This window comes from Salvelinus alpinus, chromosome 1 (assembly GCF_045679555.1).
Source record: "Salvelinus alpinus chromosome 1, SLU_Salpinus.1, whole genome shotgun sequence".
NCBI classification, from domain to species: domain Eukaryota; kingdom Metazoa; phylum Chordata; class Actinopteri; order Salmoniformes; family Salmonidae; genus Salvelinus; species Salvelinus alpinus.
In genome coordinates, this window is record NC_092086.1 from 94,138,414 (window position 1) to 94,256,160 (window position 117,747).

The 117,747-nt window shown below is 42.3% G+C and overlaps 2 protein-coding genes across 3 annotated transcripts; both read right to left on the reverse strand.

Annotated features, from left to right (window-relative positions):
* Positions 1-444: 444 nt before the first annotated feature.
* radx (RPA1 related single stranded DNA binding protein) lies at positions 445-22,553 on the reverse strand. Its single transcript, XM_071387530.1, is given in 7 exon segments — positions 445-10,453; positions 10,548-14,508; positions 14,658-15,447; positions 15,605-15,797; positions 15,949-16,541; positions 19,347-19,479; positions 22,416-22,553. Coding segments are annotated over 3 exon segments (792 nt in total). The 3' UTR covers positions 445-10,453; positions 10,548-14,508; positions 14,658-15,447; positions 15,605-15,797; positions 15,949-16,020.
* Positions 22,554-24,371: 1,818 nt separating this feature from the next.
* Positions 24,372-106,238, reverse strand: npas2 (neuronal PAS domain protein 2). Of its 2 annotated transcripts, none has more exons than XM_071334544.1 (21): positions 106,079-106,238; positions 72,941-73,145; positions 69,709-69,765; positions 68,096-68,250; positions 61,509-61,600; positions 61,203-61,292; positions 60,360-60,480; positions 53,912-54,025; positions 52,725-52,843; positions 47,262-47,344; positions 45,936-46,042; positions 45,508-45,655; positions 44,916-45,000; positions 44,469-44,598; positions 44,147-44,253; positions 43,201-43,380; positions 42,707-42,916; positions 39,044-39,237; positions 38,370-38,462; positions 31,465-31,675; positions 24,372-31,340 (listed from the first exon to the last, which is right to left on the reverse strand). In XM_071334544.1, exons 2-21 carry the CDS (start codon positions 72,994-72,996, stop codon positions 31,143-31,145), a joined length of 2,550 nt encoding a protein of 849 aa, XP_071190645.1. In that variant the 5' UTR covers positions 72,997-73,145; positions 106,079-106,238; the 3' UTR covers positions 24,372-31,142. The 2 variants fall into 2 exon arrangements, with proteins under 2 accessions (XP_071190645.1, XP_071190646.1); XM_071334545.1 differs by lacking the exon at positions 106,079-106,238 and adding an exon at positions 77,779-78,367.
* Between the last annotated feature and the right edge of the window lie 11,509 nt (positions 106,239-117,747).

The window sequence follows — 117,747 nt, forward strand, 5'->3', positions numbered from 1 at the left end:
ATAGGAGGAAATGTTCTAGCAGGATTTAAAATGAGCAGTGTCAACAAACGCATTAAATGTCAATACAATACTGCTGCCATAAAAGTGCACAAGATAATGTGATACCGTAGGCTTAAAACACAGATCTAGCGAAATAACTTTGGCAATTCCTTTGTACATATTTGCAGCAGCATCACAAATTGAAAAGTTAATCCCAATGTGAAACCAGTTTAGGTGGTTTACTCTAAACATTTGAGCCATAAACTATATCCTCTTTATCAGGATGTTTACTCAACTATTCTACCTTCTGTATAGTTCTATGTACTTTTTCCAGAGCCCATGTAGCTTGTCTTTATGCTGTGGCATAAGGACACATTAAGCATGTGCATATGGAAGACGAGTTGACATAAATATTGAAGTAAAAACCCCTGCAATTTAAAAAAAATCCTCTTTAAAATGTGATTATTTTATTTAATGGTTTAATTATACTTAAAGTAAAATTCCACCCTGAAACTATATTTTGGTATTCATTTCATTAGTCCATTGTTGATATTGTCCCAAAATGTGTTGCTTTTCAGCAATAAAATATTCAAGATATATAACTTTAAAAATACAGAAATACTGCCGTTATGATTCATGCCTGCTGTATTTCTGTATTTTGGAAGTTATATATCTTACACTTGATTGCTGACATGCAGCTCAGAACAGCTGAATATGGATTTTAAAGAACTGATTGGGTCTCTGCTTGACACCAACAAACGCCCCAAAACATCTGGCTATGTGCCCCCCTAAATTGTGGCATTATACGTTTCAGGAGACTTTTAGCCCTCCATAATTGGCTATGAGACTATTCCAGCTCTGTGGGTGTAACATGTATTGACAGTTTTGATACCTTCTGGAAACAAAGCTTGTTTCATAAGGAGTATGGGATCCACCCAAATAATTTTGGTTCCTGGATCCTTTCACAGCCTTATAAGCCTGCGTTGAGACAATGACTTATCAATGACCCAAGCCCAGCTCAGTTAATCCCTACCATTGTGTCACTGAGTTGTCATAATGCTTCAGAAAATTTACATTTTCCCAGGGGCATTGGAAGACACAATGTAAGTAACTTAATTTATGTCCCTCTAACTGCCCTGAATGCCCCTGCTGGTCCTGCAGTAATCATTTGCCTATGAACCAGTTATACTGTTAGCACTGAGGCGGTGTGCCCTAGCAGGAAGTCCACTGTATGCAGCTCACCCTGCACTAACATAAATCACATGAGCATGTCTACTTCTGCTTCTCTTCCCAGTAAAGCAATGAAAACAATCAAGCATCCCAGAAAAGTTCTAAAAATAGCCCACGTTAACATACAGTTGATGTCGGAAGTTTACATACACTTAGGTTGAGAGTCATTAAAACTCGTTTTTCAACCACGCCACAAATTTCTTGTAAACAATTTACAGTTTTGGCAAGTTGGTTAGGATATCTACTTTGTGCATGACGCAAGTCATTTTTCCAACAATTGTTTACAGACAGATTATTTCACTTATAATTCACTGTATCACAATTCCAGTGGGTTAGAAGTTTACAGACACTAAATTGACTGTGCCTTTAAACAGCTTGGAAAATTCCAGAAAATTATGTTATGGCTTTAGAAGCTTCTGATAGGCTAATTGACATAATTTGAGTCAATTGGAGTGCGGATGTATTTCAAGGCCTACATTCAAATTCAGTGCCTCTTTGCTTGACATCATGGGAAAATCAAAAGAAATCAGCCAAGACCTCAGAAAACAAATTGTAGACCTCCACAAGTCTGGTTCATCCTTGGGAGCAAGTTCCAAACGCCTGAAGGTACCACGTTCATCTGTACAAACAATAGTACGCAAGTATAAACACCATGGGACCACGCAGCCGTCATACCGCTCAGGAAGGAGACGCGTTCTGTCTCCTAGAGATGAACGTACTTTGGTGCGAAAAGTGCAAATGAATCCCAGAACAACAGCAAAGGACCTTGTGAAGATGCTAGAGGAAACAGGTACAAAAGTATCTATATCCACAGTAAAACGAGTCCTATATCGACACAACCTGAAAGGCCGCTCAGTAAGGAAGAAGCCACTGCTCTAAAACCGCCATAAAAAAGCCAGACTACGGTTTTCAACTGCACATGGGGACAAAGATCGTACTTTTTGGAGAAATGTCCTCTGGTCTGATGAAACAAAAATAGAACTGTTTGGCCATAAAGACCACCGTTATGTTTGGAGGAAAAAGGGGAGGCTTGCAAGCCGAAGAACACCATTCCAACCATGAAGCACGGGGGTGGCAGCATCATGTTGTGGGGGTGCTTTGCTGCAGGAGGGACTGGTGCACTTCACAAAATAGATGGCATCATGAGGAAGTAAAATGATGTGGAAATATTGAAGCAACATCTCAAGACATAGGTCTGGAAGTTAAATCTTGGTCGCAAATGGGTCTTCCAAATGGACAATGACCACAAGCATACTTCCAAAGTTGTGGCAAAATGGCTTAAGGACAACAAAGTCAAGGTATTGGAGTGGCCATCACAAAGCCCTGACCTCAATCCCATAGAACATTTGTGGGCAGAACTGAAAAAGTGTGTGTGAGCAAGGAGGCCTACAAACCTGACTCAGTTACACAAGCTCTGTCAGGAGGAATGCGCCAACATTCACCCAACTTATTGTAGGAAGCTTGTGGAAGGCTACCCGAAACGTTTGCCCCAAGTTATACAATTTAAAGGCAATGCTACCAAATACTAATTGAGTGTATGTAAACTTCTGACCCACTGGGAATGTGATGAAAGAATTATAAGCTGAAATAAATCATTCTCTCTATTATTCTGACATTTCACATTCTTAAAATAAAGTGGTGATCCTAACTGACCTAAGACAGGGATTTTTTACTTGGATTAAATGTCAGGAATTGTGAAAAAACTGAGTTTAAATGTATTTGGCTAAGGTGTATGTAGACTTCCGACTTCAACTGTATGTAGCATAAGAAACAAGGTTCATGAAATAAAAAATGTACTAGTAACAGATGACATTCATATTCTGACAATCTCTGAACCTCACTTAGATAATACCTTTGATGATAGTGGTAGCAATACGTTTATAACATGTACAGAAAATACAGAAATGCCAAAGGTGGAGGTGTTTATATTCAGAACCACATTCCTGTAAAGCTAATAGAGGACCTCATGTTAAATACTGTTGAAGTGATATGGTTATAGGTTAATCTGCCTCACCTAAAGCCGGTTCTAGTGGGAAGCTGCTATACTAAGTGCTAACAGTCAGTATCTGGATAACATGTGTGAAATGCTTGATAAAGTATGTGATATCAACAGAGAGGTACATTTTCTGGGTGATTTAAATATTGACTGGCTTTCATCAGGCTGCCCACTCAAGAGAAAACTTCAAACTGTAACCAGTGCCTGCAACCTGGTTCAGGTTATCAGTCAACTTACCAGGGTGGTTACAAACAGCACAGGAATGAAATCATCAACATGTATTGATCACATCTTTACTAATGCTGCAGAAATTATCTTTAAAGCAGTATCCAAATCCAGCGCATGTAGTGATCACAATATAGTAGCCATATCTAGGAAAACCAAAGTTCCAAAGCCTGGGCCTAATATAGTGTATAAGAGGTCATAGAATACATTTTGTAGCGATTCCTATGTTGTTGCTGTAAAGAAAATGTGTTGGTCTGTGGTGTGTAATGAAGAGCAACTAAACGCTGCTCTTAACACATTTATGAAATTGCTTATTCCAGTTACTAATAAGCAGTGGTGTAAAGTACATCAGTAAAAATACTTTAAAATACTACTTAAGTCTGTACTTTACTATTTATATTTTTGACAACTTATACTACATTCCTAAAGAAAATAATGTACTTTTTACTCCATACATTTTCCCTGACACCCAAAAGTACTCATTACATTTTGAATGTTTAACAGAACAGGAAAATGATCCAATTCACACACTTATCAAGAGAACATCCCTGGTCATCCCTACTGCCTTTGATCTGGCAGACTCAGTGTGTTGGAGTGTGCCCCTGACTATCCATAAAATAAAATAAACAAGAAAATGGTGCCCTCTGGTTTGCCTAATATAAGGATTTTGAAATGATTTATAGTTTTACTTTAGATACTTAAGTATATTTTTGAAATAACATTTACTTTTGATACTTAAGTATATTTAAAATCAAATACTTTTAGACTTTTACTCAAGTAGTATTTTACTGGGTGACTTTCACTTTTACTTGAGTCATTCTCTTATCTTTACTTTTACTCAAGTTTGGCAATTGGGTACTTTTTCCACCACTGCTAATAAGCATGCACCCATTAAGAAAATGACTGTAAAAACTGTCAAATCCCTGTGGATTGATGAGGAATTGAAAATGTTTATAGTTGAGAGGGATGAGGCTAAAGGAATGGCAAATAAGTCTGGCTGCAGAACCGATTGGTAAACGTACTGCAAATTGAGAAATCATGTGACTAAACTGAATAAAAATAAAAAACTATACTATGAAACAAAGACAAATGACAGAATGATAGTCAAAAGCTTTGGAGCACCTTAAATGAAATTTTGGGCAGAAAGGCAAACTCTGCTCCATCATTCATTGAATCAGATGGCTCATTCATCACAAAACCCAGTGATATTGCCAATTACTTTTATGATTTTTTCATTGGCAATATTAGCAAACTTAGGCATGACATGTCAGCAACAAATGCTGACACTACACCAGTATAATGATCAAATTATGAAAGACAAGCATTGTACATTTTGAATTCCCTACCGGGGTCTGACAACTTGGATGGAAAATTACTGAGGATAATAGCGGAAAATATTGCCACTCCTCTTTGCCATATCTTCAATCTAAGCCTACTAGAAAATGTGTGCCCTCTGGCGTGGAGGGAATCAAAAGTAATACCGCTACCAAAGAATAGTAAAGCCCCCTTGACTGGCTCAAATAGCCTTTGGAAAAAATGGTGTTTGACCAGATACAATGCTATTTCACTGTAAACAAATTGAAGAGACTTTCAGCACGCTTATAGGGGAGGACATTCAACAAGCACAGCACTTACACAAATGACTGATGATTGACTGAGAGAAATTGATGATAAAAAGATTGTGGGAGCTGTTTTGACATTATCTGCTGATGGAAAAATGTATGTGTTATGGCTTTACACCCCCTGCTATATTGTAGATAAAGAGTTACCTGTCAAACAGAACACAGAGGGTGTTCTTTAATGGAAGCCTCCAACATAATCCAGGTAGAATCAGGAATTCCCCTGGGCAGCTGTCTAGGCCCCTTGCTTTTTCAATCTTTACTACTGACATGCCACTGGCCTTGAGTAAAGCCAGTGTGGCTATGAATGTGGATGACTCAACACTATACACATCAGCTACTACAGTGAGTGAAATCACTGCAACACTTAACAAAGAGCTGCAGTTAGTGTTTCAGAACTGGTGGCAATGAATAAATTAGTCCCCCAAAAAATAAAAAAATAAGAGCATTGTATTTGGGAACACACTAAATGTATTGGGTAAATGAAATGAAGTGTAATATTTTTAACTGTATATACATCTCTTAATGTTGCTGGACCCCAGGAAGAGTAGCTGCTTCATTGGCAGCAGCTAATAAGGATCCATAATAAATACAAATACAAAACATTTTGGGACTATATCAGCAATGGACTAATGAAACAAAAACCAAAAGTTTTCCTTTTTCTCCAGATACTCAAACCCCCAGTTTAAAAAAACAGAAAATTGCCACAAACAATATCTACAAAAATATTTCCAGAATTTAACAATAAAACGTGATTGCCTAATCATGTTAACAAAGAACAAATTCATTTCATACATATTGTGGTCCAATATATTATCCAAAGCGATGTCTGTCATTCTATACACCTTGGTGATGAGAACCTCTTCTTTCTCTCCTCCCAGATGACAGAGGTCAGGGATACACACAAAATGAATGTCTTTCAGCTCCGCAGCAGTTGACAAAATCTCTTCTGAAAGAACAAAAAAGAAAAACCAGCATACACAAATTAAAAAATATTTAAAGTAATTGTCCAGTTAAAATCTCACTTTTAAAAGTTGATAAACTGTTAACTCCATACCCAAATAATGTTGTTGACGCATCCTATACTCATATGTGGCCAAAGCATAAATTGGAGAAAAAAAACCTCTCAAAAACACCACCTCAACCTTGTATCTCAAACAGACCGTTTCAAAAATGCTTGCCATTTCCTCAGAGGATGATGTCATCCTCCTGTAGAGGATGAGCTGGCCAATCAGTGGTCTACTCGCATTAGTATTTTTAATGACCGCTATACACCCACACCATTCTGTTGTTGGGGTACGCCAACACCATTCTAATACATAAAATCTGCTTTTTAACATCCTTTATTACACTTTTTTTGGAAGGAAAACTATTCTACTCTTATTGTAATTAATTATATGTCATATTTCATAGAAATCTGGAAACACTGGACAGTTACTTTAAGTTGTAGAAACATTATGCATACAGCCCTCCTGAATACAGTGTCTACATTTTACATAATTAATGAATCGATGCTTAATATTATGTGTAGACAGAATGTACCATGAAAATCATGTTTGATTCGACCCTACACTGTACCATGTAATCAATACTCAGTCTAACCTCAGGAATGGACAGCATATTTGCCATAACTGCTCTCTTAAGTGGACTCGAGTTTTAAAGTTGAAAGCCCCACTTGAAGGTCAACATTAGGAAATTTGATATTGTAAATATGCTTGTGAGCAGGTCATGAACCACGAATAGTTGTCGGCTTGAAAATAGCCAGGGTCTTCCGCCTCAGCTAAAAGCAGTGCCCCATGACTGGCTCCCAGGGGTGTGTCTTTATCCTCCCCTCCTGTCCCCCTCTTCCCGGTGTGTTACCGGGTTCAGGGAGAGCAGCTTCACTCAGGCTCAGGGGGTCTGCGAGAGGTCAGAGGAAGCCTGCAGACAGGCAAGACAGAAGTGTGTTGTCATGGGGGTCTTGAGACAGACCTAAGGACCTGCGGTCCCCAGATGGCATCACAGGAACAAAAGCAGCATTGATGGCCATCAACTGGTTTATAGTGAGAGAGAGAGAGAGAGAGAGAGAGAGAGAGAGAGAGAGAGAGAGAGAGAGAGACATGGTAGTGTGTGCAACTCCTGTACTCACAAACAATACAGTGAGTATAACATACACAATTATACATTCATGCATGTCCTATTTCAACAAAGGGAGATGTATAATGAATCAAATCAAACTATTTTAAGTGCATTTAAAATAGTATACAATCAACACATTTTAGAGTAAAACAATGAAAGTAAAAGCAAATAAGCAATAAAGTATTAATAAAACAAAAACACTAAGGATGTATAAAACAAAATCCCTGATTAACTCGAGTCAAATGAAAGAAATGCAAATAAATGATGAACAGGAGCCTCTACATTACCAAATATTGTGGTCTTATAGTATCCTTTGCAGGCTACTGGTGAGAAGGTGTCTGTGGTTTGCTCTAGCATCCACCTGGCAGCATGGAGGTTACTCTGCTGCAGCAGAAGGGTCTTGTCGACAAATCTGAATATCTGAGAAAGGCACTCTGGGTATACACAACTAGAATTTAAATGTGTCAATGGCTTGATGTGCATATTTTGGTGTCCGAATGAAATATTTTCCCAAAATCAACAACCAATATATACACATTTTATGTTATGAAACTATGCTCTTTCTCTTTTACTTTGTCCTAAAAGAGTTAATGGTTAGATGTGAAAAAATTGTCACTTTTTCATTCTGTGCACCTGTCCAAAAACGAAATACAATCTATATAAGTGTTAATAAAACATCTTAAATCATAACAAAACTGTCAAAAGATTATTCTGGCATGATTTTCTAATGGTCTACTGCACTACACTTTTATATGGGTAAGACAGTTTAGGCAGAAAGGTTTTAAATACTTGAAATACTTTTGTCCGGAAAATTAGCCTTCATGATTATCATTCGGTGCAACTGACATGAAGTCACCATTTTGGATCAAATCACATGATGATACTAGTGACAATATGTGACATCATTAAGATGCCTGTGAGGCAGCCTTTGGTTAAGAAGAAATGTTAGGAAGTTGCTCGTAAATGTTTAATAAGTTCACATTTCCACTCCCTGTCATGTTTTACCCCCCCAGAAAATGCTAAAAAACAATACAAATTTTGAATTATCTGAAAAGCTTGTATTTTATTTTGATACTCAAGATGCATACTTAAAGGTAAAAGTCAAGTTCTCACATGGGTGCACAAGCAGTTGCCTGTAAAACATGTTTACGTGAGAACAAGGCATTTATTAACCCACTATTCCTGGGTAGGCTGTCATTGCAAATAAGAATTTGTTCTTAACTGACTTGCCTGATTAAATAAAATAATAAAAATAACTGTTTGTATGCAATATTTCCTTTGTGGCCTTCACCACAGATATTGCTCTCCAGTTTTGTGATGAAACAAACGTATGTGTAGTTGAATTTATTCCGTGACTGTTGTTTTTTTGTTGTCACGGCCTTATTGTATATCACGGTGGCGAATGAACGAATGGGTTTGAGCAAACAACCTAATTATCACAACATAGGTTATAATATGACTTTTTTACTGGCTTGGCTTTCTCAGTGATTTTACTCACTTACCGCTACCGCCCCTTTGTAGGCCAGGTACTGAAGGTGATTGGGGAGGAAGTGCTGATCACTTCTATGCAGCAGTATGGAGTGAGGAATGTTTTTGTCTGGTCATCTGTGCCAGACATTACCTTGTACTATGAAAGAGATGTGAAGGAAATGATCAGTGAGCCCAAGCCCTTGAGCTTAAGAGCATCTCGGCTGTCCGACACAGACTGGGCTGCTTTCTTGTCACATGAGTGCAACATCATCAAACAAACTGAGGAATGCAAGTTTGATAATTGTCAACTTGAGTTTCTGTTACAACTTTTGCTGCAATGAAATCATTTGTATTTAATGGTTGAACCTCATAAATTGCTTTCACATTTATAATTGTTTTAATCTTGCACTGTTCTGCACAAACTTAAACATATCTGTGGATGTTTTAATGTTACATTAATGTTTTTACAAGACATTGCACAGAGCAATTTCATTAGTTTTTAATCAAATGAGTAATTGATGTAATGTAGAACACTTTCTTAAACGTTTTGTATTTTAATGTTTGAATGTCATTACTGTACTTCAAGAACTTTACTATGTATGTATTACATTGATTCTTAACTGTTTTAACATTGTTTGAAAAATGTATCATAGTGCAGAATTTTAATCATTTTTAGAAGTTCATTGCCATGTTCATGATGAAATGTTTCTGCGTGATAAACATTTGAGTCACATTTCTTGTAATTTATTAAGCATTAAAGGCATCATTGTAGTTGAATAAGAAACCATACTGTTTATGTATGTGTGTGTTTCTGTAAGAGGGAAAGAGATCTGCCCAAAAAAAATTACACTAAAATAATAGTCATTCGGTGCAACCAGCAATGATCATTCGGTACTTAATGGTTAAAAACAATAACATTATTATATTGTCTAATAAAATGCAGAGAAGCTCAGTCGATAAGAGAAAAATGCATTTTTGTAAAATTGTATATGGTTTTAATTTCTCTAACAGAAGTTTTAGTTGACAGTCATTCAAAATTTGGGGTCGTCCAGTGAAAAGTAAAAAAAAAAAAAAATTATACCGTCATTTTTAACTTCTTTGATATTGAATAACTGAGACCATGTTTATATTCATATTTTACTCTTCTTTGATAGAAATAATGGTCAGAAAACGTTTTTTATATAAAAAAATGTATGGTCAGACAGGATGACTTTTTTTAGGAAGTAAATTTAACTTGCATAAAAAGCGACAAATCCTGAATGTGCAAACACATTGTAGGTAACACTCAAGGGAACATAACAAATGTTTCGAAATTAATATTTTTCCCTTTTAAAATGTTTTTGAAAACCTTATTCGTCATTGACCCAAATATTCTGACACTTCTCGTCTCTGCTTCAGCCACGAGCTGCTTTTAAAAAATTCCATCACAGTCCGTAACCACTCTCTCTTGGAGCGCCGTCACTCTGTGGAATATCTTAGAAACAAAATATAGTAGGCATATCAGTGTCACTAGCCTTGTTGCAACACCCCTCATTAATGGCAAGCAGTTTCCATGGTTCCAGACAGACAGCATAGTTAATTTCTCAGGCTAGCCATGCTTAGTTCATAAACAGAGTAATAGAAGCTTGGCCACAGATAAATGTTGAGATAGTATGTTCATGTGGCACAGCACTCTTATACCTGATGGACTTTGTTGTCCACTGGCTCTGGTTTGGTCTGGGTTTCTATCTAGTGGACCAACTTCTTCCTCTGATTCAGAATCACTCTCTCTTCCAGCTCCACTAGCTCCTATTCTGTAAAGCCACGGCCAGCTTCTCTGTGAACAGACAAAGCTCTCATAACCTGAGCTACTGGGTGGGTCCCTGATGGGCATAGAGAACTGATTATGGCAGATAAAGTTGATTCAGTACCTTTTCTCTTGCATCCTGGCCCGAGTGATGTAGCATTGCTTTATCACTCTAAAAGACAAAATACAATTATTCTAAAACACGCAAGTGACGTCATCATGACAATGTAAAATATACAAATACAATTTCAAATGCCGTAGTAAAGGGGAGTTACAAGTACAATTTTAAATGTTTAGTAATGTTTTATAGCCCACCTGTGTTTTGAAACTCACCTCACTTGGGTTGTTTTTCCCCCGTCTGCTGAGCTCTGCACACCAGAGGGCGCTGTTTCCCTGTTTTTCTGTGTTTCAGTTACGTCTACAGTTTTCTGATCACTGTGGGTTAGGTACAGCCACAACAGTCTCACCCACAGACTGAATCGTATTCTAAACTTGACTTACCAACAGCAAATCATTCCTGTACAGGTAACAGTTTTTTTTTTTGTCTTTCAATGTATCCTGTCCTGTTCTTGTAAAAAAAAAAACAATGCACCGACTTTAGAAAAAGAGAATTAGTGTGTTAAAATAACATGAAATGTGTTATATATACTGAGTATAGCAAACATTAGGAACACCTTCCTAATATTGAGGTGCACAACTCTACAAGGCGTCAAAACCATTCCACAGGGATGCTGGCCCATGTTAACTCCAGTTGTGTTAAGTTGGCTTGAAGTCCATTAGGTAGTGGACCATTCTTGATAAACATGGGAAACTGTTGAGCGTGAAAAACCCAGCAGTGTTGCAGTTCTTGACACAAACCGGTGTGCCTGGCACCTACTTCCATACCCCGTTCAAAGGCACTTATATCTTTTGTCTTTCCCATTCACCCCCCTGAATGGCACACATGCACAGCACACCACCCTAATGGCTTGCCAGATGCTGCTGGAAGGAGGCACTCTTTCCTTTGGTCAAAAAAACAAACAACAAATATCCCAATGCCCCAGGGCAGTGATTAGGGACATTGCCCTGAGTAGGATGCCGTCTTTCAGGTGGGACGTCAAATGGGTGTCCTAACTCTCTGTGGTCACTAAAGATCCCATGGCACTTATTGGAAAGCTGCCGTGGTCATCCCCCTCTTCAAAGGGGGAGACACCCTGGACCCAAACTGTTACAGACCTATATCCATCCTGCCCTGCCTATCTAAGGTCTTCGAAAGCCAAGTTAATAAACAGATCACTGACCATCTCGAATCCCACCGTACCTTCTCCGCTGTGCAATCCGGTTTCCGAGCCGGTCACGGGTGCACCTCAGCCACGCTCAAGGTACTAAATGATATCATAACCGCCATCGATAAAAGACAGTACTGTGCAGCCGTCTTCATCGACCTGGCCAATGCTTTCGACTCTGTCAATCACCATATTCTTATCGGCAGACTCAGTAGCCTCGGTTTTTCTGATGACTGCCTCGCCTGGTTCACCAACTACTTTGCAGACAGAGTTCAGTGTGTCAAATCGGAGGGCATGTTGTCCGGTCCTCTGGCAGTCTCTATGGGGGAACCACAGGGTTCAATTCTCGGGCCGACTCTTTTCTCTGTATATATCAATGATGTTGCTCTTGCTGCGGGCGATTCCCTGATCCACCTCTACGCAGACGACACCATTCTGTATACTTCTGGCCCTTCCTTGGACACTGTGCTATCTAACCTCCAAACGAGCTTCAATGCCATACAACACTCCTTCCGTGGCCTCCAACTGCTCTTAAACGCTAGTAAAACCAAATGCATGCTTTTCAACCGTTCGCTGCCTGCACCCGCCCGCCCGACTAGCATCACCACCCTGGACGGTTCCGACCTAGAATATGTGGACATCTATAAATACCTAGGTGTCTGGCTAGACTGTAAACTCTCCTTCCAGACTCATATTAAACATCTCCAATCCAAAATCAAATCAAGAATCGGCTTTCTATTTCGCAACAAAGCCTCCTTCACTCACACCGCCAAACTTACCCTAGTAAAACTGACTATCCTACCGATCCTCGACTTCGGCGATGTCATCTACAAAATAGCTTCCAATACTCTACTCAGCAAACCAGATGCAGTTTATCATAGCGCCATCCGTTTTGTTACTAAAACACCTTATACCACCCACCACTGCGACCTGTATGCTCTAGTCGGCTGGCCCTCGCTACACTGGCTCCAGGTCATCTATAAGTCCATGCTAGGTAAAGCTCTGCCTTATCTCAGTTCACTGATCCCGATAACAACACCCACCCGTAGCACGCGCTCCAGCAGGTATATCTCACTGATCATCCCAAAAGCCAACACCTCATTTGGCCGCCTTTCCTTCCAGTTCTCTGCTGCCTGTGACTGGAACGAATTGCAAAAATCGCTGAAGTTGGAGACTTTTATTTCCCTCACCAACTTTAAACATCTGCTATCTGAGCAGCTAACCGATCGCTGCAGCTGTACATAGTCCATCTGTAAACAGCCCACCCAATTTACCTACCTCATCCCCTTACTGTTTTTATTTATTTACTTTTCTGCTCTTTTGCACACCAGTATCTCTACTTGCACATGATCATCTGATGATTTATCACTCCATCTGCTAAATTGTAATTATTCGCTCCTATGGCCTATTTATTGCCTACCTCCTCATGCCTTTTGCACACAATGTATATAGACTCATTTCCCCCCCCTACTGTGTTATTGACTTGTTTATTCCATGTGTAACTCTGTGTTGTTTCTGTCGCACTGCTTTGCTTTATCTTGGCCAGGTCGCAGTTGTAAATGAGAACTTGTTCTCAACTAGCCTACTTGGTTAAATAAAGGTGAAATAAAAAATAAAAATAAAAGTAAGAGTAGAGGCGTTAACCCTGGTGTCCTGGCTAAATTCCCAATCTGGCCTTCATACCATCATGGCCACCAAATCATCCCCAGCTTCTAATTGGCTCATTTATCTCCCCTGTAACTATTCTCCAGGTCGTTGCTGTAAATGAGAATGTGTTCTCAGTCAACTTACCTGGTAAAATAAGGGTTAAAAATAAAATGTCTCAAAGCTTAAAAATATTTTTTTAGACACCGCTTCCTATACATTGATTGAAGTGGATTTAAGAAGTGACATCAATAAGGGATCATTGCATTCACCTGGTCAGTCTGTCATGGACAGAGCATGTGTTCTTAGTTTTTTGTGTACTCAGTGTATCTAGAGTTAGAAAAATGTATTGATGTGTCACTCCACAATGATACTATAATACTTTTTTATTTTTTTAACACATTGTGGACCACTCAAACTGAGTTTTGAAACACTAAAAACAATCATCGGCAAACATGGTACAGGCGTAATATATAATGCCTTACATAACCTATACACATTTATGCATAAAGTACAGCGGCTAAAGGGTCAATTAGGCTCTTATAAAAAATAAAGTATCCGTTGGAGGATAAGGTGGCAGGCTTTGGCACTTACATTATTGTTACCTGATAAAATGTCACATAATTGGTTATTTTCATCAAGACTGTTAAAATTTTGATTTTGGCAGGACAGCTGACCAAAAGATCCTCCTTAAATTCATTGTATAACCCACAGTAAAGCAATCAATAAAGCCTAACTGGTCTGACAGTGCCTCCTCTGGCCATGCCACATACTGCACAGCAATGATCTGACCTTGGATTGCCAGCTGCTTGTGCTAATGATAATGCAGACCCTCCATCTCCCTCTTTAGGTAATTTGCAGCAACCAAAAGAACTTAAGCTGGTGGATGGGAAATAAATATGAAAATGATTAAATGGTGATGTCTGCTGTGGTTAAAAAACAACAAACATACAAAAACCAGTGTTGCATATTACAGACATCTTTCCTTCTTGAAAAGGTTCACCTCACTCACCTGAGCCATCTGCCACTGACTGTGTGAATATCTGAGGGGTGTGAGGGAAGCAATAATGGCCACCAACAACAGTCTTCTTCAGCATAATGCTGTCCTTCAGTCTTGGTCCACTGGACGAAGCTTCACCCTGGGGTCTGACAGGTAGGGCTGGCCCTTGTGATACCCTGAGGGAAAACTACATCAATCAAGTTAATCAATACATACTAGATTATATTAACATAATGTTGCATTGTGTCCATATATTCTTTTTTAAGTAAAACAGTTGTACTGTTTATATTTTATTTTTTTCTTCGCAAATGACAGCTGCACTTACTGGTACAAAATATATGTGTCTTGCAGCTGCTGGTGAGGTAAGGCAGTGAGTCTTGCTCTTAACACTTTCTCATCTGAGTGCACACCAGGTATGTTACTGCAATGTGATATGGGGAGGGTGCAGAGCAGGGAGACAATAAGTACAATTAGAAGAGTTCTGTTGCCGTTTACCTATTGAATTGTTTGTATTATAGCTAATAACTGTTATAGCTAGTACTATAGTAAAAATATTTGCTTGGGTATATCCCATGGTATATTTCTGGTTGTGAAGAAGCAGAAAGCTCCAAAATAAAAGGACTATTGGATGTTACACTGCATGGACCCAGCGGTAAGTCCAGTATTTTTCTGGGCCTGCAAAAGACGGAAAAAAAATCACGAGCATTTGTGTTACATTTTCAGAATAAATGACTAGTCCAAGTCTAACGAACACCTCTGACCCTTACTCTTGACTCTCTCCACCCGACCCACAAAAGTTACCAAGCCAATGACATCACATGCACATGCATCACATGCACATCACATGCAGAATTGTTCTTCAAGAAAAACACTTATAAGAAGCAAGGAATGAGTAGTTCATGCAGATGATAAAGACTGCTTAGTAATGTTGTAAATGTTACGCAGGGAAAGGCCTTTTGTTTTTACATACAATCTCATTTAAATTGCTTAATGTGGTTGTGAACTTACCTGGTGGTGAACTGGTAGGAAACCTTAGGCAAGCCCCATTGAGACTGCACACTTGGCTGGAACCACAGTAAGGAGTGCAGTGGGATTCCAAGGATTCAGACAGATTTCTACAAGGCCATGCATAGTAAAAATGAAGAGTTTCACAGTATTCAGTATTCAGACAGAATATTATTTCAAAATTACCAATCAGGAGTGTCTGCCTGGCAATGTACTGTATGTTGATTTGCTAAGTTGTGAATCACTAAGTTAGGTTGAGTTCAGTACCTACTGAGTGAAAGCTCTTCATTCTGTGGTTGTCTATGTCAGGTCGAGACCTGTTTGGATTACTCTGCTTGAGGGTGTAGTTTTTGAAGTAAAGCACAGTTCCAACATTCAGTCTCTGGTACCACTCTGGCCACAGCTCATTCTACATGACAAGGGGCATGGTGACACTTTGGTCTGCGACCTCAAAGTAAGTCTGGAGCATGGAGAAATACACAAAGAGTGCCAATCCTGATGAGACACTTCATACAGACAACATTCAAAGAAACGTTAATTATATTGTCAGGGTTGAGTAGAGAAGAGATGGTATATGTGTAAAGTGTTATTATGATATAGATACTACTCACCTGGTTCAGGTAATCACCATTGTAATTCTCACAATAGTTAGCAACTGAAATTATCGTTTTACCATCTAGAACCTATACTCTGCCTTCAGGACCCTCATTATTCCAAAGAGACAGGTAATGTTTGTGACCCAACTGCAGGGGTGCATCACTTTGCAATGCCACAATGTTTCTAAATCCATCCTTGGTAACCATGGGGAGGGAATCCAAGTCCTTAATCTTGCGCAAAACATTAGACTTCTTTGAACCATGTTCAATCTTCTCAGTGTAAACACAACCCTGACCAAATAATTTCTCATTGTAAACAAATGAGCACTGGGTAATGTTATTATAAATTCCACTGCGAATAAGGTTTTTGTGGACCAGATCATTTAAACTACGGTCAGATTGCAAGTGGCTTGCCAGACTCACTCCATCAGTCACTGTCGTGTCTTAGCTGTAAGGTTGTTGTTGTGTCAAATATCTCTGAAGGCAAATAACAGCATCAGTTTTGTCAATTTGAAGTGTAACGTTATGAGTTTTTGCTGTAAAGAACTGTCCCAAAGTAGTGTGTAAGAAATATGTCAAATTCGATGTTTTTTCAACTTCTTCAGGTATGGTTCATTAATGTGCATAACAGACCGTGCACTGGGCGAAATGGGTTTGTTTACAACAAGTTAGCTAACGTTAGCATAGCTGGCTAAAAAAAGTACCTAGGTAGCTATGTAAACACAGTTTTTAAACAGCCATTTGCTGACTACTGTACAGCAGCTGACCACGCAAACAAGGGTTACCGTTAACCATCAACCCAGTGTTAGCTGTATATGTATTGCCAAATCAAATCGTGCACAAAAACGCGACTGTAGTAACTAACTTTAGCTACGGAGCTAACTCAGCTGTTAGCCAGCCAGATAGCTGGCATGCTGATGTTACTGATATGATAATTGTTCTTCCGGTTTATGACTAGCTAGCTAGCTAACGTTGGCTACTTTTTGACTTACGAAAATCACGACAAGTTGGTTGGAAAATTGTAGCTACAGTATACTTTCTGATAGTAGGCCGAATTTTTCAGAGTTCAGCTTTTGCTTCGGCGCCAATGGATTTGAATATAGGAAGCTGTCATTCCAAACATAAACGCTGCAGCACTGACTACGTAGCCTACTACACACATACACTAACGTTACAGGACCAAAAGTATGTGACACCTGCCCGTCGAACATCTCATTCCAAAATCATGGGCATTAATATTGTAATGACCTGACTAGATCATAAATGAACAATTGTCCAGACAGAGGCTTGAGTTTGCGAATTGACGGTTTATTAAACCAACTTTACACAGGCTACTGTTTGGGCCGTAGCACACGCCAAAGAGATGACAGATAACCCACAAGCCAATCGTGACCTTCTCTTGTGAAGCCCAGACGTAAGAGAGAGAGAACAAAGGCTGAACCTGGTCTTAACTTCCAATGCTCCACCCCCCTGCCCAACCCCCCTCCACGCCACTCCGCCAACCACCAGGATGCCCGGCATCAGAACATTCCAGGCATTCCCGTGATTGGCAGATAGCAGGTTGATTGACATGTCGGACCCCGCGAACACCGGGTACTGGTCAGTACAACACAACCACCTCCTAGCCTAACACATAACACACAGCTGTCTGTGCGGGTCGCTACACAGCCCCCCACCACAAAGTCCCTCGTCCCCGAGGGAACAAACAAAGTCTCTGAAGCGACCCGGAGGTCTCCTTTGCCTGCGTGGCCGTGATGGTCGCAGAGTGCCCCTCTGGGAACCAGGGGATGAAGGCAGGGATATGGGGGACAAGGAAGCGGGAACGGGTAATACAGTCCGTGGCTCTGGGGAACCACGCGGTGACACAGGGGGGGAGACAGGGGGAGTGGGCTGTCTGGAGCCTTGTCTGCGGCACCTGAGGGTGGGTGCCTGGAGAATGTCATTGCCAGAGAGGGGAATTGTGGGGGTTCCTGGGGTTTGGGGAGAAGAGGCCCCTCTGTATGGGGCTAACCTGTCCCGGTGCAGTGCCACCTTTCTCCCCCTGGGAGGAAGCTGCACCCGGTACACAACCTCCCCTACCCTCTCCAGGACACTGCAGGGTCCCACCCAGTGACTGTCCAACTTGGGGCATCTGCCTTTTTTCCTTAGGGGGCTGTAGACCCAGACCAGCTCCCCAGCCACAAAGTGCCTTCCCCGGGTGTGCACGTCATAGTTCCTTTTCTGCCTCACACCTGCATTCACCAGCTGCTCTCTGGCGAAGGTGTGGGCTGTCTCCAGGCGGTCCTGGAGTCTCCGGGCATACTCCGGCCCCGGAGGAACATGAGGGCTATCCAGGGGCCGACCAAACGCCATCTCCGCAGGGGTGCGGATCTCTCTCCCCAGCATGAGGAGGGCAGGCGTGCAGGAGGTGGAGTCTTGGACAGCGGAGCGGCATGCCATGAGGACCATAGGCAGGTGCTTGTCCCAGTCACGCTGGTGTTTGGAAGAGACGATGGCCAGCTGCTGTCCAAGCGTTTTGTTGAAGCGCTCCACAAGGCCATCACTTTGAGGATGGAGAGGAGTAGTGCGGGTCTTGTGCATACCCAGCCTCTCACACATGGTGGCGAACACACGGGACTCAAAGTTTCTGCCTTGGTCGCTGTGGATGGACTCTGCAGCTCCAAACCTGCTGAACATCCCCGCTGTCAGGGCGTCGACGATGGTCTCTGCCTCCTGGTCAGGCAGAGCATAGGCCTCGGGCCATTTTGTGAAATAGTCCATGGCCGTGAGCACCCAGCGGTTTCCACTGTCTGTGGTGGGGAACGGCCCAACTACATCCACTCCCACCCTCTCCATGGGAGCCCCCACTGGGAACTGTTGGAGCTGAGCATGAGAGCGGCCTGGGGGGCCCTTTCTCGCTGTGCAGTTGTCACAGCGGCGACAAAAGTCCTCCACATCCCTCTTGTGCTGCCCCCAGTAGAAGCCCTGACGGAGACGGCGCAGTGTTTTTGTGACCCCAAAGTGTCCAGTCCCCACCCCCCCATGAGTACTCTGGAGCACAGCCTCCCGCAATGCTTTTGGGACCACCACCTGCCACCTCTCCTCTCCCGTAGCTGACTCCTTCCATGCCCGCTGTAGCACGCCATCAGCCAGCCGCAGTCTCTCAAACTTCGACCACAACCCTTTGGTCGCGAGTGAGAGCGCTGTCACCTCTTCCCATGGTGGCCTCACCTGCGCCTCTACCCACTGTAGCACTGGCTGTAGGTCTGTGTCCCGTCCCTGCTGCTGCCGCCATTCAGCCACGTCGACAGTCTGCAGCTCACAGCAGACAGGCCCGCTCGCCCGACACACTGTGGCACAGACACCCTCCTCTGCCCGCAGCTCTCTCTCCCGTCCCTCTCTCCGTTCACAGTGGCGGCAGCCGTCTGCAGTACAGGGCCGACGGGACATGGCGTCGGCGTTGGAGTGGCGTGCCCCTGCCCTGTGCACCACCGTGAAGTCATCAGGCTGAAGCTCCTCCAACCAGCGTGCCACCTGCCCCTCTGGCTCTCTGAAAGACATGAGCCACTGGAGAGCAGAGTGGTCAGTCCTTACAGTAAAGGGCAGACCACCCAGGTAGTACTTGAAGTGTTTGACGGAAGCCACAACAGCCAAGAGCTCCCGCCGGGTGACACAGTAGCGGCGCTCATGTTTGTCAAATGTTTTGCTGAAGTACGCCACCACTCTCTCCCCCTCTGGCCCCACCTGGGCCAGCACCCCACCCATGCCCACATTGCTCGCGTCTGTGTCCAGGATAAAGGGCAAGGTGAGGTCAGGGGGGGCGAGCACGGGGGCCTCGATCAGTGCACGTTTGAGGGTGTTGAACGCCTCCTCACACTCCACTGTCCAAGTGAAAGCCTTGTCCTTCGGCAGCAGGCGGTTCAGTGGAGCAGCAACGCTTGAGAAGCCCCGTACAAACCTCCTGTAGTACGAGGCCAGGCCCAGGAAGCTCTTCAGCTGACGCTGGTCGGTGGGGGTGGGCCAGTCTCTGACAGCCCCTACCTTGTCCTCCATGGTGCTGATCCCCTCCTTCCCCACTCGGTGGCCCAAGAAGGACACCTCTCTCCTCATGAAGTGGCACTTCTCGGGGTGGAGCTTCAGACCTGCGGCAGCCACCCTCTCCAGCACACGCCGTAGCGCCCCCAGGGCTGACTGGAAGGAGCTGCCATGGGCCAGGATGTCATCGAGGTATACCAGACACTGCTGTCGGGGGATGCCATCCAGCACCCTGTCCATCAAACGCTCAAAAGTAGCTGGAGCGTTGCACAGGCCAAAGCACAGGACCTTGAACTGCCAGTGTCCTCTGTTAGTGGAGAACGCAGTTTTGGCTCTGGCCTCTGGGGAGAGGGGCACCTGCCAGTAGCCACTGCGGAGGTCTAGTGAGGAGAACCAGGAGGACCCCTTAACCAGGTCCAGCGACTCATCGATACGTGGTATGGGGTATGAGTCCTTCCTGGTTACCTCATTCAGCCGCCTGTAGTCCGCACAGAACCTCAGCTTGCCCCCCTTCTTCGGAACCATGACGACTGGCGCCGCCCAGGGGCTGTCTGAGGGCTCAATGAAGTCTGCCCGCTGCATCTCCAACACAGCCTTGTCTGCCGCCTCCTGGCGTGCCAGCGGGATACGGCGGGGACGCATCTTGATGGGTCGAGCATCACCTGTGTCGATCTCATGCTGCACCAGATGAGTCTGACCCACCTCTTCCTCACTCAACGCAAAGCTGTCTCTGAATTCAAACAGCAACTGCCACAACCGTACCTGCTGCTCGGGGTCAAGACCAACACAGTTCCTCCCCCATATCTCCCTCACTGCAGACAGTGTCCTCTCCTCTCCCATCTGGGGTAGCTGGGCTGGGGGGGTGCGGCCCGGGCTCACAGAGGGCTGTGTCATGGAGGTAGCTGGGGGAATGTAACACACCGCCGTAGGTGACAGGGGGACTGGGGAAAAGTCACACACAGCTGTGGGGGAGGGGGCGCAGCCATGAGTCTCTGCTGCTTTAACTGTTGGAGTAAAGGGTTTGTTGGGTTGAGTGAATGTGACATTAGGGGGGGCCATGGTGACTTCCGTCCCTCCCTGGAAGCTCAGTGTGCCCCTATTTAGGTCTAACTGGCAGCCTGTGCTCCTAAGAAAGTCCAACCCCAGGATACAAGGGTCCTGCACAGCCGCCACCCACACAGGATGACGCACAGTCCTGCCCCCTACTGTCAGAGTCATTATTCCCTTCCCTTTCATGGGTGCCAGCTCACCCGTGACTGTGCGGAGCTGCACAGTTGTAGGCTCACACTGAGTCCAACCTGGCACAATATCTGGCCTCACCAGGGTTACTGTGGACCCAGTGTCCACCAGGGCGGAGCAGGGCACCCCCTCCACAGTGACAGGGACATGACAAAAGTCCCCAACACAGGTCCGGCCCACCACAACAACAGGCTCCATCCGCTTGCCCTCGTCTGCTTCTGGGGGAAGTGGAGCCTTGCTTCCCCGTCTGTGCCGGTGGGCTCCTCCTGAAGATGATGGTGGTTGGGATAGAAAGCCAGGGGTCCGCACTACCCGGTCTATGCGGACCCCGAGCCGTTTCCCTGAGCTCTGGGGGACATGGGGCAATCTCGGCGCAGATGGCCTGGCTGGCCACAACCCCAGCAGACCCTGGGACCAGGGCGTGTGTTTCGTGCCGCCTGTAGCGACACAGCACGAATGAGTTTTGTCATTTCGGCCACCCAAGCAGGCTTTTCCGGCTCCGGGCTGCTCTGCCCCCCAGCTCGCACAGAGGGTGTGTCTCCCTGCACCCCCACCAAAGCCCCAGCTGAAGCCCCAGCCCACACCAGCTCCCTCTCCAAAGCCATCTCCAAGGCTGTCTGCAATGACTCAGGATGAGCCAGCTGGGTCTGTATGCGCAGCTCCGTAGGAGAGAGCGCCTGTATGAACTGGTCCCGTGCTAGCTCGCTCTGCACGGAAGGGGGCATGTGAGCATATGCCCGCCGAGAGAGGCTCTCAATGTCATTAGCTAGCACCCGTAGAGGCTCTCCAGGCTGCCTGCGTCTATTACTCAGTTCGGAGCGCAGTAGCCCGGGCTGTACACACTGTCCATAGCGCCTCCTCAGTGCTCCCACTAAAGCACCATAATCATGCCTGTCCTCGGGGCTAATCAATATCAAACAGGCCAGAGCTTCATCCGTGAGGCATAAAGCCAACTGCAGTGCCCTTTCTTCATCCGACCACCCCCTAAAATGAGCTAACAGTTCAAACTGAGCATGAAAAGCTTCCCAATCCGCCTTACCGGAGTACTTCGGGGTCTTAACAGATACGGACGCAGCCGGGAACTGGGCGCCGCCATGTTTGTTTACATCCTGAGCCCCAGATTCCTCGTCACGCCGCGTCGACGTCACCACTTCGGTCCGCCCACCAGAATCCGCGCGAAATACAGTCGACGAAGCACTCATGCCCGCTTCAGCCGCCATCGCTCTAACGTCCTCCCTCAAGCGGCCTCTGCGCTCCGACGCCCTGGCGATCTCCTCAGACAGAACCCCCGACGTCCATTCACACGCACCTCCTTGGCCATAATCGTCCCCTACCTCCACCTTCACTTTCGGATTCCCTCGAAGCATTTTCAATCCCCGTTCTCACCTACGGTAGCTAGCCACATAAGTCAGCTAGCTAGCTGGCTAACTTGTATCAACGTTTTTACTTCTGACACCAATGTAATGACCTGACTAGATCATAAATGAACAATTGTCCAGACAGAGGCTTGAGTTTGCGAATTGACGGTTTATTAAACCAACTTTACACAGGCTACTGTTTGGGCCGTAGCACACGCCAAAGAGATGACAGATAACCCACAAGCCAATCGTGACCTTCTCTTGTGAAGCCCAGACGTAAGAGAGAGAGAACAAAGGCTGAACCTGGTCTTAACTTCCAATGCTCCACCCCCCTGCCCAACCCCCCTCCACGCCACTCCGCCAACCACCAGGATGCCCGGCATCAGAACATTCCAGGCATTCCCGTGATTGGCAGATAGCAGGTTGATTGACATGTCGGACCCCGCGAACACCGGGTACTGGTCAGTACAACACAACCACCTCCTAGCCTAACACATAACACACAGCTGTCTGTGCGGGTCGCTACAATATGGAGTTGGTACCCCCTTTGCTGCTACAACAGCCTCCACTCTTCTGGGAAGGGTTTTCACTAGATGTTGGAACATTGCTGCAGGGACTTCCTTCCATTCAGCCACAAGAGCATTAGTGGGGTTGGGTGATTAGGTCTGGCTCGCAGTCAACGTTCCAATTAATCCCAAAGGTGTTCGATGGGGTTGAGGTCAGGGCTCTGTGCAGGCCAGTCAAGTTCTTACACACCAATCTCGACAAACCATTTCTGTATGGACCTCACTTTGTGCCATGGGGCATTGTCATGCTGAAAAAGGAAAGGGCTTTCCCCAAACTGTTGCCACAAAGTTGAAAGCACAGAATCGTCTAGAATGTCACTGTTTGCTGTAGTGTTAAGATTTCCCTTCACTGGAACTAAGGTGCCTAGCCCAAACCATGAAAACAGCCCCAGACCATTATTATTCCTCATTCACCAAACTTTACAGTTGGTACCATGTATTCGGGCAGGTAGAATTCTCCTGGCATCCGCCAAACCCAGATTCGTCTGTTGGACTGCCAGATGGTGAAGGGTGATTCATCACTCCTGAGAGTTTAATGGCGGGCGAGCAATACACCACTCCAGCCGACGCTTGGCATTGTGTATGGTGATCTTAGGCTTGTGTGTGGCTGCTTGGCCATGGAAACCCATTTCATGAAGCTCCTGACGAACAGTTCTTGTGCTGATGTTGCTTCCAGAGACAGTTTGGTGTTGCAACCGATGGCAGATAATTTTTACACGCTTCAGTGCTTGGCGGTCCCTTCTTTGAGCTTGTGCGGCCTACCACTTCGTGACTGAGCCGTTGTTGCTCCTAGACGTTTCCACTTCACAATAACAGCACTTACAGTTCAAGAGGCAGCTCTAGCAGGGTAGAAATTTGACGAACTGACTTGTTGTAAAGGTGGCATCCTATGACAGTGCCACGTTGAAAGTCACTGAGTTATTCAATAAGGCCATTCTACTGACAATGTTTGTCTATGGAGATTGCATGGCTGTGTGCTCGATTTTATATACCTGTCAGTAACGGTTGTGGCTGAAATAACCAAATCCTTTAATTTGAAGGTGTGTCCACATACTTTTGTATATATAGTGTATTTTAACTGGACTGGACTCCTTTCAGAGTTACATCAGAGAGAATAAACTTCAGCTACACATGAATGAAAACACGCAGAATAAAGTGCACCAAATGCATGTTTAAATTTTTTTTTTTTTTAAAGATACCACATTATCAAGATTAATTGATTTATAAATAATTCAATATCACATAATTCATATCCAAGCTGTTTCAGAATGTAAACTTTTTATTAATTTATTTTAAAACAATATTAACAATATGTTAAAGCTTATTTTTGATGGTATATACAGACAGAAAAAAACAAGCCATACAATAGACTGTGAAACACCATAACACCAGCTTGCTGAACTGAAGAAAATAATAACCTCACCTCCCCAAATAAGACACTTCAATAATCTGTTACAAAATACTTCTGTTTGTTTTACTTTAAAATCATGTAACATATATTCAATCTATTTGACATCTCATAAAATAAACAACTATATAATCCCAACATGTTTTGTACATTCTATAATACAATATTCTCAATTAGTTTTCTGCAATGCAATGGCTAATATGTACCAGGTTCTGTTTTTGTTTGTCTTACTTTTTCCTGGCAAATGTTTTACAGTATGCATTGATTGACCTTCCACCCCATATACTGCAATGATGCACAGTTCACTCTAAAGGTCACAAATGCAAAAGTCAAAGTAACATGATGCCTCTAAAAAAAGAATGACACTTGATGAAGAATTCATGAACATAAAAATATAGTCTGAAACGGTGAAACAAAAAGTGCATAATCTACTGCTGGGGGAGACAGATTAAACAGAACCATAGAAAGAGTCAGTACCATTTGATCTAGCGCAGCAATCACAATGAAGAAACACATACCAATATAAACTGAAGCAATACACAGCAAACACACAATGGCTCTCAGCATGACCTTAAATGTAGGAAATCATCTGTGGCACTGGGTTAATGGAAATTAATAACTGTCTCTGGTTTCAAATGGGGGCAACTAATGCAAATTCTTTACATACGATGGTTAGCTAGAGAGTACACTGGACACTTGTGAGAACATGGTTTACTGTTATTCTATGAGCTTGATAATTAAACATACACTACATGTTCCTTCAACCAGCTTCAAAAGGCAGTTTACCTTATGATTGGACATTGAGCACACTGAACCAACAACAGTTTTTTTTATGATAAGGTTGAGTGGAGGCCAACCTAGGGAGTCATTTTGCTGACAATCAACAAACAGTATTTTAAAACGATGCAGCATTAACAGGACAGTTGTCTAAACAAATCTGCATGTAGGTCTTGAATAGAGTCAATGTTGTGTCTTTAGAGTAATAACAAACTGACACAGTAATGATGTTGAAACAATGTGTTGCTCATATCACTTAAAACAATGTTTACGTTGCGCTGACCCCAGCAAGAGGCCAACACAAGTTCTACTGAAAAATAGAATGGCTCCCTTTTCCCTCATGCCAGCATCATTCTCAGACCAGTTGACCTGAGTCTTTAGTGTGGATTAGTCATTCTAACAAAGTCTTTAGCAGATACAAGCTGAACCTCAGTAAAGATACTGCTTATATTTATGGTTGAAGGAATGTTAAAGATATTTTAATACAAAAATATTTCCATTTCATTCACATAGTACATTGGTTTATAGTATACAACTATATCTCTATTTTACATGAGTACATACCTGCCTTTTATTTTCAAAATTGACATTGCACATAGTAAAAGGGTAAAACAGCACATACTTTAAGCATTCTACAACTTTCTTTAAGCATCTCTTCAACCTAAATGAACAGCACCAGTCTTCATGAGAGTGACTGTGACAGATGAAGTGATAGTGACTCAATGTACACAGCAGAGATTGCTAGGATTGTCATAAACATTGTACAATTAAAGATTCGTATTACTCCACAATGCATTTCAACCTTCACTTCATGTCAAAGGGCACATTTAGTTTGATTAGAATTCCAATATGTTGTTACATTTTGTTATGGCTATTGACTTAATCATGTAGAGTAAAGGAATTTTGAGGCATACATACAGTAGGTCTGTTTGTTTGACGGATGTTTCACAGAAGGACTTTCCCATTCAAATATTACAATATCTAATGAACGTGGGGGAACTCAAATCAGATACCTAATGATGTAGTTATTTAGCTAATGTAACTTTAAAGAAAATAATAAGAAATATGTAGTATTATTTGATTGTCATTTATATTAGCAGGTAATTTATCTCTGGTTAGTATTTTGTTATTACACAGTTTTCCTGAAATCACCAGAGTGTATGGACATAATAACTCATACATGGATAAATCCACTAATAGACTCCCTGCTACCAATATATATATATATATATTAACCGACTAGCAAATATAAACCATGTAAACAGAAAATTATGACAAGTTGTTAATGTAATACTGAGAATAAATGTGTGATTATTAATAATGTGTGGTTATTTCCACATATAACCTGAGAAGAAAATTGCGTTACGAAAGCATACATAATCAATGTATGACAATTACAATATATTAGTGACATCTTCTTAATCATTGCAGCATCTGTTATATTTGATACAAAACAATAAGTAAAATAGTCCTTGGTTAGTAGTTTATGGTTGTGAGCCATTTAAGGCATTAGGACCCTACCCACTGGGCACAAACTGGTTGAATCAACGTTGTTTCAATGTAATTTGTCAACGTATTGTGATGTGGACTCTACATGGAAATAACATTGGATTTGTAAAAAGTCAAAAAGTCATCAAACTGTTGTTCAGAGGCTGAAATTCCAACCACAGGATTATGTCATCATTGTAAGCAATTTTCAACATAGAAACCTTGTATAAAATGTCGAACATGTACCTTTGACACAACATCAGATCTTCAACGTTATATCCACTATAAAAAAATATATAAAAAATAGGCTGGGCAGCAACTCCTACTGGAGCTATTCATTTGGTCTCCCATGCAGGGTTTTAACCAAGCCCAGCTTTGATATTTGTCACTGACTACTACCAATGTGCTATCGTGAGAATGATTATTGAGACCTCTTAATAACGAAATATATTCACTGTTGCTATCGAAGTCATTCCAATGGGTAGGTTTAACAGAGCAAATTAAATGTAACCATACTTTATAAGTCATGCAGTATATCATCAATGATACTAGTTAAGCATATATATCATTTAAAAACTCATCAACAGCTATTGTTTGAATTCAACCCAAGGTTCAACAAAATATAGACAATACATATAGGCCTATGGTTTCAAGTTTGGTTGATTTAAAATGTAATCTTCATGTTAATCATTAATATGTTGGATTCACGTCTCCATCTCAACCAAAAATGTAAGTTAAAGAATGGGACTAAATCAAATCAAAAACTTTAAATGCACCTAAAATACAGTTTTGCGTCTTGGTTGAGATGGAGATGTGAATCCAACATATTCATTATTCATTTGTAGACATACTGGAATTGAAGCCAGACTAAGTCAGTGGCACCACTTTTGCAATAGAGTAAATAGCCTATTAACTTGTCGACAACTTAACAAATTATATGTTGGATTGACGACTCCAACTAAACCAAAAATAAAAGTTAAAGAATAGGATTAAGCCAGTGGCTCAGATGAAACCATCCACGCGTTAGATATCCTTTAAATGTTGATATTTGGTCGTTGTCCACCAAACACAATTCAATATTACTTTTGTAATACAGTAAATAGCCTAAAGTTAAGGCTATTTTACAAACTAATGTAACAGTATTTATTCAACCTAAATGAGTAATGCATCCATGGACACATTTTGAGATTAGCCTACTGTAACTCTAAATGTCTTATGTAATCATAGAAAGCGTGCATGTTCAAAATAGCATGCAAAGGTCGCAGGTCTGTAGAGATTGCTATAATAATTGCTCTAATAATCTGTGCAGAATCTTGAACAGAATTGATCACTTTCACTATGTACTTTTAAATGTAACCTCAACTGCAATCCAGGTCATTGTGTTGTGCTATGAGATGAAGCACAGTGATAACACATTAAGTTGTTGTATAAATACAAAATATCTGACATTCTATTCCCATTTGAACTTTGTGCTTTTAAATGGTTGAAATCGCAGTGATAACATATTTAGATGACAACTGAACCAAAAATCAGACATTGTTTTTCCATTGGAATTTGGTTGTGCTTTGAGATGGTTGAAAGCATAGTGATAACACATTGGGAATTCAACAAACTTCTGGTTGTCTTTTTGAGTGGGTGAATAAATGTTGAAATCTCATTGATCAACGTCTCAACCAAATATGACCCACATTTCCACATTAAAATGATGTGGTGTGCCCAGTAGGTATTGTTTTATATTTAAATGCCTGAATAAAAATGCACACAGTAGAACAGCAAGACATAAAAATAATGGCTGCCTGCTTACACTTGTTTTTAAATATATGGTAAATTAACAAACATGCCCTGGTAGTCTACTAATAAGGTTTGCTCTGTCCATTAAAGTGTGAATAAAAAAATATGAAGCCTGATTTTTATGATTTATTTAATGAAAATTTTGGCATTAGTAATTGGTACTTTTCTTTAGTTTTAGAAAATCAAATGTCAAAATATTTGATTCTATAGTGAACATAATAGGGTTATACTTGTATGAGGATAGGTTTCCAGTTGCTTTGTCAGTCATTAAACAATATATTTTTTCAAACATGGACTAATAGTGTTGGGTGGTGAACATACTATAGTGTTTAATAATGATATCAGTTACAGTATACAGTGCATTCGGAAAGTATTCAGACCCCTTGACCTTTTCCACATTTATTACGTTACAGCCTTATTCTAAAATGCATTAAATAAAAATTAATTCCTCATCAATCTACACACAATACCCCATAATAACATAGCGAAAACAGGTTTTTAGAAATGTTTGCAAATTTATATAAATAAAACTGAAATACTTTATTTACATAAGTATTCAGACCCTTCGCTATGAGACTCAAAAATTGAGCTGAGGTGCATCCTGTTTCCATTGATCATCCTTGAGATGTTTCTACAACCTAGATTGGAGTCCACCTGTGGTAAATTCAATTGATTGGACATGATTTGGAAAGGCACACACCTGTCTATATAAGGTCCCACAGTTGATAGTGCATGTCAGAGCAAAAACAAAGCCATGAGGTCGAAGGAATTGTCCGTAGAGCTCCGAGACAGGATTGTGTCGAGGCACAGATCTGGGGAAGGGTACCAAGAAATGTCTGCAGCATTGAAGGTCCCCAAGAACACAGTGGCCTCCATCATTCTTCAATAGAAGAAGTTTGGAACCACCAAGACTCTTCCTAGAGCTGGCCGCCCGGCTAAACTGAGCCATCGGGGTAGAAGGGCCTTGGTCAGGGAGGTGACCAAGAACCCAATGGTAACTCAGAGAGCTCCAAAGTTCCTCTGTCTAGATGGGAGAACCTTCCAGAAGGACAACCATCTCTGCAGCCCTCCACCAATCAGGCCTTTATGGTAGAGTGGCCAGACGGAATCCACTCTTCAGTAAAAGGCACATGACAGCCCTCTTGGAGTTTCTCTCAGACGATGAGAAACAAGATTCTCTAGACTGATGAAACCAAGATTGAACTCTTTGGCCTGAAAGCCAAGCATTACGTCTGGAGGAAGCCTGGCACCATCCCTACGGTGAAGCATGGTGGTGGCAGCATCATGCTGTGGGGATGTTTTACATGTCCTTGAGTGGCCCAGCCAGAGCCCGAACTTGAACCCGATCGAACATCTCTGGAGAGACCTGAAAATAGCTGTGTAGCGACGTTCCTCATTCAACCTGACAGAGCTTAAGAGGATCTGCAGAGAAGAATGGGAGAAACTCCTCAAATACAGGTGTGCCAAGCTTGTAGCGTCATAGCCAAGAAGACTCCAGGCTGTAATCGCTGCCAAAGGTGCTTCAACAAAGTACTGAGTAAAGGGTTTGAATAATTATGTAAATGTGACATTTCCTTTAATTTTTTTTAGATAAATTTGCAAAATGTCTAAAAACCAGTTTTTGCTATGTCATTATAGGGTATTGTGTGTAGATTGATGAGGAAAAAATAGATTTAATTCATTTTAGAATAAAGCTGTAACGTAACAAAATGTGGAAAAAGGGAAGGGGTCTGAATACTTTCCAAATGCACTGTATCTAGGATGACTGATTTGAATGTGTGATGAAATAACAACTGATGTCCAACATCAAAATGAACCCTTCCTTTACATTTCCTTCTGGGGAAAATATTGTTGTTTTATAGGTTTGTAAAACTGCTGTTTCATAACAAAAAAGTATGCAACTGCACAACAAAACCATAACTCACAAATGTTTTTCATCTGAAATGAAGATGCAACTTTGAAGAAGTAAATATTCACTGCTTGTGTTTACTCTCTGAACATCAGGACAGATGCTATGAAGAAGTGCAGTCAGTGCACAACTAGACTCACCTAACAATAACCAATTCTTTTGTTGAAAAATTATCTGCATAAAAACACATAGCAGAACTGTTTTCCTGATGATTACTTTCATAGTTTTCTCCATCCAGCAGTGTCATGATGAAATATGATGTGTAAGCATGGTCCCAGTAGCTTTGTGGAGTGGGACAGAGAGTGAAGCACAGGCCTTCAGCACACTGACTCCTTTTTCATTTCTGGGAGAGCTGTCACATTGGGGGCCGCCACCGGTCCAAGCAGCCTCTGACTGTGGTTCACCCCAGCATGGGGTACAAAAACAGCTTTGTCTGAAAAGGGTGGCTCCTTATCAGAAGTAAGGTCAGCACAGGCATATTTTCATTTTTTTTGTTGCTGTGGAAACAAAGCCACTTTGGTTTCTTAAACAGCGAATAACACTGCACAGCATGGCGCCAAATAGCCTCTGTCTCTTCTACGCATCCCATATAATTCTGCCACTGAACCTGTGACAATACATTTCAGGGGATATCTAACAACTCTGTTTGAGTTTCGGTGCTACCGAGTGAGCATATTTCGGAAGTCTGAAAGGTTGCCAGTCTGGTTTTGGGAATGGTGGTGTTGTTGCTGCTGTTGTTGTGGTTGCTGCTGCTGCGGTTGTTGTTGAATATAACCCACAGTACCTTGCTGTGGGACAGTAGTGGCGTGGAAGAACGCCTGAGTGGGTCCACTGTGTAAGAGTCCTTGGGGCTGCATCTATCAACAGAAAGGGATCAGGGCATAAGTGAGGTGATACTAGTTATTCTACAGAGTGAGCCAAACCCCCGCCAGCCCAAGGCCTGCTATCACACTACTGCAAGTAGTAGGACTACTACTTTACCTGAAAGAACTGCTGGGGATGCTGCAGCTGTAGAGAGTGATGGTTGGCCTGCTGCTGAGGGTGGTAGGTGGGCTGGGCCTGGTGCGTGATAAAGCTGTTGTGAGGGATCATGATGGGGGACGTGAATACAGGGGAGGGGACCAGGACAGCGTTGCAGTTCACCTGCTGCATGGGGAACGACGGGGTCATCATCTGCTGCTCCAGGGTGTATCTGGGGAGGGATGAGCGCAATCAACCGGTCAACTACATTTACTGTGTTCATAGTAACAGCATATGTTTATTTTTCTTTAACACTTAGATTTCTGTATGGTCTGATTCTTTGCAAATACAGTTGAAGTCGGAAGTTTACATACACTTAGGTTGGAGTCATTAAAACTAGTTTTTCAACCACTCCACAAATTTCTTGTCGGTTAGGACATCTACTTTGTGCATGACACAAGTCATTTTTCCAACAATTGTTTACAGATTATTTCACTTATAATTCACTGTATTACAATTCCAGTGGGTCAGACGTTTACGTACACTAAGTTGACTGTGCCTTTAAACAGCTAGGAAAATTCCAGAAAATGATGTCATGACATTAGAAGCTTCTGATAAGCTAATTGACATCATTTGAGTCAATTGGAGGTGTACCTGTGGATGTATTTCAAGGCCTACCTTCAAACTCAGTGCCTCTTAGCTTGACATCATGGGAAAATCAAAAGAAATCAGCCAAGACTTCAGGAAAAAAAATTGTAGACCTCCACAAGTCTGGTTCATCCTTGAGAGCAATTTCCAAACGCCTGAACGTACCACGTTCATCTGTACAAACAATAGTATGCAAGTATAAACACAATGGTACCACGCAACCATCATACCGCTCAGGAGGGAGACGCGTTCTGTCTCCTAGAGATGAACGTACTTTGGTGCGAAAAGTACAAATTAATACCAGAACAGCAAAGGACCTTGTGAAGATGCTGGAGGAAACATGTACAAATGTATCTATATCCACAGTAAAACAAGTCCTATATCGACATAACCTGAAAGGCCGCTCAGCAAGGAAGAAGCCACTGCTCCAAAACCACCATAAAAAAGCCAGACTACAGTTTGCAACTGCACATGGGTACAAAGATCGTACTTTTTGGAGAAATGTCCTCTGGTCTGATGAAACAAATATAGAACTGTTTGGCCATAATGACCATCATTATGTTTGGAGGAAAAAGGTGGAGACTTGCAAGCCGAAGAACACCATCCCAACCGTGAAGCACGGGGGTGGCAGCATCATGTTGTGGAGGTGCTTTGCTGCAGGAGGGACTGGTGCACTTCACAAAATAGATGGCATCATGAGGAAGTAAAATTATGTGGATATATTGAAGCAACATCTCAAGACATCAGTCAGGAAGTTAAAGCTTGGTCGCAAATGGGTCTTCCAAATGGACAATGACCCCAAGCATACTTCCAAAGTTGTGGCAAAATGGCTTAAGGACAACAAAGTCAAGGTATTGGAGTGGCCATCACAAAGCCCTGACCGCAATCCTATAGATAATTTGTGGGTAAAACTCAAAAAGCATGTGTGAGCAAGGAGGCCTACAAACCTGACTCCGTTACACCAGCTCTGTCAGGAGGAATGGGCCAAATTTCACCCAACTTATTGTGGGAAGCTTGTGGAAGGCTACCCGAAACGTTTGACCCAAGTTAAACAATTTAAAGGCAATGCTACCAAATACTAATTGAGTGTATGTAAACTTCTGACCCACTGGGAATGTGATGAAAGAAATAAAAGCTGAAATAAATCATTCTCTCTACTATTATTCTGACATTTCACATTCTTAAATAAAGTGGTGATCCTAACTGACCTAAGACAATGAATTTTTACTAGGATTAAATGTCAGGAATTGTGAAAAACTGAGTTTAAATGTATTTGGCTAAGGTGTATGTAAACTTCCGACTTCAACTGTAAGTTTATATCATGTGTTTTAAGTACAATCAGGTCATATCAAGGATAAATGTTCTCATATTTTTATTTTTATTTTATTTAACCTTTATTTAACCAGGTAGGCAAATTGAGAACACGTTCTCATTTACAATTGCGACCTGGCCAAGATAAAGCAAAGCAGTTCGACACATACAACAACACATAGTTACACATGGAGTAAAACAAACATATAGTCAATAATACAGTGAAAAAAAATAAGTCTATATACAATGTGAGCAAGTGAGGTGAGATAAGGGAGGTGAAGGCAAACAAATATATGTATAAATAAATAAAAATATAAAAGGCCATGGAGGCGAAGTGAGTACAACACAGCAAGTAAAATAAAAACTAAAAAAACACTGGAATGGTTGGTTTGCAGTGGAAGAAAGTGCAAAGTAGAGACAGAAATAAAGGGGTGCAAAGGAGCAAAATAAATTAATAAATAAATACAGTAGGTAAAGAGGTAGTTGTTTGGGCTAAATTGTAGATGGGTTATGTACAGGTGCAGTAATCTATGAGCTGCTCTGACAGCTGGTGCTTAAAGCTAGTGAGGGAGATAGGTGTTTCCAGTTTCAGAGATTTTTGTAGTTCGTTCCAGTCATTGGCAGCAGAGAACTGGAAGGAGAGGCGTCCAAAGGAAGAATTGGTTTTGGGGGTGACTAGAGAGATATACCTGCTGGAGCGCGTGCTACAGGTAGGTGCTGCTATGGTGACCAGCGAGCTGAGATAAGGCGGGACTTTACCTAGCAGGGTCTTGTAGATGACCTGGAACCAGTGGGTTTGGCGACGAGTATGAAGCGAGGGCCAGCCAACGAGAGTGTACAGGTCGCAGTGGTGGGTAGTATATGGGGCTTTGGTGACAAAACGGATGGCACTGTGATAGACTGCATCCAATTTATTGAGTAGGGTTTTGGAGGCTATTTTGTAAATGACATCACCGAAGTCGAGGATTGGTAGGATGGTCAGTTTTACAAGGGTATGTTTGGCAGCATGAGTAAAGGATGCTTTGTTGCGGAATAGGAAGCCAATTCTAGATTTGACTTTGGATTGGAGATGTTTGATGTGAGTCTGGAAGGAGAGTTTACAGTCTAACCAGACACCTAGGTATTTGTAGTTGTCCACATATTCTAAGTCAGAGCCGTCCAAAGTAGTGATGTTGGACAGGCGGGCAGGAGCAGGCAGCGATCGGTTGAAGAGCATGCATTTGGTTTTACTTGTATTTAAGAGCAGTTGGAGGCCACGGAAGGAGAGTTGTATGGCATTGAAGCTCGCCTGGAGGGTTGTTAACACAGTGTCAAAAGAAGGGCCAGAAGTATACAGAATAGTGTCGTCTGCGTAGAGGTGGATCAGAGAATCACCAGCAGCAAGAGCGACATCATTGATGTAAACAGAGAAGAGAGTCGGTCCAAGAATTGAACCCTGTGGCACCCCCATAGAGACTGCCAGAGGCCCGGACAACAGACCCTCCGATTTGACACACTGAACTCGATCAGAGAAGTAGTTGGTGAACCAGGCGAGGTAATCATTAGAGAAACCAAGGCTGTCGAGTCTGCCAATGAGGATGTGGTGATTGACAGAGTCAAAAGCCTTGGCCAGGTTAATGAATACGGCTGCACAGTATTGTTTCCTATCGATGGCGGTTACGATATCGTTTATGACCTTGAGCGTGGCTGAGGTGCACCCATGACCAGCTCTGAAACCAGATTGCATAGCGGAGAAGGTGTGGTGGGATTCGAAATGGTCGGTAATCTGTTTGTTGACTTGGCTTTCGAAGACCTTAGAAAGGCAGGGTAGGATAGATATAGGTCTGTAGCAGTTAGGGTCAAGGGTGTCCCCCCCTTTGAAGAGGGGGATAACCGCAGCTGCTTTCCAATCTTTGGGGATCTCAGACGACACGAAAGAGAGGTTGAAGAGGCTAGTAATAGGGGTGGCAACAATTTCAGCAGATAGTTTTAGAAAGAAAGGGTCCAGATTATCTAGCCCGGCTGATTTGTAAGGGTCCAGATTTTGCAGCTCATTTAGAACATCAGCTGACTGTATTTGGGAGAAAGAGAAATGGGGAAGGCTTGGGCGAGTAGCAGAGGGGAGGGCAGTGCTGTTGTCCGGGGTAGGGGTAGCCAGGTGGGAAGCATGGCCAGCCGTAGAAAAATGCTTATTGAAATTCTCAATTATAGTGGATTTGTCGGTGGTGACAGTGTTTCCTATCTTCAGAGCGGTTGGAAGCTGGGAGGAGGTGTTCTTATTCTCCATGGACTTTACGGTGTCCCAGAACTTTTTTGAATTTGTGTTGCAGGAAGCAAATTTCTGCTTGAAAAAGCTAGCCTTGGCTGTTCTAACTGCCTGTGTATATTGGTTTCTGGCTTCCCTGAAAAGTTGCATATCACGGGGGCTGTTCGATGCTAATGCAGAACGCCATAGGATGTTTTTCTGTTGGTTAAGGGCAGTCAGGTCAGGAGAGAACCAAGGGCTATATCTGTTCCTGGTTCTAAATTTCTTGAATGGGGCATGCTTATTCAAGATGGTGAGGAAGGCATTTTTAAAAAATGACCAGGCATCCTCTACTGACGGGATGAGATCAATATCCTTCCAGGATACCCCGGCCAGGTCGATTAGAAAGGCCTGCTCGCTGAAGTGTTTCCGGGAGCGTTTGACAGTGATGAGTGGAGGTCGTTTGACTGCTGACCCATTACGGATGCAGGCAATGAGGCAGTGATCGCTGAGATCTTGGTTGAAAACAGCAGAGGTGTATTTGGAGGGCAAGTTTGTTAGGATGATATCTATGAGGGTACCCGTGTTTACGGAATTGGGGTGGTACCTGGTAGGTTCATTGATAATTTGTGTGAGATTGAGGGCATCAAGCTTAGATTGTAGGGTGGCTGGGGTGTTGAGCATGTTCAAATTTAGGTCGCCTAGCAGCACGAGCTCTGAAGATAGATGGGGGGCAATCAGTTCACATATAGTGTCCAGAGCACAGCTGGGGGCAGAGGGTGGTCTATAGCAGGCGGCAACGGTGAGAGACTTGTTTTTAGAGAGGTGGATTTTTAAAAGTAGAAGTTCAAATTGTTTGGGAACAGACCTGGATAGTATAACAGAACTCTGCAGGCAGTCTTTGCAGTAGATTGCAACACCGCCCCCTTTGGCCGTTCTATCTTGTCTGAAAATCTTGTAATTGGGGATGAAAATGTCTGAATTTTTGGTGGTCTTTCTAAGCCAGGATTCAGACACGGCTAAAACATCCGGGTTGGCAGAGTGTGCTAAAGCAGTGAACAAAACAAACTTAGGGAGGAGGCTTCTGATGTTAACATGCATGAAGCCAAGGCTATTACGGTTACAGAAGTCATCAAAAGAGAGCGCCTGGGGAATAGGAGTGGAGCCAGGTACTGCAGGGCCTGGATTCACCTCTACATCACCAGAGGAACAGAGGAGGAGTAGGATAAGGGTACGGCTAAAAGCTATGAGAATTGGTCGCCTAGAGCTACTAGAGCAGAGAGTAAAAGGAAGTTTCTGGGGGCGATAAAATAGTTTAAAGGAATAATGTACAGACAAAGGTATGGTAGGATGTGAATACAGTGGAGGTAAACCTAGGTATTGAGTGATGATGAGAGAGATATTGTCTCTAGAAACATCATTGAAACCAGGTGATGTCATCGCATATGTGGGTGGTGGAACTGAGAGGTTGGATATGGTATAGAGAGCAGGGCTAGAATCTCTACAGTGAAATAAGCCAATAAACACTAACCAGAACAGCAATGGACAAGGCATATTTACATTAAGGAGAGGCATGCTAATCGAGTGATCAATAAGGGTCCAGTGAGTAGAGGTTGGTTGGGGTCGTGGCGATCCAGACAGCTGGCCGGGTATATGGCTATCGGTAGCAGCATAGGATGGAGGTCTGTTTGTAGATACCTCGTGCGTTTCCGTCGGTAGGTTAGTGGGGTTCCGTGTAGTGGGGTTCCGTGTGGTAGAGGGGATCAATCCAAATTGGCAAAATAGATATAGTGACCCAAGGAAAAAAATAAAATAAATAAATAATAATAATAATAATAGTTGTCCGATATACTTGTTCAGATAGCAGCCGATAAGACAGCTAACGATTAGCGGGCCTCAGATGAGCGTTCAGGTAACGTCGGGACGGAGGTGCCAGTTGGATAAATCCCTCGGGCAGATAACGTCGGCAGTCAGTCGCGGCAGTCAGTCGTGAAGGCCCGGTGGGGTTCCGTATCTGCAGCAGCAACAAAAGAAACGGGTCCGGATGGTGATGGAACTCCTCAGCTGGCTAGCTCCAGAATGATTTGAGTTTGCTCCGGGGTCGACGTAAGCCAATAGTCACACGGTTTGCAGCTAGCTAGCTGCGAAATCAAGGTGCAAGTGTCCAGAGCCTGCGGCTGGAATCCGGGGAAACTGAGAGAAAAAAAGTCCCGGAATGCTCCGGTCCGAGTCGCGTTGCACAAAAGTGCCGGTAGATTATCGAGCTAAAGGAATAGCTGATGACCACTAAACGTGGGCAGCTGAAACACCAACGCTAGCCAGCAAACCGGCTAATTTCGGGGCAGCTACAGATTAGCTTCTGGCTAGCTATCGGAGTAGCTTCTGGTTAGCTTTCAGGCTAGCTTCTGAATTAGCCCCTGGCTAGCTTCCACGATGGATTTTCAGATTGAGGTAAATAATACTTTTTGTAATTGGTGAAGCGGGTTGCAGGAAAGCTTTTGCAGGAAAGCTTTTGTAGTTGAGTTCTTGGATAATAAATAAATAAAAGATATGCGAAGAAAGGTGTAAATATATATATATACAGGACACGACAATACGGAACAGAAAAAGACGTCTGAACTGCTAAGCCACCTTGGACGAACTGGACGAATATTTCACTCCATGTACTACATATGGGTCAAATAACAGACCATTTAAAGAAAGTCAACATAATGATTAATTACACACTCAATCACACACTTACTTGGTTTGCTGGATGGCTGTGTTGCACTGGGAAGCCTGGGAGCTCATACTGCTATCAGGTAAGAGGGTCTGCATTGGCTGGTTGAGCAGCATGCTGCCAGAAAGAACGGTCTATGTCAGTGTCAAATCTGGAACTCCAACCTTTCTAAAAATGACTCCTGGGCCATGAGGGCTGAGATTGCACAAGCTGGTATTTTCCACCTTTGACATACTTATCCATCTCCTAAATACAGTGCGAGTCCAATCGACAGGACAAAAGGTTTTGTGACTCAAGGAGACTATTCCCTCTCCAATGTCACCCTAACCTTTTTCTTCTAACCATTTGATTTCAACCTGATGAACTCAAACCTACTTTTATTTTTCATTAAGTTAACAGAAGGACAAGACTTTCATATCAAGTTACTTTCACTTCAAGGTAAGCAGGTGTTAAGCAGGTGCTCTTTCATTCAGAATTCATACAATGTAGCTATGATTAACTTCAAATCATAAAGCTTTGTTTTGATAATATACAGCTTGCCATGTCAATGTTTCCCAAAATGTATTCAGTTACAAGTTGCTTCGATTCAGACCAAACTAAAAGTTGAGTTACACTGACCATGAAGGACAGACTCAACACGTTCTTGAAAGGAATTCTGCAACAAGAAATCAGAGTGTTTAACTGTCTGTAGGGCTCACCGTAACTGTCCCTCTTGACTGAACTCGGTGTCTGAGTGTCTTTGGTTTGCATCCTGCAGTGGCTGTGTGTTCATCTGCTGAGAGAACATCATGGGGTTGCTGTAGAAGGGCATGGTCAGGCTGGTGTGGGTGTGCACCGGGAGACTGACTGCCTGCATCTGCCCGCCTGCACTCCTTATCAATCTCTGCTGCACCTAAACAACAACAACAGGGACATTAACACCAGGTTGACTGCAGTCATGAACAAAACACGTCCTTGTGTATTTGAAATCAAATCAAACTTTATTTGTCACATGCGCGAAATACAACCAGTGTAGACCTTACCATGAAATGCTTACTAACAAGCCCTTAACCAACAGTGCAGTTCAAGAAGAGTTTAAAAAGAATTATACCAAATAAACTAGAGTAAAGAATAATAAAAAGGAGCACAATAAAATAACAATAACGAGGCTATATACAGGAGGTACCGGTGCCGAGTCAATGAGTAGAGTAGCAGCAGTGTACAAAACAAATGGGGGGGGGGGGGGGTCAATGTAAATAGTCCGGTGGCCATTTGATTAATTGTTCAGCGGTCTAATGACTTGGGGATAGAAGCTGTTGAGGAGCCTTTTGGTCCTAGACTTGGCGCTCCGTTACCGCTTGCCGTGCGGTAGCAGAGAAAACAGTCTATCACTTGGGTGACTGTAGTCTCTGACAATTTTTGGGACTTTCCTCTGACACCGCCTATTATATACAGTTGAAGTCGGAAGTTTACATACACCTTAGTCAAATACATTTGAAATCAGTTTCACAATTCCTGACATTTATTCCTAGTAAAAATTCCCTGTCTTAGGTCAGTTAGGATCACCACTTTATTTTAAGAATGTGAAATGTCAGAATAATAGTAGAGAGAATGATTTATTTCAGCTTTTATTTCTTTCATCACATTCCCAGTGGGTCAGAAGTTTACATACACTCAATTAGTATTTGGTAGCATTGCCTTTAAATTGTTTAGCTTGGGTCAAACGTTTCGGGTAGCCTTCCACAAGCTTCCCACAATAAGTTGGGTGAATTTTGTCCCATTCCTCCTGACAGAGCTAGTGTAACTGAATCAGATTTGTAGGCCTCCTTAATCACACACGCTTTTTCAGTTCTGCCCACAAATTATCTATAGGATTGAGGTCAGGGCTTTGTGATTGCCACTCCACTACCTTGACTTTGTTGTCCTTAAGCCATTTTGCCACAACTTTGGAAGTATGCTTGGGGTCATTGTCCATTTGGAAGACCCATTAGCTTTAACTTCCTGACTGATGTCTTGAGATGTTGCTTCAATATATCCACATAATTTTACTTCCTCATGATGCCATCTATTTTGTGAAGTCCACCAGTCCCTAAGGCAGCAAAGCACCCCCACAACATGATGCTGCCACCCCCGTGCTGCACGGTTGGGATGGTGTTCTTCGGCTTACAAGCCTCCCCCTTTTTCCTCCAAACATAACGATGGTCATTATGGCCAAACAGTTCTATATTTGTTTCATCAGACCAGAGGACATTTCTCCAAAAAGTACGATCTTTGTCCCCATGTGCAGTTGCAAACTGTAGTCTGGCTTTTTTATGGTGGTTTTGGAGCAGTGGCTTCTTCCTTGCTGAGCGGCCTTTCAGGTTATGTCGATATAGGACTCGTTTTACTGTGGATATAGATACATTTGTACCTGTTTCCTCCAGCATCTTCACAAGGTCCTTTGCTGTTGTTCTGGGATTAATTTGCACTTTTCGCACCAAAGTACGTTCATCTCTACGAGACAGAACACATCTCTTTCCTGAGCGGTATGACGGCTGCGTGGTCCCATGGTGTTTATATTTGCGTACTATTGTTTGTACAGATGAATGTGGTAACTTCAGGCATTTGGAAATTGCTCCCAAGGATGAACCAGACTTGTGGAGGTCTACAATTTATTTTCTGAAGTCTTGGCTGATTTCTTTTGATTTTCCCATGATGTCAAGCAAAGAGGCACTGAGTTTGAAGGTAGGCCTTGAAATACATCCACAGGTACACCTCCAATTGACTCAAATGATGTCAATTAGCCAATTTGTATTTATTTTTCCCTTATTTAACTAGGCAAGTCAGGTAAGAACAAATTCTTATTTTCAATGACGGCCTAGGAACAGTGGGTTAACTGCCTTGTTCAGGGGCAGAACATCAGATTTTTACCTTGTCAGCTCGGGGATTCGATCTTGCAACCGTTCGGTTACTAGTCCAACGCTCTAAACACTAAGCTACTGCCACCCCAATCAGAAGCTTCTAAAGCCATGACATAATTCTCTGGAATTTTCCAAGCTGTTTAAAGGCACAGTCAACTTCGTGTATGTTAACATCTGACCCACTGAATATTGTGATACAGTGAATTGTAAGTGAAATAATCTGTCTGTAAACAATTGTTGGAAAAATTACTTGTGTCATGCACAAAGTAGATGTCCTAACCGACTTGCCAAAACTATAGTTTGTTAACAAGAAATTTGTGGAGTGGTTGATAAAAGAGTTTTAATGACTCTAACCTAAGTGTATGTAAACTTCCGACTTCAACTGTAGGTCCTGGATGACAGGAAGATTGGCCCCAGTGATGTACCGGGCAGTACGCACTACCCTCTGTAGCGCCTTACAGTCAGATGCCGAGCAGTTGCCATACCAGGCGGTGATGCAACCGGTCAGGATGCTCTCGATGGTGCAGCTGTAGAACTTTTTGAGGATCTGGGGACCCATGCCAAATCTTTTCAGTCTCCTGGGGGGGAAAAGGTGTTGTCCTCTTCACGACTGTCTTGGTGTGTTTGGAACATGATAGTTTGTTGGTGATGTGGACACCAAGGAACTTGAAACTCTCGACCCGCTCCTCTACAGCCCCATCGATGTTAATGGGGGCCTGTTTGGCCCGCCTTTTCCTGTAGTCCACGATCAGCTCCTTTGTCTTTCTCACATTGAGGGAGAGGTTGTTGTCCTAGCACCACACTGCCAGGTCTCTGACCTCCTCCCTATAGGCGGTCTCATCGTTGTTGGTGATCATGCATACCACTGTTGTGTCATCAGCAAACTTAATGATGGTGTTGGAATCGTGTTTGGCCACACAGTCGTGGGTGAGCGGGGTGTACAGGAGGGGACTAAGTACACACCCCTGAGGGACCCCAGTGTTGAGGATCAGTGTGGCAGATGTGTTGTTACCTACCCTTACCACCTGGGTGTGGCCTGTCAGGAAGTCCAGGATCCAGTTGCAGAGGAAAGTGTTTAGTCCCAGGGTCCTTAGCTTAGTGATGAGCTTCGTGGGCACTATGGTGTTGAACGCTGAGCTGTAGTCAATAAACAGCATTCTCACATAGGTGTTCCTTTTGTCCAGATGGGAAAGGGCAGTGTGGAGTGCGATTGAGATTGCGTCATCTGTGGATCTGTTGGGGCGGTATGCAAATTGGAGTGGGTCTAGGGTATCCAGGAGGATGCTGTTGATGTGAGCCATGACCAGCCTTTCAAAGCACTTCATGGCTACCGACGTGAGTGCTACTGGGCAGTAATCATTTAGGCAGGTTACCTTCGCTTCCTTGGGCACAGGGACTATGGTGAATATTTCCCTGCTAACTCTATACAAAGTAAAAGTCTAAAGCTATTGGGATAAGAGTACAGAGGGAGAGCTGGGGTACCTGAGGGGAGGGTGTGCTGTGCTCTCTGAGGAGAGAGTGAGGGGACAAGTCGTGGGCTCCATGGAGAGGCTGTTTGGAGTGGGCCGAGGCCTGCCTGATCACCCTAGACTGGGTCTGATGCTGCTGGACCGGCCTCCCTGGACCCTGCTGCTGAGGCTGCTGCTGTTGGACCTGGCCAAAGTCACCGTGGATGGGTTGCTGTAACAACATCTACACACACACACACGAGGGCTTAGCTACTGTATCCACTCTATGGCAATTGGCTTAGGTCAGCGTTTCCCAATCTCGGTCCTCGGGACCCCAAGGGGTGCACGTTTTGATTTTTGCCCTAGCACTACACAGCTGATTCAAAGCTAGATGATTAATTTATTATTTGAATCAGCTGTGTAGTGTTAGGACAAAAACCAAAACAGAGGACCGAGTTTGGGGAAACCCTGGCTTAGGTTAAGGGACTGCTTTAGGCCGGGCGTCTGACTAGCGGTAAGCAGGGTTACCTGGAGGTTAGCTAGCTGAAGCTTCTCCTTGATGTCATGCAGCTCCTGCTGCTGAGTCTTGATGTCCATCTGCAGGATGCGTGTCCTCTCCTCCAGCTGCTCCTTGAGCTGGTTCATCACACCTAGCTGAGGCTCTTGGGGCTGCTGTTGGTACATGGACTGCTGCTGCTGCTGTTGTTGCTGCGACAGAAATAATAGGATACACAGCCATCATGATAACGGCGGTTCACATCAAAGTACCATGCATGGGCGATGCTCTGGCACAAGACTTCACAGCTGCCTACACACATTTTCAGAGCCAAGGAGGACTCTGCTGTAGTTCAGAAATACAGCACTCAAGCACTTGAGGTCCACAGAAATCATCCTCACATTCATTATCGCTTGATTAGCACTTCCAGCTCTTCTTGTTTCCAGCTCTTCTTCTTGTTTTCATGCAGATGTAGGAGATCCTTTTACTGGGCCTCATTTAACATGAGTTGAAGTGATCATCTTGAGACAAATTATACATACTTGAGAATAGTAGTTTTACATCTGGAATATAATTGTCATCTACATTTACAGCTATAATATGATCATCCCCAATTACATTGCTGTGGTCTAAAATCAAGTGGGAGTGGAGGCATTTCACACAAACAAACGAGGATGTCAACCAACAGACAAGAGCAAGCTGTCATAATACTGGGAGACTACTAGACAAACAGTAAGCAGGCAGGAGACAGACAGGAGAGATTAGACTAAACATCAACCATTACGGAGTGCTGGCTGCAGGTAGGAGAAAGGGGGAGGCTCAGTTGGGGAAGGAGGTCAAAATAGTTTTGCCTCTGTACCAAAGTCTATAAGGTGAAGGACAACAAAAACAGACAGGGAGTTGAGCAGGATTCTAGGCTGATGTTTTTCTACAGGTATTGGTTTTTCCACTGGCTAGTTCTTAATGAGGTGAACTGACCTTTGCACTACTGGGTACGAGTATGGCCAAATTCTTCTCTGTCCCCGCGACTGATGCAGACTGTCGTGATGGTGTGCAAGCGTCTGTGAACCGCAAAGACGTGTTGGCTGGTGGGGAAAATTATTAAATATGTAGAAGGTCCCGCATACGTCATAATTAACCATTTAAATCTAAAATTGTATACAGTAAGTGAGTGTATGGTGGTGCAGTTTGGATTAGGGTGAAAGTGGTGTTGTATGGTACAGGGTTCAAGTCTAAATGGACTAATTCAGTATGGGGGTATTTGGGTTAGCTGGACAAATAGAGCAACAGGGGGACTCACATGCCGAATCGGACAGGGCCGTGTGGGAGGATTTCCGGGAGCTGTGGGAGGACACTGAGCATGCCCCGCTCATCCTGTCCTGTCCGGGAGGGTCCAGATTGGGACAGATGTCCAGGTACACCTCCTGAGCCTGGAACACACAGGATAGACAGAGGAGTATCAAGTACTGACAGCGCCAATAAGATCTGGGACATATTTGCTTTTACCCACTCAGAATACACACAACAATGCCTGACACTGGAAAGCTCCGTATTTGCATGGCATTTCACCATCCCACTTAGCTCTGAACACTAACACAGGATTGGGAAGTAGAGCACTACTGTACATGATGGTAACAATTGAACCTGGTAAAATGGCTGTTTATTGGGAAACTTGAATACTGGATGTTATTGTAACATTCTTTATGATTCATTATTTATATTTGATCTTAGTGTCTCTTCTTCATACCTTTATGGAGGACGAAGTGGCCATCTCAGGTGACGTCTCCTCCAAGCCAAACTCTCTCCTCCTCTCTGCTCTCACCTCCGCGTAACTACAAGTCCGTGACAGAGTGCAATAGAAAGAAAGATCAAATGTCAAATGATTTGCACATAAGCCTAGCTTTTCCATCAACAATCAATCAAATTTGTTTTATAAAGCGCTTTTTACATCTACCCCGCCTAAATCCCCAAAGAGCAAGCAATGCAGATGCACAGTGACTAGGAAAAACTCTCTAGAAAGGTTGGAACCTAGGAAGAAACCTAGAGAGGAACCAGGCTCTGAGGGGTGGCCAGTCCTCTTCTGGCTGTGCTGGGTGGAGTTTATAAGAGTACATGGCCATTAAGGCCAGATCTTTCTTCAAAACGTTCAGATATTCATCCTCAATTTACAATATCTAATGACAGACAGCTAATACTACTAATGCAGTGGAGATCAGGTTCAATAGGTCTATACTAGACTGATCCTGTTGAACTATACGGGGGGGGGGTTCTCACCCTCAGGCAGCATCATAGTATATTTTACCAAACATGACAGAGAGAGACAGAGGAATTAGGTTTACCTGACGACTGTGTGAGTGCACACTATGAACTCTGGCTTGGAGTTCCACTGATGGTATGTAATGTAGTAGTGTGTCTGCAACCAGATCCACTGCTGACCCTTGGTCAGAAACCGATAGTAGCAGGATTTACCCTTCCCAAACTGCATTACTGTGAAGACAACACAACACAGGGACATTTTCAACAGAGCAGTCAGGCATACACAAATCACTACACTGCCCTTGTTCCTGAAATCCTAAAACATCAGGGTAGGAGTAGCAAGCTCTAAGCAGTCTCAGAAGTCTGGGCTTTTTATGCACATTGGTGAAGTGGAAATAGAAATGTAACTACAGTGGGATGACCTATTTCTGTGAAATGGCTGCCTGGATCCTGTGGTAGTGAGGGAGAGCGGGAGAGAGGGATGAAAGAGGTAGTGGAGAGAGTTGCTTACATTGCTTATGACACCGCGCTATAAGCTCCAAGTCATCCACATGATAGTAATCATAGCCAGAAGTCCCAAGAACCTCAAAGGGCAAGTAGCCGATGATTGGTGAAGCTCTGGAAAAAGAGAATAACCAAGATATTAGGCAGCTATGTTTTATAACAACAACAGACTGGTTAAACTGCGACATTTCGTATTTATTTTGTCGGAATGTATTATTTTGCAGCCTTGAGAGAATAACTTGATTGATAATGCCATAATTACCTTGACAAAGAAATTGAAAAATGCATAAACATTATGATTAATAAACCTAAGTTTGTACTGCCTCAAGCACACAGAGCAATATAACTTCATATGATCCATACAGTTATGACACATTGACAGAATATCACCACTCTAAATAGGCTAGGGCTGAGCGAGTGCGATGTTGCGAATGCCTAAAAAATGCGTAAACATGGCAATGTTGTATAATCACAGCTATGATTATGACGTGATTTTGGCTCACTTGGTGCATTTCATTCATCAATGCTCAGTTAAATCCACTTAGCCTAGGCCCCCATAAGCCAAATTCAGAATGGCATGCAGGTCACATTATAGAGGGAGCCATTCTTGAGACCCAGCGCAGAGCACAGCAGTTTGGCAAGGAGCTGTGAATGTCCAATTTTAGCTCAGCAGAGCACAGGACGTACAATTTCTTCCCTTGGTTTTACCTTCTTTACAGTTATCTAATAATCTTGGGGAGGTTGCCATCCTCCCTGCTCTGAATTCACAAGGGTCTTTGATTAGCAGGTACTAAGGGATTTGATACTGCACTGGTGGTGTCATGAATGATAGAATGTTGCAGTCTGGGCTGTTTCTCACTGGTCCTTTATCACCTGTGACATTGCAGACTAATCTTGTGTCTCACTCTCACTATCCAGGGCAGGGCAGCAGGTTTAAATGCCTTACTTAGTGAGGACGCCAGGCCACACAGTGGAAACTAGCACAATCAGTCAGTCACGCCACTAGCACCAGCAGTCTGCTGAACACTGAGCCTGATCACCCAAAGCCAATCAGATGGAACATAACCAAGGGACACAGCGGGGCAGTATGACACGCCAGTAGACAGAGTTTACAAACAACAATATCATGTTAATGCCAAGATAGGGACAGGAGAGAACAGCAGTTGTCCTCTTAAATCTATATGTTACTGTAGCGCTAAAGATGTGCAGCCCAGAGGATGTCAGTTGATGGGCACCGATGATAGTGTAGCTTTCCATCAGGCTATGAAACTACTCAATTAAAGACTGATAACAGATGGAGGACAAAATGTACATGTTTCTTTGCTCCTCTTACCTGTGATCTAAGAACAGGAACTTCCATTCAAGGCTGTGTCTAGATGTGAATTCATCACAGGGATCTTCCACGTTACACAAATCCTGGTAAAAGTAACAAAAATACAATTTAAGGCACTAGAGAACCAATCCTTAAATCCTAAAAAAAACTATTGTGACCATGGAATTATAAGCTTCTATCTACGAAAAGTCTAGATCTGAGTTATAAGTTTTCACGTCATATCTCAGAACTGTTTTGTAGTGAATTCCTTGTTCATAACTAATCAAGTCCCTCACCATAAAGGTACTTAAAGTGCAGAGTATCAAAATCCTGAGACTTTTGTAAATTCGTTTTTTTAGGGAGGTGTTGTAATTGTAACCTTGTAAGTCTCAAAAGTGGATCTGTGTTGTGTAAAAAGGTTCTTTCTGGCACTTAATGATACGATTATTTCAACGTTAATAGAAAAGTAAAGCCATTTAATGATTAAATGAAGAGAATACCCTTCCTTCCTTCAAACCACATGATGTAATACATAATTTCATATTCAACATCAATTCAACATTCATTCATAATCACCAATCACTTGTCCTAGCATCAAAGCTAAGAACAGCTTCTATCTCAAGGCCATCAGACTGTTAAATAGCCATCACTGGCCGGCTACCACCCGGTTACTCAACCTTAGAGGCTGCTGCCCTATGTACATAGACATGGAATCACTGGTCAATTTAATAATGGAACACTACATACTGCTTTACTCATTTCATATGTATATACTGTAATGCCACTCCGACATTGCTCATCCTAATATGAATATATTTCTTAATTCCATTCTTTCTATTTTACTTTTAGATGTGTGTATTGTGTGAATTGTTTGATACTACTGCACTGTTGGAGCTAGGAACACAAGCATTTCGCTACACCCGCAATAAAATCTGCTATATATGTGTATGTGACCAATAACATCTGCTAAGTATGTGTATGTGACCAATAACATCTTCTAAATATGTGTATGTGACCAATAACATCTGCTAAGATTGTGTATGTGACCAATAACATCTTCTAAATATGTGTATGTGACCAATAAAATGTGATTTGATTTTGATTTTAAAACAATAGTTCAATGAAATGACAACTACCCTACAGTGATTTCAGAAAGTATTCACACCCCTTGACTTTTTCCACATTTTATTTTGTTACAAAGTTGGATTAAAATTGATTTAATTGACATTTTCTGTCAACCGTTTACACAAAATACTCTGTAGTGTCAAAGTAAAAAAGAATAATAATAAAAAAAAAAAACACTAATATATCTTGATTAGATAAGTATTCAACCCCCTGAGTCTATACATGTTAACACCTTAGGCAGTGATTACTGCTGTGAGTCTTTCTGAGTGAGTCTCTATGAGCTTTGCACACCTGGATTGCACAATATTTGCTCTGTCAAGTTATGTTGATCATTGCTAGACAGCCATTTTCAAGTCTTGCCATAGATTTTCAAGCAGATTTAAGTCAAAACTGTAACTAGACCACTCAGGAACATTTAATGTTGTCTTAGTAAGCAACTTCAGTGGATTTGCCCCAAAGATGGAAGGTGGAAATTGCCTTTTAAATTGTAGAACCAGTTTTATTGGTTGTAATTGCCAATTGGGTAATTGTATGGTCCTGGGGACCAAGTGCTTATATTATGTAGGCCTACCTGTTTGAGCTCCTGTTAGACAATTTAGTTTCTCAAGGGGACAGTCTTGCCCTCTACCTGTGTCAGTTCAGATAGGACAGGTTAAGCCTGATACAGAGGCTATTTCTTTTGGGCTAATGCCTGTGTATATTTCGTAAATCTACATGTATATTTTGTATGATCTGGCGCTTTCACCATTGGATTACCAAGACCTGTAAATAAATCTACACTCTGAGCACGTCAACCTGCCTTGTTTTCTGCTTATGTCAAGCCCTTACGACTGCTACATGTCCCTATTTTACAATTACAAATGCTAATCAAAATGTGTTGTAGACAAAATAATGAAAAGTGCTGTCTGGTGGCCTCAATAAATAGACAGAGATTTGTAGTTGAACAAGTCGCTGCATGTATAGATTTTTTTGTTACTTGACTTGAGACTTTACTTGAAAACTTGTGACTCGACTTGACTTGCTCTTAGAATGCACGACTTGGACTTGACTCGAGTCTTGACCTATTCTACCTGGGACTCGACTTGAGACTCAGACCTTGTGACTTGAGACTTGCTCGTGACTCGAATAATAGTGACTTGGTCACACCTCTGATAACCCGTAAATGGCAGTCACTACAATCATGGGACTTTTATGAATTGTTTTACTCAGTGTTGTTACAGCATTCAAGCCACGTAACGCATAGTGCATTTAATGTCTAAAACAATTATCGAAACCGAAATCCTTTTTTAATAATCGAACCGACCTCAAAAAGCATTTATCGCTCAGCACTAATCTACTAAATGTATAGTTCTGAGATATGGAGTATTATTCATGTCCCAGATCTCAGAACTCTTTTGTGATGTCTTCCTTTTTCATGACTCAATGCATCCCCTTACACGCAAATATGTTTGATTGGAAACTCAGTAATGTGTGATTGGATTGAGATAGAACCTTATAAAACCAAGTTCAAAGTTGCTGCGCAGATAGAACTTTTACATAAAAAAATAAATACAAATGTCATCGTAAATAGATGTATTTTATTTTATTAAGAACACCTTCTCTTTTCATGACATAGACTGACCAGGTAAATTGAGGTGAAAGCTATGATCCCTTAATGATTTCACTTGTTAAATCCACTTGAATCAGTGTAGATGAAGGGAAGGAGACAGGTTAAATAATATTTTTAAGCATTGAGACAATTGAGACATGGATTGTGTATGTGTGCCTTTCAGAAGGTGAGTAGGCAAGACAAAATAATTAAGTGCCTTTGAATGGTAGTAGATGCCAGGCACACCGGTTTGTGTCAAGAAGTGCAATGCTGCTGGGTTTTTCACGCTTAACAGTTTCCCGTGTCTATCAAGACTAGTCTATCACCCAAAGGACAACTATGGGAAGCATTGGAGTCAACATGGGCCAGCATCCCTGTGGAATCCTTTCGACACCTTGTAGAGTACATGCCCCAACGAATTGAGGCTGTTCTGAGGACAAAAAGGAGGAGGGGTGCAATGTATGTCACATATGATGGATCATCAAAAGGGCAACTATGTGAATAACAATTTTTTACCAAAATGTCATTTATAATTATTCCAAGGTCTGGTAAAAAAAAAGAAGATTATTTTCCGATTGCAAGTGAAACATCCAACCCAACCAGAAGTGACAAAATAATAATATGAGGATTCACAATGCAAAAAACTCTAAGACAGGCCTTACATCTTGTCATTCCAAGATGGCGTAGCAGTGCCGACGTGGTTAGTCGTCCTCTCGTTAACTTTTTGTATTTTTCGTCTTTTTTGTATATATTTCAAAATATTTTAAATCTCTTTTCGATTTTTAAATTAAATATACCTTCCGGTAACCCGCCTCACCCAATGTGACACGGATCCGCTATTTTTCAGACCTTATAGCCAGAACCTCCATCAGAAGCTAGCCATCAGAAGCTAACCAGCTAATTAGCTACTAGCTATTTAGTCATTGTTAGCCACTGCTAGTTACCTTCACCTTCTGCACAGACACCAGCTGTTTTTTTTTAGCTTGGATAATACTTGCCAGCCTGGCAGTATTGGACTGTTTTCTCCACTACAACGCCGGATTCATTTCAAATCCCACCGTACCTTCTCCGCTGTGCAATCCGGTTTTCGAGCTGGTCACGGGTGCACCTCAGCCACGCTCAAGGTCCTAAACGTTATCATAACCGCCATCGATAAAATACAGTACTGTGCAGCCATCTACATCGACCTGGCCAAGGCTTTCGACTCTGTCAATCACCTCATTCTTATCGGCAGACTCAGCCTTGGTTTCTCAAATGACTGCCTCGCCTGGTTCACCAACTAATTCTCAGACAGAGTTCAGTGTGTCAAATCAGAGGGCCTGTTGTCCGGACCTCTGGCAGTCTCTATGGGGGTACCACAGGGTTCAATTCTCGGGCCGACTCTTTTCTCTGTATATATCAATGATGTCGCTCTTGCTGCGGGTGATTCCCTGATCAACCACTACGCAGATGACACCATTCTGTATACATCTGGCCCTTCTTTGGACACTGTGTTAACTAACCTCCAAACGAGCTTCAATGCCATACAACACTCCTTCCGTGGCCTCCAACTGCTCTTAAACGCTAGTAAAACCAAATGCATGCTTTTCAACCGTTCGCTGCCCGCACCCGCCCGCCCAACTAGCATCACTACCCTGGACGGTTCTGACTTAGAATATGTGGACAACTACAAATACCTAGGTGTCTGGCTAGACTGTAAACTCTCCTTCCAGACTCATATTAAACATCTCCAAACCAAAATCAAATCTAGAATCGGCTTCCTATTTCGCAACAAAGCCTCCTTCACTCACGCCGCCAAACATACCCTTGTAAAACTGACTATCCTACCGATCCTCGACTTCGGCGATGTCATTTACAAAATAGCTTCCAATACTCTACTCAGCAAACTGGATGCAGTCTATCACAGTGCCATCCGTTTTGTCACCAAAGCCCCTTATACCACCCACCACTGCGACCTGTATTATCTAGTCGGCTGGCCCTCGCTACATATTCGTCGCCAGACCCACTGGCTCCAGGTCATCTATAAGTCTATGCTAGGTAAAGCTCTGTCTTATCTCAGCTCACTGGTAACAGCTCACGATAACAAGACCCACCCGTAGCACGCGCTCCAGCAGGTATATCTCACTGGTCATCCCCAAAGCCAACACCTCCTTTGGCCGCCTTTCCTTCCAGTTCTCTGCTGCTAATGACTGGAACGAATTGCAAATTTCCCTCACTAACTTTAAACATCAGCTATCTGAGCAGCTAACCGATCGCTGCAGCTGTACATAGCCCATCTGTAAATAGCCCACCCAATCTACCTACCTCATCCCCATATTGTTTTTATTTACATTTCTGCTCTTTTGCACACCAGTATTTCTACTTGCACATCACCATCTGCTCATCTATCACTCCAGTGTTAATTTTCTAAATTGTAATTACTTCGCTACTATGGCCTATTTATTGCCTTACCTCCTCACGCCATTTGCACACACTGTATATAGACTTTCTTTTTGTCTCTATTGTGTTATTGACTGTACGCTTGTTTATTCCATGTGTAACTCTGTGTTGTTGTTTGTGTCGCACTGCTTTGCTTTATCTTGGCCAGGTCGCAGTTGTAAATGAGAACTTGTTCTCAACTAGCTTACCTGGTTAAATAAAGGCGAAAATAAATAAATACATGGCTTTTCAAAATGTATTATTTTCTTCTTCCGCTTTAGAAGATAATATAAAACATCTGTATGTTCTCAAATGGAATCGGCAAAGATTGAGCAAAAGAAACACGATCTTACCTTTAAAAACTGCGGAGTGACTAATCGTACAGTGGCAACAAGGCAGACCTGCTCTTCCAGTGATGACTGCAGGGTTCTTGGTAATGTCAACTCAAACCCGTTACAAGAGGAAGTAGGCACTGTGAGTCAAACAACAGAAACAGTCACTCAATACCTCCCCAGAGGATGAATGTAGGCATAGCAAATATAAAACAGCAACAATCCATTTGGTGCATTACAACAGTATAGTATAGACACTAGCAGTGATTATCATCAACCCCAAACAGGTATATCTGTTACAAGAGGACGTAGGAGCTGTGAATCAAAGTCCAACTGTGTTTCCCGGCCACAGCAGTGTGTGCTGGGGATTTTGCCCTTTAATCACACACTCATTTGAGAAAGGAAAATCAGCAGGACTGTGGCCCCTGAAGACTGTGGTAGTGATCCCCAGCTGAGGGTCGGGGGTAATGGCAAATCAGGCAATAAATATTTGATTAGCAGTGACTGGAGTTATTCTACGAGTGCCAAATAACTTTACATAACCGTTCCATCTCACCACACTCTGCCTTTCCATCTCACCACACTCTGCCTTTCCATCTCACCACACTCTGCCTTTCCATCTCACCACACTCTGCCTTTCCACCACACTCTGCCTTTCCATCTCACCACACTCTGGTGACCTTACTCATTATGCTATTCAAACGACTGGAAGTCCAAAACTTTAAAAAGTATGGAAATATCCAAAAGTCCGAAGTGTAATTTCAGACGAGAGGGAAACATTTCCTCATACGTCTAATTTTCCAGTCAATTAGCCAGGTATTTGAATAGTGATCAACAATGAGATATGCAGTTATGAAACGGTTTTATAACCGGTTTGATTTTCTGTCTGTTTTATGTTTCAAGTAAGTTTTTATGACATAACATCTCCATTCTAATATTCAATAGAATGCAGAGTTTGGCCTTATTAATATAACTAGATGGTTTACTGTCCATTCATCAGGTTGTAGCTCGGTCAGTAGTTGAAGATGTAATGGCAGATAAAATACACATGATAATAAAACAATAGTTCTGGCAGTTGAAAGGGAAAGTCATTTCTGTTGTTATGCGAGTATGTCAAGGAAACAAAGATTTGGGAACTAAAACATTGCAAAGTATTGCACAACTTTAAAATGTCAAGTGAGCTCGGGGTAGAATAACAGAACACTCACCATTGTTATGAAACTTGAAATCTCCTACAAATTTCACGTACTCATATGTAGGGGGTTCCTTTGGGTCGATGTTTCCTCTGGCTAAATGACAGCAGAACTCAATGTGTGTCTTACCTGGAAAAAATACCAAATGGAAGTTAGCTGGAGTGTCTTCAACAAAACACAATGCTTTTTCCATCATCATGAAGAAAAATAAAGTAAGAAAAATATTTACTGACAAAGCGAATAACCCATTTTCAGTGTGTATTTACACATACTCTATTGGCACTTCTTTCTAATATAAATAATCTTGAAGTCTTCATGGTGCAACATGATAAACTCTTTTCAAATAGGTTGATATTTTATGTAAGAGCCTTGGATGAAACTCTGACAGAGTAAATCTCAGAGAAAAGAATGATGACAATTATTTTGCTATTACAACTTCTGCTCCTAACAACCACTGACAGCTCAGACATTTTGGCTTTTCTCTCATGGCTGGAAATCAGCGCACAGCTCCCAGTAAATGGCATTGAACCCAGCATAGTTTGTCTCAGTTGTCATGGGATGGCTCAGCAGTGTTGTTCCTACAGACAAGGCTTCACTTGGCAGGGGAATGAGACCAGTGGTGGGAGAGGAAGAGGGGGAGTATGTCACTGAGCCATCGACACACTAAAACTGTGCACTGATGATGTTCTAAATACTCCTCAATCAGACACAATGTCACAGTCACACAGAATGTCTGAATAGAGTCATCCCATTTTCTACAGAATCCATGGCTCCGTTTAAATGGGTTACCTTTGCGGAAGAGAATGCCTCCGCTGACTTATGTCAGAGCACTAGCTCAGACATACTGTACACACTGAGGGGACTCACTGTGTTAATGTTCTACTAATCCTCCAAAGCCAATGTGTTGCTCTTCATTACACTAAAAATAGAGCATTGTGGCATTGTCAGGAGGCTGGGAATACCAGTGGCCCTGTGCCATTCAAACCGAGATATACAGTGCATTCGGAAAGTATTCAGACCCCTTCCCTTTTTACACATTTTGTTACGTTACAGCCTTATTCTAAAATGGATTTATTAAGAAATTGACGTCATCAATTTACCCACAATAACCCATAATATCAAAGTGAAAACAGTTTTTTAGAAATTTTAGCAAATGTATTGCAAATAACATAATTTACATACAGTACCAGTCAAAAGTTTGGACACACCTACTCATTCCAGGGTTTTTCTTAATTTTTACTATTTTCTACATTGTAGAATAATAGTGAAGACATCAAAACTATGAAATAACATGTATGGAATCATGTAGTAACCAAAAAAGTGTTCAAATCAAAACATATTTTATATTTGAGATTCTTCAAAGTAGCCACCCTTTGCCTTGATGACAGCTTTGCACACACTTGGCATTCTCTCAACCAGCTTCATGAGGTAGTCACCTGGAATAGATTTCAATTAAAAGGTGTGCCTTGTTAAAAGTTAATTTGTGGAATTTCTTTCCTTCTTAATGCGTTTGAGCCAAATAGTTGTGTTGAGACAAGGTAGGGGTGGTATACAGAGATGGTACTTCACCAAATAGGGCTAAGTCCATATTATGGCAAGAACAGCTCAAATAAGCAAAGAAAAACGACAGTCCATCATTACTTTAAGACATGAAGGTCAGTCAATACGGAACATTTCAAGAACTTTGAAAGTTTCTTCAAGTGCAGTCGCAAAAACCATCAAGTGCTATGATGAAACTGGCTCTCATGAGGACCGCCACAGGAAAGGAAGACGCAGAGTTACCTCTGCTGCAGAGGATAAGTTCATTAGAGTTACCGGCCTTAGATTGCAGCCCAAATAAATGCTTCATAGAGTTTAAGTAACAGACACATCTCAACATCAACTGTTCAGAGGAGACTGTCAGGCCTTCATGGTCGAATTGCTGCAGAGAAACCACTACTAAAGGACACCAATAATAAGAAGAGACTTGCTCGGGCCAAGAAACACGAGCAATGGACATTAGACTGATGTAAATCTGTCCTCTGATGAGTCCAAATTTGAGATTTGAGATTCCAAACGCTGTGTCTTTGTGAGACGCAGAGTAGATGAACGGATGATCTCCGCATGTGTGGTTCCCACTGTGAAGCATGGAGGAGAAGGTGTGATAGTTTGGGGTGCTTTGCTGGTAACACTGTCAGTGATTTATTTACAATTCAAGTCACACTTAACCAGCATGGCTACCACAGCATTCTGTAGCGATACACCATCCCATCTGGTTTGCACTTAATGGGACTTTCACGTGTTTCTCAACAGGACAATGAACCAAAACACACCTCCAGCCTGTGTAAGGGCTATTTGACCAAGAAGGAGAGTGATGGAGGTCTGCATCAGATGACCTGGCCTCCAAAATCACCCGACCTCAACCCAATTGAGATAGTTTGGGATGTGTTGGACTGCAGAGTGAAGGAAAAGCAGCCAACAAGTGCTCAGCATATGTGGGAACTCCTTCAAGACTGTTGGAAAAGCATTCCTCATGAACCTGGTTGAGAGAATGCCAAGAGTGTGCAAAGCTGTCATCAAGGCAAAGGGTGGCTACTTTGAAGAATATAAAAAGAATATAGAATATAAAATATATTATTAACACTTTTTGGTTACTACATGATTCCATATGTGCTAATTAATAGTTTTGATGTCTTCACTATTATTCTACAATTTAGAAAACACTCAAAATAAAGAAAAACCCTTGAATGACTAGGTGTGTCCAAACTTTTGACTGGTACTGTAAGTATTCAGACCCTTTGCTATATGACTCGAACTTGAGCTCTGGTGCATCCTGTTTCCATTGATCATCCTTGAGATGTTTCTACAACTTGACTGGAGTCCACCTGTGGTAAATTCAATTGACTAGACATGATTTGGAAAGGCACACACCTGTCTATATAAGGTCCCACAGTTGACAGCGCTCGTCAGAGCAAAAACCAAGGCATGAGGTCGAAGGAATTGTCCATAGAGCTCCGAGACAGGATTGTGTCGAGGCACAGATCTGGGGAAGGGTACCAACAAATTTCTGCAGCATTGAAGGTCCCCGAGAACACGGTGGCCTCCACCATTCTTAAATGGAAGAAGTTTGGAACCACCAAGACTAATCCTAGAGCTGGTCGCCCGGGAAAACTAAGCAATCAGGGGAGAAGGGCCTTGGTCAGGGAGGTGACCAAGAACCGGATGGTTACCCTGACAGAGCTCCAGAGTTCCTCTGTGGAGATGGGAGAACTTTCCAGAAGGACAACCATCTCTGCAGCACTTCACCAATCAGGCCTTTATGGTAGTGTGTCCAGATGGGAGCCAGTCCTCAGTAAAAGGCACATGACAGCCTGCTTGGAGTTTGCCAAAAGGCACTGAAAAAGGCGCTGAAAAACATCCCCACAGCATGACGCTGCCACCACCATGCTTCACTGTAGGGATGGTGCCAAGATTTAACTCTTTGGCCTGAATGCCAAGCGTCACGTCTGGCGTAAACCTGGTACCATCCCTACGGTGAAGCATGGTTTTGGCAGCATCATACTGTGGGGAGGTTTTTCAGAGGCATGGACTGAGAGACTAGTCAGGATCAAGGGAAAGTTGAACGGAGCGAAGTACAGAGAGATCCTTGATGAAAACCTGCTCCAGAGTGCTCAGGACCTCACACTGGGGCAAAGGTTCACCTTCCAACAGGACAACAACCCTAAGCACACAGCCAAGACAACGAAGGAGTGGCTTTGGGACAATTCTCTGAATGTCCTTGAGTGGTCCAGCCAGAGCCCGGACTTAAACCCGATCTAACATCTCTGGAGAGACCTGAATATAGCTGTGCAGCGACGCTCCCCATCCAACCTGACATAACTTGAGAGGATCTGCAGAGAAGAATGGGACAAACACCCCAAATACAGGTGTGCCAAGCTTGGAGAGTCATAGCCAAGAAGACTTGATGCTGTAATTGCTGCAAAAGGTGGTTCAACAAAGTACTGAGTTAAGGGTCTGAATACTTATGTAAATGTTATAATTCAGATTTGTATTTTTAATACATTTGCAAACATCTGTATAGAATGACACGCACATTTGGGATTTAAAGTGAAAAGGAAAAACAGTTCCTTATTAAACCAAGAATGATATCATCACTCCATTGTTACACATATCTAATGGGATTCAATTAAGTAAAATGCTTCCTCTGTGGTACCATAAGCTCTGAGTCAAGTATCTGAGTTCATTTATCCAAGAGTAGCTAGACGTTCATAAGTACCTGAGAGCTCCTTTGTCCTCAGGTGGGAGTGCAGTGCACATAGTGATGAACACTCAACTCAGAGCAACAAACATTCCCATAGCTATTCTTCAACAGAATGATAGTAGCACATTAACCAAGAAGATAGCTGACTTCTAAAACAATTTGTGTGTTGGGCAGGAGAAGCAGTATTTTTTTTAACGAAAGAAAGGAGATGAAAGATAAATGCAGGAATTGCCTGTTAATGAGGCTAGGAGAAAATTATGATTATTCCAGACACAGTAGCGTCTACAGTAGTTTTCTATGCTTTGTATTCCTATAGTTCTAAACATAGACCTAGATGATTCCACATCAGTCTCTTTCTCAGAAGAGAACAATTGTAGCATGGGATTAAGCTCAGTGTCTCGAGCCCTAGATACAGTATTACTGAAGCTACAGTGATTAAAACTCCTAACCACACTGCTAGGCTAACTACTATTATTAGCTAAAGGACTAATCATAGGACCACAGTGTCCAGCAATCCAATAAACTGGCAGCGCCAAACATGGCAACCTGCTCTATATTCACGGTCAGTTCAGTATCAGGACTGCAGAGCAGAGGTGTGAGGTTCAGTACAGTGGAGTGTGAATTCCTAACACACAGAGGAATTAGTCATGTAAATACAATAGAAATTGATGAATGCCTACAGGAGAGATTTAACACTTTGTCAAACAGAATTTTTCCCAATGCTGGCATAAAATCGCTGTTTGTTTTGAAGGCTGTGGCGTGTGACTGTTGGGCCACTGCATGGTTTGATGTATAATTCATGGGGATATCGCTCATAAAAGTGAAATAGCCAACATCAAAAGAAATAAAAGGTCACCACAGCCCTGTTCATTGCTGTAGTGCATTAAATTAAGCAAAACAAAGCGCTGCTACAGGACAAAATAGGAGGCTGGTACAAATGCTTATGAATAGTTGTTCTGCAACATAATGCCAATAAGAAAAACAAAGCATTACTAATTTTCATTCAGTGACCCTAGTTTAGACCTGTGGATGAACAACAATATAATTAAAGTGTAAATGTTGGTTAAATGCCACCCATAATATTTATGTAAAATCTCATTAATATGGTGATGGACTCTCTGATTATACAGCACAGATGACTTGGACTCTTGGTGTCATCACTCGGAGATAGGTAAGAACATTTCAAACTTCTCATCAAACAACACTATTGTGAAATACACAGACATCTCTATCCAGACATCTCCTAAGCTAAGCATCCCTGGTGATGCCAGAGCTGGAGATCGACCCAGTACTGATTGACTGAGAAGGAAAAATGGGTTCAGTACTGAGGGAGTGAAGAGGAAAGATGGGTTCAGTATGGAGGGAGTGAAGAGGAAAGATGGGTTCAGTATGGAGGGAGTGAAGAGGAAAGATGGGTTCAGTATGGAGGGAGTGAAGAGGAAAGATGGGTTCAGTATGGAGGGAGTGAAGAGGAAAGATGGGTTCAGTATGGAGGGAGTGAAGAGGAAAGATGGGTTCAGTATGGAGGGAGTGAAGAGGAAAGATGGGTTCAGTATGGAGGGAGTGAAGAGGAAAGATGGGTTCAGTATGGAGGGAGTGAAGAGGAAAGATGGGTTCAGTATGGAGGGAGTGAAGAGGAAAGATGGGTTCAGTATGGAGGGAGTGAAGAGGAAAGATGGGTTCAGTATGGAGGGAGTGAAGTGGAAAGATGGGTTCAGTATGGAGGGAGTGAAGAGGAAAGATGGGTTCAGTATGGAGAGAGTGAAAGGAAATATGGGTTCAGTACTGAGAAACAAAGATGGGTTTAGTACTGAGGTAGAAAAGAGGAAAGATGGGTTCAGTACTAATAAGGAAAGATGGGTTCAGTACTCAGGGAGTGAAGAGGAAAGATGGGTTCAGTACTCAGGGAGTGAAAAGGAAAGATGGGTTCAGTACTAAGAAGGAAAGATGGGTTCAGTATTGAGGGAGTGAAAAGGAAAGATGGGTTCAGTACTGAGGGAGTGAAAAGGAAAGATGGATTCAGTACTGAGGGAGTGAAAAGGAAAGATGGATTCAGTACTGAGGGAGTGAAGAGGAAATATGGGTTCAGTACTGAGGGAGTAAAGAGGAAAGATGGATTCAGTACTGAGGGAGTGAAGAGGAAATATGGGTTCAGTACTGAGGGAGTAAAGAGGAAAGATGGATTCAGTACTGAGGGAGTGAAAAGGAGGACTAAATACTCACTGTCTAGGAAGTCAGCAGAGATGGGGTCAGTCATCAGCATGTGGGATGATAGCAGCTTATAGACCTCCCCATGCTCACGCTCAGGGAGAAAGTTCAAGATATTTTGGTCCACCATATCTGACTGATACAAAAGGATAAAAGGTGGGAACGTCAGTGTCTATGGCCCATCATTGTCCATGCACATGTCATATCACAGTCATATTATAAGGTACATATTATAAGGTAGTTAGTGTCCCAATTGCAATAATGTATACATTGATTTGAATTAGTATATTTTGATCATAATTGGAAGCTAAAGTAATTTTTTTGTTGGTACTTTTTTTACCCCTTTTTTCTCCCTAATTGGTAGTTACAGTCTTGTCCCATTGCTGCAACTCCCGCATGGACTCAGGAGAGTCGAAGGTCGAGAGCCGTGCGTCCTCCGAAACACGACCCCGCCAAGCCGATTTGCTTCTTGACACACTGCTCGCTTAACCCGGATGCCAGGAGTCGCTAGAGCGCAATGGGACAAGGACATCCCATCCGGCCAAACCCTCCCCTAACCCGGATGGCGCTGGGCCAATTGTGCGCCGCCTCATGGGTCTCCCGGTCGCGGCCGGCTGCGACACAGCTCGGGATCGAATCCGGATCTGTAGTAACGCCTCTAGCACTGCGATGCAGTGCCTTAGACCGCTGCGCTACTCGGTAGGCCTTGGAAGCTTAACGTTTAACGCATCATACAATCAGAAACATGGTGGTTGCAAGATTTAATCTATATCCTTGTTTAATGTGCAGCTATTTTAATATACATGAATATTAAGTTACAAAGAACAATGCTGCTAGATCAGCCTAACTCTCACTCACCGGTAAATGGGCAATGAGTGAAGACACGCTGTCGGACACATATATAATGTTTCCATCTGTAGTTAGTGCTATGAGGAAACCGTCTAAAGCCTGTGGAAGGAAAACAAAGTGATTATTCTAATACCAGCTACTATAATTGTTGTGTGCTACATTTGTTTCAGAGGTGCATCATGGGTAATGCTGGTGCTGGCGTACAGCGGTTCATCAGGATGTCAAAATACAGTATTCCTTCCAGTACAAGTGAAGGATGTCCTTTGGCTTTATTTAATATCAGAGGAGATTAACGTGGTGCTAAGCTGATTTTACCTCCAGCATCAACTGGGTGAACTCCTCATTACTGAGGAACGAAGGCTTCCAGTCCTGCCGTATCTCACACGACTCGGTCTGTGCTGTGATTTCTGAAACAGAGGATAAGGCCAGGAATAGAGGTTAGATGGATCTGTTAGCACTACACTACTGCTATCCCCGACAAAAAAAAATCTTGGTCGAGCAAGAGTCATCTGTTCTTTCAACCAATCGATTTGTTGAAATGTTAAAATGTGTATTTTTAGACACATCCTGTGTTTTAATCAAATCAACTATATGCACTGAGCTTGTCTGATGCTTTAAGCAAACTGTTTGAGTAAATAATTAAAGACACACTCGTGACTAGAGGGAGTTTGACCGCAATTGATTTGAATGTGCCGGGCCTGGCTCAGACTTGCTGCGCCGTGTAAAAAAAAAAAAACTGAGTGACTGTGTGACTAGCACCCATTGTCTCTTTCTCCTCCCTGCTGCAGCGACCACCACAGAACATCAACAGTGTGTATCTCGCTGTTCGTGTTGCTGAAGCTGCAACATAATTAGATCCATTTCTGACTGAAAAGTTCTGGTACCAAAATCTCTCATTTGTTTAGGAAAAACATTCCCTATTCCCTCAACCCTTGCTCTCTTTACGTGACACATGTACGCATCACATGCACGTGACCAATAGGGCCTGGCCTATAACATATCATAATCACATCAATAAATTGGTTAATACAAAACTCTGAACACGTGACAGCAAAACAGATGCAGAGGACGTGACAAATAAACTTGAATCGGGGGAATGTTTACTGGTTGCTCAGGAGGTTAAAGGGAAGTCAGATGTATGGAATACATTTTACTGGTTGTGGAAAATACTGGAGATCAAGAAAAAGAAGCTAAGGAGCAAGTGCCACTTGCATATTATGTTTGCCAACAGTATCTATTAGATGACAACATCATTTTTCTGACTGTTTGGAACAATGTAATAAACACTGAATAAATAAGCGTACCAGAGGGTCTGTTGTAATGTTTTTTTGTAAAGCCTTTATTACAGCAAATACTAAAAACAGTCACATTCATTCGTGAATGCATTTTCCAATTCGGAAAGGTTTAGGCCTATTTATTGTTTACGCTAATTATGTAATGGTCGCTTTATTTTCAAACTAAAATGCTTGATTGCATTTCATATCATGAATGACTCCTATGCTGTGTGATGACATTAACAAATAAATGATTGATTGATACAGTAGCCTATATAAGTATTGAAATATAGGCCTAAGTTAGTTAAGCTACTAAGACTAAACAGGATGCGCTCCTAGGCCTATAGCTCGATGATGGAATACAAGGCTGCTATACTAAGCCTACTAATGATAATAACATGACTTATCATTATAGTAATGATGATCATAATAATAGTAATAATAACAAGAAGGAGATCAAGGAAAAAAGAGGGTTATTATTATAAATATTATTTTTCTGACAATTTGGAAGAGTGTAAACAACAGCAAATAAATTATAAATTATACCAGAGAGGCTGCTCTAACAAAAAAAAGTGTAAAGCCTTTATTACAGCATTGCAGAAATTAAAAACAGCCACATTTGTGAAATTGTTTATCATCTGACATGTTGTGGTTGCTTGAGGATTGGTGATCAGTAGGTTATTAAACAAACACTCACAGGCAACAGAAGCAGGATCTGTCTTATTTCTGTAGATATATAGTGCATTTGGAAAGTATTCAGACCCTTTGATTTTTTCCACATTTTGTTACGTTACAGCCTTGTTCTAAAATAGATTAATCGTTTTTTCCCCCATCAACAATCTACACACAATACCCCATAATGACAAGGCAAAAGTTTTTGTATTTATTGCAAATCTAATAAAAAATAATAAGGGGAAATATCACATTTACATAAGTATTCAGACCCTTTACTCAGTACTTTGTTGAAGCACCTTTGGCAGCGATTACAGCCTCGAGTCTTCTTGGGTATGATGCTACAAGCTTGGTGGCACACATGTATTTGGGAAGTTTCTCTCATTCTTCTCTGCAGATCCTCTCAAGCTCTGTCAGGTTGGATGGGGAGCATCGCTGCACAGCTATTTTCAGGGCTCTCCAGAGATGTTCGATCGGGTTCATGTCCAGACTCTGGCTAGGCAACTCAAGGACATTCAGAGACTTGTCCTGAAGCCACTCCTGCGTGGTCTTGGCTGTGTGCTTAGGATCGTTGTACTTGGCCCCAGTCTTAGGTCCTGAGCGCTCAGGAGCAGGTTTCCATCAAGGATCTCTCTGTACTTTTCTCCATTAATCTTTCCCTCAATCCTGACTAGTCTCCCAGTCCCTGCCACTGAAAATCATGTCCAATCAATTGAATTTACCACAGGTGGAATCCAATCAAGTTGTAGAAACATCAAGGATGAACAGGTGCATCCTGTTTTCATTGAGCTCAATTTCGAGTCTCATAGCAAAGGGTCTGAATACTTATGCAAATAAGGTATTTCTTTAACAAAAAAAAATATACAGTGGGGAGAACAAGTATTTGATACACTGCCGATTTTGCAGGTTTTCCTACTTACAAAGCATTTAGAGGTCTGTAATTTTTATCATAGGTACACTTCAACTGTGAGAGACGGAATCTAAAACAAAAATCCAGAAAATCACATTGTATGATTTTTAAGTAATTAATTTGTATTTTATTGCATGACATAAGTATTTGATCACCTACCAACCAGTAAGATTTCCGGCTCTCACAGACCTGTTAGTTTTTCTTTAAGACGCCCTCCTGTTCTCCACTCATTACCTGTATTAACTGCACCTGTTTGAACTCGTTACCTGTATAAAAGACACCTGTCCACACACTCAATCAAACAGACTCCAACCTCTCCACAATGGCCAAGACCAGAGAGCTGTGTAAGGACATCAGGGATAAAATTGTAGACCTGCACAAGGCTGGGATGGGCTACAGGACAATAGGCAAGCAGCTTGGTGAGAAGGCAACAACTGTTGGCGCAATTATTAGAAAATGGAAGAAGTTCAAGATGACGGTCAATCACCCTCGGTCTGGGGCTCCATGCAAGATCTCACCTCGTGGGGCATCAATGATCATGAGGAAGGTGAGGGATCAGCCCAGAACTACACGGCAGGACCTGGTCAATGACCTGAAGAGAGCTGGGACCACAGTCTCAAAGAAAACCATTAGTAACACACTACGCCGTCATGGATTAAAATCCTGCAGCGCACGCAAGGTCCCCCTGCTCAAGCCAGCGCATGTCCAGGCCCGTCTGAAGTTTGTCAATGACCATCTGGATGATCCAGAGGAGGAATGGAAGAAGGTCATGTGGTCTGATGAGACAAAAATAGAGCTTTTTGGTCTAAACTCCACTCGCCGTGTTTGGAGGAAGAAGAAGGATGAGTACAACCCCAAGAACACCATCCCAACCGTGAAGCATGGAGGTGGAAACATCATTCTTTGGGGATGCTTTTCTGCAACGGGGACAGGACTACTGCACCGTATTGAGGGGAGGATGGATGGGGCCATGTATCGCGAGATCTTGGCCAACAACCTCTTTCCCTCAGTAAGAGCATTGAAGATGGGTCGTGGCTGGGTCTTCCAGCATGACAACGACTCGAAACAGACAGCCAGGGCAACTAAGGGGTGGCTCCGTAAGAAGCATCTCAAGGTCCTGGAGTGGCCTAGCCAGTCTCCAGACCTGAACCCAATAGAAAATCTTTGGAGGGAGCTGAAAGTCCGTATTGCCCAGCGACAGCCCCGAAACCTGAAAGATCTGGAGAAGGTCTGTATGGAGGAGTGGGCCAAAATCCCTGCTGCAGTGTCTGCAAACCTGGTCAAGAACTACAGGAAACGTATGATCTCTGTAATTGCAAACAAAGGTTTCTGTACCAAATATTAAGTTCTGCTTTTCTGATGTATCAAATACTTATGTCATGCAATAAAATGCAAATTAATTACTTAAAAATCATACAATGTGATTTTCTGGATTTTTGTTTTAGATTCCGACTCTCACAGTAGAAGTGTACCTATGATAAAAATGACAGACCTCTACATGCTTTGTAAGTAGGAAAACCTGCAAAATCGGCAGTGTATCAAATACTTGTTCTCCCCACTGTATATGTTTTCGCTTTGTCCTTATGGTGAATTGTGTGTAGAGTGATGAGGAACATTTTTTATTTAATCAAATTTAGTATAAGGCTGTAGAGTAACAAAATGTGGAAAAAGTAAAAGGGTCTGAATACTTTCCGAATGCACTGTGTATGGATGATATATAAAGCCAGGCACATTTAACAGTTACTGTAGGCTATTGATTATAGACCAAATTAAGTTGGGGTTTTCTCTCTCATCATTTTTCTTAGACAATTACGGCAAGGGCTGTTTTCTCGTTTCCTAACTCCGGTGTCTTGTACACCATGATCAAAAACAATTATAATTCTACTGCTCGACTAAAGAAATCATGGTCGACCAACAGCCTATCGACCAAACAATCGGCCAGTCGACTAAACACACCAACATCCAGGGGACCATCGCTACCAAATCGGCTAGTAGTGGAAGAATCCTGATGAATACCTCTGAATAGACCCAACTGATCAAGCTCTCAGATAAAATAGGAGACACATAACAGAAGAGGAAGAGCGGTTAAGAAATATTTACATTTACATTTACATTTAAGTCATTTAGCAGACGCTCTTATCCAGCGACTTACAAATTGGTGCATTCACCTTATGATATCCAGTGGAACAACCACTTTACAATAGTGCATCTAACTCTTTTAAGGGGGGGGGGGGGGGTTAGAAGGATTACTTTATCCTATCCTAGGTATTCCTTAAAGAGGTGGGGTTTCAGGTGTCTCCGGAAGGTGGTGATTGACTCCGCTGACCTGGCGTCGTGAGGGAGTTTGTTCCACCATTGGGGTGCCAGAGCAGCGAACAGTTTTGACTGGGCTGAGCGGGAACTGTACTTCCTCAGAGGTAGGGAGGCGAGCAGGCCAGAGGTGGATGAACGCAGTGCCCTTGTTTGGGTGTAGGGCCTGATCAGAGCCTGAAGGTACGGAGGTGCCGTTCCCCTCACAGCTCCGTAGGCAAGCACCATGGTCTTGTAGCGGATGCGAGCTTCAACTGGAAGCCAGTGGAGAGAGCGGAGGAGCGGGGTGACGTGAGAGAACTTGGGAAAGTTGAACACCAGACGGGCTGCGGCGTTCTGGATGAGTTGTAGGGGTTTAATGGCACAGGCAGGGAGCCCAGCCAACAGCGAGTTGCAGTAATCCAGACGGGAGATGACAAGTGCCTGGATTAGGACCTGCGCCGCTTCCTGCGTGAGGCAGGGTCGTACTCTGCGAATGTTAGATATCCCAGATCGGGACTGTTTCTGTCTAAAAGCCATCTCGTAAACACTGACAGATGTGACCTTGATTCTGACAGGAGACTGACAGGCTGACTACACCTCTCGCATCACGTGAGCGAGCGTTGCAAAATACATTTAGAAATCGATATTATTCAATTATTGTACCCACACTGCTCGCACACGCCAATGAGCGTCTGCGTTGTCAAGGGCTAAAATAGAAGTCAGTTCTATTTGTGACGCAGATTGCGCTGCAAGTCCTCCCTCTCCCATCTCCTCATTGGTTTATAGAAGCAGGTACCCACGTGCCATCTCTTCATTGGTTATACCCACGTGGGTGACTGAAAGACGAACGAGGTCGGTGGTGGTAATGCACCTAATTTATGAAAGTTGCCAATCACAATATAAAGTCAAGAGAAGAAAAAGCCTGGAAGGAGAGATGACTAGAAATGATTCGGTTGACCGTTTTATGTGTGGATTAATTGGCGGAGTAGACGACCTTGTGCATTTCAGGTAAAATAACAACTCAATGTTTATATCCCAGGACAAATTAGCTAGCAACAGCAAGCTAGCTAAATCGGACAAATTAGCTAGCAAGTGCAAGCTAGCTAGCTAATTTGCCATAAATGTTTAATCCTTTTCGACCTGTCCCCAAATTAATATAGTTGGTTCAGAGTTTGTTTTGATATTTTAACCTGCGTGTCGTGATCGCGTTTGGTGTGGGGGGACAAAATACATTTATGCACGATGGCGCACGCGCGCAGGCGGTTTGGTTTGTGTGAGTTGAAGTTCTGTCTGTCTGGGCCAAGCTTGGTAGGGAAGTGGAGAACTCCTCTCTTTTCTCTATGTTCCTGTCTGAAAAAATACTATACTAGACAACTAATGCCCTCCACCCTCCTAGTTCCTTCCTTTTCCCACCCGTTCTGGGAGCAGTGATGTTCTTTATGTAGAGGGCAGGACACAAGTGCCACATGCACACGCATTTTACATTTGAGTCACTTAGCAGACAGACGCTCTTATCCAGAGCGACTTACAGCTAGGTCATTCATCTTAAGATAGGTGGGACAACCACATATCACAGTCATAGTAAGTACATTGTTCCTCAAAGTAGCTATCAGCAAAGTCAGAGCTTTAAGGAAAAGACAAGTTCAAGTGTTGATGTTTTTTGGTTGTTTTTTAGACGCTACACACACACAGGTCAGCAGGTGGCCAACGTCAATGTGATGAATGACGCAGCCGACTACATTACACATTCCTACCTTTCTGTGTCTGCAGGAAGTTGATCGTTCTCTGCAGTATGGTGGACTTGTCCATCTTGCGCGGATGACCTTGGCCTTGCAGCATGGTGCACAGCTCCTTGATGAGCACATTGAATTGGTCTCTTCTTTTCTTTTCCGATTTGTTACGAGATGCCCTTTAATAGAAAACATGATAAATGTACAGGATTACATTTCTCACCCTTTACACTGAGTGTACAAAACATTAGGAACACCTTCCTACTATTGAGTTGCAGCCCCTTTTGCCCTCAGAACAGCCTAAATTCATCGGGCAAGGTGTCGAAAGCATTCCACAGGGAGCCAAGTTGGCTGGATGTCCTTTGGTGGTGGATCATTCTTGATACACAAGGGGAACTGTTGAGCGTGAAAAACCCAGCAGCGTTGCAGTTCTTGACACACTCAAACCGGTGGGCCTGGCACCTACTACCATACCCCGTTCAAAGGCACTTAAATATTTTGTCTTGCCCATTTCACCCTCTGAATGGCACATACACAATCCATGTCTCAAAGCATAAAAATCCTTGTTTAACCTGTCTCATCATCTTCATCTATGACTTGCCTAGTTAAATAAAGGTTAAATAAAATAAAAATCTACACTGACTTAAGTGGATTAAACAGGTGACATCAATAAGGGATCATAGCTTTCACCTGGATTCACCTGGTCAGTCCATCATGGAAAGAGCAAGTATTCCTAATGTTTTGTACACTCATTGTAATTTAAAACTTTGAACATATACACTTTATACATTATTTATAAAGAAGTGCATTTGAGGACAGTAGCTAATGCGCAAAAGATGCAGTGGAAGTTACGAGCTCAACGATTCTACATACAGCTTCTTATTTATGAAACACACTCAAGCTAAGAAGTGACAGCTGCAAATAAATAACCACCATCACAATTCACTCATTCCTCAGCCACCATAAAACAGCTCACAGCTTGCAGGATGCTTAGAGAAGGATGATAGTCTAGTGAAACCCAACAATATCCCTTCTGATATCACAAGCAAATGATTCTGAAGATTCATCCCATATGGACTTATTTTTTAATGGAAAACACTCTGATATCAACAGCATAGCATGTACAAAATCTACCATTAAAACAAACAAACATCTTTTTTTGTGCTTGTAGTTTTTGCTGCCATTCTCCCCACACAAACCTTCGATGAATCTGACCCCAGCTGAACCCACCAGAAAACTGATACAGTGACTAATGATTTAAAAGTCTACTTTCAGTCACGCTTGTATGCATCATTACTGAAAAGCAAAAAATGGCTTGACCTTGTTGACTATATTTAACAGCTTCCTATGACATTTTGTAAACTGTCTAGGCACAGAAACACTTGTCTTTGTGCTGAAGGTGTTGAGGTTTATAGAGCTGAAAGTGTGAAGAGTCTTCACATCAGGAAAGCAAACACCTTCACAGATGGAATGTCAAAGTAGGGCCATGCCAAGAGGACCTTTCATTAACACATACAAGCTGAAGTAGGGAACTTCTCCGTCTGCCTCATCTCTCGTCCTTACACTCAACCTTCTGTCTCTCATAGGACACACACACACACACACAACCATTACACACACACACACTGGTGGAATACCTTTTTGCCCTGTCTTTCTCATCTTCATCCATCAAATCGTCCACACAGCTGCTGGTGCTAGAGGGAGAGGGGAGGGGGAAACCAGTTGGAATGCTGTTTCTCTGAATTAACACCAAAGTCATCAACAGATAGATACAAAGCAGATACAAATCCCCCTCTCCCATACAACATTATGAACAGAGATAGACACCCTTGGAATGGAAACCATTCTTCAAAATGTAATCTTATACAACAGCAGTCTCCAACTATGGTCCTAAAGAAACGGACTTGTGCCCAGATGCTTTATTCTAGGGTGTTCACATAGTACAGTAGTCGACCAAGTATATCCCTGCACACAGTGCAGTCAGAAAGTATTTATACCCCTTGACTTAATCCACATTTTGTTGTGTTACAGCCTGAATTCAGAATGGATAAAATATAATTTAAAAAAAATAATCACCCATCTACACACAATACCTTGTAATGACAAAGTGAAAACATGTTTTCGACATTTTTGCTACTTTATTGAAAATGTAACCATAAATATCTAATTTACATAACTATTCACACACCAGAGTCAATACATGTTAGAATCACCTTTAGCAGCGATTACAAATGTAGTTCTTTCTGGGTAAGTCTCTAAGAGCTTTGCACAACTGGATTGTACAATATTATTATTTTGAAAATTCTTCAAGCTCTGTCAAGTTGGTTGTTGATCATTGTTAGACATTTTCATGTCTTGCAATAGATTTTCACGACTATTTAAGTCAAAACTGTAACTGTAACACTCAGGAACATTCAATATCGTCTTGGTACGCAATTCCAGTGTATATTTGGCCATGTGTTTTAGGTTATTTTCCTGCTGAAAGGTGAATTTGTCTCCCAGTTTATCCTAAAAAAACTCCCAAGTCCTTGCAGATGACAAGCATACCCATAACATGATGAAAATACTGTATGAAGAGTGGTACTCAGTGATAAAGTTAATTTATTTGCCACATTTTTTGCAGTTTTACTTTAGTGCCTTATTGCAAACAGGATTCATGTTTTGGAATATTTTTATTCTGTACATGCTTCCTTCTTTTCACTCTTTCATTTAGGTTAGTATTGTGAAGTAACTACCATCCTCAGTTTTCCCCTATCACAGCCATTAAACTCTGTAACTATTTTAAGGTCACCGTTAGCCTCATGGTGAAATCCCTGAGCGGTTTCCTTCCTCTCCGGCAACTGAGTTAGGAAAGACGCCTGTATTTTTGTAGTGAATGGGTGTATTGATACATCATCCAAAGTGTAATTAATAACTGCACCATGTTCAAAGGGATATTCAATGTCTGCTTTTTTATTTCTTCTTTGCTAGGCATTGGAAAACCTCATTGGTCTTTGTGGTTGAATCTGTATTTGAAATTCACTGCTCGATTGAGGGACCTTACAGGTAATTAATTGTATGTGTGGGGTACAGATGAGGTAGTCATTTAAAAATTGTTAAACAAATCAAATCAAATTTTATTTATCACATACACATGGATAGCAGATGTTTTTGATCAATTTCCATCAATTTCCATTATTAAAGTGAGCTGGAGTTGAGTCAGTATGTTGGCAGCAGCCACTCAATGTTAGTGGTGGCTGTTTAACAGTCTGATGGCCTTGAGATAGAAGCTGTTTTTATTATTGCACACAGATTGAGTCAATGCAACTTATTATTATGACATGTTTACTCCTGAACTTAAATTAGGCTCGCCATAACAAAGGGGTTGAATAATTATTGACTCAAGACTTTTCAAATTTTTAATTTTTAATTAATTTGTAAACATTTCTACAAAGACAATTCCACTTTTACTTTATGTGGTATTGTGTGTAGGCCGGTGACAATCTCAATTTAATACATTTTAAATTCAGGCTGGAACACAAAATGTAGAAAAAGTCTTTCTTAAGGCACTGTATATTGTTAGAATGTAGGGTACCTCGGTAAGTCATACACTACATTACCAAATGTATGTGGACACCTGCTTGCCAAATATCTAATTCCAAAATCATGTGCATTAATATAGAGTTGGTACCCCCTTTGCTGATATAACACTCTCCAATCTTCTGGGAAGGCTTTCCACTAGATGTTGGAACATTGCTGTGGGGACTTACTTCCATTCAGCCACAAGAGCATTAGTGAGGTTGGGCACTGATGTTGGGCGATTAGGCCTGGCTCGCAGTTGGCGTTCCAATTCCTCCAAAAGGTGTTCAATGGGGTTGTAGTCAGGGCTCTGTGCAGGCCAGTCAAGTTCTTCCACACTGATCTCGACAAACCATTTCTGTATGGACCTCACATTGTGCACGGGGGGATTGCTGAAACAGGAAAGGGCCTTCCCCAAACTGTGCCACAAAGTTGGAAGCACAGAATCGTTAAGAATGTCATTGTATGCTGTAGTGTTAAGATTTCCCTTCACTGGAACTAAGGGGCATAGCACGAATCATGAAAAACAGCCCCAGACCATTATTCCTCCTCCACCAAACTTTACAGTTGGCACAATGCATTGGGGCAAGTAGCGTTCTGCTGGCACCTGCCAAACACAAATTTGTCCTTCGGACTGCCAAATGGTGAAGCATGATTCATCACCCCAGAGAATGTGTTTCCATTGCTCCAGAGTCCAATGGCGGCGAGCTTTACACCACTCCAGCCGACGCTTGGCATTGCACATGGTGATCTTAGGCCTATGTGCGGCTGCTAGGTCATGGAAACCCATTTCACGAAGCTCCCGATGAACAGTTATTGTGCTGACGTTGCTTCCAGAGGCAGTTTGAAACTCGGTAGTGAGTGTTGCAACGAAGGACAGATGATTTTTACGTGCTACGCGCTTCAAAATTTGGCGGTCCAATTCTGTGAGCTCGTGTGGCCTAGTACTTCGCGTCTGTTGTTGTTTCTAGAGGTTTCCACTTCACAATAACAGCATTTACAGATGACCGGGGCAGCTCTAGCAGGGCAGAAACTTGACAACATGACTTGTTGGAAAGGTGGCATCCTATGACGGTGCCACATTGAAAGTCACTGAGCTCTTCAGTAAGGCCATTCTACTGTCAATGTTTGTCTATGGAGATTGCATGACTCCAATGTTTGTTTACGGGTATGGCTGAAATAGCCGAATCCACTCATTTGAAGGGGTGTCCACATACTTTTGTATATATAGTGTATTTCTCCATACAAACACATGTATTTAGCAGTGACAGAAAACACAACAAATACAATAAAAGTAGCCTAGATACTCACTCCCATTCCCTCCGGTTAGACGGACATAGGGACCCAAAGTCGGAAAGGTTGTCCATACTTACTCCCTCTCCCAGCCAGGCCCTATCTGAAGTCTGATGTATCCCATTCGCGCTAGCTGCACTGAAACTCCCAGGAAAAATCTAGTGATCACCTGCTGCTGCTGCCCACCTCCTCCTCCTGGAGTCCGCCACAGAAATACAAAAACCTGTGGAGGATAATAAGACAGAAGGTGGGCTTCAATTAAGGGGGGAAGTCTACTGTAGTTATGGCATATCTATGTCAATTACACATACATCCGATAATTACTGTATCTTAATTAATCTGCAGTAGTTTAATTCAAGTATCATAGCTGTATTATGCCCAGCAACAGTACTGCCCCTCAGTATTTTCTTATTCACACCCAAGCAAGTCCCCAAACCTACTTGAAAGTCATCCTATTTCCAATTATTTTCTGAACAGGTGTGCTTTTTAATGCTTCCTTTTGAGCTTTCATTGGAGCTAAATCAATCAAATTTCTTTATAAAGCCCTTTTTACATCAGCCGATGTCACAAAGTGCTATACAGAAACCCAGCCTAAAACTCCAAACAGCAAGCAATGCAGATGTAGAAGCACGGTGGCTAGGAAAAACTCCCTAGAAAGGCAGGAACCTAGGACGAAACCTAGAGAGGAACCAGGCTCTGAGGGGTGGCCAGTCCTTTTCTGGCTGTGCCGGGTGGAGATTATAACAGTACATGGCCAAGATGTTCAAACGTTCATAGATGACCAACAGGGTCAAATAATAATAAAAAGTAATCACAGTGGTTGTAGAGGGTGCAACAGATCAGCAGCTATGCTTATGAAAAACAACAATAAATGCATACAAAAGTATTATGTTTATTGTAAAATACAACAGACTACCTCAAGGAGAACTATTATTTATCAACCCAGATCCTGTGCATATCTCAGTGAATATAATATCAGTGATTGAACACATTACCAGAAAAAAACAATTATTCATTGTGATTCATTAGCCATGATTTCCAACAGTGAACAGCATGTATTAAAAGGAAGTGTGGTAAACATAAATTACCACCTGGATACAGCAATTCAACACGGAGGACGCAGCATTACGTGCGGGAGGAGCTCTACTGACCTAGAAAAATCCCAGAGGCAGAGACACCTCTTTTGTTAACAAAGAGAATGGAAGAGTTACCTCATTCAACCCATCATGAAATACAAAGAAAAACTTGAGCAAACACCTCTGGGAATTCAAACAGCCTTTGTCCATTTGCAAATGTAACCCTAATAGAAAAGTAAATCAGAAGCCATCAAATCAAATACAACCGAGGAGGAACTATTAACCATGTGTTCAAACGAGAGGAATGTGATTGACATGTTGAGGTCAGATGAAAGAGTTCATTAGCCATGTACTATTAAGCCCCATGATTGAACCCCTTTCATCTTAGCTTCAGGTCTGCAGTGTCTGAATCATAGCCTAGAGGTTAAGAGCATTGGGCTAGTAATTTAGAGGTTACTGGTTCAAATCCTTGAGCTGGCAAGGTGGGAAAATCTGCTGTTCTTCCCTTGAGGCAGTTAACCCCCCAACAACACCTGCTCCCCAGGTGCTGATGACATGGATGTTGATTAAGACAGGGTTGCGTTAAATGCGGAAGGCACATTTCTGTTGAATGCATTCAGTTATGCAACTGACTAGGTATCCCCCTTTCCCTTCTTTAAAACCTTTTCCATCTTCCACTTTCAGATGTAGTAAACTACAGCAGGCACCAACCTTTTTGATCAAATTAAATGAAACCAATGAACCAAGATCAAATGCATCCACTCTTACACCAAGATAGTATTCCATGCAAAAATCTTTCCAATAATCTTGAGTGGGGGAACAACACATCATTCTTTCCTTTACTCCAATTAAAAGAATAGAGGTCTGTGGGCTGGAAATGTTTAAAATATATATATATATACTGTATATTGTCTGTGCAATTATGACAGTTGGTGGCCATTTTCCGTTCATTGCGGTTCAGTATGTCTGAGAATGGTGACTCTGTGCCCATTTCCATTGGGCCGAGACCCAGTTCTTATTCCATACGTTCACTGACTGACATACAGAAGCGGCCTGAGAAGGGGCCAACATGGATATTACATTTCACATAGCTCTCTTCATCTAAATGAAATCCATGCGCTCAGGCGAGGAAAACTGAAAGGAAAATCCAATAAGAGTTGTAAACTGTGATAAAATTATGAGCCAAAAAAACCATTTTTTTTTTTCTCATAATACATTTCAAAGCTCAACAAATTAACCAAAACACTTTATGGTATTTATGACATTGACATGAAAATGGTTTCTTGATGGTGCCTGCTGCTTGTCACCATGCCCAATAAGATTATGCACAATAAATCTTTACTATGGCTCCCTTCATTACTCAGAGGGTTCGCTTAACTCAAAGATTATATTTTAGGCACAATTGATACCTACTTCAAATTTAATCTTCCCTTTTGTTGTTGAGGGGTTTTTCCAATCAAGTCTCGACTTTACCTCATACCCGTGTCAAAGAATGAATCAATAACTCCGTATTTCAACTTCATATTCATCGTCTCCAGCACCACCCCAACATCAACATGTGAAAATGGTGCGTTTCTATGTTTCGTAGTAAAAAGATGGAGAAAGATAAGTGTTTCCACTTGTGACGTTTCCCTTTAATGAAAAGCCACGCAATAGCATATTCACACTGTCAATGGTTCACCTTCACACAGACACACACACATTCAATGGTATTCAGAGAGTTATAATTTATATTGAAGCAGCCATCTTTAATCTTACAATCTTTTAACTCTTAAACCTGTCAAGATTTCACTGCTGAGAATGGTTTGGGCGGGAGCTGCTGGTCATAGATCTGAACCCTTTCATTAAAAAAAGTGACTTATTTAAGTCTTCATCAAGGATGTAATTCCATGAGAGGTGAGAGGTAGCCAAAGATGGCATAAGGTTATTAAATCTAGGCTGAAGTGTCAGTGACACATACGGTGAAAAAAGGAAAAGAGAATGTGAGACTAAACACATATGACATGAAGTGTTTCAGGCTGATGATATACTTTAAGGGTCGAGGGGGTGATTTGATTGTGCTTGACTCTCAACACAAACCAATCATAATGTGATGTTTCTGTGATATGTAATGCCAGTGTTTTCCCCAATCTACATTACCCCGGTCTAAATTATATTAGGCTCATATTTTCTACTTGTCTTCAGCTTTGTTTTTGGACAAGCCTACGTGGCCTCATGAATAATAGATTCAAAGCCATAATTTACTCGTCAACTAAGGAGGATTCTTGTAACACTTTTACTGTAATATTTAAATCATGAATTAGTGTAATTTGAAATGTAAAAACACGTCAACTTGGTCATGATTTGTGATAAACGTAGAACTAGCCTATAGGGTGCCAAATGTTCTTTTTAAACACAACATAATTTGCCCAGGGTTTTTTTCTGGCTCACGATCATTTCTTATCATAGAGTACTTATTCACTTAGCCTTTACAAACCAATACCGCCAATCAATCTGGGTCGTCAATAGTTACCACAGCTACAAAGTCATCATTATGGCTAAACCCTGCATAGTATTTCTACAATTTATTTTCTTTAAACCTAACCCTAACCCAAACCCTAACCTTAACCACACTGCTAACCTTATGCCTAAGCCTAACTTTAAATCTTAAATCAATACCAAAAAAGCTCATTTTTGTATTCATTTATTTTTACAATATAGCCTCTGACTTTGTGACTGTACTAACTAGTGACAACCATCAATCTGGAAAGAGAATTCCTCTTTGACTTTACTTCCTGGATCAATGTGCTTCTCCATGATTAAACTAGTCAACTAACTAAACCCTGTCTTGAGTGAAAAGGAAACAACATCAGAGAGATTCACCTCCATTGGCTCCCTAAGCCAAACAATGGGAGGGACATCTCACGCATTCACTGACCTTCTCCAACCAACATCCACTGAGGTGAAGAAATAATAATGTCCCATGACTAAACTGGGGGGAAATTACATTGGCAGATAATGAATTCATATGGTTTCATAAACTAGGCCTACTTAGCTACCCATCTACTCAGGTTGCTGACAGAAGAAGCCAAATTATTATATGGAAATGTCAAATGACAGATGTCAAACCTTTGAAATCATGATGTGAAAATTAATCAAAATAGAAATATTTGCAAATGCAACATTTACATGAAGTATTGTACAGCAATTATAGGTACATTAATTTTACAGACTCCTCAGATGACAAGTCACTGACCAAGGCATTGAGCTAGATCCAGAGCTTGCTAAAAGCCTTACTGGAAGTTCCCAAAATACATCATTTAAATAATTTCAAGATCCCTCACTTGATTAATTGACCAGACATGATTTGACAAGGCACTAAGCCTCCTCAACCAATCAGTTACCATGCAAGTGCCAAAAGCACTATGTTCTAATCAACGTAAACATGGTTTTAAAACGATGTTTCTCAAAACAGACAACTCTTACACTTGCAAGGACACACTCTACTTGTAAATCTATAGGCTACCCGTGAGCTGAACTGTCATGGAGCCTTTTAAGAAAATGAATAACTACGTTGGGGAATACACAAAGGACATATAACAATTCTCTATGAAAACGACATATAATGCATATAAATTAACATTGATAATAGTTAGCCTACTTTATTTGTATTTTGACACCGTCAGAAGCAGTAGCCTACAGATCTATTCATCCAAAATGGATGCAAAACCAACCGGTAAACGTTTTCATTTTCACAAGACTAGTGACAAAAAATGCAAAGGACATAAACATTTTACATACCTTGAAAACAAGACTTTAGTTGACATAAAGAGCCATACTTTACTTTTGTCGGTACTCATTTTCCCACATAGCCTACTGGGCAATTCACTGAGCCAAGTAAGCTATCCTAAGCTTGACTCACCACAAACGCATCGCGAAAAGACCATAAATTATTGCATACATACGCTGCCTAAGTATTATTCGAAATCCGATTCATGAAACAATCCCTATTCGGTACATACACTGTACAAGATATCGGGAGTAATCGTTTTCAGGTCTATGCTCTGTCTGTTTTCCTCTAACACTCAACCTCCGTTGGCAGTCCCTTGTAAACAGGACTGAGCCGCTGCGAACAGGGAAAGTAGGTCAGTCGGTAGCTCAATACTTAGCTAAGGACATCATTAGCAACCGGCTGTACAACACACGACTAGGAGTATACATAGTGAGAAAAATAATAGTTCGGATAATACTAACACTTGAACGGCATTTAGGTCACATTATTCTGAATTCGAACGTCTGTATTAATTTCCGTGCCGAGTTTATTCCATGAAACGTAGCCAACATCATGGGGTAGAGAGCGGGACATGTAGTATCTCTGATAGGTTCGAGGTTTGCTGTCAATGGGTTTGGCTCCCGATCACTGTAATAACGTTTATAGTAATGTTGCTAATGACGTATACAATCGAGGCCTCACCTTCGTGTTACCTGTTTCATGTAGCCTGTAGGCTGGCAATTCATGACATGGTGACAAATCAGGTTAGGTTGTCTATCAAATATTGTAATTACAATTTGATCCTGAAAAGTTCTGAGATGAAGATGAATGACATTTTACCTTTTGCAGTAGGCCAACATACTGTACAAGGGGAAATAATTTTCACAATTCTTAGGCCTATTCTAATAAAATATCTTGCCCTAACTGCAGTAGAGCTACAAGACAGAAAAAAAGCCATATTACAACATGTCATAATTGCATTGTTTGCTCTATAGCCTATTAGTGCACATGCCTTGCCACCGTGATATAAAGGCCTAAGGCCGAGACAATAAGAAGACCCAGTGGCAGAACAAATCCACATCTTTGTTTCATCACAAAACCGGAGAGCAACCACTGTCCGGTGAAGTCCACAAAGCATATTGCATGTAACAAAGAGTTACATGACCTACAGCATGGTCAAGAAAGTACATGTTTCTGAAATGTTCTGACTACTAAACAACTATTGATTTAGAACCACAGAGAGTTACTGCAAGTTGCAAAGAAAACAGGAGCTGCCGCCACTATTCCAGCACCATTTCAACTTCAACATTTCAACATCAAATAACATATGCTTAGTCTAATACAATGACAACTAAAACATAGGAAAAACAATTTAGTCCAATCAACGTAAGCTAAATACAGTATGATGTTGCTGTCCATGGTTCTGATTTGTGTGTGTGTGTGTATGTGTGTATGTGTGTTCGTACATGTTGACTCACCCTACTTGTAGAGAAACGCCAATGCCATCCTCCTCTCTTTCATGTTGATGAAATGGTCTATGACTCTGTCATACAGTACACTTTTATATTTTTGTTGTCCTGGGCTACCTGGCTAAAATGCTTGCTCGCTAACCTAACTTTCTTTCATGGGCAACGTTAGATAGTTAACATAAGGCTTCTACATCTAGCTACATATTGTCACGACTTCTGCCGAAGTCGGTCCCTCTCCTTGTTCGGGCGGTGTTTGGCGGTAGACGTCACCGACCTTCTAGCCATCGCTGATCCATTTTTCATTTTCCATTGTGTCTGTCACTTCCCTGAGTTGTCCCCGCATTCCCAGCATAAGGCGCTCGTCGATTCAGGCGCGGCTGGGAATTTTATTGATAGAGCTTTAGCCTATAGTTTAGGGATCTCCATTGTTCCCGTGGATGTGCCCTTCCCCATTCATGCCTTAGATAGTCGACCATTAGGGTCAGGGTTGATTAGGGAGGTCACCGCGCCTTTGGGCATGGTGACGCAGGGGGGTCATACGGAGAGAATGAGTCTCTTCCTTATTGACTCTCCTGCGTTTCCCGTCGTGCTGGGCCTACCCTGGTTAGCTTGTCAATAACCCACTGTTTCTTGGCCACAGAGGGCTCTCACGGGGTGGTCGCGAGAGTGCTCAGGTAGGTGTTTAGGGGTTTCCGTTGGTGCTACTACGGTGGAGAGTCCAGACCAGGTTTCCACCGTACGCATTCCCCCTGAATATGCCGATTTGGCTCTCGCCTTCTCCAAAAAGAAGGCGACTCAATTACCACCTCATCGATGGGGCGATTGTGCGATAGATCTCCTGGTAGAAGCTGCACTTCCCAGGAGTCACGTGTATCCCCTCTCACAGGCAGAGACAGAGGCTATGGAAACATATGTCTCTGAATCCCTGCGTCAGGGGTACATTTGGTCCTCCACTTCACCCGCTTCAAGTTAATTTTTTTGTGAAGAAGAAGGAGGGGGGTCTGCGCCCGTGTATTGACTAGGTCTGAATCAGATCACTGAGGTATAGTTACCCGCTACCGCTCATAGCCACAGCGATAGAGTCAATGCACGGGGCGCGCTTCTTCACCAAATTAGATCTCAGGAGCGCTTACAACCTGGTGCGTATCCGAGAGGGAGACGAGTGGAAGACGGCTTTCAGTACCACCTCTGGGCACTATGAGTACCTCGTCATGCCGTACAGGTTGATGAAGGCGCCATCAGTCTTCCAAGCCTTTGTAGACAAGATTTTCAGGGACCTGCACGGGCAGGGTGTAGTGGTGTATATTGATGACATTTTGATATACTCCGCTACACGCGCTGAGCATATGTCCCTGGTGCGCAGAGTATTTGGTCGCCTGTTGGAGCATGACCTTTACGTCAAGGCTGAGAAATACCTGTTCTTCCAACTGTCCGTCTCCTTCCTAGGGTATCGTATTTCCACTACAGGGGTGGAGATGGAGAGTGACATCATTGCAGTCGTGCATAATTGGCCGACTCCCACCACGGTAAAGGAGGTGCAGCGGTTCTTAAGGTTTGCCAACTACTACCGGAGGTTTATCCGGGGTTTTGGTCAGGTAGCAGCTCCCATTAACTCACTGCTGAAGGGGGGCCCCGGTGCGCTTGCAGTGGTCAGCTGTGGCGGACAGGGTTTTTAGTCACCTGAGGGCTCTGTTTACCTCGGCTCCCGTGTTGGCCCAACCGGATCCCTCTTTGGCGTTCATAGTGGAAGTGGACGCGTCCAAGGCTGGGATAGGAGCTGTGCTCTCTCAGTGCTCGGGTACGCCACCGAAGCTCCGCCCCTGTGCCTTCTTCTCGAAGAAGCTCAGCCCGGCGGAGCGAAACTATGTGGGGGACCGGGAGCTGTTTGCGGTCGTCAAGGCCTTGAAGGCGTGGAGACATTGGCTTGAGGGGGCTAGACACCCTTTTCTCATCTGGACTGACCACCGCAATCTGGAGTACATCCGGGTGGCGAGGAGACTGAACCCTCGCCAGGCAAGGTGGGCCATGTTTTTCAACCGTTTTGTGTTTACCCTTTCCTACAGACCAGGCTCCCAGAACGTTAAGGCAGACGCGTTGTCCCGGCTGTATGACACAGAGGAGAGGCCCATGGATCCTACTCCCATACTCCCCGCCTCTTGCCTGATGGCGCCGGTACTGTGGGAGCTGGACGCGGACATTGAGCGGGCGTTACGTGCAGAGCCCGCTCCCCTCCAGTGTCCAGCTGGGCGTCTGTACGTTCCGTCTGCTGTCCACGACCGGCTGATCTATTGGGCCCACACGTCACCCTCCTCTGGTCATCCTGGGATCGGTCGGACGGTGCGCTGTCTTAGTGGGAAGTACTGGTGGCCCACTTTGGCTAAGGATGTGAGGGTTTCCTCCTGCTCGGTGTGCGCCCAGTGTAAGGCTCCTAGGCACCTGCCCAGAGGTAAGTTACAACCCTTACCCATTCCACAACAGCCGTGGTCGCACCTGTCGGTAGATTTCCTGACCAATCTTCCTCGTCGTTGTGGATCGTTTTTCTAAGTCCTGTCGTCTCCTCCCTTTGCCCGGTCTCCCTACGGCCCTACAGACTGCGGATGCCCTGTTTACACACGTCTTCCGGCACTACGGGGTGCCTGAGGATATAGTGTCTGATCGGGGTCCCCAGTTCACGTCGAGGATCTAGAGGGCGTTCATGGAACGTCTGGGGTACTCGGTCAGCCTTACCTCAGGTTTTCACCCCGAGAGTAACGGGCAGGTGGAGAGAGTTAACCAGGATGTGGGTAGGTTTCTGAGGTCTTATTGCCAGGACCGGCCGGGGGAGTGGGCAGCGTTCGTGGCCTGGGCAGAGATGGCCCAGAACTCGCTCCGCCACTCCTCCACTAATCTCTCTCCCTTCCAGTGTGTATTGGGGTATCAGCCGGTTCTGGCTCCTTGGCATCAGAGTCATACCAAGGCTCCTGCGGTGGACGACTGGTTCCGGCGCGCGGAGGAAACATGGGACGCCGCCCATGTCCACCTTCAGCGCGCTGTGCTGCGCCAGAATGTTGACGCAGACCGTCACCGCAGTGAGGCCCCGGTGTTCGCACCGGGGGACCGGTTCTGGCTCTCGACCCGAAACCTGCCCCTCCGCCTGCCCTGTTGGAAGCTGGGTCCGCGGTTGTGGGGCCATTTAAAGTCCTGAGGAGAGTGAACGAGGTTTGTTACAGGTTACAGCTTCCCCCCGATTACCGCATTAACCCCTCGTTCCATGTGTCTCTCCTCAGGCCGGTGGTGGCTGGCCCGCTCCAGGAGTCTGAGGTGCGGGAGGTTCCTCCGCCCCCTCTGGACATCGAGGGGGCCCCGGCGTACTCCGTTCGTTCCATACGTCGGGCGAGGGGCCTTCAGTACCTTGTGGACTGGGAGGGGTATGGTCCAGAGGAGAGATGCTGGGTTCCGGGTTCCGGCCAAATCCAAACTGGCTTCCCTTGACACTTGTTTGTGGTGTGGAGTTGAGCTCACTCAGTTTAGCTCAATGATGATTGGCTATTATTTTATACTTTTTTTAATCAAGGGAGACCAAATGCTCACTGGCATCTCTTCCATTCAATGCTACTAGCAGCAACAACGTCATACTCTTTATGACCAGACCGCATCAGATAGATGGCCTACACATACAGAGACAGAGGGGCGCTGTTTTGTTCGCTCGGATGCTTTCTCCGTTGAGATACTGTATATACACAACCCAGTTATGTGAAATAGCCCAAGATCTGATAAACTGTCACAACCACACACGAACCCACATTTACAGTGCACATATGGCGACCCACAGATTCAGATTCTACATACTCTCCTGTATTTTTTTAACAAAAACATTATTCAGTAAGGTCAGTGTCCAGTTCCATGAATACCCTGTGCATGAAATGTCCCTTCACCACTAGCCTCGCTTGTTCACTTCCGCTACACTGGAAATATTGATATATCAATAAATGTGTTTGGAAGCTGCTCTTATCTATTAACAAACACATGTTACTCAATGCTTTATGAATATCAAAACGCAGGCTACTGTACACATATACAGTGGGGAGAACAAGTATTTGATACACTGCCGATTTTGCAGGTTTTCCTACTTACAAAGCATGTAGAGGTCTGTCATTTTTATCATAGGTACACATCAACTGTGAGAGACGGAATCTAAAACAAAAATCCAGAAAATCACATTGTATGATTTTTAAGTAATTACTTTGCATTTTATTGCGTGACATAAGTATTTGATCACCTACCAACCAGTAAGAATTCCGGCTCTCACAGACCTGTTCGTTTTTCTTTTAGAAGCCCTCCTGTTCTCCACTCATTACCTGTATTAACTGCACCTGTTTGAACTTGTTACCTGTATAAAAGACACCTGTACACACACTCAATCAAAGAGACTCCAATCTCTCCACAATGGCCAAGACCAGAGAGCTGTGTAAGGACATCAGGGATAAAATTGTAGACCTGCACAAGGCTGGGATGGGCTACAGGACAATAGGCAAGCAGCTTGGTGAGAAGGCAACAACTGTTGGCGCAATTATTAGAAAATGGAAGAAGTTGAAGATGACGGTCAACCACCCTCGGTTTGGGGCTCCATGCAAGATCTCACCTCGTGGGGCATCAATGATCATAAGGAAGGTGAGGGATCAGCCCAGAACTACACGGCAGGACCTGGTCAATGACCTGAAGAGAGCTGGGACCACAGTCTCAAAGAAAACCATTAGTAACACACTACGCCGTCATGGATTGAAATCCTGCAGTGCACGCAAGGTCCCCCTGCTCAAGCCAGCGCATGTCCAGGCCCGTCTGAAGTTTGCCAATGACCATCTGGATGATCCAGAGGAGGAATGGGAGAAGGTCATGTGGTCTGATGAGACAAAAATAGAGCTTTTTGGTCTAAACTCCACTCGCCGTGTTTGGAGGAAGAAGAAGGTTGAGTACAACCCCAAGAACACCCTCCCAACCGTGAAGCATGGAGGTGGAAACATAATTCTTTGGGGATGCTTTTCTGCAAAGGGGACAGGACGACTGCACCGTATTGAGGGGAGGATGGATGGGGCCATGTATTGCGAGATCTTGGCCAAAAACCTCCTTCCCTCAGTAAGAGCATTGAAGATGGGTCGTGGCTGGATCTTCCAGCATGACAACGACCCGAAACACACAGCCAGGGCAACTAAGGAGTGGCTCCGTAAGAAGCATCTCAAGGTCCTGGAGTGGCCTAGCCAGTCTCCAGACCTGAACCCAATAGAAAATCTTTGGAGGGAGCTGAACGTCCGTATTGCCCAGCGACAGCCCCGAAACCTGAAGGATCTGGAGAAGGTATGTATGGAGGAGTGGGCCAAAATCCCTGCTGCAGTGTGTGCAAACCTGGTCAATAACTACAGGAAACGTATGATCTTTGTAATTGCAAACAAAGGTTTCTGTACCAAATATTAAGTTCTGCTTTTCTGATGTATCAAATACTTATGTCATGCAATAAAATGCAAATGAATTACTTAAAAATCATACAATGTGATTTTCTGGATTTTTGTTTTAGATTCCGTCTCTCACAGTTGAAGTGTACCTATGATAAAGATTACAGACCTCTACATGCTTTGTAAGTAGGAAAACCTGCAAAATCGGCAGTGTATCAAATACTTGTTCTCCCCACTGTATGTAGTGATATATTACACACATGCAGCCACCTGTGAGGGACATGACAGATGGAAGGACTACTCATGCCAATCACAACCGAGTCACACACAGTCTAAGCACTGTATCACATACACTCTCAATTTAACAATGATATTCAAATTCATTAAACCACCTTTCTGTCCTAGGTTAAGTCTGTTCCCATAGACCTGTTCCACAGTTATTTTCTGTTGCGTCAAAATAATTTGAATCACTCATCTGTATTTTATATTTATTTTTTAAACTAGACAACTTACAATTTCCATTTGTTGCCGGGGTCCAGATGACATTTAGTCCACAACACACAGCTTTCGACAACCTCCTCATGAAAAGAGAATCATATGAATGAGAAGGCTTCCCAAGACATAACAGCCGTAACTACCTAACTGGCTGCAATAAAACCTTATTACGTTGTTTGTCTGAGAAATTGAACATCAGGACACACATGCACGTTTCAACTTTAAACTTGTCAGTAAATGAATAACTAATTACAGCCATAAGCTTCCTGTACAAAAATGTCAGATGTCTGCAGCTAAAGTCTCAGGGGTGGAAATATGTTCTTTCTATACAGGCTTCAGCTCCAAGACCTGTCTACGAACTCATACTGGATACAAAACAGGACTGTTTCTTTCCTTTTGAGACCTTTGGAAATACTGTGAAGCACAAGCTGGATAATACAAGGCTTGGTTTTCAATGCCAGCAATAGTCAAACCGATAGAGCAAAATCAGAGCAAAATCCGATTCAAAAGTCCCTTAGTACTTAGTATGCACATTCACACCAGGGGAGTCACTTCTTCACTCACTGATGGCAAGACATGCTCTCTCTTCTGTAATCAAATCACATTTTATTGGTCACATACACATATTTAGCAGATGTTAGTGCGGGTGTAGCGAAATGCTTGTGTTCCTAGCTCCAACAATGCAGTAGTATTTAACAAGTCACACAAATCTAAAAGTAAAGGAATGGAATTCAGAATTATATAAATATTAGAACGAGCAATGTCGAAGTGGCATTGACTAAAATACTGTAGAATAGAATACAGTAAATACATATTAGATGAGTAAAGCAGTATGCAAAGATTATAAAAGTGACTAGTGTTCCATCATTAAAGTGACCAGTGATTCCATGTCTATGTGTATAGGGCAGCAGCCTCTAAGGTGCAGGGTTGAGTAAGCGGGTGGTAGCCGGCTAGTGGTGGCTATTTAACAGTCTGATGGCCTTGAGATAGAAGCTGTTTTTCAGTGTCGGTCCCAGCTTTGATGCACCTGTACTGACCTCGCCTTCTGGATGATAGCGGGGTGAACAGGCTGTGGTACGGGTGGTTGATGTCCTTGATTTTCTTTTTGGCCTTCCTGTGACATTGGGTGCTGTGAGGACAGGCAGTGTGCCCCCGGTGATGCGTTGGGCCTCTGGAGAGCCCTGCGGTTGTGGGAGGTGCAGTTGCCGTACCAGGCGGTGATACAGCCCTACAGGATGTTCTCAATTGTGCATCTGTAAAAGTTTGTGAGGGTCTTAGGGGCCAAGCCGAATTTCTTCAGCCTCCTGAGGTTGAAGAGGCGCTGTTGCGCCTTCTTCACCACACTGTCTGTGTGGGTGGACCATTTCAGATTGTCAGTGATGTGTACGCCGAGGAACTTGAAGCTTTCCACCTTCTCCACTGCGGTCCCGTCGATGTGCATATGAGCGTGTTCTCTCTGCTGTTTCCTGAAGTCCACAATCAGCTCTTTCGTTTTGTCTCCATTGCCATGTCCTGTGTATCTAAATAATCATGAGATAATTTTCTGTTTTATTCTATTTAATTATATTTTATAAACTTTTGCCTATTGCAGTAGTAATATATTAATAACACAATAATAACTCTTAATCTCGTAATGCAAGTTTATGCAGAAATTCTGGCAGGTTTTAGATGCCTGATTTCCCTTCAACAATCATTCAGTCAGAGACACAGAGACACACCACCCCCTATTTGTCTAGTTCAAGACACAATCCTAACCTGAAATGAGGAATTTTGCCCTTACTTTTAGAACCTAGTACACCTTACATACTGTATATGTATCGCACTTGCATCTAAACACTTGCGTCATAGACCATAATAAGCAAGGCTACAGTTATGAACAACCTACAATTCTCTCCCTCTGTCTATTCATTTGCTTTATTATCAGACTAATGTTCTTTCATTAAAGCCGTAAACTACACTAGGCCTAGCTCATGATGAATGATAAATGAACATTTACATGTGGGTCTATTGTATTAGAGGAGATGAGGAAAGTCTCAAACTAATTAAACAATGTAGGAGCCTATAATTAAGGTGACCTGTTTTGAATTTAACTATTAGACACTTTTTTATCACACGGAAAACACAAATGACAGCTCAATTAAATCAGAGGCTTCCAGGCTGTGAAGAGCATTTGTGTTACCGGCTACAGCAATTGCTTTCCATATAATCTCTGAGTAGTGAAAAAAATGACTGACAGTTGACTCATTAACCACTGTTCTTACAGGTCTGTGAAAACAACGCTGCTCAAAGGCATAATTAAAGAAATATAACTATTTTCAGAGTCCCATGCTTAATTAATATCAAGGGAATATGGTTAATTGCAAGTATGTTTCATTAATTACAGTACCCTTTAAAAAGTTGTTGTGCATGTGGTTTCATTCATCTGTATACAGTATAAACAGACTAATTTACTCATATGGCAAATAATATTGCTGACTTTACCCTTGCTATTTTGCAAGCAATTGTGATAATGTTAAGCTGGCTCTTAGAATTATAGTTGTCCATTAGATTAGGAAAATGATTGCTCTTTCAATGAACCATAATGCCATCATTGTAATGATATATATTTTATTAGATATAAAAATGTGCCCGTATAGGAGTTGACGGGGCCAGTTTTTAAATCAGCATTATTCAAAAACACTACATAACCAAAAGTATGTGGACATCTGCTCGAACATCTCATTCCAAAAATCATGAATATTGACTTGGTCCCCCATTTTGCTACTATAACAGTCTCCACTCTTCTGGGAATGCTTAACACTAGATGTTGGAACATTGCTGTGGGGACTTGCTTCCATTCAGCCACAAGAGCATTAGTGAGGTAGGGGCACTGATGTTGGGCGATTAGGCCTCACAGTCAGCATTCCAATTGATCCCAAAGGTACTCGATGGGGTTTAGGTCAGGGCTCTGTGCAGTTCTTCTCAAGTTCTTCCACACCAACCTCGACAAACCATTTCTGTATGGACCTCGCTTTGTGCACAGGGGCATTGTCATGCTGAAACAGGAAAGGTCCTTCCACAAACTGTTTCCACAAAGTTGAAAGCACAGAATCGTTTAGAATGTCACTGTATGCTGTAGTGTTAACATGTCCCTTCACTGGAACTAAGGGGCCTAGCCCGAACCATGAAAAACAGCTCCAGACCATTATTCCTCCTCCACCAAACTTTACAGTTGGCACTATGCATTCGGGCAAGTAGCATTCTCCTTGCATCCACCAAACCCAGATTGGTCCGTCGGACTGCCAGATGGTAAAGCGTGATTCATCGCTCCAGAGAACACGTTTCTACTGCTCCAGAGTCCAACGGCGGCGAGCTTTACACCACTCCAGCTGACATGTGGCATAGCACATGGTGAACAATTTTTTTATTTATTTTATTTTTATTGAATATTAAAACATAGAATCTACTTGCAGTGAAGCCGTCCAGCATTTACATTACATTCAGTCATCTAACAGACTCCCATCCAGAGCGACCTGACGTGTTTGAAAGGTGGCATCCTATGATGATGCCATGTTTAAAGTCACTGAGCTCTTCAGTACAGGACATTCTACTGCTAATGTTTGTTTATGGAGATTGCATGGCTGTGTGCTCGATTTTATACACCTGTCAGTAACGGGTGTAGCTGAAATAGCCAAATTCACTAATTTGAAGGGGTGTCCACATCCTTTTGGCCATGTAGTGTATATTGACCATAGTTTTGATTGAAATAAGGTTATCAGAGTAAAACCTAAAAAAACATTCACTCATGCTTGTCAAAAATGTACCCATGTTGCATGATGATCCCAGAGTGAACTGATTCCAGGACGATGATGCTGTATCACACTGAAATAACTGTCCTATGCCAGCGGCCAACAAGTCTGAGGCATTCATGATTCATAAAGATCACCCACATTTTACTGCATTATTCACCATCCGCCTACGTAGAGATTAGTTCCTCTGTTATGTAGGTCAGGCAATTGGATAATGGGATGACACTCAGTGTTCATAAATGGTCCCCTTCTACGTAATAAATTGAGGGACTGCAGCGTGTGTCACAGCTGTACCTAAAGCCCAGCTGTTACCCTCAGATCTTAGAAAAAAGAGAGTGTCTTTTAACATTGCAATCAATGAGATGTTGAGCCAAACTGCCTCTAGCAGGCATCTGTGATGCTGGTGTCGTGATGTCATCACAGTCGTCATTTGAAGCACTGACTGTCATTAATTACTGGGCTCATCTGCATGATCCCTGCCAAAATAAAAGTTAAATAAAATAAAATGTATCAGGCTGTGGTACTTCGGTTCTCTCTGTGTTCCCATGGAAACATTGTGTGGTGGAAACGCATGCGGTCCTCTCTTTTCCATCAGCCAACGCAGTTCTTCCCCTCAACTCACTGACTCAAAGCAGAGTCCTACCATAGGTACAAAATTATTGGAAGTTAGTCTCAGAATGGCCTTGTTTCCACAAGACTGAGGCCTGGCTTTCTACAGAGGACTGGCTTTCTACAGAGGACTGGCTTTCTACAGAGGACTGGCTTTCTACAGAGGACTGGCTTTCTACAGAGGACTGGCTTTCTACAGAGGACTGGCTTTCTACAGAGGACTGGCTTTCTACTGAGGACTGGGTTTCTACAGAGGACTGGGTTTCTACTGAGGACTGGCTTTCTACTGAGGACTGGCTTTCTACTGAGGACTGGCTTTCTACTGAGGACTGGCTTTCTACTGAGGACTGGCTTTCTAAAGTCTGATGCAATCCTAACCTAAACCTTTTAAATGTAGCCTCATCATCATTGTTGGCAAAACTAAGAGTAAATTGTTGATAAATATTTAATGTAATTGACGTTCACAAGGCTTAACATTGTTTAACATAGCTTTTCTTTCTTTGCAAAATGAAACGCCCCATGTCCCATCTCATCTGGCAAAAGGTCATCCTGTCCTTATGACCGTCTGAAATCTATTGTGTAGACAATGTTTCCAAATGAGACACCTTTGGAAGCCTTGAGGCAGCAGGTATCATGTGAGTGGAGAGCAGCTTACAGGTCTAAAAATCACAAATCAAATCCAGACTGTACCTCAGAATGAATTTCATGCCATGCATGCATGAACTGAGTATGCTCAGTATGTTTACATATTCCACATCAAGATAAACTGAGGATATCTGATCTTATCATGCAGCTTAACAGAAAGTAACTGGATGGTTTGCTTAAGCTTAAACTGCATTTGACACTAATGGACCTTACAATAAGTAAACAAGCAGCCTACAAAGCATGCAATCAATGTATTTGTTATCTTCAAAATGATGAGTGACATGAATATAGTCATTGACCAAGAAATGAACAATCATTACGTGGCAAAAATATACATCCAAAGGTGAATATTCATAAATAATCCATTGGTAACAGCAAAACCATAGATTTTAGTAGACACTCTTATCCAGAGTGACTTACAGGAGCAATTAAGAGCCTTGCTCAAGGGCACATCGACAGACATTTCACCTAGCCGGCTCGGGGGAATCAAACCAGCGGCCTTTCAGTTACTGGCCCAACGCTCTTAACAGCTAAGCTACCTGCCGCCCTATATAATTCAGATAGCTCTAAGGAATGCCTTATTCTGAGATGCTTGATTGTACTAATCTGGTTCAATCAATTAAGACATGTTCAGATTCAACAATAATTCAGAGAGCGAGCTAATAGAGTACCTGTACAAATGTTATAATTTATAAATGAACATCAGGTAAATCAATTAATCAAAGGGTTTCATTATGAACTGGGCCTAAAGCAAATGTCTTTGCAACTTATCAATTACTTTAAAACTACCAGGGGAATAAACATGAGTTAAATAATTTATACCAACATTCAATGGACTCTGCTTTTTTGCATGTATTTAAAAAGTGACCGTTTGAATAACACTCAACTTAAAAACAAAATATTATTATTTATGTAGCTTGGTAAAGATGTTTTTATTTTTTATTAAATACTTCTTCACTATTACACTACATAGATTTCAGACATTTATTACAGTTTAACAAACTGCTAAGCATACACCACAAAATAAATAAATCATCAGTCCTATGATTGAACAGGCCTCTTATACCGTCCTGCTCAGGAGCAAAAGACATGATCTTTGCGGCCTACATGATGACAATTACCTAAAGCGGTGTGTGAGCAGATATGTAGGTCATGATTCTAGGGCACGGGTGGAAGGACCATGCAGCTCACACTTTGTGCACACAAGCTCTGAGAGGAGGTTACATCTTTAATTCAATTATTGGCTGCAGAAAGGCACTGATTATGTTACAATACCCTGAAGAGATACTTTAGGCTGACAAAGTATCATCATCGTCACCATCATTATAATAAACCACATACATTTAAGAGATGCAGCTGATACAGTTGGAAGCAAAGCACACTGGAACAGCTTTGAGAGTGAAAGCAAACTACCCATGAAAAATATCATCCTATTCCTGTCAATTGCTACCTCATTTTCCTCATTGTGTAAGAGTTTAGCACATCTCCTAATCCTCCCTCGAGTCTGGTCTGGGAATGCCAATGCTTTCACCAGAAACTGCTTAAGATAACCAGTCAGACATATACATGTCTCACTCTTGACATGTGTACACAGAATTTGCACAGTTTTGACATTTGAACCCACGTGAGTAAAAGTTTATAACCTGTAAAAATTACATTTACAGTATCCTGATCCATTAAAATGTATGAACAGGTGTAAATACTTTTTTCTAGTTCATACCAGGGAGTTGTCAGACCTACACTCTACTGCAGTGGTTCCTAAACTGTGGGGTACAAGGGGTTGGCAGAGAGGTAGGGGCTTTCAGGTGTGGCATGAGTGAAAACATTTGGGAAGCACTGCTCTACTGTACAGTGACTTAGACATTTGCTAATTTATTAAATGTTCAGGGAGTGGCGCCTCAGACAATCCACGGACCGTCTGTACATTGTAGTATTCCGTAACACAAACAAATGATTACGTCAGTAACAGACACACAACCAACACCCTGAGAACAAGATCTGAAGGGCTGGGCCTACTCAGATTGTGAAACCAAACTGTCTTCTTCCGAGAGCACCAGTGTAGCCACACCCAACCCTTGACTGTGACCTTTTGCCTTGGGAGACTCCGGTAAAGCCTAAGCAGCCAGGATTATCACAACCAGACATGAGAATAGACACTCCAGAAAAAAATAATAGCCCAGATATACAGAAGGCATCCCTGTCTTGCACACGGTCAGGGATAAAAAAACACTCAGATTGAAGTAAATTCACCTCTAAGTTAACTAGACTCATTATGTGGGAGGACACTTCCACGATCGTATGAACAAGCTGCACTGATCACAGTATGTTTGAGGATTCCAGGTCATCTACCTACAGTAACCCCCCCACAGCTTACTGTGCTATGGGGAAAAACAATGCCGTGAGAAACGTTATGCCATTTCCTCTAACTCATTTCCATGGATTCTCTGAAGCGAGATGCTGACACACAAAACATTAATCATATTTGAACAACCGGAAGAAAGGAACATAAAAGGTAAAGCAATTAAGTGTCTTGTCATGCCCTAGTAGGTCTCTGCCTGTAGCTAGTGAGTACAAAGACAGTGTGCTGTGGACCAGAGATGAGCGACATCAGCAGAGAGGCTAATGACGTCTGTTCTGGCAGTTATAACCCGAGCTGAACATTTCGTCTGTCACAGTAAGAAGGTTAAAGAGGGTGACATGAATACCAGACATACTCTCAAGGGTCATGTGCAACATAGTTCCACTGGGCGAATGAAGCCGCCGCCAAGTACACCAAGGAATGCTACAGTACTACTACAGCACACAGGATCACCAGGATTTTCTGCTTAATGACATACTGCACCTGACATACAGTCCCTTTGGAAAGTATTCAGACCCCTTCCCTTTTTCCACATTTTGTTACGTTACAGCCTTATTCTAAAATGGATTAAATAAAAAATGTTCCTCAATCTACACACAATACCCCATAATGACAAAGCGAAAACAGGTTTTAGAAATGTTGCAAAATTAAACAGAAAAAACAGAAATACCTTATTTAGATAAGTATTCAAACCATTTGCTATGAGATGCGAAATTGCTCTCAGGTGCATCCTGTTTCCATTGATTATCCTTGAGATGCTTCTACAACTTGGAGTCCACCTGTGGTAAATTCAATTGATTGGACATGATTTGGAAAGGCACACACCTGTCTATATAAGGTCCCACAGTTGACAGTGCATGTCAGAGCAAAAGCCATTAGGTCGAAGGAATTGTCCGTAGAGCTCCGAGACAGGATTGTGTCGAGACACAGATCTGGGGAAGGGTACCAAAACATTTCTGCAGCATTGAAGGTCCCCAAGAACACAGTGGCCTCCATCATTCTTAAATGGAAGACTCTTCCTAGAGCTGGCCGCTGAGCAATCGGGGTCGAAGGGCCTTGGTCATGGAGGTGACCAAGAACCTGATGGTTACCCTGACAGAGCTCCAGAGTTCCTCTGTGGAGATCGGAGAACCTCCCAGAAGGACAACCATCTCTGCAGCACACCACCAATCAGGCCTTTATGGTAGAGAGGCCAGACGGAAGCCAGTCCTCAGTAAAAGGCACATGACAGCCCGCTTCAAGTTTGCCAAAAGGCACCTGAAGGACTCTCAGACCATGAGTAACAAGATTCTCTGCTCTGATGAAACCAAGATTGAACTCTTTGCCCTGAATGCCAAGTGTCACGTCTGGAGGAAACCTGGCACCATCCCTACGGTGAAGCATGGTGGTGGCAGCATCATGCTGTTGGGATGTTTTTCAGCAGCAGTGACTGGGAGAGTAGTCAGGATCAAGGGAAAGATGAACGGAGCAAAGTACAGAGAGATCCTTGATGAAAACCTGCTCCAGAGTGCTCAGGACCTCAGACTGGGGCAAAGGTTCACCTTCCAAAAGGACAACGACCCTAAGCACACAGCCAAGACAACACAGGAGTGGCTTTGGGACAAGTCTCTGAATGTCCTTGAGTGGCCATAGCTGTGCAGCGACGCTCCCCATCCAACCTGACAGAGCTTGAGAGGATTTGCAGAGAATGGGAGAAACTCCCCAAATACAGGTGTTCCAAGCTCGTAGCGTCATACCCAAGAACACTCGAGGCTGTAATCGCTGCTAAAGGTGCTTCAACAAAGTACTGAGTAAAGGGTCTGAAAAGTTACGTAAATGTGATATTTCCGTTGCACAAATTCCTAAAAACCTGTTTTTTCTTTGTTATTATGGGGTATTGTATGTAGATTGATGAGGGGGAAAAAATATATTTTTATCCAGTTTAGAATAAGGCTGTAACATAACAAAATGTGGAAAAAATCAAGGGCTCTGAATACTTTCCGAATGCACTGTATTTAGGTCATGTCAAGCTTTGTATCATGTCAAGCTTTTCTACCTCTAGATTTGCATGGCTATATTTTCACCATATGTTTAATCTGTTAGATGAATATGAGTTGTCTGACAGTAGCAGGAATGCCTATTTGTTGCTTATATGACAAGCACTAAGTAGTACATGTCATATAATCCATAGCTTGATAGGATTGTGTTGTGTCATGCTTGTAGTTTAGTCTGTCATGTCTTATCAACTGGGGTAATTATCAGCATGTGAACCTTGATCTCATCTTTGTTACACTTCCTCTTCAAAACGTGAAATGCAAAGAATATTCCCCACTGCTGAAAGAAGTGGAGGTGCCATGACTGACTTTCCAAAAAAGCTTGGTTGGTTATGATTTATTTTTTATCAAAATGTTATCACTATGCATTGGGACATAAAAGAGTAGGGGAAAGATGTACATCTACAGTACTTTACTCTCTATAATATATCACTGTTCAAGAGGTTTATACAAGCTATCAATTCACCTAAATTCAATTCAAGGAATCTACAAAGAATCAACTGAGGTTGCCGTAGTTCAGTTACAAGTAATTGCCAGTAGAGGCAGCTTTCATAGAAAATCTCCAGTTCATGCTAGCTGTTATTTTAATCACTCATCACACTGGTGACAGATGCAGCCTGGGCCCACTGCCTCAAAAAAGGAGGCGTGGGAATGATTAATGAATCATGTATTCCAGATGTGACCTAATTATAACTGATCAATACAAATGTAGGATCTTAATATGAGCACGTTTGCTACAGCAGGAAAATAATAAGCAACAGGATATGTGAATTATTATGTGGATTATAATTAATGGACATTTTTGTAGGGGTTGATACATTTTTGTAACTGAAAATGAAGTCTGAAATTTCAAAGTGGAAATTACAAACTTGAGAAGCCTTTTTAAACCTCAAATACACTACAAGATAAAAAATGATCCTGCAACTGGGTGATCAAATTAAGATCCTACATCTGTAGTTGTATCCTCAACCTATCCCAGCAGGGGACACCAAAATCACAAGAATATAATTTACATGAGGGCATTTCCATCGAAAAGGACACATGAGCCCCAACCTGTGAAGTTCATAGAAGAATATCAATTTGGGTGTCAAATGAAAGCCAAGAGTCTATATTTTGGGGAAAAGAAGGCATATATAAATTTGTCAACTATTTTCAATCTTAACAATTAGGCATAAGTAAAGGCTTTCTTTTGTGGATAAACAGATGGAAAATGGGTTTTAGAAAGTATCTACCAGAAAAAGTCTTAAAAAGGTATGAGAAATACATTTTAAAAAACGATGTTCATGTAAAGACTAGAGGTCAACCGATTAATCGGCATGGCCGATTAATTAGAGCCGATTTCAAGTTTTCATAACAATCAGTAATCTGCATTTTTGGACGCCGATTATGGCTGATTACATTGCAATCCACAAGGAGACTGCGTGGCAGGCTGACAACCTGTTACACGAGTGCAGAAAGGAGCCAATGTAAGTTGCTAGCTAGCATTAAACTTATCTTATAAAAAACAATCAATCTTAACATAATCACTTGTTAACTACACATGGTTGATGATATTACTACTTTAGCTAGCTTGTCCTGCATTGAATATAATTTATCATCGAATCACAGCCTACGTCGCTAAACGGGTGATGATTTAACAAAAGCACATTCGCGAAAAAAGCACATTGTACCTAACAAAAAACATCAATGCCTTTCTTAAAATCAATACACAAGTATATATTTTTTAAACCTGCATATTTAGTTAAAATAAATTAATGTTAGCAGGCAATATTAACTAGGGAAATTGTGTCACTTCTCTTGCGTTCAGTGCAAGCAGAGTCAGGGTATATGCTCGCCTCCCTACCTCTGAGGAAGTACAGCTCCCGCTCAGCCCAGTCAAAACTGTTCGCTGCTCTGGCACCCCAATGGTGGAACAAACTCCCCCACGACGCCAGGTCAGCGGAGTCATTCACCACCTTCCGGAAACACCTGAAACCCCACCTCTTTAAGGAATACCTAGGATAGGATAAAGTAATCCTTCTAACCCCCCCCCTTAAAAGAGTTAGATGCACTATTGTAAAGTGGTTGTTCCACTGGATATCATAAGGTGAATGCACCAACTTGTAAGTCGCTCTGGATAAGAGCGTCTGCTAAATGACTTAAATGTAAATGTAAAATATATGGAGCAGTTTGGGCCGCCTGTCTCGTTGCGAACTTTGTGAAGACCATTTCTTACTAGACCGTAATTAATTTGCCAGACTTTTACATAATTATGACATAACGTTGAAGGTTGTGCAATGTAACAGCAATATTTAGACATAGGGTTGCCACCCGTTCGATAAAATACGGAACGGTTCCATATTTCACTGAAAGAATAAACGTTTTGTTTTCTAAATTATATGTTTCCGGATTTGGCCATATTAATGGCCTAAGGCTCATATTTCTGTGTGTTTATTATATTCTAATTAAGTCTATGATTTGATATTTGATAGAGCAGTCTGACTGAGCGGTGGTAGGCAGCAGCAGGCTCGTAAGCATTGATTCAAACAGCACTTTCCTGCATTTGCCAGCAGCTCTTCGCAATGCTTGAAGCACAGCTCTGTTGATGACTTCAAGCCTATCAAGATTAGGCTGGCAATACTATAGTGCCTATAAGAACATCCAATAGTCAAAGGTATATGAAATATAAATGGTATAGAGAGAAATTGTCCTATAATTCCTATAATAACTACAACCTAAAACTTCTTAACTGGGAATATTGAAGATTCATGTTAAAAGGAACCACCAGCTTTCATATGTTCTCATGTTCTGAGCAAGGAACTTAAACGTTAGCTTTTTTACATGGCACATATTGCACTTTTACTTTCTTCTCCAACACTGTGTTTTTGCATTATTTAAACCAAATTGAACATGTTTCATTATTTATTTGAGACTAAATTGATTTTATTTATGTATTATATTAAGTTAAAATAAAAGTGTTCATTCAGTATTGTTGTAATTGTCAATATTACAAATATAAAAAACGGCCGATTAATCGGTATCGGCTTTTTATGGTCCTCCAATAATCGGAATCGGCGTTGAAAAATCATAAATCGTCGACCTCTAGTAAAGACCCCTGCCAACTAATATCAACAGTTGTATTTAGTTTAAGACATTGTTTACCTTCAGTAAGTTTAAGACATATTGCCTGGTGCCTTATAATTCCATTACTAAAAACCCACATATCTTTAAGATAGTTTTTAATTTCTGTCCCTCATGAGGGAGGATAATAAAAGTTCACAAAAGTAACAAGCAATGGTAGACCTACCAATTAGTTAGTGATTTTAATGATATCAACTTATTTTTATGAATTATTAAGTGATTAAAACTCGTAATTTCGTTACCAAATTGGTAATGAAATACCCCCCCAAAAAATCAGTAACCGAATTATTGCAACTGAATTGGCTACAACGGGAAATCACAATAGTCACAAACCACAGTTCGGTCACCTGCTACTGTCCTCCCTTCCACTGCCATACTGTTATGTTGAGCTCATAACTGTTTTCTTTGTCTTTCTGTCATCTAGTGGTCAAACCAAGAATGTTAAAACAGTCTAAGTCTAGACAACCCCTCCCTCTCTCTCTCTCCTGCTTTCTCTCTCTCCTGCTTTCTCTCTCTCTGCCTTTTCACTCTCACTCTCCAGTTAATGTCACCGGTCCTAGCTCTTACTGACACCTCCCATGAGCCCTCTCTCTTTCCATTTACGTTAACCAGCATCCTCGCCCACTGAGCACCTACTGACACCGGACATCCATTGACGTTGAAAAGTAGTTTACATTTGATCAGCCCAACCTGGTATTGATGTTAACGTCCACAGACGGACCGGACTGAACAAGTTTGGTTAGCACAGTCCAGTACAGCACTGTACAGTGAGTAGAGCACAGTGGAGTACAGTACAATACAGTAGTGCAGTACAATACAAAGAGTACAGCTATGCTACGCTGCGATGTCCACTCTTGTGAAACATGAGGAGAATGACATTCATATCCATAATTATGCATTTCTGTGTATTAGAGATCAGGGACCCATAATGCATTTCCATTACCGGCTGTAAATCCACTTCTTATTGTAGTTCAACAACTCAAGGTGCCATGTCATAGCTGACACCCCATTCTTTCTGCAGACATCTTAATATGGAGCAGATATTTGAGAATTTTTTGAAAACGTGGTCGCATAAAAACCTGAGGAAGATTTTAACACGATTCCGTTACCAAAGTTTGTCTCTGCACAGTTCTTCCACTAAATACGTTTTTGTAAATGTTTCAGTGGAAATTGTTAAAAGTAGTCTTTGTGCATAGATTTGTATGGTTTGTTAAACTTTGAAATCAATGTTTTTTATTTGACATAAAATTTGACATAAAGTGAAAAAACTGAGTCAAAGCGTAATTGCTCATGAGGTGATTATAAGTACGTCATATTCTTATCCTGTTGATAGATGCATCACACTTGACTGTCACTTCAGTACAGAAGTTACATGTTAATTACTGCTCTTACATCCATTCCAATTAGGTGCCGAAAGTAGGGCTTAGCAATCCCCTTCAAAAATGAATGAAACAAATATTTGACTATTCAAAGAAATTTCCAGGAAACAAGCACCCGGTGTCCAGGTCAATTAATGTCAGTCACTACCTGAGGACATAAGCCGCAGGAAACCAACCATCAAATAAATGCATGACGTTGGTGATAGGAGGCATGTTTATGTTGATATCTAATGTGGAACAGTGCAGCTGACACCCATGTGACATTCCATTGTCAGTGTCCCAAAGAAACATACTACAACCACTAGGTGATTTAACAAGTGAAGAGGGGCCCGTAAATAGATGCTTGCTGTGCAACAGCTGTTCACTGCCAACGTGACTGCCTTTATTTTTACTTCAAATTATAGAGGTATAAGGAGGTTAAAAATGTACTCAAAATCACTAATTATTGACTTATACTGGCCTGTGAAGCTATGATAACCTTGGGGTTATCCCTGACCTGTCCGTGACATAAAGGGTCATGGCACAGTCTCTGTCTGACCACAGTCTGGCTGATTTAATCAAGCGAATCCATTCCGAATCATTCCCCGAATGTGTTTTTTTACCTAACACTTGCATTTACACTGGATTAAGAGCATTGCTATTTCTCTGCAGTCACTTGTCTGAAGTGCAGGTATGGTTGGATTGTGTCCTGAATTGCTGCTGAGCAGAATGCACTGTCCAATCAGAGCCACTAACGATGATTTGGTGGTCCTCAGAACGGAAAAGGTTGGGAACCGATGCAGTAGGCTAAATCCTCACTGATGTCCCAAAATAGAGGAGTTCACCTGGGTGTCACAATGCTAAAATGTGCTTCACAAAATTGACATTTTTGGTGATATAAAACTGCCCGTTAAAAAGAAAAACTCCAGCCAGCACACTTGAGTTGAGCTTGATGTTTCACTTTAACAACTACACCTAATAACAAAATAATAAAAACACTTCAGCAATACAGACATTCTTCTCAGGTTAGCCTTTATGCAATGAAAAACGACCAGTAGGTACGTTCCATTGAAAGAGTACATAATGAAACATTCTCAGGTACATTATAGAAACAGGAAATGGTGCGGTGCAATCGATCCTCACTGCTCACAGCTAGACCTAAGCATAAAGTGAATTCACTGCTCATCTCGAGACCTCTATGAAATAAACCTGTAGTCATGTTTCACTAATTTATTGTGTGGTTGAAATGAACCATCATGAGTTGAACATTCATCAAAGCCTTGAAGAGAGTCTTTCTTAAAGGGACAGAGCACAGGGGAAAAAATGACTTTGCTTTTACATGGACCTGCTCCATTTGTGCATGGCTAGTCACACTTAGCATCTCCAGCGATATTCCAACTAGCGTTCAGTTTAAGCTTGCAGGACATGGCCCAGTAACCTACTTTCTCTCCAGCAGGCTCCGTAACAGCAGAGGCTGCGTGTCATGAGTTACCTAACGTTCACACAGCATATTTTCAGGCAGAGAGACGTGAAAACCCTCTACAGCATAAGGAAGGTGCAGAGACTCCCCTTTCCTCTCTGTACAGCTTTCGATTAAAAAAAAAACTTGTCAAGGAGCTCTGTGAAAGTAAAGGTAATGGCATCACCTCTTTAACAGAGCTCACTACATCTGTTCTAAAAGCTCATAAAAAGCATGTTGTATATTTTCAACCTTTATAGGGCAGCAGGTAGCCTAGTGGTTAGAACGTTGGACTAGTAACTGAAAGGTTGCAAGATCAAATCCCCAAGCTGACAAGGTAAAAAATCTGTTGTTCTGCCCCTGAACAAGGCAGTTAACCCACTGTTCCTAGGCTGTCACTGAAAATAATATATATTTTTTTTTCTTAACTGACTTGCCTAGTTAAATAAATAAATAAAATAGCCAAGACTTGAACTGACCCTCTATACTGCCATGACACAGCTTTGCTAGGAAGACCTTATAGAGCCCCACAGTGGAGGTGTCATAATACTCATATAACCTAGCTGTAAAACAGGGAAATGGTTCCAATTGTTTATCCACCATTCATTTTTCCAATAGGGTATTTTAGAAACACTTAAAATAAGGGCTGTGTTTCGTGTAGGCTTACCCTGCCGTGACGTTTTGATAACCATGTAAATCTCTCTTGGACAAGGTGACTTTTATCAATGCAGTACCAGTCAAAAGTTTGGACACTGTCACGCCCTGACCTTAGAGATCCTTCTTATGTCTCTATTTTGGTTTGGTCAGGGCGTGAGTTGGGGTGGGCATTCTATGTTTTGTGTTTCTATGATTTTCTATTTCTATGTTATGGCCAGGTATGGTTCTCAATCAGGGACAGCTGTCTATCGTTGTCTCTGATTGGGAACCATACTTAGATAGCCTTTTTTCCCACCTGTCTTTGTGGGAAGTTTACTTTTGTTTAGGGCACATAGCCTGTAGCTTCACGGTTTGGTTTTGTAGTGTTTGTTGTTTTGTTCGGCGTCATTTTGATTTAATAAAGGAAAATGTACGCTCGTCACGCTGCACCTTGGTCCTCTTCTTTCAACGGCCGTGACAGACACACCTACTCATTCAAGGGATATTCTTAATATTTACTATTTTCTACATTGTAGAATAATAGTGAAGGCATCAAAACGATGAAATAACACATATGAAAACATGTAGTAACCAAAAAAGTGTTAAACAAATCAAAATATATTTGAGATTTGAGATTTTTAATAGTAGCCACCTTTTACCTTGATGACAGCTTTGCACACTCTTGGCATTCTCTCAACAAGCTTCATGAGGTAGTCACCTGAAATGCATTTCAATTAACAGGTGTGCCTTGTTAAAAGTTAATTTGTGGAATTTCTTTCCTTCTTAATGCTTTTGAGCCAATCAGTTGTGTTGTGACACAGTAGGGGTGGTATACAGAAGAGAGACCTATTTGGTAAAACCCATATAATGGCAAGAACAACTCAAATAAGCAAAGTGAAATGACATTCCATCATTACCTTAAGACATGAAGGTCAGTCAATCTGGAACATTTCAAGAACTTTGAAAGTTTCTTCAAGTGCAGTCGCAAAAACCATTGAGCGCTATAAATGAAACTGGCTCTCATGAGGACCGCCACAGGAGGGGACGACCCAGAGTTACCTCTAGTGCAGAGGATAAGTTCATTAGATTTACCAGCCTCAGAAATTGCAGCTCAAATAAATGCTTCACAGCGTTCAAGTAACAGACTCATCTCAACATCAACTGTTCAGAGGAGACTGCATGAATCAGGCCTTCATGGTCAAATTTCTGCAAAGAAACCACTACTAAAGGACACCAATAAGAAAAAGAGACTTGCTCGGGCCAAGAAACGAGCAATGGACATTAGACCGGTGGAAATCTGTCCTTTGGTCTGATGAGTCCAAATTTGCGATTTTTGGATCCAACCGCCGTGTCTTTGTGAGACACAGAGTAGGTGAACGGATGATCTCCGCATGTGTGGTTTCCACTGTGAAGCATGGAGGAGGTGGTGTGATGGTGTGGGGGTGCTTTGCTGCTGACACTGTCAGTGATTTATTTAGAATTCAAGGCACAGATAACCAGCATGGAAGGAGACACGTTCTGTCTCCTAGAGATGAATGTACTTTGGTGAGAAAAGTGCAAATCAATCCCAGAACAACAGCAAAGGACCTTGTGAAGATGCTGGAGGAAACAGGTACAAAATGATCTATATCCACAGTAAAACGAGTCCTATATCGACATAACCTGAAAGGACGCTCAGCAAGGAAGAAGCCACTGCTCCAAAACCGCCACAAAAAAAGCCAGACTGCGGTTTGCAACTGCACATGGGGACAAAGCTCGTACTTTTTGGAGAAATGTCCTCTGGTCTGATGGAACAAAAATAGAACTGTTTGGCCATTGTCACGTTCGTTGTATGGAGGAAGAGAGGAGGACCAAGGCGCAGCGTGATACGAATACATTCTTCTATTTATTAATAACGAAACGAAGAACACTTAAACAAACTATTCAAAACAACAAAACGAACGTGAAGCTATATATATAAAGTGCAGAACACAAGCAACAAATACATAGACAATAACCCACGAAATACCCAACGGAATATGGCTGCCTAAATATGGTTCCCAATCAGAGACAACGATAAACAGCTGCCTCTAATTGAGAACCAATCTAGGCAACCATAGACATACAAACACCTAGACTAGTAAACACCCCATAAACATACAAAACCCCTAGACAAGACGAAACACATACATCCCCCATGTCACACCCTGACCTAACCAAAATAATAAAGAAAACAAAGATAACTATGGTCAGGGTGTGACAGCCATAATGACCATCATTATGTTTGGAGGGAAAAGGGGGAGGCTTGAATGCCGAAGAACACCATCCCAACCATGAAGCACGGGGGTGGCAACATCATGTTGTGGAGGTGCTTTGCTGCAGGAGGGACTGGTGCACTTCACAAAATAGATGGCATCATGAGGAAGTAAAATTATGTGGATATATTGAAGCAACATATCAAGACATCAGTCAGGAAGTGAAAGCTTGGTCGCAAATGGGTCTTCCAAATGGACAATGACCCCAAGCATACTTCCAAAGTTGTGGCAGAATGGCTTAAGGACAACAAAGTCAAGGTATTAGAGTGGCCATCTCAAAGCCCTGACCTCAATCCTATCACAAATCTGTGGGCAGAACTGAAAAAGCCTGTCTCCGTTACACCAGCTCTGTCAGGAGGAATGGGCCAAAATTCACCCAACTTATTGTGGGAAGCTTGTGGAAGGCTACCCAAAACGTTTGACCCAAATTAAACAATTTAAAGGCAATGCTACCAAATATTAATTGAGTGTATGTAAACTTCTGACCCACTGGGAATGTGATGAAAGAAATAAAAGCTGAAATAAATAATTCTCTCTCCTATTATTCTGACATTTCACATTCTTAAAATAAAGTGGTGATGCTAACTGACCTAAGACAGGGAATTTTTACTAGGATTAAATGTCAGGAATTGTGAAAAACTGAGTATAAATGTATTTGGCTAAGGTGTATGTAAACTTCCGACTTCAACTGTAAAATATATTTTGATTTGTTTAACACTTCTTTGGTTACTACATGATTCCATATGTGTTATTTCATAGTTTTGATGTCTTCACTAATTATTCTACAAAGTACAAAATAGTCAAATAAAGAAACACCCTTGAATGAGTAGGTGTGTCCAAACTTTTGACTGGTACTGTATATTCGGCTCGATTTACTCGCATATTTGAAAATGCTAATTAGAATCAAAGTAGACATCATGCAAAACTACAATTCCCTACAAGCTCCTGCACGTCATCTCTAGCTGACACCTTTTCTAACAGGTACTGTGTCAATTTAAAAGTTGCACAAGACATTTCACAGAATTGTCCATTTAAATACATTTGGCCAATTTATTCATTACTACATTTAGCTAACATTAGATAGTTAATTCAGAGATTCTTACCTTCGCCTTGATTCGGCAGTCTCGTCCAGATCATCATGGCATTTGTAGTTTTTTATGATAGCCACATTAGTAGCTAATTAGCATTTCATTTATAGGATAAGTCACCTTATCCTAGAGAGTTTTACACGGTTATCAAAACATCACGCCAGGGTAAGCCTACACAAAACACAACCCTTATTTTAAGTGTTTCTAAAATCCCCAGAGGGAAAAATTAATGGTGGAAATAGGATAGGAACCATTTCCGTTTGACCGCTAGGTTTTATGGGTATTATGACTCATACTGTGGTACTCTATAGTAGAAGTATCTATGATGGAAGGGGAAGTCGCATGGAGAGATATATAAAAATGGACAGATGAGTGAGGCAAAGAAAGCGAAAAAGAGATGGCAGCCTGTAGAGGGCAGACAGTGTATCTCTTGAGTTAAAAGTCTAACTCTTAGTGGGTTGGCTCAGTAAAATAAGCTTAGCTACCTCACTTCACCATTACTTCACCTCACCTACTCGTGGCAACCAAAAACCTGACCACATGGGACCAGCCTCATCACAGACCAGATGACCAATAGTAAAACCATCAACATAGGCTACCAATCCTGGCTCATTGAACACTTTATCAGGATCATTATGAGCCAAAAATCATCAAATCGTCAGTATCAAGGCAAATGGAAACTTGAATAATGTGATGTCTTCAAAATAATGTCTCACATGATTGTAGTGTGTGTTGAAGTAATTCAACGATGACCACAAACTTTTTGCCATCATAGATTGAATTTGTGAATAATATCCATTATCTGAACTAAGCCAGCACTATTTCTGAGAGTCTGATATACATTCAGGATCGGTGTGAGTGGAGAAGAGTCCCCATCATCATCATCAATCGTACCACGCAATCATAGGCCTACATTTTCTCATAAGGATGAACAGCTTTCGTTGCAAATATTTTCTCCTGACGCCTAGAACAACTGCGCAGCACGGGTGAATTTAGTTTCCTTTCTTTAATAAATACATCTGAGGCGTGACGTCACTGCAACTGGCTCATGCTTCTTCATGAGTCATGAGTTACATAACAATGTCTCTTTTAGTGATTAACCTACATAAATTAGATGTTGTAAGGAGTGCTCTCCTGACAGTGTGGTCATGATCAACATTTCAGAATGAAGTAACTTTTATATCGGACCAAAACTATAATTCCACGACTGGTCTGGCTCGCATGGATAGCCTACTGTATTTCCAAGTAGACTACAGGCTATTCAACACATCCAAAACGTGCAGCCTTATTCTTAATACTGGATGAAAAATCTAATAAAAATAACTTGGTCTAGCCTGTCAAATTAGGTAATCTAATAGAAAACCGTGAAATCACCTGGAAGTTCACATTCCCGACAACTGCACGTCTATATAAAACCATAGACTATCATGCACCGGCATATCAATGGAACATCAACTTTCGATCAACCTTAGCCAGATGTCACTCACTCCACTCAATGTAGGTTACGCTTGAACTTGCTGTAAGTGAGTAAAAGTAATGCATTAACTTACTTAATGTAAAGCAGCAACGAGGGGACGATTCCGATATGAAAATCCCATCCGAGAAATACAACAATGCTTTTAGACTCCTATTCCTACCATTAAATAGTGTTATGTAACTGGCACCGTTTCTGTAGGCAATGAGATACTTCGAAGTGTTTTCTCTGCTGATGTTCATTTTCCAAACCACACACCTCACAATTTACATCATCAGCCGTCGCCGCACCTTAAAAGGAGCTACAGGGAGTGCCCTAACCAAGCGCGTCGTGTCCAGATTCGCTACAGTAGGGGAGGGAGGAGGAGCGTCCGGCACGAGCGCATATCCTCAGTTCATTGCCATTGAAGCGTAGCCCGCCAACGTCATCGCCTAAAATTATGGACAACATTCACTATTCAGCCAATTCGTTCGCAGTAATGATCGAGGCCATCTGGCATCTAGTGCTTCAGGACGACCTCATCCCATTTTTATCACATTGCTATTTTTCCGATTTATGCATGCATCATAGTGCTGTAGCCTTAGTTCTAATGCCGCATTAAAACAACTGGAAACTGGGAACTCGAAAATCTCTGACTTCTAATTTCAGTGCGTTCACGTCAACTGGGAACTCCGATTGAAAAAATCGTTTTGAATAGTCATCCAACTCGGAATTCCAACTCTGGATTTTGGGCATCTTTTTAGAGCTCCGACTTTGCGACTTGAATATCAATGACGTTATGATTTGATCTCGTATTTTTCTGAGTTCCCAGTTGTCGTGAAAGCACCATAAATTGACGCGTGCCCAGCAGCCAACTAAGTTACACAACAACCATTATTTTGCAAGTACAGGGCTTCTGCGACTTGCAAACGTCCATCGCAGTAAATTATTGAAATTGCAGAATGGACTGATATTGTGTCACTACCTTAACACTTATTTGCTTTTTATGTCTAACCTTATTGCCTCATTCAAATAATCACCTACCATTGGCCTATTGACATGTGGTGCACATATTGGACAAAACTACATAGGCATATGCTACAGCTCAAAGTAGCCCACTATAATTTAATTAAAAGGGTGGGTTAAACTGGGTCATACAGGGTCTTTACAGTCTCTGTACAGGACAGATAAAGGCCACAGTATTGCCATCTGGTGACAGACATGATCATTGGCAAATTATGATTTTTCCCTCAAAAAATCAAACCCAACTCATAATAGAAAATAAGTATGACTTTTGTATCTACAATGATTTAGAAATCCCATGAGACGTTCACATTATCTACAGTATATCACTGAAACATTCAAATGTCATTCTTTTTTTTTTTAAATGATTTCCACATTTACATGGATTAACAGGTGGAAAATACATTTCCAGATAACTGAATTTGTGACATAGTCTATCATACTTACAAATTAAATTCAAAATTTGCATCAACATGATCACTTAACCTATGTGTGAGATATTTTTACATTTGCATAAGCAATGGTGTGGCATTGCTAATCTTATTCACCAGCAGATTATCAAACCTTGTGGCAAGTAAGGTTTTGGTGTGGAATGTTTAAATCTAGAATCCTTAGTTGCTACATCCATATTTGGACTTTAATTACATATACCCATTGATTCTTGAAGAATATAACCTATCAATGCCTGATGAGCTTAGTTCAATTGCTGTGCCCCATCAGAACCCAAAATATAACCTTGTTTTACTCCAATGTTTGTAAACACTACTGTAAATGTAAACAAACATTGTATAGTCTCAAAACATGGTTAAAAATATAATTTGCATCCTCTGTCTATGAATTTGAGAGTGGTGACATTTCTCCAGGCCCATCTGTCAACTTTTTACCGAAACAGAGGCGGGGTGTCCACTTTGTTATTGTTACAATTAAGGATTCTAGCTGTACTTTCTAGCTGTACGTCATTGTTGTTTTGCTTGCTTGAGTTATTTGTCTTGGTCAGAGAGCTGCGTTCACGTCCAGAATCCTGGCCCAAGAAGGGTTAGAATTTCTATATTTTATAGTGCATGTTTAACCCTCCTATTTGCTATTTTGACCTATTTTCATTCACTTCAAACCAAAATGATTGCAATACATTTTCTACCCTGGGTAGGTTTTAGGCAGTTATATGCTTCGTCATGCTTCGTCATCATTCATACAAAAAATATACCATTATTTTTGTGTGCTTTATAAGCAAGCAGTACATAAACTCTATTAAAACCCTTAAAAATGTGATGTATAACCGAACATATTGAGAGGGATTTCAAGAGTCCTTGCTGTTACACATATGCACTCAAAAACAACTTTGACCTGAAGTGAATTGATTTGGAAATCTGATAATAGCACAAACTTTATGGAAATCACTTCTCTTTGGTGAATCACCCTTGGTTACATTGCATGATAACCTTACAGGATATGAGTTCAATGTGTGTCCATGGCGACAGGGTGACTTCAGTCTATTTCAGAAGAGGGGTGCTGAGGGTGCTGATAAATCTAAATCAAATAAAAAGTAAGGGTGCTGAGGGTGCTGATAAAGAAAATTATACAAAAATTATATATACAAAAAATATCCCACCACATTAGTACACTAGTCGTTTATTACTCCTGTATGATTAATCACATTGTCTGAAAGTATTCAAAATACACTGACAACATCACAAATACATTATCTGTACAGCTAAAAACAAAAATCCAATGTAAAAACAAGTTGACATTGAGGTTAAAGAAAGTGTGCTTTCTCAATTTACCTAATTTTTTAAACTCTTAATTTAGACAAAATCAAGACGTCAATATTCCTGTAATGTTTTTTGTATAAAAAATCTTAAATTACAGCTTAATTTGAGCCAATTCAGAACAAATCCTGCGATTAACTGAATTACATTTTTCTATTGTTTGACAGCCATACATAAAACATGACTATTATAACATAAAAAGCAATCACTACAGTTAATGCCTACACAGACATGTATTAGGGGTTGTCCTAGTATCCATGGTAGCAGTTGCATAAATTATAAACTTCCTTATTAACAATTCACATCTCACACACCAGTGGAGTCATCATGGTATATCTTCTTTCATCATTAGTTTACCAGGATCCATGAAGCAATGACAAGTAAATACAATTAACTGTGTTATACAACTCCCCTCTACCTTACAGACCTGGCAACCTGAGGTTATGCCATCATGGTGAGTCAGAGAAGAGTGAAGAAATAAAGTGAGAAACACACATTTACACGCACACATTTACACACAAATGACAATCAATTAACGCAAGCGTCCAGCCAGTCACATACTGTGTACTGCTGTGCTTTAGTAGTTCAGCATTTCTCCAAAGCCAAACAAGAGAACTTCACATACAGACACATACAGCCTGTCACTACCTCTCTACAAAACTAACACAGTACATACAGTGTACATACAGTATGTGATCAATTCTCTTTCCTTAAACATATATTAACGCAACAGTATTTTAATGTACAGTACATTTGATAGGATTTTTATTTATATCACTAACATTTAGGAGATGTTTAGGAGACTTGTTAAAACAAGTTATGTTGACAACGGCTCTCTCTATTCAAATCAGTTTGTCAACTAGACCTAACAGAACTGTTTGGGATTGAGACAAACATGAATTCAAGTTTGAAAACAGTCTGAAAGAGAGCTGCTTATATATGAGGAATATGCTGGTGTAATTGTCTGTTTCAGTCTTTCATTCAATCCATTGAGACAGTTATACAACCCTCCAATCCAGTGGTGACCCGTCATTCAGGGCATGTGGGGCAGAGCCACGCTTGTTTTGAGCCCCACATTTGTAGCTATGTTTTTGCATGTTATTTTGGCATTAATACGTGTCACATATCATTTTGCAAACAATGTAAAATATATATATATTTCATTGAGTTAATAAAGCTGCATACAAACATGGTCTCTTTTTATGCTTTCTTGAGTAAAGCATCTCCAAAATGCAGGTGTTTCAGCCTAGCTCAGTGCTTTCTGTGGAGGTGGGGCAGCCAGCAGAAAATACAGAGCATAGGGGTTGGTAATGTTCTCTAGTTGCGCTGTGATTGACTCAGTGTTCCAAGGGTAGAGCTCGAAAATTCAAGCCCCTTGTGTGCTACCATAGAGTTACATTAGAAGTGCCCCTCCAAGAAGGCGCAAGGTCATTGGCCATTGGCCATAGATACAATGACATCAAATCACGTTTTGTATTTACAGTAGCTTTGACTGGACTGATCAATCAATCAAATGTATTTATAAAGCCCTTTTTACGTCAGCCAATGTCACAAAGTGCTATACAGAAACCCAGCCTAAAACCCCAAACAGCAGGCAATGCAGATGTAGAGGCAGATGAAGAAGCACGGTGGCTAGGAACAACTCACTGACTGATCATGTCAACATAATACTTTCCAAATCTTAACTAGCTGTCATCATCATGAATCAAGTCGACAATCTACTGGCAAATCATTTAAATCAGATCATATAAAGATAAATAATGAAGAGAAATTATAAATAAAACGTATTGGTGCTCATCGGCCATTGGACATAAACAAGTTGGAAATCACAAATTCAACAATGAGTGATTAGGAAGGAGTCAGTGGCTGACTGCAGGCATTGCAAAGCAATGACTAGCCTGCTATCCAGTGGAGTGGCTGTTGAAGAGTCTCTTTTTGCCAAGCTTAAAATTATAAACATTCAACATTGGCCAATGCAGTCAATGAAGCATTATTTGTTCTGCGCTCATAACAACTGTTAACTCGGAACTGAGAAATCTGACTTCAGTGAGTTCAAGACAACTGGGAACTCGGGATAAAACGAGCTCCGACTGGGAAAATACGTTTTGAACTGTCATCCAACTCGGATTTGTAAGTCAGGAACTCGGGCCTCTTTCTAGAGCTACAACCTGAGGATCACTAACGTCATCATGATTCGACCTTGTTTTTTTCCCAAGTTCCCAGTTGTCTTTAAAGCACCATAAATCAAGAGAATGCCGGACTTTGATGATAAAGTTTGATTACAAAATTTGCACACGAAGGACCGCCACTCCACCTTCCTGTTCAAGTGAGCACAGCACAACAAGGTGAGTCCAAAAATGTATGGTATGCTGCTGAATATATTATGTAATATGCCAGGGAGATATGTATACTGTAGCTAAAAAAGTAATACTAAGTGTATGTTGTGTAGTAAGCTGTTAGTAGCCCACCATAATAATTTGATCTATTTCCCCTCTTAATTTTTCCTACTGTTCTGACTTGACAGTGCACATGTGGCCTATAGCCTGATTAAGAGAAATGTTATCATCAAATATTGTAAGAGCTTGTCTGCTTATATGCCACCTTTATTTATCCTACGGTTCTGACTTGGTGTACAGGGAAAACACTGTAAGAACGGCCCATGTTCTGAATTCTGTCGCTGTATACCACTGCTACACCTGGCTATCAGCAGAGCCTTGTTTGGCAGCAAAACAGTTCATTCAGCCTCATTTACTGCCTTTTAAAAAACATAGCTGATATGGCTGACTTGCTTAAACAAATGTGGTTTCTACGGAGAATTGAGATGTACAAACTACGGTATATGGGGACGACAAGCAGATAAGAGGCCATCCATAATTTTGATTAAGACATTAATAAGCTAGCTAGGACGGATTTAATCAATAAAACTATTTGTTCAGCACTTTTGAAATGCACACAAAAAATTTGGGTTTCAACAACGGTTGTTCTAAGATCCTCAAAGTTCTTCGAAAAACCTTAGGGTTCTTGGCACTTAAAATGGTCCCCAAAAGGTTCTTCAAGAACCCCATAGGAGGTAGGGTTTGTCGAGGAACCTCCTTAGTTGGTGGGGGTTCTTGCAGGAACCTAACTGCCCAACTGAAACACTTGGATTTTAATTTAAAAGGACAACAGGTGCAGGCACTTAACTGAAACATGTAAAGGTCTCCTCAATTTAAGGTATTTAAGATAAGGTTTATATTGTTTTATGATGATACCATCTTTTCATATTTGTGCAAATCTTTCTAAAACAGAGAATAAGCACAATTCAAAGGATATGAATCAACAAAGAGGTAAGAATATGTAAGCTATAAGAATATGTTGAAGGCAAGTTTTATTGGGTGAAGATGACTGAACTGCTCGCTTTTGTGTCTGTGTCTGCAGGTATACAGACAAGGAGGCATACATAGGTATGTCAATTGGTATTGGTATGTTATGCAAATTATATTTACCATCCTCCTCCCATACCTCTTCAATGAATATCCCATAGGCCTCTACATTATCGACAAGGTACGTGATCAAGACAAAGGAGATTATTGTGGACTACAGGAAAAGGAGGACTGAGCACGCCCCCATTCTCATCGATGGGGCTGTAGTGGAGCAGGTTGAGAGCTGATGTGGACGCAAAGTTCCTTTGCATCCACATCACCAACAAACTAACATGGTCCAAGCACACCAAGACAGTCGTGAAGAGGGCACGACAAAACCTATTCCCCCCCAGGAGACTGAAAAGATTTGTCACGGATCCTCAGACGCTCAAAAGGTTCTACAGCTGCACCATCAAGAGCATCCTGACGGATTGCATCACTGCCTGGTACATCACCCAGTACATCACCGTGGCCAAGCTTCCTGCCATCCAGGACCTCTATACCAGGCGGTGTCAGAGGAAGGCCCTAAAAATTGTCAAAGACTCCAGCCACCCTAGTCATAGATTTTTCTCTCTGCTACCGCACGGCAAGCGGTACCGGAGCGCCAAGTCTAGGTCCAAAAGGCTTCTAAACAGCTTCTACCCCCAAGCCATAAGACTCCTGAACATCTAATCAAATGGCTACCCAGACTATTTGCATTTCCCCCCCTTCCACCTTTCCAGAAACAAGTCTCTCACCGCTTGCTATAGACCACCCTCTGCCCCCAGATGTGCCCTGGACACCATAGGTGAATTGATTGCCCCCCATCTATCTTCAGAGCTCGTGCTGCTAGGTGACCTAAACTGGGACATGCTTAAACCTCTTGACGCTAGGGGTCATATTTTTTTTATTTAAAAAAAATAACGTTCCCAAGGTAAACAGACTCTTTCTCAGGTCCAGATCGTAGAATATGCATATAATTTACAGATTAGGATAGAAAACACTCCAAAGTTTCCAAAACTGTCAAAATATTGTCTGTGAGTATAACAAAACTGTCTCTGCAGGCGAAAATCTGAGAAAATCTAAACCGGAAGTGATATATATTTTTTTTAATCTGTGTTTCCTGGCCTGTCTTTCTTCCATTTAAAGGGGTATCAACCATATTCCTTTTCCAATGGCTTCCTCAGGCTGTGACCAGGCTTTAGACATAGTTTCAGGCTTTTATTTTGAAAAATGAGCTCGATTTTTCAAAAGTAGTCAGGTGTCCTCTGAATAGTTCCTGCGCGCGAGAGGGGAGTTCTCCATTTTCTTTTTCTCTCTTATTGAATAGGTTACGGGCCGGTTGAAATATTATCGATTATGTTTGTTAAAAACAACCTGAGGATTGATTATAATAAACATTTGACATGTTTCTACGACCATTACTTTTTGGAATGTTCGTCGAACGGAACGAGGCTTTGGTTTTCTGAACATAACGCGCAACCCAAACGGCGTTTTTTTCTTATAAAAGTAATATTTATCGAACAAAAAGAACATTTGTTGTGTAACTGGGAGTCTCGTGAGTGCAAACATCCGAAGATTATCAAAGGTAAGCGATTAATTGTATTGCTTTTCTGACTTTCGTGACCAAGCTAACCAAGCTAATATAAGGCTAACTGTTCTAGCATTGATTGATACACTCACAAAGCTTAGATTGCTTTCGTTGCAAAGCATATTATCAAAATCTGACACGATAGGTGGATTAACAACAAGCTAAGCTGTGGTTTGGTATATTTCACTTGTGATTGCATGATTATAAATATTTTTAGTAATATTTTTGAATCTGATACGTCTGGGAATTTTCTTCTGCCTTTCAGCACCGGAACGAGGCTGTAGTTTTCTGAACATAATGCGTAACCCAAATGGCGTTTTTTTGTTATAAAAGTAATATTTATCGAACAAAAATAACATTTATTGTGTAACTGGGAGTCTCGTGAGTGCAAACATCCGAAGATTATCAAAGGTAAGCGATTCATTTTATTGCTTTTCTGACTTTCGTGACCATGCTAATTTGGGGCTAGCTGTTCTAGCATTGATTGATACACTCACAAAAGCTTGGATTTCTTTCTCTGTAAAGCATATTTTCAAAATCTGACACGATAGGTGGATTAACAACAAGCTAAGCTGTGTTTTGGTATATTTCACTTGTGATTGCATGATTATAAATATTTTTTGTAATATTTTGCACCCTGCAATTCAGCGGTTGTTTAGGAAAATGATCCCGTCAAAGGGATCCGTGCGCAGAGAAGTTAACACCCCGGCCATCCTACAACCTAAGCTTGATGCCCTCAATCTCACACAAATGGTACAGGTACAACCCCAAATCCGTAAACACGGGCATCCTCATAGATATCATCCTAACCAACTTGCCCTCCAAATACACCTCTGCTATCTTCAACCAAGATCTCAGCGATCACTGCCTCATTGCCTGCATCCGTAATGGGTCTGCGGTCAAACGACCACCCCTCATCACTGTCAAACGCTCCCTAAAACACTTCACCGAGCAGGCCTTTCTAATCGACCTGGCCCGGGTATCCTGGAAGGACATGGACCTCATCCCATCAGTAGAGGATGCCTGGTTATTCTTTGAAAGTGCCTTCCTCACCATCTTAAATAAGCATGCCCCATTCAAAAAATGTAGAACCAGGAACAGATGTAGCCCTTGGTTCACTCCAGACCTGACTGCCCTTGACCAGCACAAAAACATCCTGGGGTGTACTGTATTAGCATCGAATAGCCCCCGTTGATATGCAACTTTTCAGGGAAGTTAGGAACCAATTGGCACAGGCAGTTAGGAAAGCTAAGGCTAGCTTTTTCAAACAGAAATGTGCATCCTGTAGCACAAACTCAAAAAGGTTCTGGGACACTGTAAAGTCCATGGAGAATAAGAGCAGCTCCTCCCAGCTTCCCACTGCACTGAGGCTAGGAAACACTGTCACCACCGATAAATCCACTATAATTGAGAATTTAAATAAGCATTTTTCTAAGGCTGGCCATGCTTTCCACCTGGCTACCCCTACCCCGGCCAACAGCCCTGCACCCCCCACAGCAACTTGCCCAAGCCTCCCCCATTTCTCCTTCACCCAAATCCAGATAGCTGATGTTCTGAAAGAGCGGCAAAATCTGGACCCCTACAAATCACCCGGGCTAGACAATCTGGACCCTCTCTTTCTAAAGTTATCAGCCGAAATTGTTGCAACACCTATTACTAGCCTGTTCAACCTCTCTTTCGTATCGTCTGAGATTCCCAAAGATTGGAAAGCTGCCGCGGTCATCCCCCTCTTCAAAGGGGGAGACACTCTAGACCCAAACTGCTACAGACCTATATCTATCCTACCATGCCTTTCTAAGGTCTTCGAAAGCCGAGTTAACAAACAGATTACCGACCATTTCGAATTCCACCGTACCTTCTCCACTATGCAATCTGTTTTCAGAGCTGGTCATGGGTGCACCTCAGCCACGCTCAAGGTCCTAAACAATATCATAACTGCCATCGATAAGAGATAGTACTGTGCAGCCGTATTCATCGACCTGGCCAAGGCTTTCGACTCTGTCATTCACCCCATTCTTATCGGCAGACTCAACAGCCTTGGTTTCTCAAATGACTGCCTCGCCTGGTTCACCAACTACTTCTCAGACAGAGTTCAGTGTGTCAAATTGGAGGGCCTGTTGTCCGGACCTCTGGCAGTCTCTATGGGGGTGCCACAGGGTTCAATTCTCAGGCAGACTCTCTTCTCCGTATACATCAATGATGTCGCTCTTGCTGCTGGTGAGTCTCTGATCCACCTCTACGCAGACGACACCATTCTGTATATTTCTGGCCCTTCTTTGGACACTGTGTTAACTAACCTCCAGATGAGCTTCAATGCCATACAACTCTCCTTCCGTGGCCTCCAACTGCTCTTAAACGCAAGTAAAACTAAATGCTTCAACCGATCGCTGGCCGCACCTGCCCGCCCGTCCACATCACTAATCTGGACGGTTCTGACTTAGAATATGTGGACAACTACAAATACCTAGGTGTCTGGTTAGACTGTAAACTCTCCTTCCAGACTCACATTAAGCACCTCCAATCCAAAATTAAATCTAGAATCGGCTTCCTATTTCGCAACAAAGCCTCCTTCACTCACGCCGCCAAACATACCCTTGTAAAACTGACCATCCTACTGATCCTTGACTTCGGCGATGTCATTTACAAAATAGCCTCCAACAAGCTACTCAACAAATTGGATGCAGTCTATCACAGTGCCATCCGTTTTGTCACCAAAGCCCCATATACTACCCACCACTGCGACCTGTACGCTCTCGTTGGCTGGCCCTCGCTTCATACTCGTCGCCAAACCCACTGGCTCCAGGTCATCTACAAGTCTTTGCTAGGTAAAGCCCCGCCTTATCTCAGCTCACTGGTCACCATAGCAGCACCCACCCGTAGCACGCACTCCAGCAGGTATATTTCACTGGTCACCCCCAAAGCCAATTCCTCATTTGTGTCACGCTCGTTGAAATGAGTAGACCAAGGCGCAGCGTGAATAGAGTTCCACATATTTTTTAATATACTGAAACTCACCAAAATAAAACAATAAAGCATAAACAAAACGTGAAGCTACTAGAGAAAAATCAGCTTACTATGGTCAGTGCGTGACCGTATGCCCCCCAAAGGTGCGGACTCCGACCGCAAAACCTGACTCAATAGGGGAGGGTCCGGGTGGGCATCTATGATGGATGACGCAGGGCGTCGGGGTCCGGTGCGGGACGAAGTACCCACTCCGCTCGCAGATACGTCTTCCTCCATGGCGGTTCTGGTACGGGGATCATCGCCGGAAGCTCCGGACTGAGAACCCCTGCTGAAGGCTCTGGATCGCAGATCATCGCTGGAGGCTCTGGACCGCCAACCGTCGCTGGAGGCTTCGTCGCTAAAGGCACCGGACCGTGGATCATCGCCGGAGGCTCTGAACTGGGAACCACCACTGGAGGCTCCGGACTGCAGCTCGTCGCTGAAGACTCTGGACCGCAGATCATCGCTGGAGGGTCTGGACTGCAGATCGTCGCTGGAGGCTTCGTCGCTGGAGGCACCGGACCGTGGATCATCGCAGGAGGCTCTGAACTGGGAACCACCGCTGGAGGCTCCGGACTGCAGCTCGTCGCTGAAGACTCCGGACTGCGGACCGTCGCTGGAGGCTACGGACTGCGGACCGTCGCTGGAGGCTCCGGACTGCGGACCGTCGCTGGAGGCTCCGGACTGTGAAACGTCGCCGGAAGCTCTGGACTGGGAACTGTTGCCGGAAGCTCTGGACTGGGAACTGTCGCCGGAAGCTCTGAACTGTGGAGGCGCACTGGAGACCTGATGCGTGGGACCGGTACAGGTGGCACTGGGCTGATGACACACACCTAAGGGCGAGTGCGGGGAAGAGGCACAGGACGTACTGGACTGTGGAGGTGCACTGGAGACCTGATGCGTGGGACCGGTACAGGTGGCACCGGGCTGATGACACACACCTCAGGGCGAGTGCGGAGAGGAGGCACAGGACGTACTGGACTGTGGAGGCGCACTGGAAGTC

Excerpts from the sequence above, each read along its gene's own strand:
- npas2 (XM_071334544.1), bottom strand. The coding sequence starts at position 72,996 with ATGGACAACCTTTCCGACTTTGGGTCCCTATGTCCGTCTAACCGGAGG. Across the intron at positions 61,601-68,095 it reads CTTCCTGCAGACACAGAAAG|AAATCACAGCACAGACCGAG; the intron begins GTAGGAATGTGT and ends CCTCTGTTTCAG. Across the intron at positions 47,345-52,724 it reads TCACTCCGCAGTTTTTAAAG|GATTTGTGTAACGTGGAAGA; the intron begins GTAAGATCGTGT and ends TACTTTTACCAG.